The sequence below is a fragment of the Ornithorhynchus anatinus genome, chromosome 9 (genome assembly GCF_004115215.2).
Source record: "Ornithorhynchus anatinus isolate Pmale09 chromosome 9, mOrnAna1.pri.v4, whole genome shotgun sequence".
Taxonomy (NCBI): domain Eukaryota; kingdom Metazoa; phylum Chordata; class Mammalia; order Monotremata; family Ornithorhynchidae; genus Ornithorhynchus; species Ornithorhynchus anatinus.
The window spans coordinates 57,983,752-58,110,258 of NC_041736.1; the positions used below are offsets into that span (position 1 = coordinate 57,983,752).

The window sequence follows — 126,507 nt, forward strand, 5'->3', positions numbered from 1 at the left end:
TGTACTAAGCGCTTGGGAGAGTACAATATAGCAATAAACAGACACGTTCCCTGCCCACAGGGAGCTTAGGGGTGGACTTGCCCCAGGTCACACAGCAGGGCTGCGGCAGAGGCGGGATTAGAACCCAGGCCTCCTGATTCCCAGGCCGGTGCTCTCTCCACTAGGCCACACTGCTCACGTCAGCGGAGAATTGGACCAATATAAAGGCAGATGAATGGCCAAAACTTCCCTCCCAGTTGGGCAATGCCTAGCCTCGGTGCTTGGTAGGTTTCCGAGCAGGGTAGTGGTGAGTCTTGAAGTCACCGATAGAGAGTTTTTGCTTAATTGGGACAGAGCTGGGTAGACAGTGGAGGGTCACGTACATCAAGTGAAGTGGAAAATTAAGGTAATTACCTGGATAATTCGGGTAAAAAAAAAATCCAAAAAATTACAATAAGAAGTTTTTCTCTAAAGTATTCAGATGACCTGACTCCAGTTTTCTTTTTTTGCTAGTGGGGGCTAGTGTTTCCCTAGAGAAGTCGCGTGACTTAGTGGAAGGGGCCCTGGCTTGGAAGTCAGAGGTCGTGAGTTCTAATCCGTCGTGAGTTCTAATCCCTGCTCCACCGCTTGTCATCTATGTGACTTCGGGCCAGTCGCTTAACTTCTTGGCACCTCAGTTATCCCCTCTGTAAAATGGGGGTTAAGACTGTGAGCCCCACGTGGGACAACCTGATCACCTTGTATCTACCAGTGCTTAGAACGGTGGCACCCAGTAAGCACTTAACAAACACCATCATCATCGTTATTATTACTGAACATAAAGTCTTCTTCCTCTGAATGGAGGACTGGTGATAAATTCCTGGAGTATCACCTGCCACCATCGGTGATATTTATCGAGCGCTTACTGAGTGCAGAGGACTGTACTGAGCGCTTCGGAGAGTACGGTATAACATAGTGGATAGATACGTTCCCTGCCCACTATGAGCTTACATTCTGAGGGGGAGACAGACATTATTCTAAATAAAGAGATGACGAACACGGACGAAAGTGCTGTGGGGTTGAGGGAGGGGTGAATAAAGGGAGCAAATCTAAATGTCAGGACAACAGAGAAGGGAGTGGGAGAAGAGGAATGAGGGGAAGGCCTCTTGGAGGAGATGCGCTCTTGAGAATGTTTCGAAGGTGGGGAGATGGACCGCCTGCGTGATATAACAAAGGAGGGCAATCCAGGCCAGAAGCGGGACGCGGGCGAGAGGTCGGCGGCGAGACTGACGAGATGGAGGTACGGCGAGTGGGTTGCCATTAGAGGAGCCAAGTGCGCAGACTGGATTGCAGTAGGAAATCAGGGAGGTGAGTTAGGAGGCGGCCAGGTGATTGAGTGCTTTAATGACTCTGATAAAGTGCTTCTGTTTGATGCAGAGGTGGATGGACAACCTGATCACCTTGCATCTACTCCAGTGCTGAGAACGGTGCTTGGCACATAGTAAGGGCTTAAGAAATACCATCCTTATCATTATTACTAACGTTCCATCCGACTGTCCTTTAGGGTGGGGTCTCAGTTATTTGGGCTAAGCGGAAAGGGGGAAACCTCAGATCGATAAAATGAAAATCCACCGGCGCCTTCGCTCTTTCTTTCATCGTCCCCTTTGGCTCTCGGACCAGTGAGGGGGGAACCAACTGACACTGGAAAATCTCCATAGAAACAGGCCTGGATGGAAATTGCCACCTGCAATAGGCAATAGGCAAGGCCCACGTGCATTATTTCATTTGCCGCACACCCACGTAAATATATCATCCCTTGGCTCATTTCCCTCTATGCCTTTCCCATCTTAAATCACGCTGGAGGCAGCGTGGCCTAGCGGAATGAGCACGGGTCAGGGAATTGGGGGACCTGGATTCTAATCGTCGGCCTGCTTTGGGTCTTTGGGGAATAATAACGATTAATTATAATAACGACGGTACTTGTTAAGCGCTTACGGTGGGGCCAAGCACTGTTCTAAGCACCGGGGTAGCTAGAGGTCGATCGGGTTGGATACCGTCCCTGTCCCACTTGGGGCTCACAGTCTTAATCCCCATTTTACAGAAGAGGGAAGTGAGGCCCAGAGAAGTGAATTGACTCGCCCAAGGTCACAAGGGTAAGTCACTTATTCTCACTAAGGCTCGATTTCCTCACCTGTGAAACGGGGATAAGAGAACCTGCTTTTCCTTCCGCCTAGATAGGGATCTATTCTTCATCCCCGTTTTACAGATGATGTAACTGAGGCCCAGAGAAGTTTAGTGACTCACCCAGGAAATATTATTGATTGACTGCATTGGGAGACAGGACATAAACTGAGGCTGCAATGCCATTCAAAAAAAAAAAACAATCCTTACTGCAAAACTCACCGCAGGAGAGAACTAAAAAAATAAATAAATCTCAAAAAGACGCTGGGATGTCACAGAGCATCAGGTTATCACTTCATACTTTCCAGTCAGGCTCGGAAGCAGGATCGGTTCCCGCTAAATCGTCCGAGGAGACGAAGGAACGGGCTGCAGGCAAAGGGGCAGAAACCCGCTGGCAACACGTTCCATTCGGAAAGATGAAATTCAGCATGGAAAATATGAGCTGGAAATAATGGGTGGTCTATAAACAAGAGTGATACCTCTGCTCCAGAATAAAAAAAATGAAAAGACATGAACCGTGGAAAGAAATGGAGTAAGCCTGAAGGAAAATGCCGTAAAAATAACAGGAAACGTGATCATCCCAGAGTGGAGGCAGGAGGAGGGGTTGGAAGAAATGACACCTAAGAGGGCCAATTTTAGTATTGCTGTCAGGGAGCAGTGTGGCCCAGTGGACAGAGCCAGGGCCTGGGAGTCAGCAGGAACTGGGTTCTAGTCCTGGCTCCACCACTCGTCGGCTGTGTGTGACCTTGTGCAAGTCACCTCACTTCTCATGCCTCGGTTACCTCCTCTGTAAAACCGTGAGCCCCGTGTGGGACAGGGTCCGTGTCCAACCTGATTATCTTGTATCTACCCCAGCGCTTAGAACAGAGCCCGGCATATAGGAAGCGCTAAATGAATACCGTGAATAAAAAAGGGAAAGGCTTGGGGAGGCTTTGCCCAAGAGCGTCTAGACAAATAGCGACTGTGTTTGAATGTGACTTGGGTTTATAGCATCAGACTTCTCAGAAGAAAACAGAAGGTGCAGCTCCATATCGCAGTTCATCTGTGGCGACTTCTGGGAATTAACTTGTTTATGTCGAAGGAAATGAATATTTACTGTTGATAAAATAAACAATTGCTTAAGTCTCTAAGTAGCATGGGTCCTCGTGTTGAAAACGATCCTACGGGGTGTGGTAAGATGGGTCAGACTTCAAACCCGGAACTCAGGGAAGGTGAATCCTCCTGCCGGATAGGCCGGGAATTTGCTCTGACTACCGGCCGGTCACTTAACCTTTGTGCTTCTTAATTCGGTCATCTTTAGAAACGGGATGCCGCAAGCTCGACAGGGGCAGGGAACGTGCTTGCTGATTCTGTTGTATTGTACCCTTCCCAGTGCTTAGAACAGCACATGGTAAGCGCTCAATAAATACCACTGACGGATTGATTGATTGCTGCCCCACAAGCCGTCCGCTCCTTGAAGGCGGGGATCGAATTTGCCTCCTATAATAATAATAATGTTGGTATTTGTTAAGCACTTACTATGTGCAGAGCACTGTTCTAAGTCTGGGGGATACAAGGTGATCAGGTTGTCTCACATGGGGCTCACAGTTAATCCCCATTTTCCAGATGAGGTAACTGAGGCACAAGAAGTGAAGTGACTTGCCCACGGTCACACAGTTGACAAGCGGAAGAGTCGGAATGCGAACCCATGATCTCTGACTCCCAAGCCCGGGCTCGTTCTACTGAGCCACGCTGCTTCCCATATCCGCCCCAGTGTCTGGCACATAGCGAGTGATTAATAAATACCACAATCATTCTTATTTTTAATCCCGGAGAGCTTCCTGGAAGCAAGTTGTAGTTTAAAGAGTAAAAGCAAATCATTTGGGTGACCAAAGAGATGCTACCTAGAGATATTAAAATGTGAAATGAAACCCATTGTGCCCGATCAATTGTTTAGAAACTCAACCCTACGAAAAGCGAGTGCTAAAGACAATAGCGTAGCCTAGAACTGGTGGGAAATTGGTCCGAATTCATCGGAAGCGATTCTGATTATGTGGAGACCAAATAGCTCAAGTAAATACGATCGATTAAAATTAAAATCTGAATGAATGGCTGATGGCAGGGAGGACCCCACGATATGAAATTTGAACCATTTCATTTGTCAGATGCCGTGAAAACTGACAAGGCCAAACAAGCTGTGATAAGGGGTTTTGGTGAAAGACAAAAAATCAAGTGCTGGGGTAGATACAAGGCAATCAGGTTATCCCACGTGGGGCTCACAGACGTAATCCCCCTTTGACAGATGAGGTCACTGAGGCCCAGAGAAGTTGAGTGGCTTGTCCCGGGTCACACAGCTGACAAGCGGGGGAGCCGGGATTAGAACCCACGTCCTTGGACTCTCAAGCCCGGGCTCTTGCCACTTAGCCACGCTGCTTCTCTAAACCTTCACCTTGAAGCCCATTTCAGGTTATTGAACAATGATCGTTGTGGGCAGGAAACGTGTCTGCTAATTCTGTTGTTCTGACCTCTCCTAAGCTCTTAGTACAGTGCTCTGCACACAGTAAGCACTCAATACCGCTGATGGATTGACTAGAATTTATTGAGCAATTACTGTGTGGAGAGCACGGTACTAAACGCTTGAGAGAGGACAATTCAATAGAGTTGGTAGATAGGGAAATGGCATCAGATGTTTTTATGTTTTTTTTTTTTAAAAAAACACTTTAAGTCTTCTTGTCTCCCCCTGGCTCGGCTCCTTCTGCCGGTCCCCGGGCTCAGAAATGGAGCCCATATTCACGGAGACTGGGGAGGGAGGATGTAGGGGTTCGGAAGCAAAGCGGACACCCGGCAACACCGGTGCCCCCCTAACCAGAGACTTGAATTTCAGGCCAACCCTAAAAGACTTTTGGCAAAACTTTCCATATGATGTCACTGCTTCTTAAATTCCTTTAAAAAAAAAACCCAAAACAATCACACGAGCAATGCCGTCACCAGTTGACCTTCCAAAAACATTTGAAAGGACAAAGTTATTCTGCCTAATGAGATCCAGAATGAGTGAACTAAACACTCCGACTCTTTGGCCCGTTTCAGGAATTCTCTCTTGGGGGTGGTTCCTTTGCTGCCATTTGAATTTTGCCCCTTTGTGTTTCTGATGCAAAAGCCAGACCTTGGGAGAGGTTCGAAAGTCAGAAAACTGCTCACTGGATGGTCAACCGGTTCTAATCCCGGCTCTGCCGCTCGTCAGCTGTGTGACTTTGGGCAAGTCACTTGACTTCTCTGAGCTTCAGTTAACTCATCTGTAAAGCGGAGATTAAGATCGTGAGCCCTGTGTGGACCTAGGCCCTGTCCCTCATGATTAGCTCGTATCTACCCGAGGCACTTCAGCGTCGTAAGCACTTAAAAAATACCATAAAGAAATCCCTCCAAAATCTGGATAACGGTCCAAGTGGCACCAGTAAACAGACAGAGAATACCAAGCTGTTTGCAGCTGGTCTCTCCCCAGTGATTCTTTGTTTACCAGCATTTTGATAGAAAAATACTCCCTATCATAAATTCCCCGCCCTTCTCGTTCCCAACAGTCTTTTTCCCAAACTGTGACTGCTAAGTAGACCATCAAAGCATCTTTCATCCCTGATTTTAGAGAAAAGGTGAAAGGCAACGTAAACGAATTAGAAGAGGTAGTGTTCTTTGACAGAGGCTCTCAGGAAATAGAATTCATTTCAAACCGGAGGTGGAGGGCCTATTTCACCAGCCGTTTGAAGAATTCTGCATTCTTTAAAATAAACGGAATTTATTCCAGCTCCTCACATAATGTATGCCTCTGACATTTCACTCGACGGAAGTTTAAAAGCTACCGACGAGCTCGGATTCGAATGATTCAACTCTCTTAATTTATGATCAGACTCTTGCGGGATACGATGGGACCAAAGTGAAAATAGGGGTGATTATAGAAATACGAAACCGTATAATCCTTCTTGAAAATACCCTGGCAAAAAAACTCCAGGGTCCTCGAGGGTGAGCCCGAGATATTCATGCACCGACCGATATACGGGTACCTACCTATGAGACAGACACGTGGAGGCTGAGCTACCTGACGACTGAGCCCCACAGAGACATAGAGGTCAGTCGGTCGTATTTATTGAGTGCTTACTCTGTGCTGAGCACTGTACTAAGCGCTCGGGTGAGAACAATATGACAGAAGTGTTAGACTATTCCCTGCCCACAACGAGAACACAGTCTAGAGGTGCGTTTCCTAGCGATACAGACCTAGACTGTCAGCTTATTATGGGCAGGGAACGGGTCTACTAATTCTATTACATTGTACTCTCCCGAGTGTTTAGTACAGTGCTCCGCACATAGTAAGTGCTTGATACATATGATTGATCGATTATAGAGGAGCGGAGACCTGCTTTGCCTCTGCTGTTCTCCTTCCCCTGCCTCAATGGAAATAGCAGGGAAAAATTTAAAAAAGGGAAAGTCAGAAAGCAAATTATATTACCAAAAAAGCTAGGTCCACCTTTTCTGTGAGCAGCTTTTAAAAAGGGGAGAGAGAGAAGGATATACGAGTGCAAGTGGATGGCGAGAAGAACGAGAGTCAGAAAATAGTACTGCGATTAGAAATGCAACCATGTCACCACTGCACTGAAGAAAGACTTCCTCGTGGAAAGGGTGAGACAACATTCACTGTGGAAAACGAGGGTTAAGAAGATAGAATAGTAGTAGTATTTATTATGTGAATATTGTTATGGAAAGCACTGTACTGAACATGTCTTTTATAGTATTGTATTGTATTCTCCGAAGCAGCGTGGCTCAGTGGAAGGAGCTCGGGCTTGGGAGTCAGAGATCATGGGTTCGAATCCCGCCTCTGCCACTTGTCAGCTGTGTAACTGTGGGCAAGTCACTTTACTTCTCTGGGTCTCAGTTCCCTCATCTGTAAAATGGGGATGAAGAGTGTGAGCCTCACGGGGAGCAACCTGATCACCTTGTGTCTACCCCAGGGCTTAGAACAGTGCTCTGCACATAGTAAGCGCTTAACAAATACCAACGTTATTATTATTATTACTGTGCTCTGCACACTAAATGCTCGATAAATACGATCGACTGACTGACTGTACTAAACGCTGGAGAACAGTACACGAGTAATAATCAGGCAGAGTCCCTAGATCTGAAGGGAATCACATTCTAAGAATAAGGGAGGAGAGGTGGCGGAGTCATTGGTGATAAACACGGGTCCATATCTTGTCTTGTCTCACGCCTTCGAGTCGTCTCCGACCCAGAGCGACTCCAGGGACGCATCTCTCCCAGAACGCCCCACCTCCACCTACAATCGTTCTGGGAGTGGATCGGTAGAGTTTTCTCGGTAAAAATAAGGAAGGGATTGACCATCGCCTCTTTCCGCGCGGTAAATTTGAGGCTCCGCCGTCGACTCTCTCCCATGCCGCTGCTGCCCAGCACGGGGGAGTTTTGACTTGTAGCAGACGGCCTGCCGCTCGCTAGCCACTGGCCGAGTTAGGAATGGAACGGACAGGCCTCCGCTTGACTCTCCCTCCCGGAGCCGAGACGGGTAGAGGACTGGAAACTCTCCAGGTGCCACCCTGAGAGAGGAGTCCATATAGAGAAGCTGCGTGGCTCAGTGGAAAGAGCACGGGCTTTGGAGTCAGGGGTCATGGGTTCGAATCCCAGCTCTGCCACCTGTCAGCTGTGTGACTGTGGGCAAGTCACTTAAACTTCCCTGTGCCTCAGTTACCTCATCTGTAAAATGGGGATTAAGACCGTGAGCCCCACGTGGGACAACCTGATTCCCCTGTGTCTCCCCCAGCGCTTAGAACAGTGCTCTGCACATAGTAAGCGCTTAACAAATACCAACATCATTATTATTATTATTATCTTACGTACGATTTTACTTTCTCCTCTTCATCTCCCCACCTAGACTGAAAGCTGGAAGAAGAGATCGTATCTCCTGGTGCTAGTGTACTCTCTCAAGCACCTCATGTAGTCCTCAAGAACTGATGATGATGATGAATATGTAAGGAAAAGCGGGAAGCGGCGTGGCCCTAGCGGCTAAGGCGCGGTCCTGGGAGTCAGAAAGACCTGGGTTCTAATCCCGGCTCTGCCACTTGCCTGCTTTCTGACCTTGGGTGAGTCACTTCACTTCTCTACCCCTCGGTTCCCTCACCTGTAAAATGGGGATTAAGCGGGACTGTGTCCAACCCGATTAGCTCGTATCTACCCCAGCGCTTAGTACAGTACCTGGCACTCAGTAAACACTTAACAAATACCATTAAAAAAGAGGGAAAAATGAAATGGTGGAAATAACATAAAAGACAAGGAGCCATTGAAGTTTGCAAGATCACGAAGGGTGTGGACAGGGGGAATGCACAACTGTTGTTCACCGGATCCCATAATACCCAGATGAAAGAGTCCCCACTGAACAAAAGAAAGCTTGTTTTCACCCCTTGACTGGAATCTGTTACCACAAAAGCATTCCATAACCATAGAGCATGTGTTCCCACAGGAACTCAACAGGTTGAAAATATCAGTGAGTTCAGAAGAAGGTCAGGGATGTTAAAGCAGCGTGGAACACGGGGCTGGGAGCCAGAAGGACCTGGGTTCTAATCCCGCTCTACCACTTGACTGTTGTGTGACCCTGGACAAGTCACTTCACTTCTCTGGGCCTCAGTGACCTCATTTGGAAAATGGGGATTTAAAGCTACGAACCCCAAGTGGGACAGGGACTCTTTGTAACCTGATCGTTTTCTATCTACTCCCTCACTTAGTAAAGTGCCTGGCACACAGTAAGTGCTTAAAAAAAATGTCGTTAAAAAACAAAAAAAAACCCAAAAGAACAAAGAAACGGGAAAAACTGGAGCTGTATTAGATGTCTAGAACCCTGAGGGAGGATGTGGATGGAGGAAAACAATCATCCCAGGTTGCTTTAAGTGGGCTAGGGGATAACGAAGGGTTATTTTACTGAAAAGGGTGATAAGCCATTTTCCATCCCCATCAAAGACAGGAGAAAAACTCGCATAAATGACCCATGAAAGCAGGAGAGATTATGGCAAGAAGACCTCTCTGTAGGTCCGATTCTCTGAAAGGAAAGCAGACAAATAATAAATAAATAACAATGGTATTTATTAAGTCCTTACTCTGTGCCAAGCACTGTTCTAAGCAGTAGCTGGGGGTGGGGGAGGGGTGGATACAGGATAATCAGGTTGTCCCACATAGGGCTCACAGTCTTAATCCCCATTTTAGTAATAACGAGAAGAATAATAATGATGGCATTTGTTAAGCGCTTCCTATGTGCCGAGGACTGTTCTAAGCGCTGGAGTAGATACGAGGTCATGAGGGTGCCCGACGTGGGGCTCACAGTCTTAGTCCCCATTTTACAGATGAGGTAACTGAGGCACGGAGAGGTAAAGTGACTTGCCCAGAGTCACACAGTTGATCAGTGACGGAGCCGGGATTAGAACCCACGACCTCTGCCTCCCAAGCCCGGCCTCTTTCCGCTAAGGTCACCGAGACACAGAGAAGCGAAGCGACGTGCCCAAAGTCACACTGCTGACACGTGGCGGAGCCGAGATTAGAACCCATGACCTCTGACTCCCAAGCCCGGGCTCTTTCCACTGAGCCACGCCGCTTCTCGTATCCACGGATCAGTGTCCCCGTCTGATCTCAGCTCCCAGGTCCCAGGCTTGGGCTCGCTCCAGTAGGTCATACTGCGTCTCACTCTGTCTCTAGATCAGCCCGGAGAGGCATCCAGCCCAGGATTCATCGGTCAACTTGGCAAAAATAACATGGAGGCTTGTGCAAGAAGTCTGTTTCAAGGGCATCGGTGTCACAATAAGCAGAACCTGTTTTCTGGCTTGGGTCTCTTAGTGAGAATGGCCTGGAAGAAAGATTTAGGTCAGCAGCTTGAAAACCTTGGACTGTCAACAACCAGAAGGATTTTCTAAAAGCGGGAGGGAAGTAGGGATGGAGGAAGAAAAGGTTGAACACTTGAGTCAGCACAGGGATGGAAAATTAAAAACCAACAGGGAAAATGGAATTCATTTTAGTGATGTTTTCTCCAAATTGGGTATGTGATCGCTCTCTCTCATTTCTCTCACTCTCTGTCTCTGTCTTTCTCTCTCTCTCTTTCTTTTTTCATTTCCCTTGGCTCCGCTCCGGTCCAGTTCCCGTCCTGAAGTCTGTGTCTCCCCCAAAATTAGTCTGGAAAAGCTCAAAAGGTACAAAAGATACAAACTTCTACAGACAGTCCTGAAGCCAAGATCGAATACTAATTAAATAGCAATATTTATGAAGGACTACACGTTCACTAGAGAACAGCGGCGTGACCTATTGGAAAGAGTCAGTCTTTTTTATTCAGCGATTACCGTCCTAAGCCCTGGAGAGAGTATGATTCGACAATCAACAGACACATTCCCTGCCCACGAGGAGCTTCCAGTCTAGAGGACGAGCTTCCACGGGCCCTGCTGTGTGCCCTGGAACCAGTCATTTGATCGATCTATCGATCAATCGATCGTATTTATTTAATACGCTGCTTAAGCACTTGGGAGAGTTTAATACCAGAGAGTGGGTAGGCAGTCTCTGTCCGCAAGGAGCTTACAGCCTGAAGTCAACTTCTTTGTGCCTCAGTTTCCTCGTCGGTAAAATGGGGCCCGTGAACCCCAGGTGGGACAGGGACTGTGTCTGACCTGATCATCTTGCAGCTACCCCAGCGCTTAGGACGGTGCTTGAAAAATCACGTGTAATTGAAAATACCCCAAGTATTGTTATTGATATTATTTTAGAACTTAAAGAAAATACCTTTCGGGACTAGTGAATCATAAAAGGAAGAAAAGGGCCAAGCTCACGGAAGGTTAGAATCGTGGGGAAGGAGTCTATTGGATAAGAGAATCTACTTACTGATGGCACTTGAGATCAGTTAAGAAATGAGATGGCGATTTGCTAATTTGCTAGTAGTCAAAGAAGCCGAATGGAGATCTGAAGAGAGAACACGTTCATCTGACGATTCTAAAAGAAATAATGGGAGGAATGGGAGGAGCAGAGTAATTCTTTAAAATTCATGCTACAGCTGGAGTCTGAAGGACCACTTGAGAAAAAATTCCAAAATACCGTCTAAAAATATATCTCTGAAATGACAAAGATCCTTGAAACTTCTTTTTGAGTAGGCTTTGTTCTGGAACTATCTCATAGGGCAGGCAGAAAAAAACAACCCGAAGGACGTTTTTATCATAGCAGTTCTGGATTAGCTATAACATCATAAACCAGATTTGCCACCTAATACACGGACTTTATACTCAGTGGACTTTTTTATGGTATTTGTTAAGCACTTACTCTGTGCCAGGCCGGGGTAGATACAAGTTGGGCGGGTTGGACACAGTCCCTGTCCCACACAGGGCTCACGCTCTTAATCACCATTTTCCAGACGAGGGAACCGAGGCGCAGAGAAGTGAAGTGACTTGCCCGAGGTCACACAGCAGACAGATGGCGGAGCCGGGATTAGAACCCAGGTCCCTCTGACTCCCAGGCCCGGGCTCTGTCCACTAGGCCACGCTGCTTCCCTTTATATCGTCTGTGATAGATCGAATGATAGCGGGAGACCCAAAGAGCTGTTACGTGTTTAGTTGAAACCAAGTGACTAAAAGTGGTCGGGAAGGAGGGAGACGGAAAAAATGCTTAAGGGATGCTGTGAAACGGAACCGCGGAGAAGGAGGGAGGCGGGGTGTCAACTGCAGAAGGTACACTTTCCTAGAGTGATGTAATCGAGAAAGTGGATCGCAAAGTAAGTCAAAACGGGCGGTCTGTCGGGTTCTGCAGCAGTAAAAAAACGTCAGCACTGGAGGGAAAGAGGGGGGTCCACCTTTGTATACGGATGATGTGGTTCATTCACTCATTCATTCGTATTTGTTGTACTGTACTAAGCACTTGGGCGAGTACAGAATGATAACAGACACGTTCCCTGCCCACAACGAGCTTACGGTCTAGAGACCGTGGTGTACGGCTGTGGTCACACGTCCCATTTCTTTCTCTTCCCCTTTTCTCCCTCCTCTCACCCCACCTGCCCTAGACATACCAGGGGTTCCTAGAGGCTGGCTAAATATTCCGTTGAGAAGACCAAAATACGAAGTCAAATTTGGAAAACATTGTCCGCACACGGGGCTGAGGCAGGCAGAGAAGCAGCATTAGGCCACGCTACTACTACTACTTTCTTCAGCCATAAAATGGGGGTACAAAACACGCGAGAGACCTCTCTCTCTCCCTCCCTCTTAGATCGTGAACCTTCCGGGGCCCAAAGATTGCGCTGTGTCTGATCCGATGATCCGATGAGACCCAGTGTTTGGAACATAGTTTGTGTCTACGAAATACTACGATTAGGAAAGAGGTAAAAAAGATATACCTTCCACTCTTATCGTATTCCCTCAAGAATTTAGTACAGTGCCCCACATAGAGTAGGTGATCAATAAATACGATTGATTGAAGTGGAGAGAGCTCTAAGTTTGCAGTTAACCCATGGCTAAAGCAAGGGTCTGGGAGCCAGAGGATCTGGGTTCTAATCCCGGCTCCACCACTCGCCTGCTGTGTGTCCTTGGGCAAGTCTTCTGACTTTTCTGGGCCTCAGTTTCCTCAACTGTAAAATGGGGATTCAACACCCGTTCTCCCTCCTATTTAGATGGTGAGCCCCATGTGGGACAGGGACTTGTATCCACCTCATCACTCAGAAAAGCGCATGTCACATAGTAAGCGTCGAACAAAAGCATTTTAAAAAAACCTGCCTTCTTCCATTTCTTCCACTCGATGTTCAGCCTTTCAAAAATAAATGAATGAATAAATAAGAAGAGTAACAGTCATATCGCACGAGGGTAGCATGACCTAGTGGATTGAGCACGGGTCTGGGAGCCAGAGGGCCCTGGGTTCTAATCCCAGCTCCACCACGTGTCCGCCGTGGGGCCTCGGGGAAGTCACGTCACTTCTCTGTGCCTCAGTTACCGCACCTGTAAAATGGGGATAAAGAGGGCGAGCCCCACGTGGGACACGGACCGTGCCCGACCAGATTATCTTGCATCTACCCCAGGGCTTAGTACGGTGCCTGGAACATAGTAAGCGCTTTACATATACTATAAAAAAAATGGAGTGGGGAGACGGATAGAAGTAGGGTTCAAACACGATGGAAATGAACGTCAAGATACCTCGTGACAAGGTTCTCGTCACCCATGCTTGGAGCCTCTTACTTTTTGCAGGCCGCGAATCCAGTTCTGTTGCTTGTGGACCGTCAGCGATATCCGAAGAAAAACAACAAGAAAATATTACCTTCAAAGTATGAACCCGGAATGTTTCCGAGTCAGCGCTGCCAACTCTGTAGCTTCACCTGCTCAGACGCTGGCCCGATTCTTTCGTCTCAATCAAAACCTCTTGAACGACCTACGGAGCTTTTGCATTTGTGATGGTGGATGAAGGTCTGGGTGTCTAATTTTTTTTGGTGGGGGGGGGGTTTAATGTGCTGATGAGAACAGTGTATCGCGAAACCTAAATGCTTCTAGGAACAGGATAATTATTGTCTAATGGCAACGTTGTCTCACCCACTCACCAGCCCTCTGTGTCAGTGCAGGCAGGGGGTGGGGAAGGGAGAAAAGAAAAGCGGTAGAGACTCCGAGGGTAAATTGCCCGGGAGCGGCGGGGAAAAATCTGTTAGATGAAGGAGATGCCCTCGCCTCCGCCCTGCCAGATATTTTGGTTTTAGGCAGGGAAGAGGGGCCTGGGTCTCCCCTGGGGTCTATCAGAAGGGCACTCCCTCAAAAGGACACTATCATCATCATCATCTTCAGTGGTTTTTATTGAGTGCCTACGGTCAGCCGATCCTATTTATTGAGCATTTATCCGGGGCAGAACGCTGTACTAAGCGCTTGGGAGAGCACACTATAACGATAAACAGATATATCGCCTGCCCACAACGAGCTTACAGTCTAGAGTCTACTTTGAGCGGAACATTGAACTAAATGCTCGGGAGAGTACGACGAGAAGCGGCGTGGCCTGATGGAGAGAGCGCGGGTCTGAGAGTCAGGGGACCTCTGAGAGTCAGGGGACCCGTGTTCTAATCCCCGCTCTGCTCCTTTTCTGTGGTTTGGCCCCGGGCAAGTCACTTCACCTCTCTGAACCTCAGTTCCCTCATCTGTAAAATGGGAATTAAGACTGCGAGCCCCCTGTGGGGCATGGACCGGGTCCAACCCGACTAAAACAATATCGACGATACGACAGAGTTGGCAGACACGTTCCCCGCCCGTAACGAGTTTACAGTCTAGAGACGGTGCGTCTCCGAGATCGATCCATCCATCGATGGATGGGATTTATTGAGTACTTATTGGGTGCAGAGCACTGGACTAAGGGAAAGCGGCGAGGACGGTGCTCGGAGGGTGAGGAGGACGGAGGTTGGAGGATGGGGAGGATGGTGGGGAGGATGGTGGGGAAGGTGGTCTGGGGAGGGGGAGGATGGGGTGGAACGTGCTCTGAGGACAGTGCTCGGAGGACAGTGCTCGGAGGATGGGGAGGATGCTACTCTGAGGACGGAAAGGTCGGTGCTCTGAGAATGGGGAGGATGGTGCTCTGAGGATGGGGAGGATGCTACTCTGAGGACGGAAAGGTCGGTGCTCTGAGAATGGGGAGGATGGTGCTCTGAGGATGGGGAAGACGGCGCTCGGAGGATGGGGAGGACGGTGTGGATAGCGCTCTGGGGAGGGGGAGGAAAGTGCAGTGAGGAGGATGAAGACGGTGCTCTGAGGAGGGGGAAGAGGGTCCTCTGAGGAGGGGGAGGACGGTGCTCTGAGGAGGGGGAGGACGGTGCTCTGAGAGGGGGAAGATGGTCCTCTGAGGAGGGGGAGGATAGTGGTCAGAGGATGTTGCTCTGAGGCGAGGGGGAAAGTGAGGACAGTGCTCGGGGGGGAGGATGGTGCTCTGAGGAGGGGGAGGATGGTGGTCAGAGGAGGGGGGAAAGTGCTCTGAGGAGAGGGGAGATGTTGCTCTGAGGTGGGGGGAGATGTTCCTCTGAGGAAAGGGGAGATGTTGCTCTGAGGAGGAGGAGGAGGAGGACGGTGCTCTGAGGATGTTGCCCTGAGGAGGGGGCGGACGGAGCAGACGGTGCTCGGAGGCTGGGGGGGGGCGGTAGTCTGAAGAGGGAGAAGATGTTACTCTGAGGATGGGGAGGACAGTGAGGACAGTGCTCAGAGGAGGGGGAGGACAGGGCTCTGAGGAGAGGGAAGATGCTCTGAGGAGGGGGAGGACAGGGCTCTGAGGAGGGGGAAGATGTTCTGTGGAGGCGGAGGACAGTGCTCTGAGGGGGAGGATGTTCAGAGGAGGGAGGACAGTGCTCTGAGGAGGAGGGGGAGGACACTGGTCTGAGGAGGGGGAGGAGGGTGGTCTAGAGAAGGGGGGATGATGGTGCTCTGAGGAGGAGGAGGAGGAGGAGGAGAAGAGGGGGATAGTGCTCTGAGGGGGAGGAGGAGGAGGAGGACAGTGCTCTGAGGGGGGAAGGAAGATGGTCACAGGAGGGAGGACGGGGCTCTGAGGGAGGGAGGAGGACAAGGCTCTGACGGGGGGAGGAGGATGGTCAGAGGAGGGAGGACAGAGGCCTGTCACGGGGAGGATGGGGGTAGGCGGGGCGGCCTCCAGGGGGCGCGAGCGAGCGCCGAGGGAGCAGCGCCGCCCCCTCCCCCCCGCGGCCCCGCCCCCAGGCCCCGCCCCGGAAGTGACGCGCTCGGGGCGGGCGGAACCCTGGCGCTGCAGCGTCAGCGGGCGGGCCGGCAGCCGGGCGGCAGGACGGGCAGGACGGGCAGGGCGCGCGCGCGTGCGCGGGAGGCGGGGGGGGGGGGGGGCTTCGGCCGCCAACGAACCCCGGGGCCGCCAGCGCGCGTGCGCACGGGGCGGGGCCGGGAGGGGGCGGGGGGAGGGGAGCGGGGAGCGGGGGCAGGACCGGCCAGGGCAGGGCGGCCGTGGGGCCGGAGCGCAGCGCCCCAAGCAGCCCCGCAGCGGGACATGGAGTTGGCGGCGGCGGCGGCGGCGGCGGCGGCGGGCGGGGTCCCGGCCCCCCAGAAGGAGATCGTGTACAACCGGCTGCTGCCCTACGCGGCGCGTCTGGACGGCGAGGCCCAGCGCCTCCTCGCCCGCATCAAAGCCAACCTGGGCCGCGCCGTCCAGCTGCACGAGCTGTGGCCCGGAGGCCTCTTCTGGACACGGAAACTCTCCACGTAAGCCCGCCCCGCCCCGCCCCGCCCCGCCCACGGTGTGCGGAGCACTCTGCGGCACGCTCGGGACGGCACAATCGGGTCGTTGAGCCCCGGCCGATGGGGGGGGCCGGGGGGGGGGGGGGAGAGACCGGCCTGTGTCCGTCTCTGAGCTCATACTCTGTGCGGAGCGTTGTGCTGGACACTTGGGACGGCACAATTGAGGCGTTTAGCACCGGCTGATTGGGGTGGGGAGGGACCGGGAGCCGACCCCGGGAAGGGTCGAGGCCCCTGACCCGGCCTCTGCCCATCCCTGAGCTCTTACTGTGTGCGGAGCGCTGTGCTGGACACTTGGGACGGCACAGTAGGGTCGTTCAGGACCGGCCGATTGGGGTAGGGAGAGGCCGGGAGGCGACCCCGGGAAAGGGTCGAGGTCCCTGACCCGGCCTCTGTCCATCCCTGAGCTCTTACTGGGCGTGGAGCACCGTGCTGGACACTTGGGAGAGCACCTTAGAGTCGTTCGGCACCAGCTAAATTCATTCAGGAGTATTTATTGAGCGCTTACTGTGTGCAGAGCACTGGACTAAGCGCTTGGAATGGACAGTTGGGCAACAGATAGAGACCATCCCTGCCCGTTGATGGGCTCACAGTCCAATCGACGGGGTGGGGAGAGCCTGGGAGGCTCCAGGCCCCCAAACCCGGCCCCCGTCCCACCCGGAGCTCTTACTCTGTGCGGACCACCGTGCTGGACGCTTGGGACGGCACAGTAGGGTCGTTCAGCACCGGCCAAATGGGGTGGGGAGAGACCGGGGGACAACCCCGGGAAGGGTCCGTCCCCCAGACCCGGCCCCCGGCCCTGCTTGAGCTCTCACTGGGCGCGGAGCGCTGCCCGTTGTGGGGTAGGGATTGTCTCTCTCGGTTGCCGAACGGTACTGTCCCAGCGCTTAGAACAGCGCTCCGCACACAGCGCTCAGTAAATCCGATTGAATGAAGGCTGGGCACTCGGGCAGCACAGTAGGATCCTTGAGCCCCGGCTAAGTGGGGTGGGGAGAGGCCCCAGACCCGGCCTCTGTCCGTCCCCGCGCTCTTACTGTGTGCAGAGCGCTGTGCTGGGAACTGGGGAAAGTACGGAAGAGTTGTTCAGCACCATCTATAAGCTAGTCCCGGGTGGGGATGGGGTCCGTTTATTGCTCTGTTGGACTCGCCCGAGCGCTTAGTCCAGGGCTGTGCCCGCAGGGAGGACTCGGTAGATCCCACTCGTTATCATTGTAGTCTCCCAAGCGCTTAGTCCAGTGCTCCGCACACAGGGAGGACTCAGTAGATCCGCCTGGTTATCGTTGTAGTCTCCCAAGCGCTTAGTCCAGTGCTCCGCACACAGGGAGGACTCAGTAGATCCGCCTGGTTATCGTTGTAGTCTCCCAAGCGCTTAGTCCAGTGCTCCACACACAGGGAGGACTCAGTAGATCCGCCTGGTTATCATTGTAGTCTCCCAAGCGCCTAGTCCAGTGCTCCGCACACAGGGAGGACTCAGTAGATCCGCCTGGTTATCGTTGTAGTCTCCCAAGCGCCTAGTCCAGTGCTCCGCACACAGGGAGGACTCAGTAGATCCGCCTGGTTATCGTTGTAGTCTCCCAAGCGCTTAGTCCAGTGCTCCGCACACAGGGAGGACTCAGTAGATCCGCCTGGTTATCGTTGTAGTCTCCCAAGCGTCTAGTCCAGTGCTCCGCACACAGGGAGGACTCAGTAGATCCACCTGGTTATCGTTGTAGTCTCCCAAGCGCTTAGTCCAGTGCTCCGCACACAGGGAGGACTCAGTAGATCCGCCTGGTTATCGCTGTAGTCTCCCAAGCGCTTAGTCCAGTGCTCCGCACACAGGGAGGACTCAGTAGATCCGCCTGGTTATCGTTGTAGTCTCCCAAGCGCTTAGTCCAGTGCTCCGCACACAGGAAGCACTCGATAAATGCCGTCGACGGATGTCGCGCCCACACGCAGCGAGCGCCGTCGATCGACCCCGGCTGCCCGGGAGCTTCCGACCCGGCGGGGTGGCGGGGGCCGAAATAAAAGTACAGGCAGGGAGAGCCTCGGAAAGCCCCCGCTCTTCTCCCCGAATCTTCCTTGCGAGCCTTTGGATCTCTCCCCGGCCCCTCCCTGTCAGGGCCCAGGAGCTGCCTCTTCACCGGCCCCCCCGAGAGTTGCGGGGTAGGACTTGAAGAAAATTTGGTCCCCTCTTCCGGGGAGGCCTCCGATACGACGGGGTTCGGAGTGGGATTAGCGCCGCACCTAACTTTTGGGGAAGGGGGCCGATTTCCCTCGGCCGGACCCCGGAGGGCTGGAGGCCGGAGGCGGCGCCGGGGCCGCCGGGATGGGCAGGACGAGCCTTTCGAATCAAAATTTCGGCCGCTCCTCTCCTTGGTGGGGGCGGAGGTAAGGGCTAAGGTCAAACATCCTCTCCCCCACCACCCCCCCCCCCCCCGGGCCCCGGAGCCCCCCGGGTCTACTTTGGGAGACGTCGCAGGGAGCGAGCGCACGGGGCGGTTGGCGTGACGTCTTCTGGCCGAGTAACGGGCCGGGGTCGTTACGCCCGGCCAGCCTCTCGGGCGTTTCAAAAATGACCGACCAACCGTTTCAGCGAGCAGCTGCCCCGAGAGCTTTCGGGAACCCGAAATACAGCCGCCGGTCTCTGGTCCGGAAACGATTACCGGCGTGTCGGCTTTTCGCGCCGGGTTGCCTTTAAAAAGCCGGCGGGAGCCCGGGAGGACTCAGAAGGTGGGGGGAAGACGGCGTTTTTTGTTGGGAGGGCACCTTTTCTGTGCCCAAGTCAACTTGTTTTGCCTCCTCCCCGGCCCCGAACAAACTTTGCACGCCCAGAAAGAGCGTGTCCGTCTTACTCGTTTACCTTACTCATCCCGGGGTTTGTTTATCGTCGGGGCGCCTCTCGGCGTGACGTCGGCCCCCTACTAGGGTACGGGTGAGGAAACTCACCGGTGAATCAGTCCCTTGGATGGTGTTTACCAAAAGTTGGCCGGAGGAAGCACGGCGTGACTCAGGATTTTACCCTGTAACTCTCACCTCTAAATTGGGCGTTCCGATCGAGTTCTGGGGGCTGGTCTCTGCTGGTATTCGGAAGGCTCGGCGAGCTGGACTTTGATCTTCTGGGTGCTTATTTGGGGAACAGGAGCTGCTTCATTTAAAGACGGACCCAAAAAAGCAAACCCCCCCTCCCCAGATTCCCTTACAAAAGCCGTAGGAAACGGCAGGTAAAACCTGCCCCCTCTTTGCTAGAGTGTATTGCCCCGTCGCGGCCCGGGGCCCGACTCTTTATGATTTATTTCAAAGGCGGCAATTTCAACAGAAATCACTTCTGGTTTGAGTTTTTAAATCCATTTTCAAGCTGTCCCCCCGGGGATGTGATCGCTGCAAGCCAAACAGAGAACACCCCTGACCGTTACACTCGTCAGTCTGGAAGCTGGTGTCGTACTGAGTGATTTTTTTTTTTACAAGGACAACAGCTTTTTAAATCGATGAACAACCTTCTGGTGTTTGGTTTTCTGTCTGCGGCGAGGCGGTTTGTTGCACACGGACGCTCGTAACTCTCCGAGTCCCCCAAAGATTTCTCTCGATCGCGGGTGTGAAAATTGGCCCTCGACCGGGGAGTCGTTTTGTTTTCGCGCGGCCGCCGCCGGCTCCGTAAGGCTAGGTGGAGCCGAAGGTCTTACTTTGGAGGCCGCCGTTATGTAGTGAAACGGGAGTGCGTTTAGATGCCATCCTTCCCAAGAATGTGTTGACCGGCCGTGCGATCGTGTCTTGTTTACGGGGACACGCCCTCACTACCTAGAATTTGGTTGGGGAGCGGGGCAGGCTGACTCTCCTGATTGCACGGTGGGACATTTTGAACTCGACCGGAGACGGTGTGATCCGGGGCGTTGTTTTTTTCCCCCCCCCAGCCATCTGCCAAGTCAGACCGTTTTACGCTGGTGCGTGTTGTTTTTATCCTCGGTGCAGGGCACGTGTGCTGATCTTGCCGGAACGTGGAGCCGTTGGGATTTCTCGACTGGGGAGGGGGGTGGGGGGGAGGTGGGGATGGGGCGCGCGCGCGGGCCAGTTGACTGTCCCCCAACTGTTTTCTTTCTAAATCTGTCCGTCAGCTTGGGGACTCGGAGGCGAGGCTCGTGTTTGTGGATAGTCTTGCCTGAACATTGGGTCTCATTTCTCCTGCCAGCACCGCCTGTGAGCGTTTCCACGTCCGTCTCCCCCGTCGGCGTGTAGTACGCTGCTGTGGACGGGGAGGATGCTTTCTGCGTCCCTCGTTCTTCCCAAGTGCTGAGCGCAGGGCATCCGGTAGCCGCTCCCTAAATACCGTTCCTCCTCCTACTTCGCCTCTCCAGTGTTCCCTTGCCCTGTTCCCGTTTTTCCTCCAAGCGCTGGATCCCTCTCCCAGCCCCAGCGCCTTCCTTTCCGGCGCTTTCTCGTCTCAGAACATTTCCCGCCTATCTCTTATCCGTCCCGCACCCCTCCCTTTGCCTTGACTTCTCCTCTTCCAGGCCGAGGTCCCCGAAAAAATCGGGGGCTCCCCCCTCAAGACTGTAAGCTCACTGTAGCCAGGGGGTGTGTCTGCTGTGCTCTGTTCTCCCCAGCGCTTAGTACGGTGCTCGGCACGTAGTAAGCGCCTAACAGATCGCCTCATTAATAATGATGTTGGTATTTGTTAAGCGCTTACTATGTGCAGAGCACCGTTCTAAGCGCTGGGGCAGATACAGGGTCATCGGGTCGTCCCCCGTGAGGCTCACAGTTAATCCCCATTTTCCAGATGAGGTCACTGAGGCCCAGAGAAGTGAAGTGACTCGCCCACAGTCACACAGCTGACGTGGCAGAGCCGGGATTCGAACCCATGACCTCTGACTCCCAAGCCCGGGCTCTTTCCACTGAGCCACGCTGCTTCTCGTGTTGTCATTATTACCCAGGCAGTGCTCGGTAAATGCCATTGTTTGCTGGCTTTCAATTCCGTCTTCATTTTGACCTCGCTTCGGGGGCCCCAGTGCTTGTAGAAGCGCTTGTAGAAGCGTTTAGTGATTCGACCTCTGGGTGCCCATCGTGTAGCAAACGTCGTATACCGCGAACTCAGGTACCCCTGAGTCTGCCCGAGGTCAGCCTGGCTACGGGACTGGAATCTGGGCTATTTTAGAGAATTACATTTTTCTATTTGTATCCTCTCTCCTGGTCTCCCTGGGGACAGCATCCGTCCACGGAGCGCTTGCGTTTATCGCAATTCAGCTCCGGTTTCAAAGAATCACGTATGTTTTTTTTTTTTCCCCCCCATGGCCCTCGTTAAGCATTTGCTACCTGCCAGGCACCGTTACTAAGCGTTGGGGCGGATAGAAGATAATCAGGTTGGACACGGTCCCTGTCCCACGTGGGGCTCGCAGTCTAAGTCGGAGGGCGGGGGATTGAATCTCCGTTTTACAGATGAGGACACTGAGGTACAGAGAAGTGAAGTGACCTGCCCAGGGTCACACGGCGGGTAGGCGGCTCAGCCGGGCTATGGACCCGGGGCCCTCCGACTCCCGGGCCCTCGCTCTTTCCGCTAGGGTTAGGCGGCTTCCCTGCGTCGGATCGTATACGTTGTTGCGTCGTACACGTTGTTACGTGTAATCGTGTGTGATGGCCCGTGATCCCATCGGCCTCGCCTTGTGTGTTTCTGGAGTGTCGTGGGTGCGGGTCCGGGTTTCAGTTTTAGATGGTAAACTTCCTGGAGGGACTGTGTCCTTTCCCCAAACTCCCCGCAGCGCCTAGGGTGCCGGTCGCCTCACCCGACTCCCGAAGACTGCACCTCGGGTCGGGACGTTGTCGATCGGCTCCCGATCTTCTCCGGGGAATAACATTTTGATGTCAAGGTCTGATCCTGTATTAATAATGATGATGATGTTGGTATTTGTTGGGCGCTTAGTATGTGCCGAGCACCGTTCTAAGCGCTGGGGTAGATAGAGGGTCATCAGGTTGTCCCACGTGAGGCTCACAGTCTTCAGATGAGGTCACTGAGGCCCAGAGAAGTGAAGTGACTCGCCCACAGTCCCACAGCTGACAAGTGGCAGAGTCGGGATTCCAACCCGTGACCTCTGACTCCCAAGCCCGGGCTCTTTCCACCGAGCCACACTACCGGTATCGCCCAGGCCTGTGCCATTTTCCAACAGAACCCCGGCTCCGCTGCTTGTACGTCCACGAGTGGAGTCGGAGAGGTTCCGCGGTAGGGTGCCCGACCCCGTGCTTGATCAGACCCCGGCTCGCCAACCCCTCCTCCTTCCAGCGAGTCTCCTCTCCCCTCCCGCGTCCACCCCTCCGTGTCTCGGGTCCCCCCCCGCCACCGTGGCTCTCCGACCCGTCTCCCCGCAGATCCCCTGCTCTCCTTTCCGACCGTCCGGTGCCCTCCCACCCGATCTAGCATCGCGCAAACCAGCGCGTCGCCCGCTCGGCCCGGGCTCAATTTTTAGCAACGTCAGGCCGGCCTCCTCACCTGGAAACCACTTCCATCGCGGTCCCGCGTGCCGGCAGAGCTCAGGCGGCCCCTAAATGCCGCTAGGGCGGCAGGGGTCTCTGGATCCCTTGGGGGCGCGTGCCCGGGCCTTCCCCCTTCCCCTCATCAGCGTGACCCCCACCCCCCCGGCCGGCCGACCCCCAGCGGCTCCCGCCTCGAGAGCCCCTCCGGGAGAACACGATGACGCCAAGGACACAAGAGTGCCGGTCACGAGGCCGGCCGCTGTCCTATATATAGTCCGTCTGGGACGTCAAGTGGCCGACAGCGGGGATCGGGTACAGGTCTGGCTTATTTTCCAAGGGTTCTCTCCGGGCAGAGGTAGCCTGGACTTCCCAAAAACTCGGTTGGCAGGTAGGGGCGAGGCGAGGCCTGGCTTCGCCCGCCTCTCGGGGGGTCACCCTGGAGGGTTCGGCGAGGCTTCGAGAAAGCCGGAGCCCTTCCGGGTAGTGGCCCCAAGTGGGTAGAGCGGCGGTTGATGTTTATCATAGCGCTCCTTAGGCTCCCAGCACCGTGCTAAGTGCCGGGGTAGATGCGGGATCATCCGACTGGACGGACTCCCCGACCCCCAAGGGAAAATCTTTATTTCACAGATGGGGAAACCGAGGCACAGGGCACCCTCTAGACCGTAAGATCGTCGTGGGCGGGGAATATGTCTTATATTGTTATACCGTATTCATTCATTCGGCAGTATTTATTGAGTGCTTACTTTGTGCGGAGCACTGTACTAAGCGCTTGGAATGTACAAATCGGCAACGGATAGAGACGGTCCCTGCCCGTTGACGGGCTTATAGTCTCATTGGGGGAGACGGGCAGACAAAAACAGTAGCGATAAATAGAATCAAGGGGATGTACGTCTCATTAAAACAGCAGCAATAAATAGAATCAAGGTGATGTACATCTCATTAACAAAATAAATAGGGTGATTAAAAATATATACAATTGAGCGGACGAGCACAGTGCGGAGGGGAGGGGAAGGGAGGGGGGAGGAGCAGAGGGAAGCGGGGGGAAAAGGGGGCTTAGCTGCGGGGAGGTGAAGGGGGGTTAGAGGGGCAGCAGTGGGAGAAGAGGGAAAAAGGGGAAGCTCAGTCCGGGAAGGCCTCTTGGAGGAGGTGAGCTCTAAGTAGGGCTTTAAGCTCAGTAGAGCGCTCTGCAGGGTGCTCAGAAGCCCACCACCTTTTTCAGTGCAAAATGGGCCCTGCGCTGCTTTTTTGCCAGGGGGTACTAACTTTAAGAGTGAATCCCGGCTCCCGTGTGAATGTAAAAGCCAGCTCAGTCGTGTAGGTCGGTGTCCAAGCCCCAGTACGTTTCGAAGTAGCCGAGGTAAGGGTAGTCTGGGAAGACCTTCTGGAGGAGTCTTGGGCAGAACTTGAGGGCTAGCCTCCCCCTCAGGGCTCTAAGCTCCATATGGGCAGGGAACGCGTCTCTTCTGTTGCATTGTACTCTCCTGAACGCTAAGTGCAGTGCTTTGCATGTAGGAAGTGCTCGCTGAATGCCACTGTTTGATCGATAGGGCTAAAATCTGTTAGGCGGGAAGCGGAAGGGCACTCGGAGCCAGGCAGTGGCCGGCGTGTTGACTCGCAGAGACCGAAAGAGGAGTTGGATCGGAACGACACTGGAAGAGAATGGTCTTCGCCGTTGCCCCGAAAAGGGAGCTGGGGAGCGAGACGGAGAGGGAGTCGGACCTTGCTAGGGCCGGAAGCGAAACGGTCCGCAGCTGAGTCAGCCCGGCCCGGGACATTTAATTCGATTTAACTCCCTCGGGTTGAATCGGAGCCAGCTCTAGGAGGGAAGGGACCCTGTAGTTCTTCCAGAAACGAGTTATGTCCACATGGACTTCAGAACCTTGCGTCACGCGAGGCGGCCGGTCCGGCAGCCGTGAGCGAAGCGGGCCGTCCTCGGGTCTGGGACGTGGGGGACCGCCCGGGCCCCATTTCCCGAAAGCCTCCGCCGGAGTAGTGGATTCTAAAGCTAGCATCTCTTCACGTGTCTGTCGACCGGGTGTTTCTGGGTGACTTTTTAATCTCTGGTTTTCAGCCCAGTCTGGTGGAGTTTTTTTGTTTTTGAAAAGTACCCAAGGCCCTCTAACCCCACCTCCCCCCGGCTCGCCACCGTCGGGTGTAACTTCAAAATGTTCAACATTCCCTCTGCCGTTTTCCTGGCCATCTGTCCTGGTCAGTAAGGAACTTCACAGGTTTCATCTAGAACAGCCGTCCGCCTAACGAATCGTCGAAGAAACGGGAGGTTCAGAATAAGCCGGTCCGGGGTGAACCCGGAGATCCAGGTGCCGGGGAAGGGTCCCGGCCGACTGCAGACGTCTCGGCCCTTGACGGGAGAAAAGAAAGGCAGAAGGGTCGGGGGCGAGGGTCCAGGACCCCTGCTGCGGTGAAGGGCCGGCCCAGAGCGGGCCAGGCCTCCCGGAGCGGTAGATTGTGGGCAGTTCCATCCGGGGTCCCCGCTTTCCCGTCTGGAATAGGAGAGACGGCAGAGGGGAAGCGCTGGGACTCGGGAACGGGGGACACCCAGCTCCCGGTCCCCATGGGACTCGCAATCTAAGTGGGAGGAAGAACAGGTATATTGAATCCCCCTTTCACAGATGAGGGAACTGAGGCCCAGAGAAATGAAATGAGTCGCCCAAGGTCACACAGCAGGCCAATGACGGAGCCGGGATTAGAACCCGGTTCCTCTGATTTGCAGCCCCGGGCTCTTCCCATCAGGCCACACGGCCTCTCACGCTGCTCGGTTCAGGGCTCGGCACCCAGTAAACGCTTAACAAATGCCACTGATGCGTTGATTGATTGATTGATTGATTGAGAATTGGCAGAGACTCAGGTTGGAGGGGACAGCCTGGGGCATCTTTGTGTCTGGAGCGGGCAGGCTCTTAACCCGACCCATCGGGTGGGCGTCTGAAAACTCCAGTTAGACAGGAAGCTCGTCTCTTTCTAGTCCCCAGAGGGAGAAGGAAAGTGAGTCAGTGCGATTGGGTGGGGGCGATCCGTCAGTTTCGCCAGCGTCCGTCGAGCACCTACCTGCCCCGGGCCGAGTACCGGCCCAAAGAAGCGGAGGGCACAATCGCCGCCCGTCGCGTCAGAAGGACAACGGGAGAAGGGAAGGAAAAAACAGCTTAGGATCCGGACCCTCTCCCCTTCCTCTCCTTCCTGCTCTCCCGGTCCCTTTGCTCAGCAACCGCACGGAAGCGAGACTCTCCCTTGGCCCAACTTGGGTCTCCCTTCTCTCCCTGCTCCCGACGTCTCTCTTTCCTGGCCCTTTGCCATTTTCCTTTCCACCTGGACCCCTTCCCGGAGTCCTCTGGGTACCACGTGACCCTGGTCTTTTCGGGGCGGACAGCAGACATCTCCTTTCCGAGGCCCCGTCAAGATCTTTCTCCCCGCCCGGGCTAGGGGTTCTGGGCTGGGTGTCCTCACCTTTTCCCCCCTCCGCACCGCGATCCACCCCTCCGGCCTTTAGACTCCCTCTCCAGTTGGTACTTCTTCGGGTTTCGCTTGGGGATTGTCTTTGGCCGAGACGAGCGGCGTGTCCTAAAGAATGCCTGTCTTCCCCTCTAGACTGTAAGTTCGTGGTGGGCAGGGAACGTGACTCTCCTATTGTTGTATTTTCTTCTCCTAAGCGCTTAGTAAAGAGCTGTGCACGCAGTAAACGCTCAATAAATTCAACTGGCTGGCTGACAGAGGACGCACACAGTTTAGAGGAAAAACACCCACTTCCGAGACTGACGGCCTCGCCTGCCCACGCTCGGTCTCCCGAGGCTTGCGGGGGCCGACACTGAGCCCCATAATAATAATAATAATACTAATAATACTAATAATAATTGTGGTATTTAAGCGCTTACAGGGTCAAGAACTGTGCTGAGCGCTGGGGTCAGTACAAGGTCATCGGGTCCCACGTTGGTCTCGCAGGCCGAGTTGGAGGGAGAACAGCGATGGAATCCCTATTTTGCCGATGAGGGGACTGAGGCCTAGAGACGCAGAGTGACCGGCCCGACGTCGCGCAGCAAACGAATGCCGGAGCTGGGATTAGAACCCAGGTCCTCTGTCTCCGGGGTCCGGCCTCTCTCCGCTAGCCACGTTCCTTCTCATGTACTGCGACCAACTTGTCTCTACCCCAGTGTTTGGAACAACGTTTGACCCATAGTAGATGCTTAACAAATGCCATAAAAAAAGTGGTGTTGGGATCTGGAGCTCGGCCATCGTTCCTGCTCCAAATTAATGATGACTGGTTATTGCCTTGGAGCAGAGAGAGATTTTTTTCTGCATTTGTCCAATGACAAGAGAGCTCCCTACTTCCACGGGAAGCAGCGTGGCGTAATGGATAGAGCCCGGGCCTGGGAGTCAGAAGGTCGTGGGTTTTAATCCCGGCTCCACCACTTATCTGCTCAGTGGCCTTGGACAAGTCACTTCATTTCTCTGTGCCTCCGTTCCCTCATCTGTAAAAATGGGGATTAAGACTCTGAGCCCCTTGCCGGACAGGGACTGTGTCCAACCCGATTTATATGTATCCTCCCCAGTGCTTAGCACAGTGACTGGCATATAGTAAGCGCTTAACAAATACCACAGTTATTACTATTATTATTACTCCACCTCTCACCTCTTTACGCTTGAGCTCCAAAGTGGGTGATTCGTTTAAATGTTATTTGGAGTAAATAACAGTCCATGTCAATCAGAGATTTAGTTTTAAAAACTCTCCAATGATTTTGGGTTGGCAGTTGCTTATTTTTAGGAAGGGACAGATGGGTAGCACAAATTCTTACCCGGCCGTTTGGGGTTTTTTTAGGCTTTTGTTTCTCCCCGCGGAACCGCCGACTCGATTTTTACCTTCGGTGAATGGAGTCGCTTTCCGAACGTTTTCTTATCGACAGAAGCCCCACCCTTAATAACGGCACTAAACGTTTTTAGACCCACTGGCCCGTGCGGGGCCAAAATGTCGGGATCCCATGTGGGAAAAGGGGAATATTTTGCGACCCGAATGAAGGCGATCAAGTGGGCAGACACGCAGGACGGTGACCGGTCCCCTTCCCTCCAGGTGTCTCTGGGTCAGCCCTTGCCCAAACTTCGTGCCTGTGGTCTGGCGCTGCATCACTGGGGAGAGGTTGGGTGCTGTTTACCATGGCCAAGAATGGGGGCAGAAACGATTTCTGCAGAAACGTGGGCTCTGGGAATTGGGAACGAGACAGCGGCGGGCGGCCTCCTGCCTCAGACGTCCGCAGGCAGGCTCCCTTCTGGCGATCGTTTCCTTCAGAAGCTTCTCCACATCCAGTGGGCTGGGGACAGTCATTCAGCTAAAAGACGCCTTGCCGTATCCAGCCAACAGGGAGATGTGCGCTTTTGCATCCGGGTTTTGAAAGATCTTAAAAATCGCCTCCCAACTCGTGAAGAACTCAGCTACAAGACAGCTTCGTTCAGTTGTGTTTGTCGAGCGCTTACTGTGTGCAGAGCACTTTGCTAAGCGCTTGGGAGAGTACAGTGTAACAGTAAACAGACACATTCCCACAGTGAACTTGCGGTGTCGAGAAGACAGTGGTATTTGTGCGTCCAGGGTGTCGAAGGTCTTAAAATTGTTATCCTGAGGAGGGAGAACTTTTTGGAACGCCTCTTCAGCAGCGAAATGGTTATCATCAGAAGCAGCGTGGCCTAGTGGAAAGAGCGTCACCCTGGAAGTCAGAGGATGTGGGTTCTAATCCCGGCTCTGCCCCTTGTCTGCCGTGACCGTGGGCAAATCACTTCACTTCTCTGGGCCTCAGTTCCCTCATCTGTAAAATGGGGATTAAGACTGTGAGCCCCATGTGGGACAGGAGCCGTATCCAACCTGATTATCTTGTCTCAACCCCCAGCGCTCAGAAAAGTGCTTGGGCACAGAGTAAGCGCGTAACAAATGCCGCAGTTAGTATTATTAACCTCGAACTCCCATAATGGTTACTTAATTAATGGTTGCCTCAATACATCAGAATCTTTCGGCTCTAGACAACAGAGCGAAAAGTGCCTTTAATAGTGTGGTTGTTAACGCGTGGCTATTTTAAATGTTTTTCTTTCGGGGGCGTCGGAGGAGTTTGAATAGTTTTCCAGGGGAGGCTTTTCAGGCGAGAGCATTATGAGAACATATGCTGTGAAATGGTACTGCTCGGCACGGGGCATTACCAGGCAGTTATTCGAGCCCTGATCCCTATAGTCAAATGGAGTTTGAATGGAGGAGAGAAGATTGAGGCAGTGACTTACATAACAGTAGGTTCCCGAAGAATTTAGTCAATGAGGCTTCTATTTTTGTGGGCAAGTGGAGTTCTGTCTGTAGACTTCCAGTCTGTGAAAAAAGGCTTTGCTTTTTTTTTTTTTTTTTTTTTAAGAACAAATGTGCCTATTACGTTTGTCCTTGTCAATCCCGCTTACATATATCAAGTAAAAGTTACAGCCGGGAGCCCGGGGACCTGAGTGAAAAGCTCAAGAACGGGGTCTCACTCGAAGCAGATCAGAAGCGACTTCCCAAAGGACCGAACCAGAGAAATGTGGGGCGAGATTGTTTCATCGTTCATTACTCAGTGAGAGGACATCGCCGCTAGATGTTCTCGTGCAAACTGTAGTGGGTTTCAAAGAGGATCTCCCTCTGTTTGCACTCTCGCCCCCCCCCCCCCCTTTGAGCTTGGCAGCTCTAGGAACCCATCTCATCTGGCAGTTGAAAAGTTACCGTCTCGTGAAACAAGGCCAGAAATGGTAGCATCCAGCATGGCCCGTTGCTATAGCAATCTCTAGAATGTCCTTAAACTGTTTTACCTAATCAGGCTTTGCACTGCTCGTCAGTAAGTCCGAACCGTAAAAAACAAGGAAAGGAAGTGACCTTGTACGCTGCTTTTAAATCTTCAAGCCCTTACAGTCCACTGAGTACAGCCTGATCGTACCCCAAAAGTAGCCAGGATCGAAAGTGGTTTCCCCTCCTGTGAAAAGCAGCACCCCAAAATCTGCCCGATGTCTTTAGTTTTCCACTTCCCTTCCTTTCTTGCTTTCACCTGCCCACCGGAGTCCTCTTTGAGGTGGGTTCCTTCCCTTGATTTAGCGCTGTAGTTGTTTGCATCCTGGGGCTTAGTAAAGACTGCCTGATAGATCAATCTGTCAGTGGTATTTACTGAGCACTTACTGTGTGCAGAGCACTGTACACAGTGGGCAATCCCTGCCCACGACGAGCATACAGTTTAGAGGGGCATGGCTCAGTGGAAAGAGCACGGGCTTGGGAGTCAGAGGTCATGAGTTCGAATCCCGGCTCTGCCACTTGTCAGCCGGGTGACTGCGGGCAAGTCACTTAACTTCTCGGTGCCTCAGTTACCTCATCTGTAAAATGGGGATTGACTGTGAGCCTCACGTGGGACAACCCGATCACCCTGTATCCACCCCAGCGCTTAGAACAGTGCTCGGCACATAGTAAGCGCTTAACAGATACCGACATTATTATCGCTATTAGATTACGGGTAAGTGCTGTGGGGCCGAGAGTGGGGTGAATATCAAGTGCTTACAATCTAGAGCGAGAGACAGATATTCATGAAAATAAATTTTGGATATGGACGTAAATACTGTGGGGCCGAATGTTGGGTAAAAACCAAGTGTCCAAAGGGTACAGATCTAAGGGCGTAGGTGAAGGAGACCGGGGTGGGGGTCCGGGCAAGAGGACTTAATCGGGGGAAGGTCCCCTGGAGGACGTGATGTTCAGCACTTAGTACGGTATCTAGCCCACAGTAAGTGCTTGACAAATAGATCATTATTATTATTATCATTTATTATTATGTGTTTGACGGTATGGAGGTTGGTGGTCCGGCTTATGTGGAGGGGAGGGAGTTCCAAGCCAGAAGGAGGTCATGGGACAGGAGTCCGTGACGAGATAGATGAGATCGGGGCACAGCGAGCAAGCTGGCACTAGGAGAGCAAACTGTGCAGGCTGGGCTGTAGTAGGCGATCCGAGAGGTGAGGTAGGTAGGCGAGGGCTAGTTGATTGAGTGCTTTTAAGCCAATGGTAAGGAGTTGCTGTTGTTGGATGCAGAGGTGACCGGGCAACCACCGGAGGTTCTTGAAGCGTGTGGAGACATGGGCTGAGCTTTGTTCACGAAAGAGATCTGGGCAGCAGAGCGAACTGTGGACCGGAGTGGGGAGAGACAGGAGGCCGGGAGGTCAGCGAGGAGGCCGATGGCGTAGTCAAGGCGGGACAGAATAAGCGCTTGAATCATCACGGTAGCAATTTGGATGGAGAGGAAGAGATGCATTTTAGCAATTTTGTGAAGGTAGAACCTACAGGATGTGGCGACGTTGAATACCTGGGTTGAAAGAGAGGTGAGTCGAGGACAACGCCAAGGGCACGTGAGATTCGGAGGACGTTAATGTTGTGTTCACCGATGGGAAAGGCAGGAGGAAGACAGGGTTTGGGTGGCAAGATGAGTTCTGGTTTAGTCATCCATGTCCCGAAAGCAGGAGGAAATATGGGATTGCAGAGAAGAAAGGTCAGGGGAGGTAGATTTGGGAATAATCTTTGTAGGGGTGGTAGTTGAAGCCACGGGAGTGAATGAGTTCTCCAAAGAAGTGGGCGTAGATGGAGAATAGAAAGGGGCCTAGAACCGAGCCCTGCGGGACCCCCGCGTCGGGAGGTGGGTGGGAGAGGAGGAGCCTGCCAAGGAGACTGAGAAGGAGCAGGAAGAGATGGAGAGAGATCTCCGTGGGATTTGGAAGTGTGAAAAATCGTTTTGGAAACCCACCGTGGCCCAGCCAGTGGGTTAAGGTGAGAAATCCGGCTCGATCGCCCTAAGATGTTGATAAGAACCATTGTGTTGGCTCGGTCTGAGGCAGTGAAAATTGCCCAGCGAAGGATCTGGGGCATTTAAAACCCAGGGGTTGCCTCGATAGAATGAAACGGGGCAGTCTAAGGAGAAGTTCTCTGCAAGGAGTGGAAACAGAAGGCCCTGGCCCGTTGCCTTGAGAAATGTCTCCTCGTTAACAGTCCTGAAATGAGCTGAAGGAGTTCTGAAAGCTGGAGGAGCTTCTGTTTTAAATTCGCTATTATTTATTCTTATTAATATCTATCTCTCTCCCCCCCAGACTGTAGCTCATTGTGGGCAAGGAACGGGCCTGCTAATTCCGTGGGATCGTGCTCTCCCATGTGCTTAGTACAGTGCTCTGCACGCAGTAAGCACTCAGTGGATACCATTGAGGGACCGATTGATTTGCGGTTTAATCTTGGCTCCCAGAAGAGCCAGCGGGCTGTGATCCGGCGAGCCGAGTCCCGCCCTGCCATCTGGAGTGATGGAGGCAGAATATGCATCTGTACTGCTTGCTACTCTCCACTGTGCCTTTGCCACCAAAGACTTGAGTGAGGGCAACGAAGAGGGTAGACCTGCTCGCCCAGCTCCTTTACCTTTTATTAATGGACTCCGTTATACGCTTACTACATGTCAAGTACTAGGATAGACACAAGTTTATCAAGTGGAGCCCAGCTCCTGTCCCCCATGAGGTTCCCAGTCTAAGCAGGGGGAAACAGAGTGACCTAGTGGATGGAGCCCGGGCTTTAGAGTCAGAAGGACCTGGGTTCCAATCCCGGCTCCGCCACTTGTCCCCTGGATGACCTTGGGCGAGGCACCTCACTTCTCTCGGCCTCATTACCTGGTATTTGTGAAGCCAGGCACTGTAGAAGTAAGACACCGTGCAGCATTCAATAAATACAATAATAATAATAATAATAATAATAATGGTATTTGTTAAGTGTTTACTATGTGCCAAGCACCCAGACTTAATCCCCATTTTACAGATGAGGTAACTGGAGCACAGAGAAGTTAAGTGACCTGCCCGAGGTCACACAGCAGAGGAGTGCGGAGCTGGGATTAGAACTCACGTCCTCTGACTCCCAAGCCTGTGCTCTTTCCACTGAGTCACGCTGCTTCTCAGCGTGGTGTTGGTGGTGTGGGGGTGAACGAAGAAGTCCCGTTCACCAATTTTCTTTCCTTTGGTTCTATTAAGAAATACTAAGTTGCTGAGAATTCTACAAAGAATTTGTTAATAGTCTACAGCTTTTTGGAAAAGCCTTTGGACAAATATATAGCCGTATCGACGGCCCATTTGCGTGGGTGGCTGGGACCTGGATGGTTCCCTGTTGTGTGTATGTGAGTGAGTAATCTGATCAAGGAATCAATCGATGATACTAATCGAGTGCTTATTCTGTGTCGAACACCGTGCTGAGCGCTCGGGAGAGTACAGTGGAATTAGCCACTTTCCCTGCCCACAACGAGTTTAGGGTCCAGAGGGGGTGAATGGATGTGAGTAGAGGTACACGAATGGGTGACCGCAGTTCATGCCTTTCTCGCTGCATTAAGCTCCCTCCCACCTCAAACCTGTCAGATCAACCTTCCTCCCCACCCTCAAAGCCTTCTGGAAAAGCCCCCTTCTCCAGTGCGTGTTTCCTAGGTAAATCCCACCCTCCCGCCTCCCGGTCTCGGCATTCCCATCGGCCACCATCGACAGGGAGTGTGTGTCTCCCCCCACCCCCCGATTTCATCTCGGTCCTGACATCTGTGCGATCACCCCCTTGCTCGGCTGTGACCCGTCTGGGAGACTCGGGATGGCAGCCTTCGCTTCTAGTCCCAGTTCTGCAAGTAGGGAAATGCTCGCTGGGGCTGTGCCTTTGATGGTTTCTCAATCAATCCATCGTATTCTTTGAGCGCTTACCGTGGGCAGAAGATGGTACTAAGCGCCTGATGGGCTTTTTATGATATTTAAGCTCTTACTACGTATCAAATGCCGTTCTAGGCACTGAGGTAGATACAGGGTAATTAGGTTGGACACGGTCCCTGTCCTGCATGGGGCTCACTATCTAAGGAGGGAGCACAGGTGGACCGAAGCACAGAGAAGTGAAACGATTTGCCTAAAGTCACACAGCAAACAGTCGGCAGAGCCGGGGTTTGAAGCTAGGTCCTCTGACCCCCAGGTCCTCTCTCTCTGCACTAAGACAAGCTGTGTGATCCTTATCTGTTGTGTGCTCCTAATTTGTAGTTTCCTCCAAGGCAAGGATCACATGTCTTATTGCTATTGTGTGCTTCCCGGTCCATCCTCAATCGATACTCATGATAAAATGGTGATGATAGGGTGATGATGATGGCCTCTGGACTGAATTAGCATTGAACATGACGAGCGCTTTTCAGAGCCTAGTGAGAGCAGGCTTTATTGAGGTTCCGCTTGTCACTTTTTTTCTCTTGCACCTGGGGGACAGAAACTCGACACCCCGAATACCTCAGCGACTCGGTGGGAGAGGCAGAAAAGGGACCGCGGAGAAAATTAGATTAAGGCTACGGACCCTTACCGTAGGACCCCTCGCCAGAGGTCGTAACGAAGAAGCTCTTGGTGGACCCTGTCCAGATTAAACCGAAGCACTGTGTGAGCGGGCGGGCGTCTGAGGCGACTCGACAAGAATTCTGGGAGACGCTCAGGAGAGATGCGCTCAAAATAGCACCGAGACTCTCACTCAGCGCCGGCGCTTGTCGGGGGTTGCTGCCTGATGCTACGATCCATGATTGGAGCAAGGGCATTCATCTGGGTCGTTCTCCCTTGAGCCAGTTACGTTGCCTTGGGTCAAAGGAATACTACCCCACCGGGCGAACTGGACTCTGACGTTATCTGAAGGGATTGCGTTTCTAATGCCTAACGATAAGCACGGAGAAGCAGCCTACAATCAGAGTAGGCCAAACGGCCAAACGGATAGAACCTGGGCCTGGGATTTGAAAGACTGGCATCCGATCCCGGCTCGCTCCCCCCGCTCTGTCACCTTGGGCAACTCACTTCACTTCTCTGGGCCTCAGTTAACTCATGGGGATTAAGACTGTGAGCCCCATGTGAGACACGACCTGTGTCCAACCCGATTAGCTTGCATGTACTCCGGCACTTAGCACACTGCCTGGCACGTAGTAAGTGCTTAACAAATACCATAGAGAAAAAAAGTTGGCGGCACTGTTTCTTGCCTCCCATTAGCTTTTTTAGAACGCCACCCTGCCCGTGAGAACGCCACCCTGCCTGTGAACCCAAGGCAGAATTCCTGGGAAACTTCAAAAGCTTGTTTTTCAGGAAGTCCACAGAAACGTGGAAAAGTAAACCAGCCAGATCAGGAACCCCTTGGCTCACGGAGTATTTCTGAAACCAAAAAGCAGGATAGCCTTCCTAGTTATTTGTTTCTTCTACCCCAATGGAAGAGAATAAAATACGATCTACAATAAGTCCAGTTTATTTTTGTCCTGCAAAAGATTATCCTGGCCAATTCCCATCCAAGTGTCTGCAACCCAAATAACCAAACGATCTGCCCTTTGAAAGGGACAGGAGGTAATAACCTCCCTGTGAGTGGAGTGACGCCCTCCTCCAAAAGCTAGGCACGAGGCGACCACTTTACATTTCCCGTGCCAAAGAGTCATTATTCAGGACCACTGAATCTGAAAGAGAATCAGTGTGGCCTAATTTATTCAATAGCATTTATTGAACGCTTACTATGTGCAGAGCACTGTACTGAGCGCTTGGAATGTACGAATCGGTAACAGAGACAGTCCCTGCCCTTTGACGGGCTCCAGACCTGGGAGTCAGAAGGACCTGGGTTCTGAACCGGCTCTACCACTCGTCTGCTGTGGCACCTCCGGCGAGTCACTTCACTGGGCCTCAGTGACCTCATCTGTAAAATGGAGTTTGAGACCGTGAGCCCAATGTGGGACAGGGACTGTTTCCAACCTGATAAGCTTGTATTTACCCCTGTGTTTAGTACAGTGCCGAACACACAGTAAATGCCTAACAGATGCCATTGAGGAAAAAAAAAAAGGCCCCAAATAGAGCGTCTTGACTTTGGGAACGGTGCCAAATACGTAATGTGCTACTGCTGAGAGACTCTGATAAGACGAAACGCAGCAAAAATGATAACGGCCGCCGTACCTTTCTATCAGTCCCACCAGCGTGTTTATTTTCCCCCCTTCAAGGACTTCTAGGAAGCAAGTGGCCGGTGACTTGGGGGTGGCAATCATTTCTTCGGTCTTTATAATGAGACCATTCAGCGAGGTGGGAATTTGCCTACCGAGTGGCATTTTTTAATTAAGTCCTAAGCAGTTTTTGAAACGGGCGAGCACCGGTGGAGTCCCTGCGGTCTAGAATTCTCACTGGCCGCCCGGGTTCTTAAATGCTCCCCGGGCCCGAAGAGCCAAGCGGAGTCAGCAGGTTCGAGGATCGCGAGGGCTGGTTTGGGTAGCCCTTGGAACCGAAAGTGCAGAAGGCTGGCGCTAAGGTGACCCGTACGTCTCGCCCATCTCGCCGCCGACCTCTCGCCCACGTCCTGTCTCTGGCCTGGAACGCCCTCCCTCTGGATATCTGACAGACGATCCTCCTCCCCACCTTCGGAGCCTTATTGAAGTTACAGCTCTTCCCAGAGACCTTCCCCGGCTAAGCCCTCATTTCCTCTTCCTCTCCCTTCCGCCTCGCCCTTGCGTTTGGATTTCCCCCTTTACTCACCCCTCCCTCAGCCCCACGGCACCGATTTGTAGATCCGTAATTTCTTTATTTAGATCGTCTGTCTCCCCCTCTAGACTGTAAGCTCACTGTGGGCAGGGGATGCGTCTCCCACCTCCGTTATAGTGTGCCCTCTTTAACGTTTAGTACAATGCTCCGCACCCACTAAGCGCTCAATAAATATGATTGCTTGTTAATATCTTACACACTGTTAAGCACTAACTCGTGTATGTGGCCATTTCTTTCCTCCTTCCACCCATAAATCATTTCTGAAGGGTGTGTAGTTACAGCTTTTTCAGTTCCCCGAAGGCAGGGATCTTGGTACTCTCCCAAGTGCTTAGCACAGTGCTCCTCCCCCAGCATACACCCGTAAGCTATTGATGACCGAGTTCCAGGGTGAAGCAAACGATAAAGTGTTCCTCAGAAGGACACATCAGTAGGACTGGAGGTTGTCAATCAGTGGCATTTATTGAGCGCTTACTATGTGCAGAATGCTGTATTTAAGCGCTTAGGAGAGTCCAGTACAGCGGAATTAGAGGGCACGTTCCCTGCCCGGAACGAGCTGACGGTCTGGAGGAAGTGAACTCTGTTCTGGCTCTGCACACAGTAAGGGCTCAGTAAATACGATTGAATGAGGATCCAGACCCTTAAGCAAGACTCGTCTTTAGCCTCTCTCTTTTTTTGCCCTTGCAGCTATATCCGGCTCTATGGAAGGAAATTCAGCAAAGAAGATCACGTGCTCTTTATCAAGCTGTTATACGAGCTGGTAACCATCCCGAAACTGGAGATCAGCATGATGCAAGGATTTTCCCGTCTCCTGGTGAACCTGTTAAAGTAAGTGAGGCCTCGCATCTCCTGCTTGGGAGCGTTCTTCAGTTAGAGGGTGGTGGGTTGTAGCGACTTTTTTGTCTTTGGGTAGGGGTCAGAGGATTCAGTTTTCGGGAGTAACATTTACATCCCATTATAAGCCTGTCACATAAAGTATCAAAGAAACGCCTCGATTCTCATCCCCGCCCGGGCCCAGTGTCGTTTTTAGTGCAGTGAGGTTCAGGGACCCGATATCACTTCAGTTAGGGACAGGAGGCCTTGAGAAGTATGTGAAAATGCCTAGTTGGTATGTGGGGGTGGGTTTTTCTTTTTTTAAAATCAGTGGCATTAGACGCTTACTCTGTGCCAGGCACTGTACTAAGCCCTAGGGTAGAAAGAAGAAAATCAGGTTGGAAACAGTCCTTGTCCCACTGGGGGCTCAGTCCGAATGCCCTTTTTACAGATAAGATCACTGAGGCCCAGAAAAGCAAAGTGACTTGCCCAAAGTCACTCAGAAGATATGTGGCAGAGTCGGGCTTAGAACCCAGGTCCTCCTGACTCCCAGGCCCGGGCTCTATGTACTAGGCCATGCTGCTTATCGTGTCTTTCTAATGAAAGACCTAAGGGAGAGGGAAAATCACACTTCACCTCAGTGCTTGCCATGTCCTAATTCCTACTGGGAAGTGTGGTTTCGAACATTAAAATTTTCCTTGTGTGCCAGCCTCGTCTGAATTTCCAAACGTTTTCTTGAACTAGGAAGAAGGAACTGCTCTCCAGAGATGACCTGCAGTTACCGTGGCGACCTCTCTATGACATGCTGGAGAGAATCTTATACTCCAAGACCGAGCACCTGGGATTAAATTGGTTCCCCAGGTAAGTTTTCTACGGCAGGGAGTTGCTTGGGCAATTTGGACCGGCGAGAAAAGGGGTCGGGAGGTGGAAGACGAATGTCTGGAACCCGATTTCAGAACTCCCCAGCTCCTCTTGGACCCTCCTTTCCCTTCGCACCTGTGAAAATCTTTCTCCTCTTGCCCAGGGTTGGGTTCGTTCATTTGTTCAGTTGTATTTATTGAGCACTGACTAGGTGCAGAGCACTGTACTAAGCAGTAGGGAGAGTACAATAAAACAGTGACACAATAAACAGTGACATTTCCTCCCCACAAGTTGAACTCACTTATCTGGTCAGCCTCTCCTTGTCTATTCTAGGCCCAAAATCCTCTATTTTTTTTTTTAATGGTATTTAAGTGTACCAGGCACTGTACTACACGCTGGGGTAGATGCAAACTAACAATAATAATTGTGATATTCTTTAAGCACTTAACCAATGTGCCAGGCACTGTACTGAGCACTGGGGTAGGGAGACTCAAATCAGGTTGTACACAGGCCCTATCCCACATGGGACTCACAGTTTTCACCCCCATTTTGCGGGTGAAATAACTTAGGCCCAGAGGCGTGAAGTAACTTGCCCAGGGTCCCACGGCAGACAAGTGGCGGAGCCGCGATTAGAACCCACATCCTTTTGACTCCCGGGCCCGGACTCTATCTGTTAGACCATGCCTCTTTCTTCCGTTCTCCCACCCTGACTCTGCACAATCAGACCATCGTAATGCTGGGTTCCACTTTGATAAGCACGGTCTGAGATTAAGGCACTTGGAACGGATTTTTTTTTTTCTATATTGAGCTTGTTTTCATTTCGATCTGTGCTATGTTCTTCAGCCCTCCTATCCTCGCTTTCATGTACCCATAAGTCTGTCTCTGCTTATTGAAAATGTGTACATGAAGAGTATGTATAGATTCGTTTGTTCTCTTAGTATTCTGCCATAATTCAGGCTGGTAAGCTTTAGTGTTTTTTGTCACTTTTCTCTAAAATCCCTCCTGTTTTCAAGCAGGTTTATCTGGGTGATTTTAGATGCGGGCTCCTTACTGGCGGCAACCATGGATATACGAAACCCACAGAATGTCCCCAAGTTCATTCTTCCCAATAGTTTCAACCACCTCCCTCTTGGGACCGTTGACAAGAAGCCCAAATCGAATTTCAAGTGGCGCATTGGAATCTCGCCTTCTTCCGTCTTCCCTCGCCCAGAGGCGGGCAAAGAGAAGTCACAGGCTCCGTCTCTGGTTTAAGCGCAGGTCCCAGATGAGGAGGCTAAAGCTATAGCTTTTTCCTTACCGGTTTTGTCCTAGGGGGATTAGGGCATCCTACTCCATCATGGCAGCAGTGGCCTTTAGGTGGCTCAGAGTGATTAGCAGGTTCCTATTTTGTACACTAAAAATGCGAGTTTCTCAGGAGCTGCAAGTGAGGTCGAAAGGGAAACCCCCTCTGAAATCATTTTAGGTTTTCCTGCGGATTTTGGGTTTTGCATCTTTAATATTATAGAGGAGATGTCGGGATCTCTCTCTGTTCCGCTCTTATGACGCTTGCCTTTGTCCTTAGCCGTTTTATTTATTCATTCGTTCATTTGTATTCATTGAGTGCTAACTATGTGCCGAGCACCGTACTAAGTGCCTAAAGCATCTAAATCCAGTGGATTTAGAAACTCTTGCCAGTTATTCAGGTGGGCTGCTTCTTTTATCAGCTGAGCTTCTCATCTGAAACTAAAAGCTGTTTCGGAAAGGCCAAAATAGGGCTTTGCTGGACTTTCTTGTTTCTCTCCGCATCAGATGCAGCCTCTTGAATTGAGGCCGAGTTAGCTGGTAGAAGGCCTTGTTGCTCAGTCTAACCCCATGTCACTTAGACTAAAATAGTAATTTACTCTGTGCCACTGTACTAAGCGCTCGGGTAGATGCAAGATAATCAGGTTGGACTCAGTCCCTGACCCACATGGGACTCCCAGGCTAAGCAGGAGGGAGAACAGGTGTTGAATCCCCATTTTACAGATGGGGAAACTCAGGCCTTGAGAAGTGAAGTGACTTGCTACCATCGCTAAAATCTGCCCTTTCCTATCCATCCACACGCTTACCACGTCAATCCAATCACTTTTCCTCTCTCTCCTCGATTACTGTATCCGCCTCCTCACTGACCTCCCAGCCTCCTGTCTCTCCCCACTCCAGTCCGTACTTCGCTCTGCCGCCCGCATCGTTTTTCTACTAAAACGTCAGGCCGTGTTTCCCCACTCCTCGAGAAACTCCAGTGGTTGCCCATCCACTTCAGCATCAAACAAAAAACTCCTCACCATTGGCTTCAGAACATTCAATCGTCTTGCCCCCTCCTACCACAGCTCGCCACTCTCCTACTACAACCCAGCCCGCACACTTGGCTCCTGCTAACCTCCTCACTGTTGCTCAGTCCCGTTTTTCTCGCCGCTTACCCTTTGCCCTGTGGGTTGTAGTCCTGGAGAAACAGCTTGGTGTAGCGATAGGACACTGACCTGTGAGTCAGAAGGTCATGGTTCCCAATTCCGGCTCTGCCACTTGTCAGCTGTGTTACCTTGGGCAAGTCACTTCACTTTTCTGTGCCTCAGTTACTTCATCTGTAAAATGGGGATTGAGACTGTGAGCCCCACGTGGAACAAGGGACTGTGTCCGACCCGATTAGCTTGTAACCACTCCAGGGCTTAATGCAGTCCCTGGCACACAGAAAGCCCTTAACAAATACCATTATTATTATTAATATCATAAGTTGTCGGGACATTCTCTACCCTGAAACGTTGAGCTGAACGTTCCCAAACGATTCACCGGACCACTGCCATTTTCTTTAAATTGTTTTTTAAGAAAGCCCGTTAGAATCCGAACATCCAAGCAGCTGACCCTTCCCTCGCCCTAGGAAGCGTTCACAAGAAATAAGTAGATCTAGGATTTATTTATTTATTTATTTTTGCCATATATGTTAAGCATTTACTATGTGCCAGGCACTGTACTAAACCCTGGGATACATACAAAATAATCGGTTTGAACCTAGTCCCTGTCCCACCTGGGGCTCACGGTCTTAACCCCCATTTGACAGATGAGATAACCGAGGCCCAGAAGTGACTCGCCCAAGGTCGCACAGCAGCTGAGTTTCGGAGCCGGGATTAAAACCCAAGCCCTCTGACTCCCAGGCCTTTGTTCTTTCCACTGGGCCACACCGCTTCTCTCTTACCTCGCGCATCTCATTTAAAACGCCTCGGTATGCCCCTTTTGGATCTTTTTTGCTGGCAAATCCAAATGGATGCTGTGTACAGGCTACACCGCCGTTGGTTTTTTTGTGATCTGGGCACGTGATTCCAAGTCGAGGCCGGGTACGTGCTCCTGAGGGTCTGGGCTTAAGCCTGCTGCTGGGGGAATCTTGGCAAGTCACTCCGCCTCTGTGCAGGCTCGTGTCTTCTTGTGTAAATAGGAACATTAGCCTAGATTTTACAGGGATACTCTAGATTAATTACTGATTTGTAAAGTCCTGTGGAACTATAAAACTCCCTCTTAAAAGGCTCTGGGTGTAATTAAAATCATGTCTCTTTGGAATAATTACAGAATAGCTTGATCTACATTTAGCACACATTCCGTTCATCTTAGGCCTGCCCCATCTCCAGCCCTTGCTCGACTCTTCTAAGTCTGCTGTCTCTGAGGAAATTCTCGGTGTTACTTTAGGTTATTTTTTGATTTTTTGTTTGACCTCTATGGTACCAGCTTTTCAGAGCACTGGAAATTTCACTGATATTTAAAGTGCTTTATTTGAGTTTAGGCTGTTATTCTTAACTGGATTCTGTGTTCCCTTTTCACACAGCACTTGGGAGTGACACATTCTTGTCCTGTATTCCTGGCCTAAAACCAAATTTCTGTACTTAAATCATTGCCAGAAACACGAGACCAGTCTTTTGCCCTAGACTGTGTCACCATAATTCGAGGAGGAAGTCTTTTCTTCGAGTTCCGATTATTTCGAAAGGGTGTGAAACGACCCGACTCACATGCAGTGCGATAAATTCTCACGTGGCGCTTTGGAAACATCTTAATTTTCAACATCTGAGTGTTACGAAATAAACATTTGAGCGTTGGCTACGAGACTGGAATATTTAAGGCCTCTGTGAAACAGTTTCGCTCCCAAATTTTTCAAGAATGTGACTTTCGTCTTCTTCCGAGAACGTATTGTAAATATTTCTTTTTTCACATTCAGTTCTAATCGACCAGGCTTGTCTTCACCTAAAACCATTGTGCTTAATGTTTTACATAGGTGGTAAGGAACATTCCTGTGGATTTGGGGGGTATTTTGGGGGGTCTGGGGTGGGTTTTTTTTATTTTGCATGCTTGGATACTGTAACACCTGTCTTGCAGGTATAACTTCTCCCATTGATAATTGTGATGGAAAAATCAAGGTTAACATTACACCACTGTTTATGAGACTGTCGCACTGCATTTAAACCTTTCTAATGGTGGAACGATCTATATTGTGTGTGAAGTGATTGTTCTGGAATTATTCCCTGCTAATTGAACTGACGTGTGAGGGTTCCGAAAGGGAGAGTGAACGGTCCAAAATGGTGGACAGATTCCCTCCCGTGCGGGCACGGGCCCTGCCTCAGCTCGAAGGCCGCCGATCACCGAGTTTGAAGCGAACTCTCGAAAACCACGTGATCACTGAGTTTGAAGCGAACTCTCGTAAACCACGTGCTGGGCGACGGGTTAGGGAGAGCGTCGGGTGCAGGAACCCCGCCGTCGTAAGACGAGGGAGAAAACGGGTATTCGGACCACCCCGATTTCTTCTCCAAGCTAGAAGCCTCCAGCCCCTCCTCCAGGCAGCTCGTGCGTGTCAGCGTTGGAACAGAAGACGTGCTAGGGCTCAGCCGGTTGGGTGGGAGCCTGCCGGAAAGCCATCTACGGTGTCAGGAAGGTGTGCTTCCTTGATAATTGGGGTATTTGTTAAGCGCTTGCTATGTGTTCTAAGTGCTGGGATAGAGACAAGCAGTTCAGGTTGGACGCAGTCTCTGTCCCACATGGGGCTCCCAGTCTTCATCCCCGTTTTACAGATGAGGGAACTGAGGCACAAAGAAGTGAAGTGATTTGCCCAAGGTCACAGAGCAGACATGAGGTGGAGCCGGTTTTAGAACCCGGGTCCCCCCGACTCCCAGCCCATACTCTTTCCACTAGGCCACACTGCTTCCTTCTAACCCGTGATCTACCCACTGGGTGAGGCCACGCCGGACAGGGCCGCGACAGCGTCTAGCCAACCTCCGATATGGCCCCGGAGCCGGGAACAAGCTATCCCAGGCCCGCAGGCGACACCGATCAGTCGACCGGTGGTATTCATTGAGCACCTGCCGAGGGCCAAGCCCCGGGCAGAGCGCTCGGCTGAGAGCCCCAGGAGCGAGAGGACCGTGTGTGGTCTCTTGGGCCCGCCCACTGCTGAGAACATTTAAGTGCATCCTTGGATAACCTCGCCCGATGGAAAGTCGGTTCCGTGGTGTTGGTGGAGCACACCTGTGCTTGCCCGTCCGTGTGCATGCACACAGGCTGGCAGCGCCGCCCGAGCGTCGCTCCCAACTTCACTTCGGCGCGGGCACGATCTCTCCTTTCCTGTGTCCTTCCCTTCCTCCCTCTCACTCCGGTTCTCTTGGCCCCGACTTGGGTGGGAAGAGCATCCCCAGATTCTTCCAGCAGGCTCTCTCTGGGGCACGGAATGGAAGTTGGCCAAAGAGCAGAAATGACTGCTTTTTTGGGGCCAGGGGGGACGGTGCGGGGAGTGTGTATGTGTGAGAGAATGTATTTATGTATGTATATATATGTTGGGAAGGGAAAGGAAGTGGTGGGGAGAGCCAAAAAATCAGTGCCACCTTGAGCACTTCGCCCTCTTCAGAGCCACAGATTGATTTTTCTACTTTCTAGTAGGGCAGCACGGCCTAGTGGATGGAACACAGGCCTGGGAGTCTGAAGGACCTGGGTTCCAATCCCGGCTCCGCCTCTTGTTTGCCCTGTGACCTTGGGCAGGTCGTCTCTTTCATATTTACTGAGCAGTTACAGTGTGCAGAGCTCTGTTCTAAGAGGACGCTATAACAGTGAACAGGCACATTCCCTGTCCGCATCGAGCTTACGGTCTAGAGGGCCTTCACTTCTCTGGGCCTCAGTGACCTCATTCCGGAAAATGGGGATTAAGACTGTGAGCCCCATGTGGGACGTGGACTGTATCCAATCCGATTAGCCTGTTATCCACCCCGATGCTTAGTACGGTGCCTGGCACAGAGTAAGCGCTTATCGAATGCCCTAAGGAAAAAAAAAGAGTAGAGTGGAACATATTTCACTTCCTCTAAGAATTAGTGAAATATATGCAATAGTGCCCAGTCTTAACATTTTATTTTATTTTTAAACAGAAGCATTGTTCCCTCCATCTTGAGAGATTACAAGAATCACAAAAGGTCACTATACAGATATTACAGGTTAGAGAGACTATACCCATTTCTGGTTAAAGAGCATAAATCCAATGATACGGTAAATGATCTCTAAGCTGGGCTGGACTGTAATTGGCGTTAATTAGGGGGAAGAAATTGCTTGGGCCCCATTTTGCGTGTCACCCTAGTGCAACGAATCAACTGGCAATCGATCAGTGGCATTTAACGTTAGTTGACCGTGTGCAGAGCACTGTATTAAGCACCTGGCTTAACTGGCAGACATGCGTCAGCCCATCTGACCACTTATTGAAATGGCGATGACGCTGGAGAGGCTCTGTGTACATTACAGTCTCTGGCTTCATTCCCGCAGTTGTTTGCTCGTTCCCCCTCTCTGCGATTTAGAGAGAGGGTAACACGGAAAAGGAGCCTCGTCTTTACAGCGGAACGTTCTAAGGGTTCCAAACCACTTCTAAATCCACATTCCCCCCAGAGGCAGTAGACGCCAACCAAGCAGTAGCGAGAAGAAAACTTCAAGCTACAAGTCCGGGTGGAATCCACGCCCAGAGTTTTCTTTGAGACGGAATTGGCCGTTGGAGAATTTCCAAAGAAACGTCCGTGCCACGGCCGGCAGCTGTTCGGATCCTCTTGGCGGTGCCATCTTGCCAGTTTGCCCCCCCGGTTTATTTCTACCGGGGTTTAAAGGATATACATGTGAAAAGACTATTATCCTGCCTTTCTCAAAATTAATTGTGGCTGCTTGAGGTTTAGGTTTAAAAAAAAAACCACAACCTCCTCCCCATTCCTTGTTGCGGTGTTCCCCCACATCTGGAGCGTTTCAGCCTTTTCCCAGAGAAAATGGATCATCGCAGCCATCGAGCCTCCGAGGTGCTGCCTTCAAAAACCTCCTTGTTCCCTGCCGGATCTGGCATGGGATCAACCCAGATTTCCCCTAGTTTCCCCTAGTTCTTTCAGGAACTCCTACTCCAGGGGAGAAGTGGAATTACAGGGCTCTGACACTCGTACGTTATGTGAGAAGTGTCCCACCCCCTTGGTTTTTCAGTCAGTGGGAAATTCCAAAATTCTTTAACCTTCCTGAGAAGTTGGAAAGCGGTGTGCCTCCTTAGAATTAGGTCCAACCCCGATTTCTGGACTTTCCCATAATATGTATTGGAGGCATGGTTGGCAAGTGAGAGTCCAGTGGAAAAAAAAATCTAACATGATTTTGAAAGTCCTGAGATGTCCTGAGAAATCAACAAAAGGAGATTTCTGGGCAAGTGTGGCTAAATGTACAGGGTACTATTAGGTGTTAAAAGAAAAAAAAATTACACCATTTCTGGCTCAGAAACCTTCACTAGGAGTAATAGCTTTTTAGGTTTTGATTTTGGTGGTCCTCATTCCATAATCTTCCCATATATGATATTGTTTGGGGGCTTTGGTGGCCGTTGATGATTCTTCTGACCAGCAGTCGAACTGTAGGTGGTGTCCCTTTGATTAAAAGATATTTATCAATATCGGAGGAGTCGATACCTTTTAATTAGGCTTCCCCGGTGGAAAGAGCGAGTTGATTACTTTTGATTGGAGGCACTGGCTTAAGGTTCTAATGGCTTGGCAGAATATGTGTTTATTGAATGGCCAAACAAAATAACGCTTTCTGATTCTAAATCAAACATAGTCAGGGCCGCAGAGAAGGAAAATGTGATTGGTCTGCTTCAGGGAAATTGACTATGCTAGTAGTTGGGATGAAGCAAGCACAGTGACTTTTGATGTGCTGGGAATTTGTCCGATTTTCGTAGTGACCCCCAGTGAAAACTAATAGGTATATCTAGAGTTTCAAGTTTACGCTACCGATTGCCCTCTGCGGACTTCACCAGCCAGGGTTTAAGGCTTTGGACGTCCGCTAGTTACGGGCAGGGAACGTGCCTGCTGATTCTGTTATATTGTACCCTTCTGTGCGCTTAGTACAGTGGTCTGCACATAGTAAGCGCTCAATAAATACGATCGATTGGTTTTCAGTAAGAGCTGTTTCGATTCAGAACAGGGAAGTCATTTCTGGTGTTGTCAGGGTAGTGAGTTTTTCCCCCAGCTCAGAGAATCCTGGAGAGGAGAGGCAACGGGGAAGTGGAGTCCGAAGCTGAGCAGAACAGTTTTATTCCTTGTGATTAGGTCTCTGTGGAGGAGAGGATTTAGCTCCTGCATGTCCACAGATGGTGTCTAATTGCATCAGTCTCGTCTGGTAATTAAAACAACCATTTGTCGATTGATTTAATTGTACGCCAGTCTTGAAATATTCTAATCGGATTGACCCATTGACCTTTTTTTTTTCTCTTTTCCAGTTCTGTAGAAAATGTTCTAAAAACTCTAGTGAAAAGCTGCCGCCCGTAAGTACCTTAATTCTTGATACGTTCATTATGGTTACGAATTGGGAACTTTCTCATAACTGAGTGCATTTTGAAGTGGGTAAAAGACAAATGTGTTTTGGAGGGGGTGAAAGACAGATTGTTGGCAGATCAAATTCTGGGCCCTGCCTAATGAATATTGGAAAAGAGGTCATAAAATGAAGTATTTTTTCCCCCCATTTAAGCGGGAAGTAATTCACTAGCCAGGTATGACACTCAGAAGTCGGCTCATTCTGTTGTAATTCGGAGCTCAGTTTTGTAAAGGGTGGGAAAATGAAGGATTTTGTTTAAAAAAAAAAAAAAAAAAGGAAAATCTTTTGAAGTCTATGTAAATGAATTTGGTGTATGCCTACGATGATTAGAATCATAATGTTGCTATTTCAAATAATTCAGATGCTCCCAAAGGGATTCCTAAGGTGTTTCATAGTCCCATCATCACGTCCAATGAGTTGTTCCAACCAGGGGCTCAGTGTTCAGTGTTACCATTGAAGACGTCCGCTGTTTTCATGATGGACGGATTTCAGGCCCCAGGTGGATTTCAGGATTTGCCCTAGTCAAGGACCGAGGATGCCTAAGCGGTTACCAGACAAAATCCCAACTGGGGAGGGGAAAGCCGGATCCACCCCTAAACGTTCTGGTGGATGCCAACGAGAATCCCAGGCATCAGTTGGGCATGGCGGGAGGACTGACCATCGACTCGCCCCGCCTCACACACCTAAAGAAATAATTTGAGGTTTTAATTAATCATGGTACTTGTTAAGCGCTTGCTGTGTGCCAAGCCCGGTTCTGAGCACTGGGGTAGATACAGGTTAATCAGGTCGGACACAGTCCCTGTACCACTTGGGGTTTACGTCTTTACAGATGAGATTACTGAAGCACAGAGAAGGGAAGTGATATGCCCAAGATCACACAACAGAAATTGTGCCAGAGCCAGGATTAGAACCCAAGTCCCCGACCCGTGTTCCTCCCACTAGACCATGCTGCTTTTTTGTCTGCTGCCTGGTTTTTAAGTATGTGGGTTATGTTGCCCCGTATTACGAGCTTCTGCAGGGCAGCCATTTGCCTGCCCTGGATATCCTGCATAGTCTGCTATTTTGCTAGTCTATTTCCTATCTAGTGCGCATTTATGCGCTCGCTCTCTCTCTCTCTCTCTCTCTCTCTCTCTCTCTCTGAGTGTGTGTATCTTGCAGGGGGTGGTTTGGAGCTGGGAATCTTGTTGATTGCCGCCAGTAGCTTCTTTTCTTTATGAGACTTGTGGGTTCTTAGATTCATGTCAACACAAGGCCTCGCCTGCCTTCTCTGGAAGCCAGATTAGAAACCCAGAGTTCTCTCGCGAGAGAGAGAAAGGGAAAGAAAGAGAGAAAAAATGTATGAAGTAGATTGCTAGAGATTCAAATGGTGAAAGAAAGGCATTTTCCAGGCAGTTCTGTTAATCTGTGGTATTTATTGAGTACTTTCGGTATGCACAGCATACTCAGCACTCTCTTCAGAAAGAGTGTAATAGAATGAGTAGTTTAAAACACAACACATTTTTCTCCCAGAGACTGGAAACAGATGCTGGGAAGATGGTCAGAAGGTTGAATGAACTTGCGACAGTCCAACTAGGACGAGAAACGTTCATTTTTGTATTTGGAAAACATCCATTTCTGGGCATTTTATCATTCCTCGCAGCATAATGACATGAAATTATAATTTTGAGTAGCTGGGTGTGTCTCTCTTGACAGAGTGTCAGGTTCAATTTCCTGGGCTTTTATGGCGTACAATCGTTTTTGGAAGAACGCTTACTGCCAGCCATGAGCGGGGGCTTTAGTGTGGGCTGTCTGGGTAAATTTGGTTCATTTGCCAATGCAGATCAATCAGTGGTAATTATTGAGCACTTACTGTGAGCAGAGCACTGTACCAAGCCCTTGGGCACTTTGAGTTGAGGGATGAGCCAAAACCTGTCGCCTCAAGGGACGTTTGATGTTTTCTGCCGACCCGTCGATTCCCATGCCTGCATTTCCCCTCCCCGCCGGTGAAAGTCGGTTCACCCAGTGGTTCTCGGTTAGGTATTTTCCAGACGACGCCACTGCCGAAATGCTGGAGGAATGGCGGCCTTTAATGTGTCCTTTTGACGTCACGATGCAGAAGGCCATCACGTACTTTGAAATATTTCTTCCTACCTCTCTTCCGCCAGAACTACATCATAAAGGTTTTAAGTAAGTGGATGCCTGAATCTCTGTTTGTGTTGGGAACGCAGACGAAGGGGTGCTAAGCAGGGAACGAGACCGAGGGGGAACCCTCAATTGTAGTAGAATAGGAGTGGGCGGTTCTGAACAACATGAAGATCACAGGAGGGTAAAATGGAGTCTGTTGAAATCAAGGCAGGAAGAGATTTGTGATGAGGGAATAATGCATGAAGTTAAGTAAAGGTCGTCATGCAGACATTCGAAGAGAGCCACTGGACGAGATAGAAAGAGTGGTTGATGAAAGAATAATAATAATTGTGACATTCGAAAAGCCCTTAGTCCCTGCCAAGGACTGAACTGAGCGCCGGGGGAGATAAAGTAAATAAGGGCGGACACAGTCCCTGTCCCTCAGGGGGCTCACAGTTAAAGTGGGAGGCAGAGCAGTATTGAATCCCCATTTTACAGATGAGGAAACTGGGGCATAGAGATGGGAAGTGACTCACCCAAAGTAAACAACATGCAAGAGGCGGAGCTGCTTTTAGAATCCGTGCCCTCTGACTTCCAGCCCTGTGCTCTTTTGGCTAGGTACACGGACAGATCGTTTTTGAGATTCAGTCACTTTTCAGGGTGTTAAAAATCTAAATGAGAGAAGAGCCTACACTTTCTCTTACCAGTGTAGAAATGAACAGAGAGGAAGAGGTCAGAATGAGGGGGAATCAAGTTTTGTTCCCTTCTATAGGAATGTGTATGTCGTCTCATAGTCTGTAGTTACAAGCGATTAACTTTCGAAAACATGGAAAGGGAAATCTGTCCTAAGGACCCATAGGTGACTTGCGATTTACATTTCTTTCCCTCCCTTTAGGCTCTGGTTTGATGAGTTACTCGGTCTTTGGGTTTCAGTTCAGAATCTCCCACAGTGGGAGGGGGTGAGTATCCGTTTTTTTTCTCACTAGACGTTGGAGGAAAGGCAACTAAGCCATTGCTCTCGGTAAGCTTACTTACAGATTTCGAGCTCCAGTCAAAATGCTTGTTTTTCATTTTCCTCACCCATTACGTTGTGATTTAGGGTATGGATTTTCCAGGTACAATTTGGATAGGGACGTAGAGGGCTTGGAGATATTAGGTGGTACATCCTTAATGTCGACGGGGGCTTCGATCCTTCGTGCATCCTTGCTTCCACTCAGAGTCAGAGTGGTGAATTGAATGCCAACATTTGTAATGAATTACTGCTTTTATTCTGTTTTTAAATAAGTTGGACAGAGATCTGGTTTAAGCCTCAAAATGATAGTGGTTTTGTTTTTTCCTATTGTTTTGGTGCCTCGTGCAACTCCAGTTGCTGAGCGAGTGTTGCTTGGGTAACAGTCGTCTCCCCCTTCCCAGCATATGCAAATGCCGGTGGTTCAACGGATGTTTCACATCACACCACACCACCTCTCGGCTTTCACAGCCCTGTTAAGGCATCCTTGTCTGATTAGGATTTCAAGCTCCAACATTAGCCTGAAATTGAAATCTCATCTGCCAGGGGCAGGCTAGATCTCGGGGCAAGCAGAGCGATGACGTGAAAGAGACAAGTGAATGACTAACACCCCCAGTGCTAGTAACCCAGTACTCTTCAGATACTTTACAGAGTGGGGAGGAGGACTGTACCCAGGAAAAAAAAAATAAATTATTATTAATAATAAGTTAATAAATGACCAAACGTTTCTGACATCCAGTTCCAGAAGCGGAAATATCCACAGTTCATCACTGCAAACGCACCATATCAGGTTCAGTTTGGCCGGCGAAGTTAGGGTGGCTTTGAAATTGGGCTAAGCCATCTGGGCAGAAAAATATTTACGATAAAGGGAAGGATAAAAAAGTATTTGGGAAGTAGAAGAAATTGGGTTAAATTGGGGAAAATCCTAAAAATCCATACCCTCTGATAAATCCCCATTTCCCCCCATTGGCTTTATCATCCTTTAAACCCACAGAAGGGAGATTAACATTCTGTAACTTCAGGTTTGTGTCCAGCCAATAGTCACACAGTAAATAAATACATGTTGGGTTTTTTTTTTGTAGTAATTGAGGCCTCTTTTGAATTTCAGAAATGTTTTTAGAGATGGCTCTGATACCTAAAAATGCTAGCTAATTTTAGTAGCTGATAGAAGTAAAATTGTGTTTAAAAACAACAAAAGAAAACCTGGGTTTTAAAAATGCATAGCTTCAGAGAAATCAGCTATCCTATAAAGATATCCTTTACATTTGACTTGCTGAATAAGACTTGTAATATAGAAAGAAAGCCCACGGCCAACTAATGGTTTTGAAAACCTGGAAAACAAAAATCTTAACTGTTGAACTCTCTCTCTCTCTCTCTCCCTCTCCCTCTCTGTATATCTCCCGCTGTCCCTCCCTCTCCCTACTTTTCCCCTCCGTCTCTCTCTCCCCCTTTCTCTCCCATTATCTCCTCGTTCCCCTCCATCTATTTTCAGCATCTCGTAAATCTTTTTGCCCGCTTGGCCACAGATAACATCGGGTACATAGATTGGGATCCGTATGTACCAAAGGTAAGAATTTTGGAATGTAAAAATCTCACGGTACCTCTGTGAAGTGATGGTTGGGTGGCGTGCTGTTTTAAACTCCAGACACAGTAGTGTAGTTGAAGCAGTTAGATCAATAACAGTAATAACAGCTTACATTTCAGTAGCATGTTTAGTTTTTCAGAGGACTTTTTCTCTGATTATTTCACCTTCCCCACATCTGTGAGAGAAGAAAAGGTAGGTATTGTCTCTGTTTGACAAATGAGGAAACTGAGGCAAAGGGAGGTGAAATGGCTTGCTCGGAATTTGGCAGAGTTGTCACTCATATTTATTGAGCGCTTACTGTTTGCAGAGCACTGTACTAAGCGCCTGGGCGAGTACAACACAACAATAAACAGACACGTTCCCCGCCCACGATGAGTTTACAGTCGAGCTCATCGTGTGTCCGCCAGTGTTCTGGATTTGAAGGAATCGATACAAATGCCAATGTGGTACCATTTCCCCTTATATAAAAGTTCTGAGTTCCTCTTATTTGCGTATTCCCCGTTAGAAGATTGCGGGTAAACTCTGCCAGATTTCCATCCTAAGTAATCCGAGTATTATGATTGATGTGTGGAGGTCAGCGATTAGCCTCGGAAGTTGCACCCATCTAATCTCCTTCATGTGATAGTGGTCCTTGAGGAACAGCCGTCCCTGGTCCCTCTCGAATGCCACACCCAGCTCGATGGGCCATTTCCCTAGCTTGGCACGGTGGCTTTTAATCCCCAGCCCATTGTGGAAGAAGTACCCAGTTGGGCGTAATCTGCAGATGTAATGACAGTGCCGTCAGCTCCGTCACTGGGAGGAGGTTGCGGGCTCCCTCTCTTTAGAGCCTATTTAAGAGAATTACAGACCCATTAGCCATTTTTGGACCTGGGAGAGTATGCTGACCAGGAGCAACTGCCCTTTAGGTGTTTTAAACCTCTTCACTGGTGATTTTTCAGCCTTCTGTAATTACATCAATCTGCCTTGCCCTCTTCCTCCCTGGCCATAATACAGCTGTATCAAATTGGTAATGAGGATGGCATTAAAAATCATGAACTTCCCTTAATATAGGCCAGTGAGGTCATCTAACACCAACTGAGCATTTTAAAGCCAGGAAGTGGACTTTTTCTATAATTTTGTTTCATTTTCTTAAGCTTCCAGTCTACCTGCTTGTATTTCCTTCCCCCCCCGCCCCCCATTTACCAAAACCCGGCAAAGTTCTTCATCAAACAGCCACTGCCTTTTCGATCTTGCCCGTAGTGCTTTCATTAAATACATGATGAAATTTGGAAGAAACCGACAGTTTGTCAGCTGGTTATAAATTTCCATTCCCAAGCCTAAGCAAGGTTCAATTTCTATCGGTTACTAATATTTATGGAAGGACCTCTGGGAGTATATATTTTTCATATATAAAAAACCTTGGGATGCTTTACTACTTTCTTAAAGGGGTATTTTAGGAAAGAAGGATTTTACCCCTGTTTATTTTTATTCTTTTTTCTCTCGTGCTCTTGTCTTTCTCCATCGACACATCACTCACTGGTTTGCAGGCAATAAGCATTAAGCGCTTATTGCCTGCAAACCAGTGTATTAAGCCCTGGGGAAGAAATGGGTGAGGATTAGGGACAGGCTCCGACATCATCGTCAGGATATTTACTGAGCGGTTACTGAGTCCAGGACTCTGTACTAAGTAAGCGGTTGAAAGAGTACAGCACAACAGGCTCGGTAGGCATATTCCCTTTGCACAACGAGCTGACGGTCTAGAAGGTGCTCACAATCTAAGGATAAAAGGGGACCCTTCTCGCTGGGGCCAGAGAACGTGTCTCCACTCTCCCAAGCGCTTAGTACAGTCCTCTACACACATTAAACGCTCAATAAATACGATTGACCGGAAGCAGACACATAAGGAGAGATGAAATAATAAAAAAACCACTACAGCAATATAAGGGAAGGACAAATCCCCATAAAGTAAAAACAGACAGAATGAAAGCAGTCAGATACTAGCGTGGCTAGGGGGTAGAGGTTTGGAATCATCTCGCTTCAAAGGTCCAACGGTCACACGGCAACTGCCTCAGCCGAGGCAGCTATTGCTGCTGCTGTCTCTCTGTACCCCCAAAGTTTCGGGGGGCACTGCTGCCGCTGGGTCTGAACTTAGTGCCACCAAAGGGCCTGACGCCCTTTCAGAGAAAAGTTAGCCTGGTTCTTCACCCATCTTCCTTCTATAGCCCCATCTAGTCTGTAAACTTATTGTGGGAAGGGACCGTGTCTGCCCGCTCCGTTGTATCGTACTGTCCCCACGCGCTTAGTACAGGGCTCTGCATTCCGGAAGAGCTCAGTCAGTACCTTCGATTTACTGACTCTAGGAGAATGATAATAATTATGGTGCTTGCTGAGCGCTTACTATGTTCCCGGAATTGTACTACGTACTGGAGTTGGACAGGGTTGGTTGGACACATCCATATGGGACTCACAGTCTTAATCCCCATTTTAAGCTGAGGAAATTGAGGCCCAGAGACATTAAGTGTTTTGCCCAGTGTCACCCAGCAGACAGGTGACAGAGCTAAGAACCCAGGTCCTTCTGACTCCCAGGCCCGGGCTCTTTCCATTAGGCCGTGATGCTTGAGAAGAGGTCAGTCAATCAGTGGGGTTTGTCGGGCGCTTACTTTCCGCAGTGCACCGTACCGAACGCTTATACTTTCGTATAAGTAGACACGATCCCTCCCCTCGAGAGCTTAAAGTGTAGCAGGGGAGACAGACATTAAAATAAATCACAATCGGAGAGGCAACCAAGTGTATAAAGATTTGTTCACGAGTGAATGAGTGCCTAATTGGCTAGCCGGCCCAGGTTCAAGAGAACGGATGACATGGAAGGAAAATAGCGGGGGAAGAGGAGAGATTCGTCAGGGAAGGCTTCCTGGAGGAGATGTAACTTTAGTAGGGCTCTGAAGAAGGTGGAAGTTGCCATTAGACTCTCCCCCTTGGGAAGGAAAACCAATCATGCTCTATAAGATAGTTTCAGATCGGGACACCTTTTCCCTGCGTTCCCTAACCCGCAGTTTTAAAAACAAATGTGCGGATTTTCTCCGGACAGTTTTCCCCTCAAAACTGAGAGTTGGACTTAAAGCATCTCAAATCAAGTTTATTTAAACCTCCGTAAACCACCCCACATTTCATCTGTGAAGTAGTTCCAATTTTTCTTTTCCTTTTGAATTACGTAGATATTTACCAGGATTCTGAGAAGTTTGAATCTCCCAGTGGGAAGCAATCAAGTCTTAGTTCCAAGATTTTTAACGAACGCCTATGATGTGGGACATGCAGTGATCTGGATCACCGCCATGATGGTTTGTACTGCTCTCCTTGTTTCGTTCAGCTCACGAGAAATGTGTATTACTGGAAAAGCTGTACCATGCTCATGTTGATGTAGTTTTCACCACCGACATTTCTAGGTGTTCCATTTTTCTCATTGTAGAAATCTGAGGCTTTGAATCTATCCATTGAGATCGACATCATCGTGAATGGTATTTATCGAGCACTTACTATGTGCAGAGCACTGTACTAAGCGCCTGGGAGAAGACAGTTCAACAGAGTTGGCAAACACTCTAGACTCTGAGCTCATAGTGGACAGGGAATATCTCTTGTATTATAGCCTCCCATGCTCTTAGTACAGTGCTTTACACACAGTAAGTGCTCAATCAATACGATTGACTGAATGACACAATCGATCGTGTTTTTCGTTGAGCCCTAACTCTCTGCAAAGTACTGTGCTTAGTGTTGAAGGAGATGGGACGTAAACAAACCCAACATGGACCTGTCCCACATGAGACTCTTAGGTCTAGGTGGGAGAGGCACAGAGAACAGAAGATTAAATTCCAGGCAATGGGGGCGTTACCAAATGAAAACTTGGGGATGGACATAGAGAGGAACGGTTGTGGGACCAGTTCTGATGAGAGAGGGAGAAGAGAGTGGAGAGGGGAGAGAGCGAGTCTGGACTTAGTACTGATTGGAAGCATGGGGGGTGCTTCTCTCTGGTGCTACTCAGGCAATTTCTTGAGCCTTAGAGATAATCTGTTTTGGTTCCGTTCTTGGCAAGGTGTCCTAAATGAGCCAAATCAGTTGAAATGGACCAAGACCAATTGGTTTGTTTAAAGTCAGAGGGAAGATAAGTGTATTTATGTACCATAGTTGCCCAGATCATCTTCCGCCTAAATGCAGTTTAACGTTCAACTGCAGTTTCCTATGGTGTTCCTGTTGAGAGACACGATTAATGCCTTCCACAATGTGCCTTCTGGAACTACGCAAGAAGGCACGTTGGACGTGAACCGGTTTCCAAGGAGACCGAGTGCGGTTGCAAATTCAGACCCTGGACTCCGTCGTGATTAAATTGTACTGAAAAGACTTAAGTCATTAGTCTTTTTCAGTTCCATTGTTTAGTTGAAGGACAGTTGCAGAATGAATTTTAGGTCCGTTTTCAGCAAGCATATAAGGGTCTGTTGTTTCCCATTACAGATGATTGGGAAGCACATGTTGTTGATTTGTAGGGCCGGGCTGGAGGTTGAGTAAATCAATTTACCACAGACTTTGGCCTCTAGCAGTAGTGCAAGCTGCGGGTTATTAAAGGCAGCATTATTTTCTGACGTAGCTTAGAAGCGTCTAACAACTTCAGTAATGCCGATTGTAAAAGGGAGGGTTTTGACATTTTAACTTTTGGGATTAGAATGTCCTACCATATAGGGACTCCATTTTAAATCATTTTAAGAAACCGCCCCAAGCCCAGACGGGGCGAGGAAATCGGAAATCAAAATCACAGGGTTTCCAAGAGGGTCCCGGCTCCCTCTAATCCAGTCTCCTGGGCCCAGACCTTTGTTTGAAACGAAGTCACCGTAAGCCACATAGTTAAGCTCACACCCTGTATTACAGGGCTGCCGGACTCTTGGCCAAATCAGAGGCCAGCATTTCTACCGTATTCACTTCTGTCCCAAGGGCCGGGTATCTTTTGAAGCGGATGTGATGATATTTTTCCGATCGAACATCGGGGAACTCCGCTGATAATTATTGGAAGACCAGCGAGAAGTAGTCATTCGAATCTGCTCCGTCATTTTCTTATGTCGAAACCTGCTTCTCGGGCATATAGCCCAGTGATTCCCGGCCCTCGGATCCTGTCGTGGGAACCCCATGAGGACAGGAGGTTCACGTAGGTTTCAGCATCGAACTCGCACCGCAGGAAAGGAAAAGCCCAAAGGAAGCCGAAAAGCAGAAAGAAAAATCATTTCAAATTTGCCTCACTTATGAAGACAAACAGCGCGGCCTCGGTCTTACCGCATATGGGTTGGTGTTGTGTTGGAGCAGGGGCTTGGGGCCTTTATTTGACTAGAAGTTAGGTTTTACGTGTAGGGCGAATAAAAAAATGGATCATTCTAGTCTATTTTAGGAGGATGGGGGTGGAGCGGGTGGGGAAACTAAACCCGGACCAGAAGTTGTCTCTGACTTTGGTGGGGGAATCCCTGGGAGTGCAGAGTTGATGACTCGAGTGGACTTGTTTTTGGACAGGGTGGCCCAAGTAAACTCGTGCAGAAGCATCTGACCGGACTGTTCAACAGCATCGCCTCATTTTACCACCCATCGAATAACGGCCGCTGGCTGGTGAGTGTCTCGAACCCCGATGCCATTAGAAACGGCTGGATGTAAGCGATCCTGCCACACCATGTACGCTGGGTAGGGAGAAACGGACCGGTGAGGAAAATGCGGTACGACGCGTGAAATGGTTTGAAAAAGCAGCCGGAAATAGACGGAGAAAGCTCGGGCCGGTCAGAAAAACCACCGACTCGTAATAACTTGGTGAAACTTGGCCGAAGCCTGTTCGAAGCCCAAATTGAGGTGATAGAATCTGCGGTGTCTCAGGGCTTGGCTTTTGACCATTGCATGTGGAGATGCCGCGCGGGAATACGTCGTTCTCGTCGCCGCTGCGTCGGAGCGGCTCGCCTTTCAGACGGCCTTTAATTTTCAAGTAACGAGGTGGAGTCTGCGTAGCCCAGTGGGAAGATCACGGACCCGGGCATCAGAGGACCTAGGTTCCAAACCCGGCTCAGCCTCGACTACTGTATGGCCTCGTGCAGGTCACCAAACTTCCGGAGCCTCGGTTCCCTCCTCTGTCAAATGGGGATTAAATCCTCCCCTCCCCTACTGACACTGTGAGCCCCATGTGGGACAGGATTGTGTTCAACCTAATTAACTGGCAGCTACCCCAGTACTTAGAACGGCACTTGGCACATAGCGCTTAACAAGTAGTCGTGTCATTATGATTATCGTCTTTAAGGGATAGCTTGCCTTAGCCGTGGCACAGTGCTCCGAGCAACCCAACCGGCCTTTCTGCCTTATACTTGTGTGTCCACAGAACAAGTTAATGAAGCTCCTCCAGCGATTGCCAAACAGCGTCGTTCGAAGATTACACCGCGAGCGCTACAAGAAGCCCTCTTGGCTCACTCCCGTGCCCGATAGCCACAAGCTCACTGATCAGGACGTCACAGACTTTGTACAGTGCATGATTCAGCCGGTCCTTTTGGCCATGTTCAGCAAAACCGGGAGCCTGGAGGCGGCTCAGGCCCTCCAGAATCTCGCCCTCCTTCGGCCCGAGTTAGTCATCCCCCCTGTCCTTGAAAGGTAAGGCCTCTCCCCACCTCTCCTCCCGTCCTCGGGGGTAGCGCCTCAGATTTTTGCCTTTTCAAGGGTGGGGTTCGTGTGCCACCAGGGCCCCTGGCTTTTCTAGGCTCTCGCCACCTCTGGATTCACGGGTCGTCGTCCATGCTCTCCCGGCTCACCGATATGGGGGTGGGAGCCACCGACTCGGGAGTCTGGGCACCCCCCTTCCCTTCCCCGCTCCCCATGGACTTCATTTGTCCGTGCTTCCCTTTTCACTGCCATCCTACCACAAAAAGGTTCCGGAAGAAATCCCAAGACCGTCATGATAAATGGCATCCTTTAAGTTTCCCAGATCCTTGTAAACACTGTTGTTGGGTTTTTTTCTGTTTTTTCTTTTTTTTAAATGCTAGAACCAGCAGTCAGTCAATCAGTGGTATTTATTGAGCCCTTACTACATTGTGGTTTAGAAGATAGAGCACAGGCCTGGGAGTCAGAAGGACATGGGTTCTAATCCCGACTCCACCACTTGTGTGCTGTGTACAAGTCACTTCACTTTTCTGGGCCTCGCTTCCCTCATCTGTAAAATGGGGATTAAGACCATAAATCCCATGACGGACAGGGACTCTGTCCAACCCGCTTTGCTTGTATCCACCTCAGCACTTACTACAGTGCTTGGCACCTAGTAAATGCCTAACAAATGCTATGGTCATCATCCGTCATCGTTATCATTAATGTGTGCAGAGGAGCAACCAAATTAGCAGACATGTTCCCTGCCCTTAATGAGCTTTCAGTGTAGAGGAAGAGATGTTGCTGGGATATGGCGTGTAACCGACCTTGTGTCAACTCTCCCTAAGCCTGTTGATTTCTGAAGACCCGTTTTCACGTCGACGCATGGGACAGGTCGTGAAAATCACTACCCACCTTCCCGGGTTAGGTAGCCCCCGATGGTGTGTGGGGAGAATGGGGGTCGGGGATTGCTCTGGAGCAGATGATGAGCTGCTATTTCCAGGGGATCAGTTTCCGGTTGACGGCCAACTCAGGCTCTGGACCCTGCTTCTCTGTTGCCGCTTACCTCTTGGCTCTTCCGCTTCTCCCCGGCATCTCTTCCAGAGAAGGTGAAATTCAAATCAGCCAGTTTGGCTGCACATTACCAACTTTGGAAAAAAGGGTTGAGGCGGAAGCACATTAAAGCACCTCGAGGGCACGGATTCATCAGCGGAATATGTTGAATGCTTACTGTGTGCAGAGCACTGTGCTGAGTACTTGGAGAGTCCCGTATAATGGAGTTGATAGACCCATTCACTCCCGCAAGGAGCTTACAGTGTAGCGGGAGTCACGTCGACCTGCTATATTGTGCCCTCTTAACTGCTTCATACAGTGCTCTGCCCAAAGTAGGCGCTCAATCCATCCTTCAGTGGTCTTTATTGAGCGCTTACTGCGTGCAGAGCCCCGTTCTAAGCACTCGGGAGAGTACAACACAGCGTTTTAACAGACGCGTTCCCTGCCCACCACGAGCTTAAGTACCAGAGATTGATAAAGCTATCAAGTACAGGTAAAGCCCTCTAGATATGAGCTTGTTGTGGAAAATCAATCATTCGTATTTATTGAGTGCTTACTCTGTGCAGGACAGTGTACTAAGCGCCTGGGAGAGTACAACCCAACAATATAACAGACACATTAGTTGCTCCTGAAAGAGATACCGTCTAGAGGTCACTCTGCATGTCCACCGACTCTCTTATATTGTACTCTCCCAAATGCCTAGGACAGTGCTCTGCACGCACTAAGCGCTCCAGAAATACGATTTTGACCGATTGATTTGGCGATTTACCTTTGGCTGAAGTGGATTATAGGGTAAATGGCTGACAATCATTATGGTGTATGACCGGTTTCTTAGCTCTCAGTTCCTGCCACTTTGGTCAGAGCTGCTGTTCTCTTTTCCTAGTCTTCAGTGCCACCCTCCTGTCCATGCTAGCTAAACTGTCTCGGCAGTGCCGGCCTATCTGGATAGTTCTCCGAAGAAGCCCGCTCGACACTAAAAGTCTTCGGGCATTCCACCGGTCACAAAATTCTACCCCCGTGGGAACTTCCGGAACCCTCGAGCTGCCAATTCATTTTTGTTGGAACATTTTCTCTCACGTTGAAAGGGATCGTTTTTATCTTTGTTTTAAATTGCGCTCACCGTGTTTTCAAACTGTAGAACGTACCCCGCCCTGGAGACATTAACCGAACCTCACCAGCTCACGGCCACGCTCAGCTGCGTCATCGGAGTGGCCCGGAGCCTGGTGTCGGGGGGGAGGTGGTTTCCCGAGGGCCCGACGCACATGCTACCTCTGTTGATGAGAGCGCTGCCCGGCGTGGACCCCAACGACTTCAGCAAATGCATGGTGAGCCCCTTCCCCCTCCGCTTCGGCAAAGCGGCGAGACCGGAGTCGGCGGTCCGCGCTCCCCACAACGGCCCCGCTGGTCGAATGGCCCAAGTCTCCGTGGCCTCGGAAAGGCTCCGGAAATGCAGAGCGTAGGAGCCTTTGCAGGAGGGGGCCCCGTGGAATCGCTGCTCCCTCCGGAATAGGAAAGCTGTCGTGATCCATGTGCGTGCATTTCGTACTCATGCCCCGTGCATTACAGCTCACTGTGATGCTTGGAGGTAGCCAGATAACGTGCATTTGCCGTGCCTCGGAATCGTCCGCAGACTGACGGCGTGGGGTAGCGGCTGGAGCACGGGCCTGGGAGTCGGAAGATCATGGGTTCTAATCCCGGCCTCGCCACCTGTCTGCTCTGTGACCTTGGACAAGCCACTTCACTAGGCCTCAGTTACCTCATCTGTGAAATTTGAATTGAGACCGTGAGCCCCACACGGGGCAGGGACTGTGTCCAACCCAATTTGCTCGTATCCACCCTGGGGCCTAGCACGGTGCCCGGCACACAGTAAGCGCTTAACAGATGCTACGGTTATCATCATTATCATTATGAAATGTCTTGTACTCGGAGAAAAATAATAAGGCTTTTTTTTGTAGCGGGCACTTGAGGGTTATAAGTATTTCCCAAAAGACTATCGAAATCTGAGATCGCTGTGGGATCCGTCGCGGGTGTGGGGTCTTTCGGACGATTTATCTGGAGCAAGTGCATTTGAACCACACTTCTGAGTAGTTGAAGAATACTTGTACCCGGTATTGATGTGCAATAAGTGTTGAAAATCATTTGTATCTCCCAACAGATCACATTCCAGTTTATAGCAACATTTTCCACTCTGGTGCCTTTAGTAGATTGTTCATCTGTACTACAAGAAAGAAATGACCTCACAGAAGTAAGAATGCTTTCTAGTTGGAACTGCAGAGTGTTCATTCTTTTATTCACGGTTCTTAGCGCTTGAGTTTAAAGCCACTTTATAAATATGCTTTAAGAAAATAAAAAAAACCCCGAGCGATGCAGTGGGTTGAGATATTTGGTGAATTCATTCAGCTGTTCTCGTAACCTGCAACAGTAAAGATATTTTTTGCGCACAGAGCCCCATTGATACGTTCGGGAAAGAACAGTCAATCCACCGGGGGAATTTATTGAGCGTTTAGGGTGCAGAGCACTGTACTAAGCGCTCGGGAAAGTACAGAAGCGAGGCAGATTCCCTGCCCACGAGGAGCTCACAGCCTTACCGGGGGGGGAAGGCTCTGACAAAATATTTACAAGTAGTGGAGGAAGAACCCCAGGCCAGATAGGGAATAGACCGACTGTGCCAAGGTGGAATATTCCAGTCGGGAACGGAGGGTAAAAATGCCCAAGTGTTGAAGCGCATGTCAGGGAGGAAGAACTGAGATGACAGCCCTATTTCATTATTGTATTTATTGAGCGCTTCCTGTGTGCTGAGCGCTGCACTAAGCGCTTGGGAGAGTACAGTACAACAATAAACAGACCCAGTTTGAGAGGAACAAGGCTGAGGTGGGAGTAAATGCACTTCCCCGTCACCGGTGCCATCAGGCAGAGCTGAGGTTATTTCATTTTTGTTATCATTATCCTTTTGGAATTTAAGCGCTCGCTATGTGTCAAGCACTGTTCTGTGAGCGGGTAGGATTGTGAGAAAGAGGGTGGCGGCCAACGTTGAAAAGACGTTTTCTGTGCAAGCGGCCGGAGACGCCCAGTTCCTTTCTCCTGGGGCCCTTGGGCAGAGACAGTCAACAAGGTAGGGAATTCCGTAGTTCTAGGCTGGTACCCAGTCCGGTGAGCCGTGCTGCCTCTTGGCTGGCTCGGCTCGACTCAGTGATCGGGCGTATCATCTTTTATTTGTAGATCAACAGCCTGAACACCACTCATGTGGTGATGGCTGAATGTTGCTTCTTGACAGCTGCGTGCTGACCTGTGTTTGAAAAAATTGATGGATTTTTTTTTTTTCTTATTCCAGGGCTCCTCCATTAGAAGTAGGACAAACTCCTGTGGGCAATTGGGACCCTTAGGGTGCAGGGTTTGTTTTTTTTTGTTTTTTTTTAATGAGAGCAAAAAGCGTTAGTGAGAATTGACTTTGTTCATAGAAATGTTTCTCACAGTAATCTAAAGAAGCTTAGGGTTCTGGCCCTTTTCCAGTTGAGGTAGCTGTATAAGTTTTGACCTTTCTGAAGAAAAGCTGCACATATTCAGTGCGTGCCTTTGTTTGGGAACTATGCAGGTAGAAAGAGAGCTGTGCTCGGCCTCTGCTGAATTTGAAGATTTCGTCTTACAGTTCATGGACAGGTAAGAGCGGGACCAAGACATGCCAGCTGCTTGCCTCTGCTCCCTTCCCTTTGCCACCCACCCATATCTTTGGGAGGACCCCCGCATTCCCCTCCCTCCTCCCCAACCCCCAGAGTACATACTGCTCTCAAGCTACTGGCTCAGCGTTGAGCAGATGTGTATTTTGCTGTTGTTTGCCTTGACTTTCCTGTTTGGATCTTCTAAAGTATAAGACAGCGTGGTTCAGTGGAAAGAACCCGGGCCTGGGAGTCAGACGGCCTGGGTTCTAATCACGGCTCTGGCACTTGCCTGGTACATGACCTTGGGCAAGTCACTTCTCTTCGCGCCTCAGTTACCTCATCTGCAAAATGGGGATTGAGACCGAGAGCCCCATAGGGGACTGTGTCCAACTCGATTTGCTTGTATCCTCCCCGGTGCTTAGTACAGTGCCTGGCACATAGTGATCACTTAACAGATACCCTCGTCGCTTCACGTCTCTGTGCCTCAGTTTCCTCAACTGTAAAGTGGGGATTCAATACCTGTTGTTCCTCATACTTGGACTGGGACAGGGACCGCGTCCAACTCGATTAACTGGAATCTACCCCAGTGCTCTAAAGGGTGCTTGACACATAAGTGCATATCACATTCCATAATTCTTATCCTTGCAGGTGTTTTGGGCTCATAGAAAGCAGCACCCTGGAACAAACAAGGGAGGAGACAGAAACTGAGAAGATGACTCACTTGGAGAGTTTGGTGGAATTGGGGCTATCGTCTACTTTCAGTACAATCCTCACCCAGTGCTCTAAGGATATATTTAAGGTATCACCCCATCAGGTTCCAGTTCTGGGATCCGCTTCATTTTTAACGTGCGGTGCTTTTTAAAAAGCGACTTGGCAGTCAAATTTGGACTGTGGTCTCTTCCTTCTTGCCCACACCGAACAGCGATCAGAAAAGCACAGATGAGTTAAAGGGCCAATTCTACGTGGCTCCTTTTGGAGACCCACTATGAGATATCAGGAGGTGACGCAGTTCTCCAATCTTTAACCGTGCCCACCTCGCCCAGTCACCTCCTCAGTGTAAACCTGAAAAGTTGGGCTCCAGTGGCCTGGTGCTGCATCCATTCCCAAAGCTGGGAATTTTCCTTCCCTTTTCGTCTCTTCCCCTCAGTCAGGGGTTGATCATCCTGGAAGCTCCAACCCGGTTCGTCAGAAGCTCCGTGTTCCAGAAACCCGGGTCGTTTATCCCATAGCGATGATCCAAAGTCAAGGAGACGCTCAATCCTAGAGAGGGTCGCTTTGGGGAAAATGGAGGACTCGCGTCCGACTTGAGGGTCGGGCCTCAGATGGGTGGTACTTTTGGGCAGTGAGGATGGGGCTTTCCCCGGGACAGACTCGGTGGGGGCCTTGGTGGGTGGTCTCCGTAACTTCCCTGCAGAGAAGCCAAAATAAAGTAAGTCCCAACAGAATTGGAATGGATAATCAGGAAGAAAAAAGAAAAGAATAATATTCTCTCATAAACCAATAAATTTTTATGGAACGCGGATTAAAAATGAAGCCTGATGTGCTGAGGATTTGACGCCAAAAATGGCTTTGTTCCCACTCTCGCGTTCATGACGTGTACACCAGAAGTGCTCTTCAGATTAGGCATTTTTCCCAAACAAAGGTTTGGAGTGCATTCATCCAGCTCTGGGCCACATCCCGTGGACAAATGAGGAGGTCGTTCTCTTGCCGCTGCTTGGAGAGGGAATAAGCCGTCTCCGTCGAGTTTGGTCTCGGATGCTTAGCGCTTTGAAAACGCCGCCAGTGCCCAGCTGAGTAAACTTCCGAGCAAGTGGAAGGGCAGTGCAAAATTACTCTCCTTTGCAGTTTACTCGGTAGCTTTGTAGATAAAAATTAACCTTCCAGAGTTGAGCGCCTTGGCTTAACCTGATTTTGGGTGGCGCCTCTTTGACTGTGAACTGAATCTTCCTCATGAAAATGCCAGTGAAAATCACCCTCTCCCCATTGAATATGGTTTTTCCTTGGAATGTGACTATTTTCTTTGAAGGGAACCTGGAATAAATCCATTCATTTCTTGTCTTATCCCATGGCCAGGTTGCTCTGCAGAAGGTCTTTAATTTTGCCATCTCGAACATCTTTGAAACACGAGTAGCGGGACGGATGGTGGCGGACATGTGCCGAGCGGCCGTGAAGGTGAGCACGGGCTTTTGAGTGAAAACTCGGGAAGGGGGAGCGAGGGCTGGCGTGTTTCTGTCTAAAAGATGGATTTCCTCACTTGTCCCCATCTGGATGCGGTTCCTGGCAACGGGGATTTAAGTTCTTTGTGGGCAAGGTTCACGTCAAACAAATCAGTCGATCGATCGGTGGTGTTTGTTGGGCGCTTACTATGTGCGGAGCATCGTATAAGCATTTCAGAGAGTACGGCGTGACAGAATTGATAGGTATGTTTCCCGCCCACGAGGAGCTTATGGCCTAGAGAGAGAGAAAGTATAAATAAATGCCGCATATGTACTGCGGGGCCGAGGATGGGGTGAGTAGAAGGTACAGATTCAAGTGCAAGGACAACGCAGAAGGGAGTGGGAGAAGAGGAAAAGAGGACTTAGTTGGGGAAGGCCTCTTGAAGGAAAGTGCTATTTAGAAGGCTCTGAAGGTGGAGAAAGTGATAGTGTGTCATACGAAGAGGGAGGGAGTTCCAGAGGCAGGATGTGGGCTGGCGATCGGCGGTGAGATAGACGAGGTGGAGGTACGGTGAGTAGGTTGGCGTTAGAGGAGTGAAGTGTGAGGGGTGGGTTGTAGAAGAAGATCAGAGACAAGGCAGTAGGAGGCAAGGCGATGGAGTGCTTTGAAGCCAGCGGTAAGGAATTTCTGTTGGAAGCGGAGGTGGATGGGCCAACACCGGAGGCTTTTGAGGAGCAGGAAGACACTTTTTGTGGGAAAATAATCGGGGCAGCATAGAGGAGTCTGGACCGGACTGGGGAGAGACAGGAGGCAGGGAGGTCAGCGAGGAGGCTGGTGCAGTCATCCTGGCGGGACGGGATGATCGATGGGATTAATGAGGAAGCGGTTTGGACGGAGAGGAAAGGGCCGATGTTGTGAAGGTTATATCTCTGTTGGCTTTTACTCTCCCGAGTGCTTAGTACTCTCTTCACTCATTACAGTGTTCTCCACCCAGTAAGGGCTCAGTAATATGATCGATTATTGACTGACTGAATTGGCAAGTAGGAGAAGAGGGTTTGTTGCCTTTGGTGTCCTTCTGTCCTTCTAAAGTATTTGCTATTGTGGACCTATATTTAGTCTTGAACTCCTAGCGCTCTCTACTAACATCGTGCCGATCCTTTTGAAGGGCTGTCCTGGTCATGTAAAAGCCATGCCCTGCTTAAGCCCTCTAGGCTCCACGGTAAACCTATCTCATGCTGAGGAGCAGCATGGCCTAGTAGAAAGAGCCCGGGCCTGGGAGTCAGAGGATCTGGGTTCTAATCCTGGCCCCATCACTTGTCTGCTGTGTGACCTTGCGCTAGTCACTTCACTTCTCTGGGTCTCAGTTTCCTCATCTGCCAAAATGGGGATTCGGAACCCGTTTTCCCTCCTCCTTAGATTGGGAGCCCCACGTAGGACCTGATTATTTTGTATCTACCTCAGCGCTTAGTATAGCGCGTGGCATAAAGTAAGCGCTTAACAAATAGCACAATTATTATCTGTGAAAATATATTTTCCAGTGCTGCCCAGTGGACTCTCTGAAGCTGTTTGTGCCCCATTGCTGCAACGTTATAACCCAACTTACCACGAGTAAGTATGATGCTCTCCCCTTTTGGGATTCCTTCCCGTGGATCTCCGAAACCCGATCGACAACTTACATTCCTCTTAAATCCCAAATCTCTCTCTCTCGGTTGGAAAATTTCCAGCTCCTCACTTTCAGAGACCCGGTATGTGGTTGGTTTATCTTTTCAATCAACCAGCTGAGGTGAAATGTGAGGAGAAGTGCTATTTTAGTATCCCACGCTGAGAGGGTGTTTCGGAAAGAATTCTACGATCTAGGCCCACAGGGGAATGTCCATTAGCTTCAGATACTTAACGAGACACCGTGTCGAATCGAGACGCCGAGAGGATTCTGGGTGTTTGAGCCGGATTGGGTTTCCTCTTGGCTCTGACCTTCGGCCATCGTCCCAGTTTCTCTTGGGATGGAAGGAGGGATGGGTGGATTTCAAGTCGTGGAAATAGGTTCTGAGCTGGTGGCCATTGGCTTTGTAGTGGCCATTTTCAGAATAGAAAGCCGGATATTGTGGTTAAATAAAACTTTTCCCTATTTTTTTTCTTTTTAAGACGATGATGTCCTGAATGAAGAAGAACTGGATAAGGAACTACTGTGGAATCTTCAACTGTTGTCTGAGGTAGTGCCACTTCCTTGATTTATATGCAGTTTCTCATCCCATTGCTTCTAATCGACCATTCATTCAGTCGTATATATTGAGTGCTTACTGTGTGCAGAGCACTGTGCTAAGCACTTGGGAGAGTACACTGTAACAAGAAGCAGACACATTCCCTGCCCAAAACGAGCTTCCAGTCTAGAGTAGAGGTGACCCTAAAAATACAATCCCTGTACTATCAAATTCCAAGGAAGAAGGTAGTAAAAAAAATAAAAAATAAATCCATCAGGACTCTTCCAAGCCCTGAGGCAGATACAAAGTAATCTGGTTGGACACAATCCCCGTCCCACAGGGAGCTCACAGTCTTTATCCTCATTTTCCAGGTGAGGTAGCTGAGGCACAGAGAAGTTAAGTGACGTGCCCAAGCTCACACAGCAGACAAGTGGTAGAGCCGGGGCTAGAACCCAGGTCCTTCTGACTCCATTGGGCCACGCTCATTTCTTGACTCTGCATCCGGGGGTGGGTGGCGGAAGGAAACGACGCCGAAATCCAAAAGACGTGATTTGGGTTCCAAAAGGCGAGTGCACCTTTTGAGCCCCAAGTTCCAGGGTGACTCAGTGCACGCCTTTGGGCCCTGGCTCGTTGCCCAGCTAGTGCAAAAGTGTTTTTGTTTTTTTAAAGCATCCACGCAGTCAATGAAAGGAAGAGAAGCAGCGTGCCCTAGTGGAAAGATCCCCGGGCCTGGAAGTCAGAGGACCTGGGTTCTAATCCCGGCTCTGCCACTCATCTGCTGCGTGACCACGGGCAAGTGACGTACTTGTCTGCACCTCTGTTTCCCCATCTGTAAAACGGGGAGTAAATCCCACCCCCTCCTACCTAGACTGTAGGCCCCACGTGGGACAGGGACTGTGTCCAAACCGCTAACCTGGCAAAGTTACCCTAGTGCTTAGACCGGTGCTCACAGTAAATGCTTAACGGAAACCATTGTTGTCATTAAATAGTATATTGAATTTATCAGAATGGGAGAAAAAGGCAAGTGCCTAGCCAAAAACGAAACCCCAAAGAACAGAAAACGGTAAGCCATCTTATCGTGTTTCATCCGTGCAGAACTTGTAGAGTGAGGATGGTGGAAAGAAATCACCGTGTCCTAAAAAGACCCGTGCCTCCACGAAAGCACTTAATATTTGTCTCTGTAGGTGATTGCCAAAGTCAATTTCTTAAACGTCGTATGGGGTTCTCTTTTTAGAACTGGGTCAAGCTGGGATATTTTTGGCCCAGTCTAAACTTGAGTGTTTTCTCCGGAGGTTTCTGCTTTGTCCACCCCCCTGTCGTCTAAAAAATCATTTCTCCCTTTTCCCAGATTACCCGGGTAGACGGAAAGGAGCTGTTGCCTTATAAGGAGCAGCTTGTGCGAATTCTCCAACGCACCTTACATTTAACCTGCAAGCAGGGCTACACCCTGTCTTGTAATCTGCTGCACCACCTCCTCCGCTCCACTACACTGATCTACCCCACGGAATACTGCAGCGTTCCGGGCGGCTTCGACAAGCCCCTCTCCGACTACTTCCCCATCAAGGTGAGCGGTTTCCATTCACCTCGGGCTCTTCCGTTGCCTCGCGTGGAAAGCGACGCCGATCGGGTTCCTGCCCGCAAACTGGTCTAAAGCGGATTTGCGACACGTTAAGCCTGTCGATCGGCATCATCTCGGCGCCAAACCCACAGCAACGTTCATCAGAAAAACCGGGCAACGGAATGCCGCCCCACTCTTACTCATTTTAGCCTGTGGGTGCAGCCAGCGTGTCCTTTAAACTTAAATGTAAAGTAGATTTGTTGAGGTCACTGTGGGAATCCAGGAAGTGTGGCGGAGGAAAAAGGGCGATTTGTTTCATTTTTCCTCCATCCAATATTTAATCCCTATGCAGCGCACGGATCGGCGAATCAAAGTTGAACCGATTAACTGGTGTTTGTTCCTCTGAGGTGCATTAAGGCCCTTAGTAAACATTGAATGAATCGATTCAGAAAAATTCACTTGAGTCATGGGGAAAAAAATGGCAGCCTCGTGTCAGGGAATGAGTTGTTCGTTACAGGTGCACGTTTTGAAAATACCGCAGAATCCGTCCTGACATTTTGCCAGCTTAAAAAAGATCCAGCCTGATCCCAACTTTCCCAAATGAAAAGAAATATTTGCAGAGCAATATTAAGGAGCAGGCAGATGGAGTCTGTACTGTTTCTACCCTAGGTTCAGTGTGTTTTGGGAGGGGGGTGTTTTTAAACTCGGTTAAAGCTGGAAAATGATTGATCTCCAGCCTGTGAAGTGTTAAAATCAGGGTTTACTCGTTTGCTAAACACGAGGGGTACGCTTGCTCTCTCTTAGGACTGGGGTAAACCAGGTGACCTGTGGAATTTAGATATCCAGTGGCATGTTCCTTCGCCAGATGAAGTCTCCTTCGCCTATTACCTGCTGGATTCCTTTCTTCAGCCCGAGCTCATCCAATTACAGCGCTATGGGGACGGCGAGCTAGAAATGTCCAGGTGGGCTATTGCTCGAGACGAGCTCAGTGGCGGTGCTTCCGTGAACGCTGCGTCCTGCCAGGTCGATCACTCGGAAATAGATTCCGACAGAGCAAGAGCCATCATTCGGTTTAGCGCTTTTCCAGATCCTCGGGCAAGAGGGGGCTGGATCCACCAGGTTATATCACCTGCATTTGTGGGCGATGTGTACTTTGGCGGGCCGAACTACCCTGGGGAATAAATGCTCCCTAGCGTGCTATTATTATTATCATCATTATTACCTCTAACTTTTGGCTTTTAGGGATGATGTACAGCAACGCCTGACTATAGTGCACAACTGCCTGATTGGCTCTGGGAACCTTCTGCCCCCTCTGAAAGGAGAACAGATCACTCACCTGTAAGTAAAACTGTTTTACATGTAGAGCAGCTCCACTAAAGAGTACCTGTTAGGGTAGTGGCTTAGGTTTACCTATGGCTTTTTCTAGAAAAACATCCTGGGTGACTCAGAACTGGTTCAGCCTTTTATCCTGTTCTACCCGGAAGATCATAATCATTCAAAAGGATTACACGTCCGAAAAGCTGAGGCCACAAGCCCAGTTACAGTCTTGCATGAAGAGGGTGTTTTACCTCTGTGTTCTCCCAGCGCTATCCTTTCATCTGTAAGGGGGACTAGGTGGCGTCTAGTAAAAAAAGTACATTTGGGTTCTAAGAGATGATGATGATGGTATTTGTTAAGCGCTTACTCTGTGCCAAGCACTGTTCTAAGCACTGGGGTAGATGCAAGGTAATCAGGTTGTTCCACGTGGGGCTCACAGTCTTCATCCCCATTTTACAGATGAGGTAACCGAAGCGCAGAGAAGTTAAGTGACTTGCCCAAAGTCACACAGCTGATAACTGGCAGAGCCAGAATTAGAACCCACGACCTCTGACTCCCAAGCCCGGGCTCTTTCCACTGAGCCACACTGTTTCTCAGTGGCCCAAGTCACATCAGTTCTCTGCTTTAAGATGGATGCCCGGTGTTTGCTCGGTGTTTGGAGTCAATGTTGTTTCCGTGCTTTTCAAAGTTTTCAGAGAAATGGGATGTGGCAGGTCTAGAGATTATGCATCAAGACCGTGTCGGATCACGCAGCCCACTGTGGGAGGCCATCTTTTAGGATTTGAGTTTAAATACAATCTCGGATGGCCCACCAGGAGACAATAATAATGTTGGTATTTGTCAAGCGCTTACTACGTGCAGAGCACTGTTCTAAGCGCTGGGATAGATACAGGGGAATGAGGTTGTCCCACGTGAGGCTCACAATCTTCATCCCCATTTTACAGATGAGGGAAGAGAGGCACGGGGAAGTGAAGTGACTTGCCCACAGTCACACAGCTGACAAGGGGCAGAGTCGGGATTCGAACCCATGACCTCTGACGCAAGCGAATTCTAATCTCAATGGGAAGTCCGTGGCTGATGTTTTCCCATTGGTATCAGAGTTACTGTATTAGGCAACCAAGGGAAATACGTGACCTTGGGGAAGGAGGCAGTTTGGCCCCCCACCTACTAGATATTTCTAGACACTCTATACTTGATTTTTCCGGCACTCGCTACAGTGCTTGGCACAGAGTAAGCGCTTTACAAACGCTGTCATTTTTATTATTATTAGTCATGACCAGAGCCGTAGAGGGAAAAGACCCCCTTGAAAAGGAAGTTTTTCTGTTTGCCTCAGGAAGGGTTGGAAAGACTCTTGTGCTTCCTGTACCAGGCGCTTCGTTTCTACAACTCTGGGTGGTTTTACTCTCTGTTGGGTGGCGGAGTTTGCTGCGACTAGCCCCTCCCCCACTTTCCTAGGCTTCAAAGTGAATCTTGGAGAAATATTTTCTAAAAGTACATTACCCAAAAAGTAATATCTTGTGTTGCTCGTTATCAAGAAGTGTTTCCTGTCCTTTAGGAAATCTGGTTTTTAGATTTCCCAGGAATTGGCCACTTTTGCTTTCATTTTTGATTTTAGCAATATTCGTCTTCAATTTGACATTCTTTTGTCATTTCCCCTGAGATCATCTAACACTCCGAAGCATCTCATGAAATTAATCAAGACCTCGTTATACCATGCTAAATAACTTTTTTGTGTGCCAAGACAGGGCCCAGTCATTTGGTAATTGATAGCCTGCTCGAGGAACCTGATTTTTGAGGAAGACGTTTAGGTTTCCGCCCTCAGAGTCTCTTGTCAAGACAGAGTGTCCGACACTGAAATGAGGTAGAGGATTCAGCTTTAAGGAGAATATACCAGGACACTAGTGATAAAGGTTGGGAGTTGTTAGAATTGAGAAGTGAAGGACTCTTCCTGGATGCCCTGAACAGATGCATTGCTGTCCACGTTTCATCATATCCGTTTGTGACCAATTAAATCTCCATCCACTGTATAAACCGCTCTTGAAAATCGAAGGACCAAAAACCACAGTTCCACTCTTAGACCGGCGTGGTTTATAATGCAATTTGATATTGTGTACTCTTACCGAATAGTCTAGACTAAAATCGGCTAAGATTATTTTTCTTGAAAGGTGCCGGAATAATCGGAGAGACAGTCTGTTTTCCAAGGAGTTTCCGTTAGGTAAACAAAAAATTATTTTCTGTGGTAAAAGTGGTTACACTTTAAAGTGTCCGTAGTGAAACAGCAGTTTTGCTTTCAGCATTTCAGATCTGTTCAACAGAATACCAGAGGAGTTTTGGTCAAGAGAATTGGATCTGATGTTCTGGCCATTGAACTGCCTTCTTTGATTTGATTTGATTTGAGACTTGAGAGAATTGTGTCAGGTCTTGGGGTGGTAACTTTGAGATGAGACATTCTTCCAGGTGGAATTAGTGGGGATGGACTAGAAGGCAGTCTCCCTCCTACTTGCTGGAAAAATGAGTTGAATTTTTACAGTCTTCACGACAGCATATATTTTAATCATTGGCTGCAGTCACTGGCTGCGCACAGTCCGTGACTTCGTCTGAGATCACGGTTCACTTTTCTTGCTGAGCTATATCCCATTTAGCTACCTCAACTGTAGAATTTTCTTTTAATTTGGAAACGCTGCTCGAGCAAGTGTGTCCAAAGGTCTTTCTGTCATTTTCCCCATTTCTGTCTTGGATGAACAGCCACGTTGGTGTCCTTTCTTCACTAGGGTTGAATCGCCTCCATCCCCTAAATGTTGTATTTAGCCCTGTTGGTTTTCCTGTTAAGAATTAGCAGAGGACATTGCCCCGATTGTTAGCGCCATCGATTCAATCTTCGGGTCAGATAGATGAAGGGTTTCATTCGCAAGTAGTATGACACCTGGCTGCCGGGAAGGTTAAGGGGTCACTTAACTTGGAAGAAATCTTTGTGGGTCGAAGGCATTCTGCTTCTGGACCTGGGTTATGAAGAAGTGTTCTAGGTGATTAGGAAAAGGAAATAGAGGCGAGCGTTTCACTCATTTTATATCTTCAGGGCAACTCTTCAGGTCTAGAGGCAGAAAGGTTGTCATCTGCGCCAGCTTCCCATCGTGGGCATAGGACCGAAAATTGAACCGAGTGCTTTAGAGGGATTTCTCTTGTCTCTTGAAAGGATCAGTGATTGCCATCTGTCGGAGGCAGGTCACTGCCCGGTTAGGAGCAGTGGTTTAATCTTTAACGACAAATCTTCCGAGTTGAAGAAGATTCTTTTTATAACATTAATCCTGTTATTTCTTTGACTCCCACCCCCCGTGAGATGTAGCGAGTATTAACGTCGTACACAGAGTGTTGGTGGGAGCGGTCTGATTAAGCCTCAGTTATCTGTTATCTGTTTCCCCAGGGGTGGGGCGACCTACAACCGCAGGACAGGAGATTGACGTCGAGTCGATCTGCCGAGTCAACATTAGCTTTGGGTGCCTCGGTCTATTTTCGCCTGGCAGAAAGTTGAGTGGCTAGGACGCAGACGAATCGACTTCCCCGGATGTAGAATTAAGTGGCCGAGTACCCAGGTGTTGAGTGATATCGTGGCGTTAGAAAGCCTGGAGGATTTAACCGGCAGGTACTCTAGTAGTTAAGGCATTCTGCCATTGTTCTAGAGGGGTAAAAAATCGAGCTTAGGTGATCGTTGGGGGCAGAGGCATCGCAAGACAGATTGGAGTGGCGATTTGTCCCACGAAACCTCCCTAACGTTGAACTGACTCACGCTTCCAGATGTGGAAGAATCCAGGTGCCACCCCGCGGTGCCAAAATAGTGCATCGCTCTTGTGCCCTGGAGGGCGAGGGTTTACCCACGCAGAAAACTTGAATGGGCAATACCCGGGGTGAACGGGGAAGATGATCTGCCCTGGTCTCCTATTCTTCCTTGAATCTCCGTTGGCTGCCTGCCTCTGCAGCCCACCGCCTCATCTAGTAGCCTAAGCCAGCTGTCCCGGGGTGCCAAAATCAGGGTTACTCAAGGTAGAGGAGTCCTTGTTTTTCTTCCGAAATGCTTCCTGATCTCCTTGGGTCCCCCTTTCCTGTCGGTCAGCCATTCAGCCGTATTTATCGAGCGCTTACAGTGCGCAGAGCACTGTACTGAGCGCTGGGGAGAGTACACTCTATCAGCGTAACAGACACATTCCCCGCCCACAGCGAGCTTACAGTCTAATAGGGGAGACGGGCGTTAATGAATACATTTCAGATATGGACCGAAATACTGTGGGAAATTATGAAAGATTCCCATCACCTCCACTCTTAATACCTTTTCACTCAAGAAATTTGAGTCCGAAGGCCCAGTCGGAGACCTTCTGTTTTGTATGTGATATGATGCACTGAGGGGCAGGGCTAGCTAACCTCTCTTGGCACCTCCAGGAAACTACCCAGCTCTGCTGGGGGAGCTGCACACAGGAAAGGAAACAGTTACTACTCCACGGTGAGTAACCCTGTTTTCTCCTTGTTACACCTTCCGAATGTTTTCTTTGATTTTTGGTTTTTGGTTTTTTTTGAAAGCTCGTCTGTCAAACATGGAAATAATCGATGTGGCCCAAGAGCTAAATTTAAAAATAGCAGCATGTCAGATTTTTGTTTTTGTTTTTGTTTTTTTTCCCCTTCCCCCGCCCTCCCCCCCCCCCCCACTTAAATGAGAGCAGAGTCAACTTTAGATTGTCTTTTTATAGCTACTCTCTATCACTGGCTTTGCGTTTGGTGATGGAATGTAAAATTGGTCCAGTGGGGTGTTCAGGAGAGGCTGATATTGGTTAATTCATTCAGTCACTTGTATTGAGCGCTTGCTGTGTGCAGAGCACTGTAATAAGGGCTTGGGAGAGTACAGTACAACAATAAAGAGGCACATTCCCTGCCCTCAACGAGCTTACAGTCTAGATGGGGGGAGACAGACATCAATTCAAATAAATAATTTACAGATATGTACATAAGTGCAAGCACAATGTAATCCTGGAATTCCTAGTGGCTTTTGGGTTTTATTTGGATTTCTGGTTGGTGGGGGGAGGGGGAGGAGGGGGCAGGAGGGGCGGGAGTTGTTGTACTTAAGCACACCAACGTAATGTTGTGTCCTTTTGACAATTCCTGCATATTGGATATGTTCCCGTATATTCAGATGGCCTATCCTCCAGGAGATTCCATTTAGCCTCGATCTTTGTGTTTCATTTGCTGTGCGTGTGTGGGTGTGTAAGTGTGTGGTTTCAACAACGTGAATCATTTCCCCTGTCAGGGAATGATATTTGTCAAGCGCTTACTAGGTGCCGAGCACTGTACAAAGCACTTGGGAGAGTACAGTACAACAGAAAAAGCAGACACGTACCCTGCCCCTAACAAGCTTACCTTTCTTCCCATCCCACCAGACTGGTTTTATCTTGGAAGTAGCAGTCCCCAAGAAGTTGGTTTAGAAAGCCAGGTCAGGAACAGACAGAGTGGATCTTGCCCCAGGGGCAGACCCAAGTCAGCTGCTCGGTTAGGCCGAGTTGGTGGGTAACCAGTCACACTGCCTGAATAATAATAATAACGTTGGTATTTAAGCGCTTACTATGTGCCAAGCACTGTTCTAAGCACTGGAGTAGATACAGGGCAATCGGGTTGTCCCTTGTAGGGCTCACAGTCTTCATCCCCATTTTATAGATGAGGGAACTGAGACACAGAGAAGTTAAGTGACTTGCCCGAGATCACACAGCTGATAAAGCGGCGGAGTCGGGATTAGAACCTACGACCTCTGACTCCCAAACCCGTGCTCTTGCCGCTGAGCCACGCTGCTAACACGGACTCGAAAGGAGCAAGAGAAACAGCCTAGCTTTTGACCCTGTGGCTTAGAGATGTTAGGGGATTCCTTGATTCCCTAAAAATAGCAGCAGCGGGCTCTTCAGGCCTCCGAACGGGTTCAAGTAATCGGGAGAGAGGGTACCGCTTGCCCTTAATGGCCTTTCTGGCCACAGGCGCGATCACAGGGTAGGGTCTTCGTAGGTGAAGGGCAGCAACCCTGACCGTAAGTGGTCAGAGGCGCGGTGTGGCCGGCGTCCAAGAGATACCGCCCCTCTGCTCGAGAAACGGAGGCCATGGCTGCCAGAGCTAGGCTGCCTGTGACGAAAGGTGGAGAGAGTCCTGCTGGAGCACGAGTGGCCCTGCTGTGAACGACTAGGCAAAAGGCGTCATTCCTGGCAGGGAGGGTTGGATATGTTGCAGGGAAAGAACCTGGCGTCCAAGGGAAATTGGCCACGCAGGAAAGGGCGAGAGCAAGTTCGCCGATGCAGGGGAAAGTAATCGCTTAGAACCTGTGGTCCGCTCCATTATCATTCTTAACTTCAAAGATGTGTTTGACTGCCACTTTGGTGTCTAGGGTTGCGGTCGTGCTTCCCCCCAAATTGGGAAGTATCTTAGTTAATTTTCATTAAATGGTGGTTCTGGTTGGTTGGAACCAAAAACCCGGATCCCCCAAAATCGTATGGAAAAGAAACATTTCCAATTAGGAACCCGGATTTCCCCACATTATGTATTAGAGAAGCAGCGTGGCTCAGTGGAAAAAGCCCGGGCTTGGGAGTCAGAGGTTGTGGGTTCTAATCCCAGCTCTGCCGCTTGCCAGCTGCGTGACTTTGGGCAAGTCACTTCACTTCTCGGTGCCTCAGTTACTTCATCTGTAAAATGAGGATTAAAACTGTGAGCCCCACGTGGGGCAACCTGATCACTTAGTATCCCCCAGAGCTTAGAACAGTGCTTTGCACATAGTAAGCGCTTAACAAATGTAAGACACAGGCCTGAGAGGTAGCTGGTGATACTTCATGATTGCTTATATTCATCAAATCCGTGACCACCTGGATGGGTGTGTGTGTGTGAGAGAGAGAGAATGTGTGTGTATCTGTCCTTATATATATATATATGTGTGTGTGTGTGTGTGTATATATATATGGATATACAACTCCCAGCACACAGTTTTAAAAGATATTCTTCCTAGAACTATGGACAGGGTGGCTATCCTCCCTCTAAGAAGTCTTATGCTAATTGTGCAGGTTGGGAAATATATTGCCCTAGTGATTGCTAAATTTCACTCAAGGAATTTTTAAGGTCAGTCTCGGTGAAAAGAGTGCCTTCAAAACCTGAGTACAAAAAGGGGTCTGGAACAGATTAGTACCTTGAACCCTTGACCCGCTAATGGAAAATTTATTTACTTATTTTAATGTTTGTCTTCCCCTCTAGACTGTAAGCTCGTTGTGGGCAGGGAGAGGGTCTAATTATTGTTGTATTATATTCTCCCAAGCGTTTAGTAGAGTGCTCTGCACAGAGTAAATGCTCAGTAAATACAATTGAATGAATGAATACATGGAAAAGAAATCTGTGGGTCAGTCAGTTGGATTTATTGTGTACAAAGCACTCGGTTAAGTGCTTGAGAGAATACAGTATAACAATGATTAGACAATTTCCCTGCCCACAAAGAGCTTACAGTCTAGAGGGTCTTTGTTATGGGCACCTGAGTCGGACAGGAAATATGTAAGCCTTTAATATCCTATGGGCCAAAAGAATCATCCAGAATTATTGTGATAAATTCATAAAAACCTGAACCTACACATTTTCCGACATACCTCCCAACTGGCCTCTTAGGACAGAGCTTGTGCAGGAAATCTGTGCCTGGGCATTTTCATTAGGCCATGGCTCATCAGAAAGAAAAGTATGGTCTTTTTTCTCATCCCAGTTTGCGTCTTCTTGGCTGCCCCTTTTGTGGGTATTAAAGTGTTCAGCATACTCCGGGTATCCTTTGAAATTAAACCCGAGTACTCGTGTGCAACACTAGAATGAATTTACAGATACTCAAGCATGTCAACCCAGGTTTTCATGGGGAAGCCCTCCCTCATTTACCCCAAAACTTTGGTCTCTGGTGCTTTAAAAAGGAAAAAAAAATCGATTCTGCGATGTAGGGTTTGGAAATCGAATAAGAAACTGCGTGTTAAATCTCGTGGCTTAACGTTCCCATTAGATGTGATGGAAAAAGTTGCTCCTCAGGACCGTGACTTGCTTAGTGTTTTATATAGAGATGGGTTGTAATCGTCTTGAGAGGTGTATGGGTGTATAGAATATCTCAACCACTCAGATCCTAAGTAAATATCCTCTGTTGAAGAGCTTCTTCATTCATGGAATCTAGAGATTATCGTTAGCATGATTTATTATGATTGTTATTCTAGTTATGTGAGTATGGTTTGGATCCTGGTAGAGTTAGCACTGGGGCAGACTTTAGCTGGTAGCCAGATTCCTGTTCTAACACGGCAGCTCTTTAGGGAAGAGACTTGGCTTTTGACTTTTCAAGGAACGGTATAGATCCCAGATTCCCCGTTTTCAGTTGCAGTTCCTGATAACCGAGCCTTATTTCCCGGTTGGTGATCTGTGGGATCATTTCTCAACAGAATTGTAAGGCCGAAGCTTGTATACTAAGTGGAGCAGGTTCAACTTTTGGGGTGAATGTCTGTTCGAATCACTGAGGCAGAGCTTCCGTACTTTTAAGGGCAGTTACAATATTCGTAATTTTAGCTTTCGTGCTGAGAAGGATAAAGTTAAACCTGGTACCTGACAGGATGTATTGAAACCATCTGATTTATTCTTGCTCGAACATCTTAGCGTTCTTTCTGCCGTTAGTTGAAGTACTCTAACAGTCAGACTCCTTTACTGAGGAATGTTTTCAGGCCTGAGTGATACAAACTCTATATTTTGTTTTTATGCAGGGTGCCAACTCTGGTGTCTATGGAAGAGACCAAACTGTACACTGGTCTTGATTATGGTAGGTTCACCCTAATAGTTATCACAAAATTTCCTTCCCGCTTATAGCTTCGTCAAGAAGGTAACTCCAACTAAGAAGGCAGGTAGGTACGGCTATCAGTGGCATAAACTCAGATGGTAATAATATTAACTGTGGTATTTATTAAGCACTTACTTTATGCCAGGCACTGTTCTAAACACTGGAGTAAATACAAGTAAATTGCGTTGGATACAATCCCTGTCCCACAGGAGGGCTCACAGTCTTAATCCCCATTTCACAGATGAGGTAACTGAGGCACAGCAAAGTGAAGTGACTTGCCCACGGTCACACAGCAGACAAATGGCAGAGCTGCGATTAGAACTCGGGTCCTTCTGACTCCCAGACCTGTGTCTCCATCCACCAGACCACGCTCCAGTTCACGACGGATATTGTTGCTTAATACTTCCCGGGCCTGTATCTTTGGGTTTTTTTGTCCCGAAAGGGACTTAAAGCCAGAACAGCCAGCACTGGGAAGAAAATGGAGGGAAGTCCAGACCAGTTGAGGAAAAAGGGCTTGAAGCCTGGCAGTATAATTGGAGTTTAGCAAAATAACCAAATGAAGTGGGGAATGTCAAGTCAGAGGAAAACTTGGATGGTGACAGGGAGGAAAACAAAAGAGAACCAGTTTGGGTGGTCTTATTGTCATTCTCCTTGGGGAGCCAGAAATAGGTTTGACATGTGGTTAGTGCCGACACCAGCTTGAACCTCGCTGGTCAGAAGTTCATTTGCCCAGTAAATCTGGGCCCTAGAAGTCACTAATTTGACTGCGCATCCTTTAAGGGAGAGTGAGTAATGCTCCCAAACCTGATGGGTTTGTGTGTTTTCAACAACATCAAAGCGCGTTTTGTTTTCCCATTTGCAAGAAAGTCTGAATAGTACCATTAAGCATTAGTGTGGATTGTGGAGAGGGTTACCTCGCTCTCCAGCTACCTGGTTCACCTCAGCAGGGTTTCTCTGTCACGGAACCGGTTTGAGAGATGGGAAAGTTGCTTTGGTGTGGTTTGTTTGGGTAGGTGGGGAAGGCGGGGAGGGGTGGTTGATTTTTGGCGTCACCACCAGCTGAATAGAAAACTAAAGAATAGGATCTTGGGAGATTCCTGGTTGTGTCTTCCTCTGGCACTCCTCCCGGCGCTCAGAGGCCCGTGAAGGCCAAAGTCGTCTACCTGTGTGCAAATGTCACTCAAGGTGGTCTTTTTTTAAGGATTTAAAAGTAGGTCTTTTTAAAACCCAGGTTTTTGAGGGTTGTTTGGTCCGAGTTCATGGAGGATGATGCACCTCTGAAGTGGTTGAGGCTTATGAAGCTAATTACATTCATCATCAACCACCAGATTGAACACTGAGGAAGGCCGTTGGGGAATATACAGAATTCAGTCCCCTAAATCACAGTCGCACGCACAAGCACATTCTGTTTAAGAACAAGAGGGCTGAGTGGATTCGTAACAAAAATTTAGATCACGGGATGCGTGATGTGTTGAGGGAGCTGAGAGACTGGGTGAAGAGAACCCATCGGGTATATCTCATGAAGTAGGTGGCCCGTTGGATTTTGAAAAAGGGGAGGAAGGAGGCTAGGAGAAGCTGAGCAGAGAGGATGGCTCCAGCTTGGAAGGAAAGGGGGGTTCCGGAGACCCTGAGTCCCGGAGGGCAGAGCGGTTACGTGGGGGTGGGGGGTCTAACGGGGAAAGCCGGCGATAGGAAACGGCGAAACTACTGCATAGCCACGTTTGGTTTTGGTGAGGAGAGACGGAGGCGAGGCATTGGAGGATTTTGATGGGGAAGGGAAGGGCTCCGTAGGGCAGTTTTAGAAAGCCGACTCATGCAGCCGAATGAATGGAAGCTACACTGAAGAGGGGAGAGGCCGGGACGACCAGAAAGTAGTCTCTCCGTAAACCTGAAAAGACCCTTTCCTAGGGCCATGGTTGTATCTGGCTAGAATGTGCTTTTCGCCTCCTCCCCGGTCGAATGACCTTCCACAGACATTCGCCATCTAAACTGTATTCTCTGTGATTTTTAGATCTCTCCAGAGAAAACCCCCGGGAAAACATTGCCCGCGTCGTAAGGAAACTACTCCGTAAGTACTTTTGTATCTAGCTCTCTGTAGAGCTCAGGCCTCTTACTCTTCAGCCCCATCAACATTTCAGATCTGAAGTGGCACGAACATTGGTTTTGTTTTCTCCCTGCAAAAGGGGGTTGGGAAGTCTTCAAATTCAGAGCGGGTCATGTAAAAATGGGAGGGGGCAAAAGGGCGACGGGGGTTAGTGGCAGAGAGCTGTGTGGGGCTGGGATTGTGGAAGAAACAGTGCATTTTAATCTCTTACTGCGTGCAGATCACTCTACTGAGTGCTGGGGAAGAATTCAGAGGCGGACATTACATGGTCCCTGTGTCTCAGGGAGGTTCAGGTATTCATCCCCTGCTGGATGTAAAGCTCGGTACTGAGCACTGGGAACACAAGTACATGTAAGTTCATTGTGGGCGAGCAATGCGTCCATCAACTCAGTTATGTCGTGCTTCCTCAACGCTTAGTCCAGTGACCTGGACTGAGTAAGCGCTCAGCAGATACCATTGATTGATTGATTTGGTCCCTAACCTTCCCCTCCGCGGGAGTTGATTCACAATCTAAAAGCAATGGTAGGGCGGGGGTTAGCGTCAAACACACAAGGAAAATTGAAAACAAAAAAAGGAAGAGATTGTCCAACGGGTGACCGAGAAGGTGGGTATACTTTGGGGCATTTCTGAGGCCTGAGCAAGGATCCTGCTTCAGTGGCCCACACCTCCAACCTCCTTCTCTTCTCCTCACCCACGCCCCAACAGAGAAAATAACCACCCTGCGGATTCATGGGCATTTTTTTTTTTTAAAGTAACTGAAATATACTGATTTTTCTGTGCCTAATTCCAAAACTCTCTTTCCCTCCAATGACAGACCACATCCTTGACAACTCGGAAGATGATACCAAGTCTTTGTTTCTTATCATTAAGGTACGAATGTCTTTCGAGAGACGCGTAATTCTTAATGTGACCAAGCCCGGCGTGTTTTTGTAATTCGCAAACTGTTTGGCCGCAGATTATCGGTGACCTCTTACAATTCCAAGGATCTCACAAGCATGAATTTGACTCCCGGTGGAAGAGCTTTAACCTAGTGAAGAAGTCAATGGAGAATAGGGTCAGTATCTTCGGTCAGAAAACCTAAAGATCGAACTCTCTCGCCCTCCCCCTTCCTCCCCCTCTGGCCCTTTCTCGCCATCAGAAAGAACAAGCCAATTTTCAGGATGGAAAAGTCACCTTTCCCATAATGATTTTGAGACCTGTGGGGAGGTGGGGGTGAGGGTGGGAGAGGAGTAGAGTGTGAGAACTGGCAGTGACCCTGTGCCCTCCACCCAGGAGGCACTGAATAAATAGCGGTTCCCCAAATGAATAAGTGGAAAATGTCAGACACGAGCGCTGGGTGGAGGTGGTATTTATTTTGCGTTTCAGTTTGCATACCGCTTTCAAAATGAGCTGTCGCAACTCGCTATTACTACCCATTAATGCCTTTTCATGTGACTTTATTTTCAAATGAAACTTGAAGAAACTCGCGCTGGCTGCCTTTAGTCCAAGTCTTTTAAACACAGACGACGATAGAAAAGCAAGTAACGCTACGCCGTGTGGATTAGGAACAGAGTTAATCTGGAAAATAGGAGACTGGAAAAATGGGGAAGCAGACTCAAAAACAACACAGGGAAAGCCCCTCTAGATTTGACTTTGCTCTGGGGCCTGGTTTTATTTGTCACCCCCGTCGACCCAAAGCAGCCCTTGATCTCCCAACTCGGTGAAATAGCAAACGTGCGGCAGCACACCTTCCAGCAAGGGCATTGGCTACTTAGCTTTTTGCCTCCTGTCCTCAAGTCTCAGTTTTTAACTTGAGCAGTTAAGTAGCTGAGAGGTTATGAAGGTGCGTAAAGACTATTAAATGAAGAAGAATCCTCTATCTTGAGAACAAGCCTTATTTCACCTCCATAGTGAAGCAATATGCTTGTGGGACTCTTTAAAATAACTTTATTCATCTCTCGTCATAATAATAATGAAAAAGTAATAATGATAATGGTAGTTATTAAACATTTACTCGGTGCCAGGCACTGTACTAAGCGCTGGGGGAGATACAAGTTAATCAGGCTGGACACCGTCCCTGTCCCGCAGTGGAGCTCACGGTCTTAATCCCCATTTTACAGTTGGAGGGAACTGAGGCACAGAGAAGCGAAGTGACTTGCCCAGTGTCACACAGCAGACGTGTGGCGGACCTGGGATTAGAACCGGGGTCGTTATGACCCCCGGGCCCGTGCTGTATCCACTAGGCCACGCTGCTTCCCAGTGGGTTTCACGCTGCTTGCTCTTCAGAAACAGTCTTTCCTCTAAATGGTAAAATAGCTCATTTTAGAAATCAGTCGTCTGGAATATCATCCCAGGGCCTCGGTTTATTTCCAGCTCCATTAGAAAACAAGGGGGCGAATGAAGAACAGTTTAGCGCACAATCTTATTTTTAAAATTGTATAGAGAAGATTTCCTATAACCGAGAAGACGTGACTGAAAAGCGCTTACCAGTTTGAAAAAGGAGCTCTGGTATTTTTGTCGTGTTTGTGGAGACTGCTGTGTAATTGGGTGATCTGACAAATTAAAATGAAAGCCAAAACAAGTTTTGGTGCATGTACAGGCTGGGACCGAGATTATACCTTATCTATTTTAACACCTGCCTCCCCCGTAGACTGTAAGCTCCTTATGGACCAGGGTCGTGCCTGCCAACTCTGCGGTACCGTACCCTCCCAAGCGCTTAGTACGGTGCTCGGAACACAGCGAGCACTCAATAATTCCAGTTGATCGATTGGTTGATTGATCGGTTGGTCAAACTCAGTACTAGGCTTGGAGAGTTGACAACCGCATGAACCTCCTTAGCTCTCCGAGCTGTACGTTCTGGGTAGAGGATGCGGGGGAAGGAATATCTCTCGATCGGGTCGTCAGTGTAATGTGGGTAATAACTGGACCGACCTTTACTCGTTTGTTTCTCCAGCTCCATGGGAAAAAGCAGCATATCAGAGCTCTGCTGATCGACAGAGTCATGTTGCAGCATGAGGTAGGATGTGTTTCTCTACCCTGCTCTTTTCCGCAGTGCCGTCGGAAAAAATAGAATGTCTACCCAGACACGAGTCGAGGTGTCTTAAAAACCATTTTTGTCCAACTCTTCCGTTCGAGCGTAAGTTCCTTGTGGGCGAGGAGCGTCTGTCGTGGTTCTTTTGTACTCTCCCGAATGTTTAGCCCAGTGCCGTCACCCTTACGATAAATGCGTTGGATTGATTGCCCGGCCCACCGTCGAGGTGTTAGAAAAACAGCTGCTGACGTAGTTTTCCTTCCCTTGTTTAGTTGAGAACATTAACTGTTGAGGGCTGTGAGTACAAAACAATCCACCAGGATATGATCAGAGACCTTCTCCGCCTGTCTACAAGTTCGTACGGCCAGGTGAGCCTCTGTCCCCGGGCTGATGCGCTGCCACGAATTCCTGTTGATGATGATGATGACGGTATTTGTTAAGAGCTTATTATGCACTTGTCAAGCACGTACTATGTGCCGGGCACTGTACTAAACCCCATTGCCTGCGCGTCACTTCCCAGCTGCTGCTTTGTGTCCCCTCATCAAGATGGTCTGCCCCATGTTGGAGGGGGTGTGGGGAAGGTGGGGCATCGCCAGAGTCTCTGGTCCCACGGGGGTGGGGGGCTTCTAAAATCCCGGGGGCTTGGGGGCTCCTCCAGGTGGAAGATGTCAAATTGGGGTGTCCTCTGTGAGCTAAGCCCCGTCCCACATCGGGGGGAACGCTACAGAGGAGTCGTAGCAGCAGCTGCTAGTTTCCAGCCGCATCACCGACGGCTGGCCCGGCTCCAGGGAAACAACCCGATTCTTCGATGGCCCTACTCCACACTGGAAATGGTCTTCTCCTACCCCAATCCTAGGCCCTGGTTTGTGGCAAATCCCCCCCTCCCACCACCCAAGGGACGATGGGGCTCGTTAGTCCAGCTACTCGCCCTAGGACACAGAGCTTTCCCACCTGCCAGGGTTTACTCCAGTGCAGCGAGAAGCAGCACGACCTAGTGAGTAGATCCTGGACCTGGGTTCTCGTCCCGGCTCTGCCACTTGTCTGCTCTGTGACCTTGGGCCAGTCTCTTCACTTCTCTGGGCCTCGTTGACCTCATCTGTAAAAGGGAAATTAAGACCATGAGTCCCACATGGGACATGGACTGTGTCCAGCCTGATTAGCTTGCGTCTACCCCAGCACTTAGTACAGTGCCTAGCGCGTAATTAGCCATTAACGAGAACCATTTAAAAAAAAAAAAAGGCATTCAAATGGCAGACTTTCCCCAGCTCCACGGGCTGGATAGCCAAGGTCCCTTCTGCCACGGCTGGGCCGGGCTGAGGAACAGCGGCCAAACTGAGCCCGCAGCACAGTTTGACCCTTGCCCGTCCTCGTAGCTTTTTCCAGCGGAGCGTCGTTCTCGGCCTTAAAGCGGGCGCTCATCTCCACAGGTCCGAAATAAAGCGCAGCAGACGTTCTTCACCGCGCTGGGGACGTACAACTTCTGTTGCAGAGACATCATTCCTTTGGTGTTAGAGTTTTTACGACCGGACCGACGAGATGTCAGCCAGCAGCAGTTCAAGGTGTGTTTCTCTTGCATCTGTTCCAGACCGGGGAGAGGGAGGTCATCGTTGCCGGTCTGTGGCCGAGAAACTGAAAATGGTAACGTGTTCTTGGCATCTGGCAAACGTCATGCCAGAAAGGGTACACGAGGGGTTTGGAGCTTGGAGAAAGGGCACCCTTAGCAGAATCGTTCCTTCTAGGTTGCTGTCTGATCCCGAGGAATGTACCTTGGGGAAGAAGATCCCAAATCCGTGCCTTAAAATTATTGGTCGTAAAGCCTTGGTGCACCAGTTTGGCTTTCAACGAAAAGCACCATGGCAGTAGCGGCACCCTGGCCCACCATTCCCACAAAATGATGCCCGAGAAAGACCCCCCCCCCCAAACCCAGGGTGGGCTTGATTCTTCCTACCCCGGGGCACGCGCTTCGAAAATGGATTTAGCGGCGTCCGCTGCCGACACGCACCCTCGGATCCAAACCGAGTGTTCGCCGAGGCTTAGGAGTGAATCTGGGCGAGTGGTCTCTGTGCCGCGAAGGCTCGTGGATCTAACGGTAGCCCTTCCTCTCAGGGCGCCTTGTACTGTCTCCTTGGAAACCACAGCGGCGTGTGCCTGGCTAACCTGCACGATTGGGACTGCATCGTGAAGACCTGGCCCGCCATCGTCTCCTCGGGGCTCAGCCAAGCCATGTCCCTAGAAAAGCCGTCCATCGTCAGGCTCTTCGACGACCTCGCCGAAAAGATCCACCGGCAGTATGAAACCATCGGCTTGGATTTCTCCGTAAGCAGAACGTCGTTGCTCCCGCGCACGCCTCCCCACCCCCATCCCCGTGATGGATGTGCAGAGGTTTTTAAATCGAAGAACAAATTATCTTTGTCTTCCCCGAATGGCCGACTGAAGTACGATCCGCTAGGGAAGCTCATCTAGTCTGTTCCCTCTTGGCAAGAAGAGATAGTTTTCTACCCGGTGCTGGGAACGTGTCTGTCGGATCGTCCTCTCCCAAGTGTTTAGTACAGTGCTCTGCAAACACAAAGCACTAAATCGATGCCGATGACTGAGCGCTCCCCCCTACTTCGTCTCGCTACTCTCCTACTACGACCCAGCCTGCCCACTCTGCCCTCTAATACTGACCTTCTCATCTAACCTCTGTCTGTCTATCGTCTATCTCACCGCCGACCTCTTGCCCACATCCTCTCTCTGGCCTGGAACGCCCTCCCTCATCAAATCCCAGACAGTTGATCTCCCTCACTTCAAAGCCTTATATTCATTCATTCATTCAATAGTATTTATTGAGCACTTACTATGTGCAGAGCACTGTACTAAGCGCTTGGAATGAACAAGTCGGCAACAGATAGAGACAGCCCCTGCCGTTTGACGGGCTTACGGTCTAATCGGGGGAGACGGACAGACGAGAACAATGCGATCAGTAGAGTCGAGGGGAAGGACATCTCGTAAAAACAATGGCAACTAAATAGAATCAAGGCGATGTACATTTCATTAACAAAATAAATCGGGTAATGGAAATATATACAGTCGAGCGGACGAGTACAGTGCTGAGGGGATGGGAAGGGAGGTGGGATAGAAGGGACGTCTCCTCCAAGAGCCCTTCCCTGACCAAGCCCGCCTTTCCTCTTCTCCGACTCCCTTCTGCGTCTCCCTGACTTGCGCCATTTATTCATTCCCCCCTCTCAGACCCACAGCACTTACGTACATTTCTATAAATTATTTATATTAATGTCCGTCTCCCTCTCTAGACTGTAAGCTGGACGTGGGCAGGGAATGTGTCTGTTTACTGTTAAATTGCGCTCTCCCAAGGGCTTATTACAGGGCTCTGCGCACAGTAAGCGCTCAATAAATCCAATTGAATGAATGCACGAATGAGTGCCGTCCTGGTCACAGCCACGCCTCCTTCCTTCCATTAAAGGTCCCAGAGGCCTGTGTTGCTGCCGCGGTCCTGCTTCAGAAGTCCAAGAACCCCTCAATCGACCAGGAGCTGCTCAGTCCCGAGGAGATCAAGCTCGGAGTTGAGCGCCAGCGGGAGAAGAATGCCGAAGCCTTACAGTGAGTTGGGCACCTCTGAGACACCGGGTGTAATATTTGCCCACCAACTGCCTTTCTGCCACCTCTTTGGAAAAGAAAATGTGCCGCTCCCCCCCGTCCCATCCCTGTCACTCGGAATATGGTCGGTGAAAAAGCAAATGGGTGGTTTAATTGGGTTTCTGCCTTAATTTGCGTGTATCCGCCCCAGCACTTAATACAGTGTCTGGCACGTCGTAAGCACTTAACAAATCCCTTTCTTCTTATTATTATTATTGAGGGATTGCTGTGTGCAAGGGCACTGTACTAAGCGCTTAGCAGAGTACAAAACAGAAGTAGCAGACACATTCTCTGTCCATAAGGAGCTTCCAGCCCAGAGTAACCCCTGGGCCAGTCGCTGAGTTTTGGATGCGGTAATTCTTCCTGCACCGGCTCAACCCGACGCTCGGCCGCCCTGGTTAGCCCTGTCTGACTCAGAAGTCGCCGCGTGAAGTCTTTGTACGGATCGAGGCCGTTGTGGAACGTGCAGATCCTTTGGAATGTTTTTAGACCGGTGTTAGGTTGCCCTAAGTCGGGTCCCCAGGCCCAGTGACTCTCCAGTAGCCTCCAGGGTCATTTTATTTATCTGAAGCTTGTGTTGGCACTTTTCATGAAGAACTAAGGCCACGTGCTTTCTTTTATAGGAACTATGAAAACTTGGTCTACACTCTCTTGGACTGCGTGGATCAAAGAAATCTGTAAGTGTTCTGTGCTGGAAATCTCAGTCCCCCTCGGGGCCTGTGTCGGGTGACTCAAGTGCGTGGCTCAAGTACTCCACAAAATGAAGCTCATGAAAACCCCAAATTTCCAGTGGCTCAGGAGTGGCCCGATGGCTCTCTTCCGACGTCAAAGGACACAACCCCAGCTGGCAACCCCGGTCATAGCTGGCAGTTGGAGGGTTGTGGATCAGAGCGCTTTTATGCCCCCTGGGAGTGAAATGAAATGCCCCTGGAGGGGGCTTGTTTGGAGCCCCCCGGTATTGCCGGGGGAAGGGATTCCCGGAGTGCTCGGAAGGGATCGGGGAACGGGACGTGTTTGGGGGAGCATGAAGGGAGAATCTTGGGCCTGAAGTCTGGGTCACACGGGTTTGGAACACCACTCACTTGGGGCGGAATTGGCCCGTTAGGTGTTTGGAGGCGGTGCCGGGGCTGAGGGAGGTTTCGGCGAACCGACCTGTACAGCGCGTGACCATTTTGGAACTGTTCTGGACGTGAGCGACGTCTCGTTTTGCTTTTGTTTCTAAAGGCCCTGGAAATTTGAGCACATAGGCATTGGCTTCCTCTCTTTGCTCCTGAGAGACGACCGGGTGCTGCCTCTTCGCGCCATCCGGTTCTTCGTGCAGAATCTCAACCACGATGCCCTCGTGGTCCGAAAGGTAGCTGCTCTCTGGGGTGGCTCGGAGGGCTTATGTCTTGACCTAAAGGCTGTGGAGAGGTTTGCCCAGGGAAACAGCCCGTGCCTTTGCCTTTTGCCAGTCACCATGTGGCTTCCAGTTCAGTGGCTCTCCCTGGCAGGGACCATTTGAGTTGTCTCGTCATTGACAGCTCAGACTTGTTTTTTCCTCAGGGTATTTGTTAAGCGCTTACTCTGATCCAGGCACTATACTAAGCACTGGGGTAGACACGATTTAATCAGATTGGACTCGGTCCATGTCCCACGTGGGGCTTACAGTCTTAATCCGCATTTTCCAGAAGGGGTAACTGAGGCCCAGAGACGTGAAGTGACTTTTCCGAGGTCACCCCGCGGACGAGTAGCGGAACCGGGATCGGAAGCCGGGTCCTTCCGACTCCTAGGCCCGGGCTGTATCCACTAGGCCACCCTGCTTCTCAGTTGCCAGGAGGGCATGTTACAGGTGACGTGGGGCCTCAATCGCTCTAGATTCGGTTAATCCCATTTAGGAGTAATTGTAAAGGTAGTCATCGAGCGTCAACTGGGGTTGACCCTGGACTAACTGCTTGGGAAAGCAAAAGGCACCATCCCGTGCCCGTTAAGGAGCTGACACGAATGGGCGAGGCAGACATGGAATTTTTTATCACTTTGACCTAGAGTGCTCCCTTTCTTCCTGCCTTTTCCACCCGACCTTCTCCCTCTCCCTTGCTTTCTTTCCTCCCTTTCTAATGAAGCTGGGCCTGGGTGCTGCACTGTTCGATATGCAAAACCCAGGGCACGTCGCCGATCAGCCACCCACCCAGAGCCCTAGAAGGTCTCCAAACCGGAAGCCTGCGATCTGACCCCCAGAGAGGGCTGGGTAGGCACCCTGAGAAAGTACATGGGCCCAGGAGTCAAGAGGACCTGGGTTCTAATCGTGGTTCCGCGGTGCGACCTCGGGCCGGTCATCTAACGCCTCAATGCCTCCGGATTCGATACCCTTTCTCTCTCGCCTGTGTCCAACCTGATTGTCTCGTTTCTAGAAGCAGTGTGGTTTAGCGGTTAGAGTACGGGCCTGTGGGTCAAAAGGACCCAGGTTCCAGTCCCGGCTTTGCCTTCTGTCTCCTGTGTGACCTTGGGCAAGTCGATTCACTTCTCTGTGCCTCAGATCCCTCATCTGCAAAATGGGGATTAGGACCGTGAGCCCCACGTGGGACAGGGACCGCGTCCGACCCGATTTGCTTGAATCCACCCCAGCGCTTCGCACGTAGTAAGCGCTTAACAAATACCACAGTCACCTACTCCGGTACTGAGTACGGTGGGTGGCACCGTGTAAGCGCTTACCCGCAGCCCCACGTCTTCCTTTTCTCACCCCCGAGGTTGGGAGGGGTTTGCCCACGGGCCTCGTGGAGATGACGCACGAGGCCAAAAGCGATGCTCATCACAGGCTCTTCGTTGTCGTCGAAGGTAACGGACGGTTTCTTTTCTAGATGGCCATTTCAGCTGTCGCTGGCATTCTCAAGCAGTTGAAGAGAGCTCACAAAAAGGTGTCCATCTCTCCCTATGAAATCAGTAGGTGCTCCCGAAGGATTTTCAGATGTTCATTGAGGTTTTCACCATATGTCCGCACTCCCCCATCTCGCCCCCCAGTTCGAGTGCTTAAATTTGTAAGCGAACCACTCAATCAATGAATGGTATTTAGTGAGTGCTCAGTGAGTGCGGAGCACTGTAGTTAGCACTCGGGAGAGTACAGGACAACTGAGCTGGTAGACGCATTCCCTGCAGACAGCGAGCTTACGGTCTAGAGGGGACAGATGACATATAAACGAATAATTGACGACATATAATTTATAGACTCCGTGAAGGGCTGCGGGGTCGAGGGTGGGTAGAACGATCCCACAAAGAAATTATAACTTCTGCCCACATCTCAACCAACTGCCGCTTTTCAGAGATCTGAGAAAAATAGTTGTCTGTGAAGAACCGGGTCACCGACGGAACAACTCAATTCAGTCGCTCGATCGATGGTATCTATTGAGCGCTTACTGTGCGCCGAGCACCGTACTGAGCGCTGGGAAGAGAATAATGCAGTGGGGTTGGCAGACACGTTCCCCGCCCACAGGGATCGCACAGTCTAGAGGGAGGGATGGACTTTAAAAATCAATTCCTGATGGGAGAAATGGGAGAAATGGGAGCGTATGGGGATATGTACTTTCGTGCTGTGGGGGTAGGCTGGAAATGCGATTCTTAAGGGGTGCGGGGTCTAAGTGCATAGGCAACGCAGAAGGGAGGGAGAACGGAAGAGATGAGGGCCTATTCTGGGAAGGCCTCTTGGAGGAGGTGTGATCTCAATAGGGCCCTGAAAGCCCGGAGAAAGGTGGTCCGGCAGATCTGAGGGAAGCAGCGTGGCCCAGTGGGTAGAAGCCGGGCCTGGGAGTCAGAGGACCTGGGTTCTAATCCCGGCTCGGTGACCTTGGGCAAGTCACTTCACTTCTGTGCTTCCGTTTCCTCACCTGTAAAATGGAGGTTAAATCCTTCTGAGAGTCCCATGTGGGTCAGAGACTGTGTCCAAACTGATTTTCTTGTATCTGCCCCAGTGATGAGTACAGTGCTTGGCACAGAGTAAGTGCTTAATAAATACTTATTGTTATTATTAATAACATTATTAGGAGGGGGAGTCATTTCACCAAGAAATTCACCAGCCATCCAGGGTTTTGGCTGATCGTATTTGGAAGGCAACCGTGTGTCCCGGGTTCAACAGTTGTTAAGGAAGGGCTTGGTGTGATGTTGCGAGTCAAAGCAAAGGGCACGATTTGGGGATTTTGAGCTCTCAGGGGTCAGGTGTATTTTTGAGGGGTGGGGAGTGGGTGTGGGCTAAGCCATCTTGTGCTTCTGCAGCCTTTCTTTTCCCCTTCCCGGTACTGGGCCCCAGATGTACCCTCCACCTGAGGAGGCTGGCCTCCTGTCCCAGGGCTTTTTTTTTTTTTTTTTTAATTAAACCTCTGGGAAAGAAACAACTTGTGAATCCTCCCCTGACTGGTAGCAAGTATCTAGTGGGTTGCCTAGAATCACATTTATTGAAAGCCCACTGGGCACAGTGCGCAGTGCTGAGAGCGCTTTGGAAGGATAAAGCAAAGAAGCAACACGGCCCCTGCCCACGGGAGCGTCAGGTTGGCCGTGAAGGTTTGTGGTGCCGAAGATGAATGGGGAGCGCCGGCCTCGAGCTCCGTTTCCCGATCCTTGTCTCCGGCAGGTGGATCTCCTCAGCCTCCCGGCATCGTGGCCGGCGAAAGGCCCGATAACCAGTGGCTTCATTACGACAGCGAAAACCTGCCGACGACCAAAACAGCCTGGGAGGCCAGTTGCTTCGTGGAGAAGACCCACTGGGGCTACTACACCTGGCCGCAGTGAGTCTTCAGGCGTCGAGGGGGTGCGGGCCGGCCGGCCGCTTGACCTGGCTAGCGAACTCCCCGCGGGCCGACTGTAAAAGGCCACAAGGCAGGGGAGCAGAGAGCATCACGTGCCTGATCCCGGGGGGCAGGCCCTGTCACCCGGTTCTACGTACCCAAATGGAGTTGCGTTACCCGTGGCAGCAACTTCCTGACATCTAGAAATAGCGCTCCCCGACAGAGCGTTTCTTAGCATTCTGGGGGGGGGGGCTACTAGACCATCCTCCTGCCCTGTAGTCATTCGTATTTACTGGGGGCCTACTGTGTGCAAAGCACCTGGGAGAGAACAGTGCAACAATAAACAGACACATTCCCTGACCGTAACGAGCTTTCGGTCAAGAGGATGAGCTTAGTCCAACCTGTCCAGTGGTGAGGATTACCGGGCCCTCACCCCTTCAGACCGATATCGGTGCCGTCTCCGACCCCCCTTCGACCCCTTTTTCCTCAGAAACAACCGAGTGGGTATTTCTAAACCTTTAAATAAACCACCGGTAACGCGTTCGGCGTTGGGACGCGGGTCGTTAATCTGAACTCTTCTGACGTCCAGAAACATGGTGGTGTACGCAGCAGCCGAAGAGCAGCCCAAGCTCGGCAGAAGCAGAGAGGAGTTGTCTGAGGTAAGCGACGGTCTGTCACGGCGCACGGTTTCCCGTCACACGCCCCACTCGTCACTCTTTCTCACTCGCCGAGGGGCTCATCCTGTATGGGCGGTAGTGGCCCGTTTGGGCCCCGGGCTGGCCGTGACAGATATCGGTCGCTCGGTGCCTGTTGGGCAAGACGCGGACTTCTGTTGTAGGTGCCGCTCCGTGGCGGGCGGTGGTCGGGGAGGTACGGGAGGGGGAGGACACCCCCCCACAGATTTTTGCACGGGACTCCCACCTTCACTCGTCCCAGACCTCTGACCGGACCCGAATCTCCAGGCTGGGCTGGAAAGATGCAATACGGTGACTTTTCAGCCTGCGTACTCTTTGAACCCTGTCCTCTCCTAGCCTCCAGCCCCACTAAAACCCATGCCCCCTTTCCTCCTCTCGTCACTAACGAAACCCGACCCATTCTAATCTGGAGGGTTGGGACAATCACACATCCTCCCCTCTCGGACATGGCGGGCCTCGCGCAGAGGAAGAATTGAGTTGGGAGTCGGAGAAAATCCAGTCGTTCGCCAAGGCGGTCGATTGGCACGTAGACTGACTGCACAGGCGCGCTTTACCGAGACAGAGACAAGTCTGCGATCAGTCAACCAGTGGCATTTATTGTGCGCTTACTGTGTGCAGAGCACTGTCCCAAGCACTTGGCAGACTTCAGGACGAGAGAATTAGCAGATGAGTTCCTTGCCCGTAACAAACTTAAGCCAGCCCCTTGGTGGGGGCCACGTGTTAAGGCGCCAGGAAAATTAAATCATGGGCAGTGGTGCATCAGACTTGATATTTTTCCTTAATTTTGGGATCGTGACTAAAGATAATGGTTGGGATGTTTGTTCCCGAAACGGTCCGCTAGGTGGCGGAATGGGTTTCTTTTCTTTTTCATTCATTCATTCATTCATTCATTCAGTCGTACTGAGTTAGACCAATCAACTGTAGTTATTGAGCGCCTACTGTGTGCAGAGCACTGTACTAAGCACTTGGGAAAGCACAATACAACAATAAACAATGACATTCCCTGCCCACAACGAACTCACAGTCTGGAGGGGGGTAGCCCACCCTCCCGACTTGAGGTAACCCCCGATTAGGTGAGTAGGATTGAGACCCAAACCATGTCAACTTGAAGGTGCGAGGGAGACCTAGATTTCTGCCCATTATGCTGGTATGTCAGTGCTCTTCCTGAAGAAGTAAGCAACGTGACTCTGAGAATCTGAAAGTCCCCAGCTTTGGGAAGACTACCAGGTGGTCACTAGTCACTGATGTCAGCAGGCACCGAAGGGGAATTTAGAATGGTTAGAGTGGTTCATTCATTCAGTGGTATTTATTGAGCGCTTACTATGTGCAGAGCACTGTACTAAGCGCTTGGAACGTACAATTCGGCAACAGATAGAGACAGTCCCTGTCCAGTGACGGGCTTTCACGGTGCACTTTTTAAAAACCTGTATTTTGCTTTCTTTTCTCTCTCCCCGACCCCAAACCCCATCTGCAGGCAGAACAGATTATATTTGACCATTTTTCGGATGCTAAATTCGTTGAGCAGCTAATAAAATTTCTATCTCTAGAAGACCGAAAAGGAAAGGACAAATTTAACCCTCGCCGATTTTGCCTCTTCAAGGTATCTAGAATTCACTCAATCGTATTGTATCCAACTGTATCTGTTGAGTGCTTATCGTGTGCAGAGCGCTGTACTGAGCGCTCGGGAGAGTACACTATAATAACGAATGGACACATTTCCTACTCACAACGAGCTTACGTTCTAGAAGGGGAGACAGACATGAACGGAAATACAGATACGGACATAAGTGCTGTGGGGCTGGGAGGGGCGCGTGAATGAAGGGAATGAGTCAGAGCAACGCAGAAGGGAGTGGGAGAAGAGGAAAGGAAGGTTTAGTAAAGGAGGCTCTCTGGAGGAGATGGGCTTTCAGATAAGACTTTGAAGCAGAGGAGAGTCATTGTCGGCTACGAGGAGGAAGGGTGCTCCAGGCCAGAGGCAGGATGTGGGCCAGGCGTCGGTGGTGAGATGGACAGAATCGTTTATCTCCGGGGGTGGGTGGGTGTGGACAATCTGATTACCTTGTAACTCCCCCAGTGCTTAGAACAGTGCTCGGCACATAAGTGCTTAATAAATACCACAATTATTACTGCTACTATTATTTTTATTACGGGCAGGGCACTGTACTAAAGTTTTTGAGATAGTACGGTACAACAGAGTTGGTAGACAGTGTCCCTGGCACAACAAGCTCAATCTAAGGTTCTTTAGCATTTCCCCCCTCCCCACCGTGTCAATAGGACGCCCAGCTGCCAAGATAATAATAATAATAATGATGGTATTTGTTAAGCACCTATGTGCCAAACACTGTTCTGAGTGCTGGGGTAGATACAAGGTAATCAGGTTGTCCCACCTGGGGCTCACAGTCTTCATCCCCATTTTTACAGATGAGGTAACTGAGGCACATGGAAGTTAAGTGACTTACCCAAGGTCACCCAGCAGGCAGGTGGCGGAGGCAGGATTAGAACCCATGACCTCTGACTCCCAAGCCCGGGCTCTTTCCACTAAGCCACGCCGCTTCTCTGATAGTGCCCTCAGAATGCTCTCCATTGAGTCAATCGGTGGTAGCTATTGAGCGCTTGCTACGTGCAGAGCACTGTGCTCATCGCTTGAGAGAGTACCGTACAACAGAGCTGGTGGACGGTGTCCCTGCCCCCAGTGAGCTGACAGTCAGTCTGGAGTCTCACATTCCTCATGAATCCGCTGGGCGTGACGGGGGGCTCTCTCTCCCGGTGAGCAGGGTGTGTTCCGGAACTTCGACGATGCCTTCTTGCCCGTTCTGAAGCCCCACTTAGAACGCCTGGTGGCAGACTGGCACGAGAGCACCCAGCGGTGCGTAGCCGAAATCATAGCCGGCCTGATCCGAGGCTCCAAGCACTGGACGTTTGAAAAGGTGAGCCCGGGCCCCGCGGGCTCCGCCTGCTCCAACGCCCCAAAGCGCCAACCCCGCAGGTGGAGGAAATGTCCTTCCCGCCGCACGGAGAAGCTGTTGAACGTCGGTCCTTTCCCCGCCGCCCCGTCTGATCCTTCTACGGCTACCCAGGGCCACGATTGGAGGCACTCGATGGGTTCCCGAGAATTGGCGTGAAATAATGGGCCCAGGTTCTGCCTTCTCGCATGAGGCTATTTGGCGACAGGAGGTTCAGTCCCAAGTCAGCCAAGTTTTAAGTTCCCATAGTCAAAAAACCAGGCAGTTCGTTCACCCGATTAACAGCGTGTTAATCTAAGGAGCTCGGCAGACGAAGGAAGGCCGCACCATCGGTGGAGGTGGGGAGGGGTTATGAGGTGGCTTAACTGTAGCGAGGGCAGAGGACAAGCGGTTGCTTCAGTTTGACCCCCTGTGTTTTCGTCGACTAGGTGGAGCGACTTTGGAAACTTCTTTGTCCGCTGCTTCGAACGGCATTGAACAACATCACGGTGGAAACCTACAACGACTGGGGAACGTGCATTGCGACTTCCTGCGTGAGTCCTCCCGGTTAACTTCCCTGGGTTTCTCCTCCGAGGTCACGGCTGCCGGACGCGGAAACGTTTCCCCGTCTCCTTCGGAGAAAGCGGGCCCCACGAGAGCTCTGAACCGTCAGCACCGAGACTGGTTTGACAGGGGGAGACTATTTACTTGGCGTCAGACAAATCTCCTAAACATGCAGCGATGTAATTTTTTTTAAAGCCTCACCTGAGAGATTTAAATACGGCCCAAACAAGTCTCCTTGGTAGGAAATGGAAAACTCGGTTACGTTTCATTCCTTCGTTCATTCAGTTGTGCTTATTGAGCGTATACTGTGTGCAAAGCACTGTACTAAGCGTTTGGGAGAGTATAACAGCAGGCAGATGTATTCCAGCCCACAATGAGCTCACGGTCTAGAGGGGGAGAAGTTTCACCTCCAATTTTCAAGTTTCCCAAATGATTTTGAGTTTCGTGCAATACGGAGCCTTTTCCGACCACCATGTTAAAAAGCAGTTTCTGAAATATTTTGGTTTTGAGAAAACTATTTTTGATACCTTGAAAGTCCTGATATTATTAGAGTTGCTTTAAATCTCAGTCAATCAATCATATTTGTGGAGCGCTTACAGTGTGCAAAGTAAGCGCTTGGGAGAGTGTAGTATAAAGGAGTTGATAGAAATGTTCTACCCCCACAGTGAGCTCTCTAGACTGTAAGGTCGCTGCAGGCAGCGAACGTATTTACCCACTCTGTTGTGTTGTATTCTTCCAAGTGTCCAGTACGGTGGTCTGCACGTAGTCAGAGCTCAGTAAATACCTCTGACCGAATAAAGATGTTAAAAAAACTACCAGATGTAGTGGGATGATGGGAGTCGGTCTGGGTTTTCCAATATTTCCTAGGGCGGGTGTCGGGCGGCTTATCGTGGAACTTGCTTCCCCGCCCGTTGCGACGACGGTCCAGTCGACTGAGCTCTAGTTCAGCCTCGTATAATTGTTATGGAAATTGACAGGTGGGCAGATCGTTAATTCCTCAAAGGTGGGCTTGGTATCGTCTAACTCTGTGGCTCTCTCCCAGGCGCTTAGTACAGTCCTCCGCACCCAGACGCTTAGTTGAGAACTGCTAATTAATTCTGGACACCACCTTGGGGGTGGGTTTCTGCGCTTTGGATTGGGGTTACGGAATCGGGATGGAAGTGGGCTTATTCTAGAAGCTTCACCAGCTCTGTGCTGGGCGGCATCCAGACACCAGAGAGCAGTTTAAGCGAGCATCGTCTGTCACTCTGAGTTCCGCACCTGCCCTTGAGCAGGGATGGCGATCCACAGTTAAGTCGTGGGCAGACCATGCACTCAGATGCCTCAGGTTCCACTCTAGGTTGCTTCCCCGAGGACTGTGAGCTCGTTGTGAGCAGGGAACGTGTCTGTTGCCGTATTGTAATCTCCCAAGCACAAAGTAAAGTGTTCTGCACACAGCACTCGATAAATACGCTTGAATGAGTGAATAAAGGTCTGACTCACCCCAGAGAGCTACCCCCAGGCCATCTGGGGCCTGAGTTTCTACTGACAACCGTCTTCTCAATCCAGGAAAGCAGAGATCCTCGGAAACTTCACTGGCTGTTTGAATTACTGTTGGAGTCTCCCTTGAGTGGCGAAGGAGGGTCCTTTGTAGACGCCTGGTAAGCAGGACTGTTCCAGAGCAAATTGGAAATGCTCTTTCGTGTCTGACTTAATGGTGAGGCAAGGATGGGGCAGTCAGTTCACTGGTTTAGAAAGCCTGCTGTAATCAGGATTGAGAAATAGCCGGCCTAATGGATAAAGCACCGGCCTGGGAGTCAGAGGACACGGTTCCGAATCTTGTCTGCTGTTTGGCCTTAGGCGGGTCACTTCACTTCTCTGTGCCTCAGTGACCTCATGTGTAAAATGGGGATTAGGACCGTGAGCCCCTTGAGGGACATGGACCGAGTCCATCTGGAGCTGAGAGCGATGTACAGAGTCTCGACCGAAGCCCGAGTAAAAGCCGATTCTCCATGATCTGTGAAGATCGGGAACGAGGAGAACATATAAGCGAAGGAAATCCACAGACGTTCCCAAGGAGCGAGGGATGGGGAGCGTGTGAGTAATGGAAATCCACAGACGTTCCCAAGGAACGGAGTGTGGAGGACGGCGTGAGTGATGGAAATCGACAGACATTCCCAAGGAATGGGGAGCGGGGAGAGCATTAGTGGAAATCCCCAGACATTCCCAAAACGCTGTTTCTCAAACCTTCTCCTCTGAGCCGACCACCAATTAATTCCATTTAGACCTTTCCAGTATCTGTTAGCCCAACCCTGTGGTGGAGATGCTATGGAGTCCCAAAAAGGCCAAATGTAGGCAGCTGGAGTTAGGGGGAAAAGAAGAAAGAAACTGGATTTCCACTCTGACTATTCCCAGTGGAACCTGCTTTAATGTCTGTGTTTTTCTGGTTAAGGAACTAAAAGGGAACATCTATGACGGGTTGCTTTATGAGGAGCGGTGGTTGTTCCGTTCGTTGGTTCACTCACTCGTCCACGTCTGTCCTGCGCACGCTTTATTTTTCAGCCGACTCTACGTGCTCCAAGGTGGTCTCGCCCAGCAAGAGTGGAGGGTCCCGGAGCTGCTGCACAGATTACTGAAGTACCTGGAACCTAAACTCACCCAGGTCTACAAAAACGTGCGAGAAAGGATAGGGAGGTGAGCGTCTCTCCCCACCCAGGGGTCGGGAGGCAGAAGAAGAAGCTCGTACCTTTTAGGGGCCTGTTGATGCCTCCTGCTTTAAAAAACAAACAAAAACCATCCCACGTGGGTGGCTTGTTTCATTCACCTGCCTTTCTGAGGGCAGTTCCTCACTCGTTTCTTTTGAAAACCCAGGAGGAAGTGTTGGGGTCGTTACTGCTAGGCTTAATGGAAACCCGATGGCAACGCTCTTCCTCTCAGAGATAATCAACCTTACGTAAATCCTCTCCCGGTTGAATTCTCCCCCGTCAGTGGGAGAGGGCGTCTCTTCGGTCGGTCTGTCTGTTCCCCAGCTGGTGCTGCCGAAATCAGTCAATCAGTGGTATCCATTGAGCGCTTATTGGGTACCGAGCACTGTACTAAATGCTTGGGAGAGTACAGTTCAACGGCGGTGGTACACAGGGTCCCTGCCCGTGAGGGGCTTACCGTGTGGAGGAAAGAACATGGAGTCGTAAGATCAAAACCCATGAGGACCAAGGACTGTGTCCAACCTAATTTGCTCATATCCACCCCAGCGCTTAGTACAGCGCCCAGCATAGTAAGCACTTAAATATCATAATTATTATTGGAAAAGCAGCATGGCTTAGTGGCTAAAACATGGGCCTGGAGGTCAGAAGGTCATAGGTTCTAATTCTGGCTCTGCCACACGTCTGCTGTGTGAGCTTGGACGAAGTCACTTCACTTCTCTGGACCTCAGTTACCTCATCTGTAAAATGGGGATTAAGAGCGTGAGCCCCATGTGGAACGGGGACTGCGTCCAATCTGACTGCCTTGTGTTTACCCCAGGATTTAGAGCGGTGCTTGGCACATAGTAAGTGCTTAACAAGCAGAATCATTATTATTATTATTACAGCGCCTGAAACATAATAAGCGCTTAACAAATACATTTATTATCATTATTATTATTAAAAAGACATCTTGGTTAGAGCAGATGATGCCCTAGTTACTTCCGCGTCGGGAAGATGGAGATTCAGAGACTTCCCATCCCCGGGTCGCGACGTCTCTCGAAGGTGGCCGGAGAATCGGTGCCTTCTGATATCCTTTCTTCCGCTCTTGGCTGCTTTCTTTCCAGCGTGCTGACCTACATATTCATGATTGACGTTTCCTTGCCCAACACGGCGCCCACCAAGTCCCCCCGGGTCTCCGAGTTCACCGCCCGAGTCTTGGCGAGATTAAAACCTCTCCTGGAGATCGACGAGGAAATTCAGAACCACGTCATGGAAGAGAACGGAGTCGGGGAACAAGACGAAAGAACTCAGGGCATCAAGCTCTTGAAAACGAGTGAGTCGCTCGGTTTTGTCGGGGGGTAAAGTCCGTCGGATGAACGGGGCGCTTTGGCCTCGAGTCGTTCGATCCCGGCGGAAAGGCGTTAACGTTTCAGGTGCCTTCGGGTTTGGACGTCAGTCACCCGTCTGGCCCTGGGATAGCTTGTCGTTCACCTGGCCGGAGATGAATCTCTCGCGGCCCCTCCGAAGTCGAGTATTCAGTGAGTCTGTAGAAGGCAGATGCCCACCGACGCAGGGAAGGCGACGAACCGGGTCAGGTCGGGAAGTAGAGGATGTCGATTTCGTTTAGCGGCGCGGGAGAGATTTTGAAGTTAGGAGCCTGCAGTCCCAAACGCAGCTATTCTTGTCGTGACACGGAAGCATCTCGGGTTAGAGGGGAGATCGCGTTGTGGGGACAGGGATTCGATAGGGATTATTGGGGTAGGTGCTTCGAAGATCCCAATTAACTGATGTTCCTCATACAAATTCTTATATCATCATCGTATCCGCCGGTAGCGGAACGCTCCCCCTCCCGCCCTATCCGCCGGTAGCGGAACGCTCCCCCTCCCGCCCCTATGGCAACTTTACCAATATAATACTATAAATTGGCAAAAGCTTAAAGCACCGTACGACCCAGGGAGACCGAGGCAGAAGCTGGGAAGCGTAGCAGCTCAGCTCCTCCACCAACTCCAGTCAGACGATGGCGTTTATTAGTGGGTGCTAACTGTGCGCAGAGCACTCCGCACGTGGGCGCACGACCACGTCTTCCTACCCAGCTCCTCCTCGCTGCCAAACTGTAGGCTCTGTCTTACCCGGATCGGACTGATATCTTAGGAAGACGGTGCCCCAATTGTCCCACCGTGGGGTTCTCACCCGGATGGTATCCCGGAAGCCCGCCTTCCAGCAGAACTGCCCGTAGATGTTAAAGAATAGGTGCAGCCAATGACCCCCCGCGGGCTCCGGCTTAATTTTATCACAGATGGGCATTTTTATTCATTCATTCAATTGTATTTATTGAATGCTTACCGTGTGCAGAGCACTGTACTAAGCGCTGGGAAAGTACATTTCGGCAACAGGTAGTTTTGACTTGGCTGGGGAGACAGGCGGGCCTGGGGAAAACGGGAGAGGCTTTCCTCCGATTTCCACGCCATTTCGTGAATGTGCTTCGCAAAGGGCTCCTGCCTGGAAGAGGTCCTCGTGGGGAGGGGCTAGGCGGGGAGGGGGCCTTCGGTGGGGGGCGGGCTCTCCGGCCGCGTCTCTCAGAGTGTCCGTCCTGTCGCATTTCCCAACAGTCCTGAAGTGGCTGATGGCCAGCGCGGGACGGTCCTTCTCCACGGCCGTCGCAGAACAGCTCCAGCTTCTCCCTCTGTTTTTCAAGGTAAGGGGCCGGGAGAGCCGGGGGGCGACAGGGTCGGAACGGGCGCCGGGGAGGGTGGGAGGGGGTCCCCGACTGCCACGTGGGGCTTGGCCGCCCTAACTCAGGCGGGCTGTGGCGCTCTTCTCCCGATCTGGGAAAGGAAGTGGTGGGTAAAATACGACAGGGAGGACCGAGCCGGAACGCTGAGGGTAAGAAAGGTTAAATTCGGAGGACGACCGTCAGCGGTGGCTCTCCAGTCGGAGGCGATGGCTAACGACAGGTCTGTCCTCCAACGCGCCGGCCCCGGGGCTTGGAAGCCGGCTGAAACCTCCCACGACGTCGCCCTCAACGTCGGAGATATCCGAGCACACACAAATTAGATACAGATGGAGGCGGCGGGAGAAGGCATTACGCGATACTGGGGGCTGATTGGAATGGGATGAGGATAGGCATATATGTGTAAATGAACACGCTGACATATGCTTATATCCCCACCCGCAGCTCTTGCGTGTTAAGTGTTCAGGGTAGGTTGTTGAGCGGATACTTCGTGGCAGGCACCGAACCAACCTCTGGGATAGATCCGGGCAAATCGGGTTGGACCCGGTCCCCATCCCAGATGAGGGAACTGTGGCCCAGAGAAGTGAAGCGACTTGCCCACCGTCACACAGCAGACGAGAGGTGGAGCCGGGATTAGGGCCCGGGTCTCTGACTTCCCAGGGCCGTTGTTGGATTGCCATGATGGAGGCACACAGGATTTCTTCTTTAATCATAATTTTGGTTCCTGTTTAGGGCTTACTGTGTGCCAGGCACTCTTCTGAGCTCCGCGGTAGATACAAGTTAATCAGGTCGGACACAGCCCGTCTCGTAGTCTTGATCCCCATTTTACAGACGAGGCAGCAGAGGCCCACAGAAGTCAAGTGACTTGTCCACCGTCACAGAGCAGACGTGGCAGGATCAGGGATTAGAACCCAGGTCCTTCTGACTCCCAGGCCTGGGCTGTATCCATTATACCGGGCCGTTCCTTTACCTGACTGAGAAACGCGGAGTCCTAAAGTGCCTCGGAGCGTTTTCCTTCCACGGGGTGGAACGGCAGTTTGCTCGGGCAGCCCGGAAGGACGGGCGAGCTCTCCTGGGTCCTTCTCGTGCTTATAGCAGACCCGACGCCAGTGCGGTTCTGATAGCGGCCCCCATCTCCAGCTGACGGCCTTAGCTTGCGTTACCACACGAAGGCGGGGAACGTGCCTGCTCGTTCGGCTCTGTCGTCCTCTCCCAAGCGCTTAGCACGGCGCTCTGCCCGTAGTAAGCGCCCGATAAACACCCCCGATCGGCAAGGTTTGTTTCGAGGGAAATGGGCGAGAGTACACTGGGGCCCCCTTCGGCGAGAATATTCCTCAGCCTCCGCTGTGGCTCGTGTTTGCTTCTTAGATCGCCCCGGTTGAGAATGACAACAGCTACGATGAACTTAAAAGAGATGCGAAGGTGTGCCTGTCCCTCATGTCTCAGGGTTTGCTGTGTCCTCAGCAAGTGCCTCTGGTGCTTCAGGTGCTTAAACAAGTAAGTGGTGGCTGGTCCCAGACCCCGTGAGAGCTGGGGTCCTAGCCCGTTTCCTGCTCCGAGGCAATTTCTCCATGGGGGTCAGGACGGAGGCTCGTGTTTTCGCCTTGAGGCCGGCCGCTCGTGTGGTCGGCAATGATCCGGATGCCCGGAGAAACGGGCCTGCGTTCTTTCCCGTTTCTGTCGCTGACCTAGGTCACAGTGGACAAGAAACAGAAGTAAAATGGGCAGATTTTCTGGCTTATTTTATTGGGGGGGATCGGAGGGGGTCCTGCTCACTTTGATTCTCCCCTCCTTTCCCCTCCCCGCCCTCAAGAATCGGTGTCATCTGTTTGGAAGCGGGTTGGGAACGCACGTCATCTGCCTCCCCGGGCCCCTGCTCTTTCCACTAGGCCACCCCGCTTCCAGCGTTTGGACCTCGTTTAGATCCGGGAAGCGCTGTGTTCCATTTGACTCCGCTCGGGTCCCCTCCCTCCTCTCCACAGCCGTGCCTCCCGGAGAATCGGGAGACGCGACGCGAAGAAGGAAAAACCCCAATTCCTCCATCGTCCGTTGCCCAGAGCCCCTCGGCCCCTGCCGTGTTGTCGACGCCCCTCTCCCCGTTCCACGACGGGGGACGGGGGCGCCCCGAGGGACCCGAGGGCGGCGGATGTGCGGCGGGGGACCACGGGCCGAGGAGAAGCCCCTCCTCGTCTCCTCTCCCGTCCTGCCCCCGCCGGATGTGGCAGAGCCGGGCGGGATCCCGCCCTCCCGCCTCCGCCTCTCCCCGAAACGCCGCCTCCTTCCCCTTCCTTCACACAGACAGCGAGGAGCGGTTCCTGGCACGCTCGCTACACGGTGCTCACCTACCTCCAGACCATGGTATTCTACAATCTCTTCATCTTCCTCAACAACGAAGAAGCCGTCAGAAACATCCGGTGGCTGGTTATAAACCTTCTGGAAGACGAACAGCTCGAGGTAAAAAATAAGAATAAAGGAAGTAGGAACCGGGCAGAAGGGTCCATCCCGAGTTCTTTGGGGCGGGGGTGGCTGGTTGCAGAGATCTGAAACGCTGGCCGGGGGTGCCGGAGCTCATCGGCGTCCCAGCGTAAGGGAAGTGCCAGGCCAGTCCTGAGTGCGAAGAGCGCCGGAGCGACGCCTGATTGGATAAGTCCTGTTTCTAGGTGTCCCTCGCTGCAGGGGAAGACCTAGACAGGCCGGCCAGTGAATGGTACCATCGTGGGCCGGGGCGGGGGGTGATTTGGGGCCTCGCCTGTGCCCGGGCGGTGATGGGCACGCAGTCCCGCTCCGGAGCCGTGCCTGCCGCCGATGTGGCCCGTGACCCCGAGCGGGAGCACCGCAGGCTAATGAGAATAATAGCAATAATGATCCTAATGATGATGATGGTATCTGTTAAGCACTTACTGTTGAGTCAAGCACCCTTCTAAGCGCCGGGGGAGATAAAAGAGCATCAGGTTGGATGCCACGTAGGGCCCACACTCTCAATGCCCATTTTCCAGATGAGGTTACCGAGGCCCAGAGAAGTGAACTGACTTGCCCAGGGTCACACAGCAGACAGGTCGGGGAGCCGGGATTAGAACCCACATCCTTCTGACTCCCAGGCCCGGGCTCTAGCCACTGAACCACCGCCGCCTCTCTGCCGACAGAGGCAGGTCCAGTTTCCCGCTCCTACTGATGAAGCCGACCCATTTGCATAATGAGCTGTTGAAATGCAAAGGGAGAGCTGGCACCAGGCTTCATTATGACAGCTCCTCTGAGGAGAGGAGCATTAGAACAGCACGTTCCAAGGAGGTGATTTGTGACGATCTCCCCTCGGGCCTGCGAGGACACTCTTCCATCCCGTTAACGTCGTACAGCCCAAGTGGGAGCCCCCCGCCTCGGATCTTGCGGTCGGGCGGCAGAAGCCCGACGTGTTTCAGGGCGTCTGAGGGGCTCGCGGGGCACCGATCCTCCCAACGCCCCCCACCCTGAGATAAATGAACATATCTCAAGTGGAGTTGGGCAGTTTAATAACAGAGGGGCCTGTGGCAGTTATAAGAAACAGGAACAGCAAGGTAGCTGGGACGGGACTGCCGATTTGAGGGAAAGGCTACTATGAAGTAGGGTTCGATGCGAATGGGGGAATTGTTGGTCCAGCCTGGGGTCTCGAGGACCCGGTTTTCCACATTCCTGTCGGATACAGCCCTCTGCTCATTCCGGGCAGGGAACGTGCCTGCTGGTTTCTCTTGTATGGCACCCTCCCAAGCGCTTAGAACAGTGCTCTGCATAATGCTAAGCGCTCAATTCCATCGATTGATGCAGCAGAGGCAGTTTGGGGGGGCTGTGGAAAGTGCATCGAAATCACACCGTCAGCCCCGTGTACACGTGTTCTTCATTCAGTGGGATTTATTGAGCGCTTACTGTGCAGGGCATTGGACTAAGCGCTTGGGAGAGTACACCATCACAATGAACAGACACGTTCCCTGCCCCCGACGAGCAGAAGGGGAGACCGACATCAATACAGCCTGCTTGACTTGTATCTGCCTCGGTGCTTAGAACAGTGCTTGGCACACAGTAAGCGCTTAACAAATACCCTCATAATAATACTAACCAGCATCGTCATGGGTAAGTACGACTGAACTAGTGAATGAACGGTTTGGGCCGAGGGTTTGAAACGCTCGGGCTTCCGAAGAGAGTTAGCGAGAGGCAGGGCCTCTGGGACGGCCCGCGGGACGGCGGCGGTCACCAGCTCCTCTTCCTCCTCCTCCCGTCTCTGTCGGCAGGTGCGGGAGATGGCGGCGACCACCCTGAGCGGGTTACTGCAGTGCAACTTCCTCAGCATGGACGGTCCCATGCAGGCGCACTTCGAGCAGCTCTGCAAGACCAAACTCCCAAAGAAGAGGAAGCGAGACCCGGGCACGGTGGGAGATACCATTCCGTCGGCAGGTAACGGCACCCGGCCGGTTCGTCGGGTGGTTTTTAACGTCTCTCACTCGGTCGGTCAGTCGCATTTATCAGGGGCGTGCTGTGCGCACGGCACTCTCCGCGGGGCTGGGGAAAGGACGGAGGACAGCGAACAGACACATTCGCCGCCCGTGACGACGGCACTCACGTACTTATCTCTAATCTTATCCGTTTAATGTCTTCCTCCTCCTCCTCGAGAAGTAACGTGGCCTGCTGGCCAGAGCCCGGACCTGGGAGCCAGAGGACGTAGGCTCGAATCCCAGCTCTGCCACTTGTCTGCTGTGCGACCTTGGGCAAGTCATTTCACTTCTCTGTGCCTCAGTTACCTCATCTGTGAAGTGGGGATTAAGTGTCTGAGCCCCACGTGGGACAACCCGATTACCTTCTGCCCACCCCAACGCTTAGAACAGTGCTTGGCACACAGTAAGCGCTTAACAAATACCATAATCATCATCGTTATACCCCGCAAATTCATTTAATCTCATTTCTCGAGCGCCTTCTGTGTTCCGAGGACCGTACTAAGCTCTTGGAAAGTACAATTTGGCAACAGGTAGAGACAATCCGCACCCAACAACGGGCTCGCACTCTAGAAGGGGGGAACCCGCTGAATGGGGGCCAAGGGTGAGCTTGAAGAGCAGAACTTCTGGCCTCTCATAAATACCCTCCTCCACGCCCGATCGGCTCCACGCTCAGGTCCGCCCGGAGACTGGAACGCGAGGAACCTGCGTCTGAGGAAGCTGGGCGGAGGAGGGCCCGGGAGATGCGGGGAGAGAACCTCTATTTCCGCAGGAGTGTTTGCTCCAAGACGTGTCGGGAAGAGCCACTCGGAGGGAGAGCCGAGTGGACACAGCCAAGCCTTCTGGCTCTGAGAGGCTGTTGCCCTACCTTTTCAGCTCTAGATTACTTCCGTATTATACTAAGAATTGCGGGGAGTTGATCTTGGGGTCCCTCCGGGACCTTCTGAGTTAAAGCAAGCGAACGATCAGTGGTATTTATTGAGCGCTTACTAGGTGCAGAGCACTGTATTGAGCGCTTGGGAGGGTACAGTACAACAGGGTCGGTAGACACATTCCCTGCCCACAACAGGTATACAGTCCAGAGGCAATCAGCAGTACTCTGTGAGGGCTTACTGTGTGCAGAGCACCGTGCCAAAGCGTAGAAAAAATGAAACTTCTTTTGTTGCCCTGTAGAGGATAAGCTCGTCCTCAAATTTCTAAGCTCATTGTGGGCAGGGATCGTATCTGCCAGCTCTTTCATATTGTACACTTCCACGCTCTTAGTAATAATTGTAATAATAATAATAATAATATGGTATTTATTAAGCGCTTACTGTTGTAAACCCCGGGGGAGATACAAGGTAAACAGGTTGCCCCCCCCCCTTGGGGCTCAGTCTTAATCCCCATTTTATAGTTAACTGAGGCCCAGAGAAGTGAAATGTCTCACCCGAGGTCACACAGCAGGCAAGTGGTGGAGGCGGGATTAGAACCCACATCCTCTGACTCCCAAGCCCGCGCTCCTTCCACTAAGCCGCTCCGCTTCTCTACACTGCTCTGCACAGAGAGAGCGCTCAGTAAATACGATCGATTCGTTAGATCGCCTCCTCTACCATCGCCCGGCCGTCCCGCCCCCTCCCCCGTGTCAGCCGCTGCCGTCTGTGCCTCCCGGGGCTGAGTTTACGACGAGTTGGAATGCGGGTCGGGGTCGCGTGGCCGGTAGCCGCCAAACCGCCCCAGCGGGTTAAGCGGCCCCCCCCCCCCCCCCCCCCCCCGGGTCTCGCCCCGGCCTGACGGCGTCTCGTCTTCGCAGAGCTGGTCAAGCGTCACGCCGGGGTGCTCGGGCTCGGGGCCTGTATCTTGTCGAGCCCTTACGACGTCCCCACCTGGATGCCGCAGCTCCTGATGAACCTCAGCGCCCACCTCAACGACCCCCAGCCTATCGAGGTAAAAAGAGCCCCGTCTCGGGACCCGGGCTCCTCGAGGGCTGTAAGGACAGAAAATCCAGGCCCTCGCCCGGTTCCCAGTAGCGTCTTCCTGCTGGTTGCAGAGATGGGCTCCGGCCACCGCCCCGTCCTCCCGGCCCGGCTCCCGTGGCGGAGGGCCGCTCTCGTCGCCGTCCGTCTGCCGCTTCGAGGGGCGGGGCGGTGCCCGGTCTCGAGGTCGGGGAGATCGGGCCTCTCCCCCGCCTCGCCCCACCCCCGGGGTCGTCGGCTTCGGGGCCTCCGTCCGCACTTGCCGTGACGGACGGCCTCGGGAGCCACACCCCGCTTCCCGTCGCCCCCCGGGGGTTGGCGCTCGGTCATATCGGGAATCCCGGGGGGATTTCCCCCGGGAATCCATCCTTCGCGGCCCCGAGGGAGGGGGTCCCCGAAATGGAAATCGCCTCAATCGGGCAGTGGTACTGAGCACGTCCCGTGTGCGAAGCCCCGTACTGGGCACCGAGGAGAGAGCAAGAGAATCGGTAGACGTGGCCCCGGTCCTCGAGAAGAGGACGCCGTAACAGGGGAGACGGACCCTCCGGTTCACCGAGGCCGGGAGGAGGAATTAGAGTGTAACGGATGCGTCCGTATGTCCGTCCGCGTGTGCGGAGGGGTTGGGAATACCTAATGGCAAAAGCGGGATCTGGAGGCCGTACGGAGGGAGATCAGAAATGAATCGGGGGCTCAGGGGACACACAGGTTAACGCGGCCTTCCGGAAAGACAGATCCGGGCGAGTCCCAGTCAGAATCTCCCCGCCTGTACAGAGCCACCCGTTGGGCCCGTGCAGCGCGCGGCGAGCGCGTCCTCTGGGATACCTAGAAACTGTCCCTCAGGGAAATTCCTTCTGAGGACTTCCTACCTGCAGACGGGCATCTGATCTGCAGAGGAAAAACGAGGGGCAGACGTTCCGGTGAAGCCCGGTCTTCTGTGGACCCGTCGGGAGTGACCGAAAGCTCAGTATTTGATGCGGTCTTGCGACAGACTTCACGTCCAGGCGTAAAAGCCTATTATCAAGAAGAGGAATGAAGAGCGTTGATTGGGGGTGGGCGCTCGTGTTGTTCTCGGACATCTGAGCGCCTGCTGATCGAGAGGGAAGCAGCGGGCCTAGTGGCTGAAGTACGGACCCGGGGGCCAGAGGACTTGGGTTCTCGTCCCGGCTCTGCCGCTTGCGTGCTGTGTGACATGTAGCGACCACTCCACCGATTGCATTGAGCGCTTACTGTTCACAGAGCACTGTACTAAGCGCTTGGGAGGGTACAATAAAACAGAGTGGGTCGACGTATTCCTTGCCCACACCGGGCAAGTTTACAAGTTCTCTGTGCCTCAGTTTCCTCATCCAGAATGGGGATCCATTACCTCTTCTCTTCCTTTTTAGACTCTGAGCCCTGTGTGAGACAGGGACTGTGCCTGACTTGGTTCTTTTTGGTATTAAGCACTCACTCTGTGCCGGGCACCGTTCTAAGCACCGGGGTAGATAGAAGCCGATCAGGTTGGGCACAGTCCACGTCTCACAGGGCTCACAGTCGTAATCTCCATTTTACAGATGAGGTGACCGAGGCCCAGAGAACCGACCCGCCCGAGGTCGCACGGCAGACCGGTGGCGGAACCCCGGGTCCTTCTGACTCTCAGACCCGCCGGGCCGTGTCGCTTCCCCACCCGATTACCGTGTATCTGCCCCGGCGCTTAGAACGGTGCCGGACCCGTAGTGAGCGCTTACTCCAGACGGTTAAAAACAAAAAGAAACCGAATCTTCCAATTCCATCCGTTCCGTGCCCGGCGGAAAGCAGTCGTCGGGCACCGGCCTCCAGCCTAGTGGCCCGTGCAGGGAGAGGCCCCCGGGTTCCCCTCCGGCTCTGGCAGCGGGTCCTTCCCGGATGACTCGTCGCGAGCCGGCGCGCTAACGCGTCGCCGTGTCCCGCCCCACAGATGACCGTAAAGAAGACGTTATCTAACTTCCGAAGGACGCACCACGACAACTGGCAGGAGCACAAACAGCAGTTCACCGACGACCAGCTGCTCGTTCTCACAGACCTCCTCGTGTCCCCCTGCTATTACGCCTAGACGGGTAAGACCGCCCCGCCCCGGCAGATCCTCGGCCGCCCCGAAAACGCCGGGTCCTCGCGGCGGACGGGAGAGGTCTCGGGTCGGGTTAGGATTTCGGCTCTAGGTCCTAGCTCGATCCCTTTCCGTCCTCCGACCGGACGCCCGACGCCGGGGGAACGGAAGCGGGCCGTTGGCTGGGGCGGCCGGAAGCGGAGTCCGGCGGCCGGCCGCGGCGCCGGACCCCGGAGCGCAGGGGCGCCGATTCCACGGGAGAGCCACGGAGTCACAGTTACTCCCCTCGGTATCCCCGGCCCCCTCCTCTCTAGTGCGGGGGAGCGCCGAAATTATCATCATCGATCGGATTTATTGAGCGATTACTGTGCGCAGAGCCCTGAACTGGGCTCTTGGGGAAGTCCAGTATAACATCAGACGCATTCGAGCTCACAGTCTAGAGGGGGAGACGGACATTAATAATATCGATACTGATGTCGGTATTTGTTGAGCGCTTACTATGTGCAGGGCACTGTTCTAAGCGCTGGGGGAGATAGGGGGAATCGGCTCGTCCCACGTGGGGCTCACGGTCTTAATCCCCATTTTCAGATGAGGGAACCAATTACAGGCGTATATAGATATATACATAAAGGAATCAGTCAGTCGTGTTTATTGAGCGCTTACTGGGTGCGGAGCACTGTACTAAGCGCTTGGGAAAGCGCAGTGCGACGGAGTTGGTTGACGTGTTTCCCTGACCGCAAGGGGCTTGCGGCCAGTGAGCGGTATTTGTTGAGCACTCACTGTGTGCGGAGCACCGAACCGAGCCCTCGGAAGAGTCCAGCACAACAGGGTTGGTAGACGTGTCGCCGGCCCTCGACGAGCTCGCGGCGCAGACGGAGAGACGGACGTTAATGGAAATACGTAAATGACGGATATGCGCTTAGGTGCCGTGGGGCTGAGGGGAGGGGTGAATAGAGGGTGCAGATCCAAGTGGCCGGGTGAGGCAGGAGGGAGCGGGAGACGCTCGAGGGGGGGAGGCCGAAGCCGTGGCCCCGACGTGGCGGCGACGACCGCGTGGGCGGCGGATCGTGTCGTCCGTCGCCGCGCGACGTTTCAGGACCCCCGCCCCCGAGGGTCGGCCAGAGAACGGGGATGCCAGAGGGTCGGGGTGGCCTTTGTTACTCTGGGCCGGCCCTGACGGGAAGAAGAGGCGCCGGGGGTGGGATTTGTTCCCAAGGGACTCTGGGCAGGCAGAGAACCCGTGAACGCCGGCGGGGCTTGGAGAATTCATCGGCAAGAGGGGGTGACTGATGAGAAAGTTTAGGGATGTCAGCCGGTCCACGCCCGGCCACACAGATAGGGCCGGCCAGGAGCACAGCTATCGGCCGGTTCCTCTGAGCGTCCGGTTGCCGCTGACCCGCTCGGAATGCCCGTCCGGGTGGGCCACACTGATTGATCTCACCCGGTAGCGGGGCCCTTGACCGTCTCGCGTCCTCGGGTCAGGGGTTCCCCGGAGCGACGAGGGCCGTCGGCCTCGTCATCCGATGGACGGTCTTCCCTGTGCGCTCGCCACCCGCAGAGCACGGTCCCGAGCGCTTGGGGAAAGCACGCTACGACAGACTCGGGCGGACGCGTTCCCCGCCCGTGACGAGCTTGCGGTCTAGAGCCTAGGAGAAGTAGGCCTGGGTGCCTTCCCACCGTGGAGACCTCTCCCCCGCCCCCTCCCCAGTATCGATTCGGAAAGATCGGGCTTGGTATTTTCGCCTCGGGTCTGACCTCGGGGCCGTGTTTCATCCGCAATCTCGACACTCTCTTCCAGGTTCTCCGTCCAACGAAGAAACCGAGAAACCCTATTCGCGGGGCTAAAGGAAACCCGAAAGAAACTTCACCTCTGAAACTTTTAGACTTGGAAATCCCGGCGCCGAACGGAAGCTCTTTTTGTGTCGTTCCTTCATCCGGACGTGCAGTTCCAACCTCAGGCCGTAGTCCTCCCAACCCGCCGCTCCCGAGGTTCCCCTCCCGGCTCGAGAGGCCCCGCGGGCTTCCGGGGACCCCGCCGCCCCCTGACGCCCGCCGGGCGGCCCCGGGTTTCCGTCCGCGTCCCTCCCGCCGTCCGAGTCGCCGACCCGGACCCTCCCTCCCTCCCGCCCCCCCCCCCCCCAACCGAGAGCCCACCGACGTCAATAGACATCTTGGCGTTGGTCGCCAGAGAACGGGAACCGCTTTTTGTATAAAAAACAAAAAAAAACAACAGACCCACCCGAGGATCCAAGCGGGCGGTCCGCAGATAGGTTCCGCCGCGTCACGCGGCTCTCCGCCGGGAAACCTCTCGACAGACATCCGTCGAACCCGAGGCCGGAGGGCGGCTTCGGAATCCCGGCTGCCTGCCCCCGTCGCCGGGCAGGCGGTCGGGGCAGCCGGGGGAAGGAGGAGCAGGGCCGAGCGTCGATAATCTAGCCGGGCGCTCACCGAGGAGGACTCGACTTGAGCCCACGTCCCCCCGCCAAAAATGGCGGGTCCGGGGGAGGAGCGGAGCCGACGGCTGAAAAACCGAGGGTCGCCGAGCGGCGTCGTAATTGGGATCGGAGCGTGTGTGTGTGTGTGTATCCAGTGTGTGTATAAAAAGCACTGAATGATCGGTTTTCTTTTTTTTTTTTTTTTTTTAACACCTCGTATTCTTCTTTACAAACATCATTAGCCCCTCTGGGAAAAAAAAACAAAAAAATCCTCACACTAACGGGAGACTGCCGCGTCTGTGAAAGTTCTGTATATTTTTGGCCCGCGACATCGTCGAGAGACCGATAACTCGGCTATTTAATTGACCTGTTTGATATATGTTACATAGATGTACAAGACTGTATAAACTGTAGAGGCGTTGCCTCGGCAAGACGCTGTACAGATCGCCACCTTTTACACGACACCATCGTGAAACGAATTTGTAAAGATTCACCCAGATGTCAATACTATAGTGATTCTGGCTCTCGGAGCCGATCGGATGCCATTATTTGCGTGTTTAAATTATTTTCATTATTCTCAGTTACCCAGGCCTTTTTTTTTTTTTTTTGGCGGTTCTTTGGTTTTTTTTTTCGTTCCCGCTGTTCTCTCCCCCCTTTACGGATTTCGTCTCATCTCCTCAGTACGTCCGGATTGTAACGCGACTCCCGTGCTCATTCCGAAACGCTAAGGCCCGTTCCGCTCGGACGAGATCGTAGAACGCAAGGTACCTCCTAAAATCGGGAGAACCCACGAGTCGGTGCGTGGTTCACCTTTCACACAACCCGTACGGTCCTCCTCCTAGAAACACTACCATAGGGTTGGGGAAAACAGCCACCCGCCGGCGGACGACCGGACCCGGCGCGGCCAGAGGTCCTGTCGTAGCATTCACCGAGGGTCCGGGCACAGACGCGGTCACCGTAGAGCGTAGCGCCGAAAGGATGATTTTCAAACGCGGACCTAGTTTAAAACCCAATAAACGAAGCGTCCGTAAAAACAAAACAAAACACAAAAGAAACCCGGCTTCCGTCTCGCGTCCGGGGAGAGGACCCGGTCATCGGCGGTGGCGCGGCGGGCCCCCGAAATACGCGCCGCCTTGGCCGTCCCCCGGAATTCTGCGTGACGGGAGGAACGAGAGAGGCGACCCGAAAGCCGTGACGATACCATCTGACTGCCGGAAACCTGATGTCCCTATGAGGTGGTTATCTTTTTTTTTTTTTTAAATGATATCTAAGTACTCACCGTGTGTCTGGCGCTGTGTTGAACGCCGGCATAGACACGAGCCGGGCCGGTCCGACACCGCGCCCGTCCCACGCGGGGCTCCCGATCTTAACCCCCGTTTCACGGACGGGGCGACCGAGGCGCAGGGAAGCGGCGACCCGCCCGGGGTCACCCGGGGGACGAGAGAAGCCACGCGGCCCGGTGAGCGGGGCCCAGGCTCGGGAGCCCGAAGGACCCGGGTTCCGACCCCGTCCGCCGGCGCGGCCTCGGGCCGGTCGAATCGCCGCTGCGGACGGCGGTCCCCTCGTCTGTGAGACGGGGACGGGGACGGAGACGGCCACGCGGGAGTCGGTCCGCGGCGAACCCGCGTGGCCGGCGCTCGGACGCGGCGAAGCCAGAAAGCGGCAGAGTGGCCGCCGGGACCCGGATCCTCGCGCCCCACCCGCCGGGCCACCCCGCCTCACCTCGGGCAGCCTCCGACCTCCCGTCCCGATCCCCCGCACCCCGGCGAGCCCCCGGTCGGACGGAGGCCGTCGAGGCACGCTCTCCAAACGGGTCGGGGGGCCGGGGCCGGGCGCCGGGAACCCGGGAGCCGAACCCACGCCCTCCGACTCCCAAGCCCGGGCTCTCGCCACCGGGCCCGGCCGCTCGTGGAGCGCTTACCGCGTGCGAGGCGCTCTACCGAGTGCTCGGGGGAGGGCGGAGGAGCCGACGGAGACACGGCCCCTGCCCACGGTGGGCTCCCCGGCGGGGGTGGGCGGCGATAGAAGTAAACGGACATCGATAGAAATGGAAATGTGTGTGTGTGTGTGTGTGTACATATATAGAGAGAGCTAGAGATAGATATACAGTGGGGAAGAGAAGCAGCGTGGCTCAGTGGAAAGAGCCCGGGCTTCGGAGTCAGAGGTCATGAGTTCGAATCCCGGCTCTGCCCCTCGTCAGCTGTGTGACTGTGGGCGAGTCACTTCACTTCTCTGGGCCTCAGTGACCTCATCTGGAAAATGGGGATGAAGACTGTGAGCCCCACGTGGGACCACCTGATCATTCTATATCTCCCCCAGCGCTTCGAACAGTGCTCTGCACATAGTAAGCGCTTAACAGATACCAACATTATTATTATTATTATTATTATTATTAGGGAGAGGGGGGAACGAGGAGGGGAGGAAGGGACGGTGTGGGAAGGCCTCGTGGAGGAGGCGAGGGCCGAGGAGGGCTCCGGAGGAGGGGAAGCGAGTTAGTTTGGCGGGGGCGAGGGTCGGGGGGTTGGAGGCGGATCGGGGTGGGGGCTGGGGGGGAGAGGGAGGCCCCGGGAGGAGGGAGGAGGGAGGAGGGAGGAGGCGGGCCGGGGCAGGGCGGGGACGGCTCGGAGGCCGGGAGGGAGGAGCTCGGCCTCGACGCCAAGGTTGAGGGGCAGCGACCGGAGGCTTGGAGGAGGAAGAGCGGAGGGGGCGGTGGGGGTCCCGCTATACCCCCGCCCAGGCCTCGGGGAGCGGGGGCTCCCCCGGCCCTTCCCCCCCTCCTCCTCCTGTCCCCGTCCCCCCCCCCTCCAGTCCCTCCTCCTGTCCCCCCTCCTCCTCCTGCTCCTCCTCCTGCTCCTCCCGTCCCTCCTCCCGTCCCCCCTCCCGCTCCTGTCCCCGGTCGCGGCGCCGCCGGCCCCCGGGTGCGGGGCGGGCGATGAGGTGGCAGCCGGCTGAGGAGGGTCCCGCACCGCCCCTCGGGGACCCGCCCAGGTGAGAGAGAGGCCGCGGGGGTGGGGGGTGGGGGGGTAGGAGGGAGGGAGGGAGGGAGGGCAGGCCGGCCGGCCGGGGGATGGATGGGCGGGCGGGCGGGCGGAGGTGGCCTGCAGGCCCCGGCCCTTCCTCGGCCCCGTCGCCGGGCCGCGACCCCCAACCGACGGGCCCCCGGCCCCCGCCCCTCCTCTCCTCCCTCCCTGGCCCGGCCCCCGCCCAGCCCGACACCCCCTGACCGAAATGCGGCCCGGGGGAGTCCGGACCCCGGCTCCCGCCCGGGCCCCCCGAGGCCATCTGGGCCCCGGCCCCGGCCCCGCCCCTCGGTCTTGCCCCTGCCCCGGGCCCGCTTCTACCCCCGCCCCTAGGTCGCTCGGGAGGCGTCATCCCCTCCCTCCTCCGGCTCCTCGGCGCATCCGTCCCACCTTCCCTCTGGCTAAATAACTGAAGGTTTTCTCATCCCCTGGCAGGCCCGGGCCTCCCTCGGGCCCTCTCTCTCCCTCGGGCCCTCTCTCTCCCTCGGGCCCTCTCTCTCCCTCGGGCCCTCTCCCTCGGCGCCTTCTCCGACCCCATCGGCACCGTCTCCCCCCTTCCCCCGTCCCGGGGTGCGGGGCCCTCCTCCCCCGGGCCCCCCGGGACGCGGTCCCGGCCCGAGGGGGTCCGGACGAGGTACTCGACGGCCTCCGGGATGACGGTCGTCGTGGTGTCCGCCGAGCGCTCGCCACGTGCCGGGCCCCGGACTCGACGCCGGGCCGGGGGCGGGCGGACGGGGGCGGTCCGGGGTCCGCGCGGGACCCGCCGCCTCCGTCCCCTGGTGCGGATGAGGTGACCCCGTATCTCCCCCGGCGCTCAGAACGGCGCTCTGCCCGTGGAGAGCGCTCAACGGATAGCGACGTCATCGCCGAGGCGCGGGGAGATGGAGCGACTGGCCCGATCCCCGCCGAACGCGGGAGGCGAGCGGATGGGGCGCTGCCCGACCCGGGCCTCGGCGAGGAGCCGTCGGAGGTGACCCTCTGTCTCTCTCCCGGTACGTTTTTTTCCGACGGTGTCCGTCGAGGGCTTCCTGTGTGCCGGGCTCTGTACCCGGTGCCGGGGTAGATCCAGATACCGGGGTTGGACGCGGGCCCTGTCCCGCGTCGTCTCGATCCCCGTTTTGCACGCGAGGTGACTGAGGCGCGGAGAAGTGAAATGACCTGCCCGGGGTCGCCCGGCAGACACGAGGCGGAGCCGGGATGAGGCCCCGGGCCTTTCCCATCCCCCCGGGCCCCGGGCTCCACCCGGGAGGCCACGCCGCTTCCCGTGTTGTTTCCGCGCTTCTGGGCCCGGGCCCGTCCGTGTTATTTCTTACCCCAGTCGGGATTCGGGAGCCCCGGGGATTTCCCGCCTGGGCCGGGAGAAGAGGGAAGGGTCGGAAGAGGGTTCATCAACAGAAGGGAGCCCCCGGTCGTTTTTTCAGCGGAGGGCAGAGGAATCGTGTCGGATCTGGGGGCCATCGGATGTGCTCCGGTCTCTGTCTCGAGTCTGGGAGAGATGGCGTCTGTTGGCTCTTGGCTTAGTGAATCCCTGATGCTGTCGCGGTGGAAGGAAGTGACACCTCTCTGGGTTTCGTGGAGCTCGTCTTCCTTATCCCGACTTTCTGTCTCGTTGGGTTGTCGTTGCGGGGAGGCGGTGTGGTCTCCTGGAAGAAGCGCAGGGCTGGGAGGGGAGTCGGAGAACTCGGGTCCCAGTCTGTGTGACCGTGGCGGGTCACCGGACTTGTCTGCGCCTCAGCTCCCTCGTCGGTAAAAGGGGGATTCGGTAGCCGTTTCGGCCTCCTGCTTGGCCGGCGGGCCCCGGGTGTGGGACCGGCGCTGTTGCTGACCCCGTTGTCGGGTCTCTGCCCCCCGGCTCTCGGCTCGGCGCCCGGCACGTGGGAGGCGCTGAACCCACGCCACCGTCGTCGTCACGGTTTTCTTCTTCTTCTTCTTCTTCTTCTTCTTCTCCTCCTTCTTTCACTGTCTCGGTTCGAACCGCCGTAGGCCCAGTCGCGCGGGGCGCGGCTCGAGTCGGGCCCGGCTCCCCGGGGGCGGAGGGGAGCGCCGTCGCCCCCGGGGGAAGATGAACGCGACGGCCCGGCTGCGGGCCGCCCTCAACGCCACGCGGCCGCGGGCGCCGCCCTCCCCGGGGGCCGCCGGGACCGCCGCCCCGCCGGGGGCCCGGGAGGCCGTCCACCCGGCCGCGCTGGCCGGCTGCACCGTCCTGCTGGCCGCCGTCTTCGGGCTGGGCTCCTACGGCAACCTCGTCGTCTTCTCGTCCTTCTTCGACCCGGCCTCCCGCAGGTTCCGCGCCGACTCCGACTTCCTGATCCTGAGCCTGTCCCTCTGCGACCTGCTGGTCTGCGCGGTGACGGCGCCCATGCTGGCCTACGGCCTGCTGGCCGAGGCCGCGGCCGCGGGCGTCCCCGGCGCCTTCTGCCTGGCCTTCCGCCTGACCGGCTCCGGCTTCGTCCTCGTGTCCCTCGAGACGGCGGCGGTCATCGCCCTGCGCCGGCTGCGCGTGGCGCTGGGCCGGCAGCCCGACCGGCCGGCCTCCCTCCCGGCCGCGCTGCTCCTCACCCTGGCCCTCTGGGCGGCCGGCTTCACCCTGGCGGCGCTGGCCACGCTCCGGCCCGCCCGCTCGCGCCTCTGCCTGCCCCTGGCCGGCCCGCCCGGCGGGGGGGGGACGACCGTCCTCTGCCTCTACGCCGCCGACTTCGCCCTCTGCGTGGCCGTGGTGGCCGTCTCCTACGTCGCCATCGCCCGGGCCCTGTGGAGGAACGCCCGGGGGCGGAGGCGCCCCCCGGGCCCGGCCCGCGGGCCGCGGCGGCCCCCCGGCGGGACCCCGGCCCCGGCCCCCGGGGGGCGTCCGGCGGCCCGGCCCGGCCCCCTGCCGCGGCCGGGACTACGGCCGGCTGCGGCCGCCCTCGGCCGCCGCGCTGGCCCCGGCCCGGGACTCGCGGGCGGTGCTGACCTGCGTGGTCATCGTGCTGTCGGCCCTGCTCTGCTGCCTGCCCCTGGGGGTGGCCCTGGCCGGGGCCGCGTGGGGCGGGGGCGGGGGCGGCCTCCTCTACCAGCTGGAGCTGTGCGGCTTCACCCTGGCCTTCGGCAAGTCGGGCCTGAACCCTTTCATCTACTCGCGGAAGGGCGCCGGCCTGCGGCGGAAGGCGCTGGGCTGCTTCCGGGCCTTCCCCCCGGGCCTCTCGGCCCGCTGCCGTCGCCGCCGCCTCTGCTGCCGGCACAGGACCCGCCTCCGCGCCCTGGGCGAGGGCAGCCTGGACGTCAACAGGAACAAGTCGTCCCACCACGAGACCAACTCGGCCGGCCCGCCGTCCCCGCGGCCCGGGGAGGGGGCGGCCGGGGGCCCCCGCCGCTCCCGGGACGCCGGCTCCGGGCCCCCGGGCCCCGGCCTCCGCGACGGCGGCCCCCCGGGCCGGGCCGACCGCCCCGGGCCGGACGCCGGCGCGTCCGCCGGGCGGGGGGCCGTCCCTTCCGTCTGACGCCGGCGGGCCGGGCCGGGGCGGGGCCCGACCCCCCTCCCGGGGGCCGGGGCGGTGGCTTTGTCTTCGGAACCGCTCGGCGGAGAGATCCTCGTTCCCAACTCGAAGGCCTGCCATTGGGCGGTCTGGGGAAGCGGCCCGGCCCGGTGGCGAGAACCCGGGCCCGGGAGTCAGAAGGTGGCGGGTTCTGATGGCGGCTCCGCCGCGTGACCTTGGCGGGGCGTGTCACTTGGCTTCCCTGGGCCTCGGTTCCCTCGTCCGTAAAATGGGGATCGAGACTGGGAGCCCCACGTGGGACGGGGACTGCGTCCAACCTGATCGCCACCTAACTACAGTGCCTGGCACGTAGCGAGCGCTTAACGGACGCCGTCGTCGTCGACGCCGTCGTCGTCCTCGCCGTCGTCGTCACGACGTGCCCTTGGGGGACGCCTCTAACCCGGGGGTGTCGTCTTTCTCGGAGACCGTAAGGCCGGCCCCTAGTTCCGGCGGGTCGCTTCGACGGGCTCCCCTGAATGGTCTCGCCCCTCTCCTCCCCCGAGGCCCGGGCGAGACGCGGGAAACGTGCGGGTTGATCACGTGGTCCAGTGCAGCGGGCCGGCCCGCCGGGACCCCGCCAGCTCGCCGGACCCACCGAGTCTCGGGTGCCGATCGTAAATCGCGGCCGGGTGTTGCGGGGCCCGGATCCCGATCGGTGAGAGAGGGGTCCGGAGAGAAGGGTGATCTTTGGGTTCGGGGGTTGGGAGGTTCTGCTCCGCGGCGGGAGCTTGGAATGATGAACTCCGTCTTCTTGCAGCGGAAAGGGCCCCGCCGAGGTCGAAAGAGATCGCGTCGAAGCTCAGGACTTCCGGAGACGGAAGGGCCTCGAGAGCCACGGAGCGCCATCTTTACGTGATGCAAGGGCGAGGGTCGGTTTTTGCCGAGAATGCAGGATCTCAGTTCCCTCCCGTTCTCGGAGAAGGCGTTTTTACTATCCTTTCCCCGTCCCCGACGGTCTCGGGGACCAACTCTGTGCAGATCACTGTATTAAGCGCTTCGGAGAGTACAAGTGACAAGCGTCGGTAGAACCATTTCCTGCCTCTCGTTTCCGGTGAATGGTGCGGCGATAGGGAGAGGCCAAGTTGGTTTGCGGCGAGGCGCCCCGGTGCGAGGCGATCGGGGTTCAGATGAATCGGGCACGGTCACTTTATCACACGGCAGACGCGGGCGTGTTGGCGACTGGAGCCGGGAAGCCGTTGGCCCCGGGCACCTTGGTCGGAACCGTTCCACGGACCGGGACGGCGCGGGGAGATGGGAATGAGCCCAGCGAAACCGTCTCTCGCCGTGGAGGAGGGCGCCTCTGGACACAGCGGAGACAACAGCCGGGGACCGGAGAGAAGGGTGTCCGTTCGCTCGTTCAGCTTCTCCTTTCCCCCGCCTAGCCCGGACTTAACCCTTGGAATCGACGCTCGAGGTGATCTCGGTCCGATTTCAGAGGAACCGTCGTCTTCCTCCCCTACACCTTCCGTAATCGTTCCCTTTCCTCTGACGTCGACCGCCGTCGTCATCGAACCCTCCGTGACCGAAGGGTACCAGGGTAGCTGGAGTCGGTTTCCGACGTCAGCATCCGATTCCGGGCTGATTATCTTGCATCTGTCCCATGTACTAAACTCTTCACGGTTACTATTGTGATCAGACTTGTTTTCAAGTCCCTTTTCTTTTGCAGGTAGATGGTTGCTTTATTTAATCTCCCCGCAGCTGTTTTGGGGACCCTTTTTTTTCAGTTTGGGTATAAAGTAATTGCTATTAAAGTTTTTTTTTTTAAAGAATCTCACACTTTCCCTTCTAAATGATCGTGTAAGGAGGACTCTCTTAGCTCCCTCTAGACAGTAAGCACGTTGTAGGCGGGGAATGGTTGCCTGTTAATTTCTGTATTGTACTCTCTCAGGTGCTTAGTCCAGCGCTCAGCACAGAGTAAACACTCAATAAATTCGATTGAATCAATCCTGAGAGGACAATGGTTCCAGGGGGATGGCAAGGTGTTTTTTAATCTGCTGGTCCCAATATTTTCTCTTCAAAGAGGCCCGGATACCTAAGTCCTTGTCTGTGGGAAGGACTGATTTGGCCCCACATATCTCCATATTCCCCCCGTGTCTGTAGATGAGATCACATGGTACGATCGATTTTTACTACTCTTTATTCCACCAGGCCTATTTCTTGAGTGCTTACTGTGTGCAGAGCACCGTGCTAAATGCCTGGGCGAGTACAACAGAGTTGGACACGTTCCTTGCCCCGCACGAGTTAGTCGAGAGACCGTATTCCTAATTCTCCCCCGAACTTTCCGAGTTGAGCTGTAGGACCGATTTCTGGATGGTTGAATGAAGGTCCGGTGGCGGTCACCCGATCCATCGATCAGCGGTGTTTATTGAGCACCTTCGGGGGACAGGGAGAGCACTGTACCGAAACCCTGGAGAGTGTAATAGAGTTCGGTAAATCTGATCCCTGCCCTCGAGGAGTTTACAGTCTAACGGGGAGACAGTTACCGAGAGGTAGGTACGTCGATCAGTCAGGGGTAGTGATTGATCGAGCACCCAGTGTTTGCAGAGCAAGTCTTCTAAGCACTTGGGAGAATAGAGTGTGACGGAATTAACACTCTAGAGAAGCGGCGTGGCTCAGTGGAAAGAGCACGGGCTTTGGAGTCAGAGGTCATGGGTTCGAATCCCGGCTCGGCCACTTGTCAGCTGTGTGACTTTGGGCAAGTCACTTAACTTCTCGGTGCCTCAGTTACCTCATCTGGAAAATGGGGATCGAGACTGTGAGCCCCACGTGGGACAACCTGATTCCCCTGTGTCTACCCCGGCGCGTAGAACAGTGCTCGGCCCATAGTAAGCGCGCTTAACAAATACCGACATTGTTATTATTAACAGACGCCACTCCTGCCCTCGAGGAGTTTACGGTCTCGCAGGGGAGACAGACGCTAAAGCAGATTAGGGATGACAGGAGGCAGGAAGTCGATGGGAGGCATTATCTGATCCCCGTCCCAGAATTCCCGACCTGTCGCCTTACCCTGTGAGCCCCACTTTTTTCCCAGATGGGACTTCTGGGACGAGCTATCCGGCACGTGACTTGAGACGGTGGCGAACGTGAAGAGGAGTTTGTTGAAAAGGCCACATTGTTTTATTTTGAGTTTGGAACGATATCCCTAGCAGGAGGCCCGTATCTGGAGGAAGAATTACACTCTGAAGACAACTCAGTCGGGACGCACAAAGTAGTGTGTTTGCCGATGCCCTTCAGACCCTCTGCACGGGCTCTGAATTGCACGGAAGACACGATGAGGAGGATTTTCAATCCCCAGTGACCCCTCCCCCATCGCCGCACCACACAGGTGAGGGTCCGGGATCGAGCGAGGGTGCGATCGGATCGTCGCTCCTCCAGATGGGCCTCGGAGCTGCTGACCAAGTGATGTATTTTCCGAAACGGTTTGTAATGCTCGTTCTCAAGTTAACTTGTCAAACCCAGATTTGTAATTTCTAATGCTTTTAAAATGTTTGGAGAATCGAATATTAAAATCTGCACCATTTCTGAACTTTCGATCGCAAGTGCGAGCGCTGCTTGAAATGCGTGCCCGAGCATAACCTTTAAAGTGCGTATGTATGACACTGCCACCTGATTAACTTTTATCTTCCCCAGCTCACAGAACAACGCTTGGCACATAAGAAGTACTTAAATACCACAATTATTATTATTATTATTTGCAAACAGCGAAGTGGGCGATGAGACGGTTTGCTTTTTCTTAATTTTACCACTACGGGTTTGTCCTTTTTATGTCTAGGGGAGACGTGATCGTGATGGGAACGCCAAGGTGACTGGCTTCACGCGGCAGTCCCTACGTTATGCCGGAATTAGCCTACCCCTTTTACTACAACAGAATTCTTTCTTCAGCGGGAGTACCGAACCTTGACCAAACGCTCCTTTTCAACTGAGAAATCCACTTTGAGTCCTGCTGTTTTAGTTCACAAGTAATTGGGTAGGAATTTTATTCTTTCCAATCTCCAAGCCGCTTCCATAGGGGTTTCCGTATCTTTCTTTATCCTCGGCCGTCACCACCTGGGCTGCCTTTTTTTACTGAATCCCTGGGGGAAAATAAACCTATTTCCTTCTCTTCCCCTTCTCCCCCCTCAGATGGAGAGGAAGAGGCTAAACACGAAAGAGACTGGGGAGAGTCAATCAGAGACGTGCCCAAAAGAATAAGGAACGTGTCTGTTACATTGTACTCTCTCAAGCCTTTAGTCCAACCTTTAGCCTTTAGAGAAGCAGTGTGGCGCAGTGGAAAGAGCACGGGCTTTGGAGTCAGGGCTCATGAGTTCGAATCCCAGCTCTGCCACTTGTCAGCTGTGTGACTGTGGGCGAGTCGCTTAACTTCTCTGTGCCTCAGTTCCCTCATCTGTAAAATGGGGATTAAGACTGTGAACCCCACGTGGGACAACCTGATTCCCCTGTGTTTACCCCAGCGCTTAGAACAGTGCTCTGCACATAGTAAGCGCTTAACAAATACCAACATTTATTTTTTTATTTTTACAACGGTCTGTCTGCACACGGTATGATTGATCGATGGAACACAATCGTATAATAAGAATGATAACGTTGGTATTTGTTAAGGGGTAGACACAGGGTCATCAGGTTGTCCCACGGGAGGCTCACAGTCTTAGTCCCCATTTTACAGATGAGGGAACTGGAGCACAGAGAAGTGGAGTGACTTGCCCACAGTCACACAGCTGACAAGCGGTGGAGCCGGGATTCAAACCCATGACCTTTGACTCCCAAGCCTGTGCTCTGTCCACTGAGCCACGCTGTATCTGTTGAGCGCTTTCTGTGTGCAGAGCACTGTATTAAGCGCTTGGGAGAGAACAATATCAATACACCTACTAGCCATCCCAACTCCCTCCTTTTAATTTCAACTGTCCTCGGCCTCCCTGTTTTTCTTCAGTATAGCCAAGGTGGATGCCAACGAAGAAAAACTGACCAAAATGAAACTGTATCAAAAATTTGCCTCTTTCAGAGCCACTGTGGTGAAAACAGAACTGGCCAAAGATTTGCTCAGGAACTCCTGGGATGCGAGTGAGTTTCTTCATTATCATTACAAGGTGATCAAGTTAAGCTCTGATCTGTTGGTTATCTTGCCAGCCCAGCTGTCAGCATCTCCAAGTCAGAGCCTCAAAACCAGATTTTCCTGAGAAGGTACTGTTAAATGATTTTCCTCAAGACTTTTTAGCATCCTGCTGCAGCATTCCTCTTCGGTATTCTAAAACTAGGTCAATATACTTAGTGGACAGAACAGTTGGCATTATAATTAAAACCAAATTTCCCCCGGGGGAAATTACCCTTCTACCCCCGGGCATCAATCTAAGCAGTCGCAGGCAATGTCACTGTTTATTGTTGTATTGTACTCTCCCAAGCGCTTAGTAAGTGCTCTGCACCCCGTAAACGCTCAATAAATAGGACTGAATGAAGTCAGAGGGAAGAGGCCTTAAATGGAGCCGGCTGTCAGAGTCATCCGGGACACCTTCCGAAGTCGCAGGCTGAACGAATTTCTAGGACGTGATCATTTCGCTGCCTCTTTCTCAACGGAAACTGTGGAACATTTCTATTTTGGGCCTGCCGGGTAGCGTTCCCTCCACTGCGCGGGGAGGTAGAGCGTGAGCGGATCGGCGCCCGAGAGAAGCCGACGTGGAATCGGAGGATGATTTGGTGGGTTTCGATGGTGCGTGTCGGGATCGCCGGGGGATAAGCATCGCCCGTGACAGCGCGTGATAATCATGCCTGGACTCTGGGCAACGAGGCCCTCACCGGCCCTGCCCGCGCAGGCAAGTGTTGATCTCTACTGCTTTCTTTTCCCTCGGTAAATACATGGGAATGGGGAGAGCAGAAATGTAGCCCTCCCTTTCCAGCCTCCCCATTCATTTTTTGAAAAACTACTGGCATTCGTTTAACACTTACTATATGCCAGGTCCTGTGAAGTCCTGTTCTAAGCACCGGGTTCGTCGTCGCCAAGCGCCGTCGAGTCGTTTCCGATCCTTAGCGACGCCGCGGACCCACTTTCGCCGCGACATCCTACCTCCGCCCCGTTCCGGTACGTTATGTCCGTACGGTTTTCTTGGTAAACATAGGGAAACGGTTTACCACTGCTTCCTTCCTCAAGCGCTGGGGTAGATTCATTCCATAGTATTTATCGTGCGCTTACTACGTGCAGAGCACTGAACTAAGCGCCTGGAACGTACAATTGGGCAGATGCAAGGTAATCAGGTTGGATGCAGTCCATGTCCCACTTGGGGCTCACAGTCTTAATCCCCATTTTACAGACGAAGGGAACTGAGGCTCAGAGAAGTGAAGTGACTTGCCCCAGGTCACACAATCCACGTGTGTAATTTAAAATGTGTATTTTAGCCCCGTTTTACAGACGAGCAAAGCAGCACGGCGGAGTGAGGTGACTTGGCCAAGGTTACCTCCCAGGCAACTGGTGGAGCCGGGACTAGAACCCAGATGTCCCGACTCCCAGTTCCCCTGCTCTCCTCTCCAGGCCCGGCTGCCTCCACCAACGTGGGCCGGAGCCCGGGGCTGAGTGTCGAGCTCCCCAGCGCCGACAGTCCAGTCCACCCCACCCCGTGCCACCTCGGGCCCGGAGCCAGCGGCCCGGGCGACGTTAGGGCGTCCGCGCCATCGGGTGGTCTCTCGATTTACCGGGCGGAAGGTAAGCGTGTTTCCGGCCCGGGCGGGTGGCCGGGGGTCCCAGGGAAAGCCCCCCGTGGCCGCTGCTGCTCCCGTTATGGGCAGAGCGTGCCACTGTGCGAGGCCTCGTCTCTGAACGGCGTAGCGGCCCGCCTTTCATCCTCCTCTCTGAAAGGAGCATGGCCTAGAGGCCAGAGCCCGGGGGCTGGGAGTCGGGTCACGGATTCTAATCCGGGCTCCGCCACTTGTCTGCTGTGGGTCACTTCACTTCTCCGGGCCTCATTTCCCTCATCTGGAAAACGGGGACCGAGCCCCACATGGGACA

The 126,507-nt window shown here is 52.2% G+C and overlaps 2 protein-coding genes and 3 long non-coding RNA genes across 9 annotated transcripts; 3 read left to right on the forward strand and 2 right to left on the reverse strand.

Moving 5' to 3' along the window:
* Positions 1–9,711: 9,711 nt before the first annotated feature.
* LOC114814181 lies at positions 9,712–13,635 on the reverse strand. 2 transcript variants are annotated; one of them, XR_003761931.2, is made up of 3 exons: positions 13,305–13,635; positions 11,020–11,127; positions 9,712–10,000 (listed from the first exon to the last, which is right to left on the reverse strand). It is a non-coding gene; the product is annotated as an uncharacterized LOC114814181 (long non-coding RNA). The 2 variants fall into 2 exon arrangements; XR_003761932.2 differs by having other exon boundaries at positions 9,712–10,332.
* A 2,531-nt stretch (positions 13,636–16,166) lies between these two features.
* On the forward strand, positions 16,167–112,489 carry PSME4 (proteasome activator subunit 4). 4 transcript variants are annotated; one of them, XM_039913146.1, is made up of 48 exons: positions 21,433–21,619; positions 37,050–37,190; positions 37,920–38,036; positions 44,435–44,500; positions 46,786–46,830; positions 48,897–49,046; positions 49,879–49,942; positions 51,485–51,559; positions 54,772–54,894; positions 57,101–57,193; positions 57,945–58,210; positions 60,387–60,573; positions 61,404–61,493; positions 62,841–62,905; positions 63,553–63,703; positions 64,978–65,076; positions 66,600–66,669; positions 67,204–67,271; positions 68,608–68,823; positions 69,622–69,779; positions 70,060–70,155; positions 78,909–78,964; positions 80,994–81,050; positions 81,901–81,956; positions 82,042–82,140; positions 84,019–84,081; positions 84,369–84,464; positions 85,524–85,655; positions 86,203–86,412; positions 87,557–87,693; positions 88,353–88,406; positions 88,954–89,083; positions 90,567–90,648; positions 92,327–92,480; positions 93,070–93,139; positions 94,650–94,775; positions 95,950–96,102; positions 96,567–96,671; positions 98,230–98,321; positions 99,223–99,354; positions 100,469–100,677; positions 101,954–102,039; positions 103,444–103,572; positions 104,374–104,529; positions 106,335–106,497; positions 108,322–108,455; positions 110,418–110,556; positions 112,345–112,489. In XM_039913146.1, the coding sequence occupies exons 2-47, from the start codon at positions 37,150–37,152 to the stop codon at positions 110,550–110,552; spliced, it is 5,256 nt and encodes a 1,751-aa protein (XP_039769080.1). In that variant the 5' UTR covers positions 21,433–21,619; positions 37,050–37,149; the 3' UTR covers positions 110,553–110,556; positions 112,345–112,489. The 4 variants fall into 4 exon arrangements, with proteins under 4 accessions (XP_028927457.1, XP_039769080.1, XP_039769078.1 ...); XM_039913144.1 differs by lacking the exon at positions 21,433–21,619 and adding an exon at positions 31,603–31,617; XM_029071624.2 differs by lacking the exons at positions 21,433–21,619; positions 44,435–44,500 and adding an exon at positions 16,167–16,352.
* On the reverse strand, positions 37,081–37,933 carry LOC120638625. The gene is made up of 2 exons (XR_005660376.1): positions 37,812–37,933; positions 37,081–37,182 (listed from the first exon to the last, which is right to left on the reverse strand). It is a non-coding gene; the product is annotated as an uncharacterized LOC120638625 (long non-coding RNA).
* Positions 112,490–118,150: 5,661 nt separating the features above from the next.
* Positions 118,151–119,671, forward strand: GPR75 (G protein-coupled receptor 75; the record flags this gene model as incomplete). The annotated part of the gene is given in 3 exon segments (XM_029071667.1): positions 118,151–118,845; positions 118,847–119,382; positions 119,589–119,671. Coding segments are annotated over 3 exon segments (1,314 nt in total), but the record flags the coding sequence as incomplete, so codon positions are not given.
* Positions 119,672–119,783: 112 nt separating this feature from the next.
* On the forward strand, positions 119,784–121,456 carry LOC103165663. Its single transcript, XR_003762140.2, has 2 exons — positions 119,784–120,171; positions 120,274–121,456. It is a non-coding gene; the product is annotated as an uncharacterized LOC103165663 (long non-coding RNA).
* The last annotated feature ends 5,051 nt before the right edge of the window (positions 121,457–126,507 follow it).

Excerpts from the sequence above, each read along its gene's own strand:
- PSME4 (XM_039913146.1), top strand. The coding sequence starts at position 37,150 with ATGATGCAAGGATTTTCCCGTCTCCTGGTGAACCTGTTAAA. Across the intron at positions 57,194-57,944 it reads CGAATAACGGCCGCTGGCTG|AACAAGTTAATGAAGCTCCT; the intron begins GTGAGTGTCTCG and ends GTGTGTCCACAG. Across the intron at positions 69,780-70,059 it reads GGCGAGCTAGAAATGTCCAG|GGATGATGTACAGCAACGCC; the intron begins GTGGGCTATTGC and ends TTTGGCTTTTAG.